This window comes from Lissotriton vulgaris, chromosome 9, assembly GCF_964263255.1.
Source record: "Lissotriton vulgaris chromosome 9, aLisVul1.2, whole genome shotgun sequence".
NCBI lineage: Eukaryota > Metazoa > Chordata > Amphibia > Caudata > Salamandridae > Lissotriton > Lissotriton vulgaris.
The window spans coordinates 982184495-982328673 of NC_141697.1; the positions used below are offsets into that span (position 1 = coordinate 982184495).

The window sequence follows — 144179 nt, forward strand, 5'->3', positions numbered from 1 at the left end:
GGTCAGATCCTGGAAAAAGTATACGAGACAGGCGGTGAAGTGAAAGGAAACTGCAAGATATGTAGGTGAATGCTTTGGTTCAAGAAATGCATTTCTGGTCAGATCTTCCCTCGTTTGGCCACAAGAATACAGTTATTCTAACATGACTTCTGGCAGTGATGTTTCAGTGTGGCATCAGCTTATTGCACTCTCTTAAAACAAGGCAGCGCTGGGAGGGGGGCTGGGCAGAAATGCGAGTCACGGCCTGGCGGCCGTGAAGTGTGAAGCAGTGGGCGGGGAGGTAGGAGCAAATGATGAGCACGTGCACTTCTACAAATCCGCATTGTGAACTCAGCTTTCTGGTTTGACTGCAATAGGTCTCTCTACGAGACCTAAAAATCGCCCTCCCCTCATGTCAGTTGAGGCTAGGTGGTTCGCAAACTTGTATCATTCTAAAAATTGAGTTGTGGTTCTAAAAAGTTTGGAAAGCACTGTATAGTCACTTCTACTCCCTCACTCCCTCCTAGCCCAGACCACTGACCCAAACCACAAAGAAAAACGAAGCTTCTGGGGCTACTGCAGATGTTCTTGGGAAATTGTAAACAGCTAGTGAACATCAGCCATGCAAACCGTCCTCAAACGAACTGGAAACCCAGTTTTTGAAAGTGTTTCCATCTCACATTATCACAATATCTCCCACCATGTGTGATATTGGCTCTCAAACTAGTGACTCTGTGAAGGAATCTGATATTGTGTTACATATGATGGTACCGTGTTAATTGACAGTTTTGGAGATTCATCGGAGAGGAGGTGTTCCTAGATTTTAATCCACAGCTTGTTGATTGTAGGGAGCCGCTTACACGCCATTAGAGGTAACTCTGTTTCTTCTTCCTACTGGCTTGGGATTTTGGCTTCTAAGACTCCCTGGGAGACCCAAGACTGATTTAGTTTCCTTGACCCTCAAGTGGTAGCTGTGTCAATCACAGGCAGTTAGAAATGCTTCAAAAGGCTTTCTTTAACATATATGAATAACAGTTAGAATGGAACAGTAGTGAAAAACAGAAATCTCTAGCACATATTGTTCGAAAGTATTGCTTTATCACTTCTTAGCTCCCCTTGTCCAACTGTAATGGGACAAAGTGAGTATTAGGAAGACCAGGTGAAAAACGACCCCCTGACAACACAATAAATTACAGACACAATGAATAGACATGAATAACACAGGAGTGCTAACAAAGATGTAAGAAAAGACATAGGATGAAGAATGCCTCAGCCTTAACTACTGTACTGTGCACCACATGGAGCAGTGCCCAAGATGAGCTTGGAAATGCAAGGGTTTGGTGTCAGTAAGACACTACTTCAACAAAAAAAGAGAGGTCTGGTCAGTCATAGGACTGCCACAAAATTGGAGCAAAATTTGGAAGAGTAACACACTCACTCAGTTTGAGTAGGAAGGCCCTCACACACCGACCTAGTCAGTGTCATGCTTCATCATCGGGCCCCACCAAAGAGGCCGAGTGCCTCTTCGGTGTGCTGCGACGCCAGAAAGACTGCGGAGCTGGTTGTGTGAGGAGGGCGTGATGTGAGTGAAAAAATATAATTAAAAGTGCCTAAGAGGGTATCCAAAAAATGTTTTTAATGAGTGATCCCTAAGACACAGGTAAGTGGTATATATGTGTCTGAATTTACATGCCAAGGTTTTTAGGGTTTGGTTAAATTCAGCTAAATACCACAAAATTAATCAGTCAGTCAACATGTTTCTGCCATACTAGTGGTTTACATTTACCAAGGCATTCTTCAGGACTATACCCCGGCGGTATGGACACTCTAATAGTCCACCCTATTCTGGGGGCGTGAAAGTGAAAAAAGAAAAGGTGAAAAAAGTGCTTAAAATTAGAAGAGCGGGAAGCTCATTCTAAAGAAAAAAGAAAAAAGGCCCCAATTTCAGGGGTATCTCAGCACCTGTAAAATGAAAATACATAGACAAACACACACAGACATACATATAATTAATATACGCCATTGCGAATTGTCATACTGCTCCATAGATGGTGGCAAACATTAGTGTGCCCACAGTAAACGCTATTTTTAGCACCATCCAAGTAGCCCTTTGGGGATGCTAGCGTTAAACTCTGGGAAGTGAAGTGATAGAAGTGTTTAATTAAAACTACAGTTTGTAGATGTGGGGATAAAAACACGATATGGATTCTCCTTATAGGAGGGATCAATGGACCAAGAGGTCTGTGACCCCCCTAAGATGGTAATTATGCGTGATATCTCACTTTAAAACAGGGCGCTACTTGCACCATGGGTCTCGGGAGGGGGGTTGGAGCGCACCTGGCACATCCTGAAAGGGAAGAGAATTAAATGACATTGCTTACAAAGCATTCCGGTACTTAGCTCGTTAAAAACGGGATACCAGTCCTGTCGGTAAAGTACACTCACGCCCTCAGCGCTCACAGCCCGCTCTGAACCTTCAGAGTTCCTCTGAACCGGACCCCGACGATGAAGAGCGGGGCCGGCGAGTGAGTATAAATGCGTTTGTTGTGTTCCAGCGGGTTGTTCCGGGTGGGCGTGTCTCGCTCGGAAACGAGGCATGGAGCGCACACGCCCATGTGGGCGGGGCGCAGTCTGTTTCCAAGACGAGGCTTGGAAACGGGAGCCTATCGTTAGCCGGCCAGGGTATGACGCCGGTAGGCTTTTATCATTCTAGGCTAAAATTGTAGTGCGCGCTACGGGGGGCATCAAAATGAAAAGGACGGAATCCTCCTGCATTTACCAGGTACATAAGGAAAAGTATCACGAGGCACTGGGTGCTCAGTGCAAGTTAGTGGCATTATGTGTACTCAGTAGATGTTGTATTGCCTCAGCAGGTTTATTCACGATTATGTTTATTTACATACAGTAAAAGGGCAAGGATCAGGTATCGATAGAATTCAGGATTTTAGCGTCAGGGAAAAACAGAGAAAGAGAAAGCATATGCATATAGGTGTTAGGCACAGTTATTGGATTTCAGAGCAATGATATAGGAAACCCAGTTTAAAAGTTCATGACAGGACAGTATTCCACTGGATGTCGTCGTTAAGGCCATTGATGTTAGTGCCCAAACGATACACCCAGCGCTGTTCTTTTTCGAACAGTCTGTTTTGTACATTTCTTGTGCCACCAATTGCTTCAATAATGGTCCATCTCATATCATTGGTGGTGTGGTTATTGTCCAGGAAATGACGGCTCAGTTTCGTTGTTGCCTTTTTGCACCTTACATTGCTACGGTGCTCGCAGATGCGCTGTTTGATCTTCCGTGTAGTCATGCCCACGTAGCGGAGTTGGCAGGGACAAGTGATTAGGTAGACCACGTTTACTGAATTGCAGTTAGTGTGTTCGCGTTGAGTCCACACTCTGCCTGCTTCAAGGGACAGTGTTTTAGTTGCTTGTGTTAAATGGCAGACGCTACAGTCAGAGCAGGAATAATGCCCGGTGATTTTTGGCAAACCCCAAGCTGTAGTCACTGACGGCATCGTGTTAGGTGGTTTTTCTTTTGGGCGAGTGTGAACCAATGCGTCTCGCAAGCTACGTCCTTTTTTAAAAGAGAATAGGGGTTTTTCCCAATTTTCTTTACAAGATTTCGCAATGTTCCAATGTTTATTAATGCTTTTTTTCATCGGATTCGAGAGACTGCTGTATGTGGTGACACATGTAAGCGGAATTTGATCTGAATTATTTGTCTTCTCTTCTAAGAGTGCCTCCCTTGGTTGGCTTCTTGCTCTTTTGAATCCCTTGTTCAAGGTAGATGCTGGGTAGCCTCTGTTTTTAAGTTTTTCTGTGAGGTTAGCCGACTGATCTTCGAAGTCTGTAGTGGTACTACAATTCCTCCTTAGTCTCAGATATTGCCCGTAAGGAAGGTTTTCCTTCAAGGGACGGGGGTGAAAACTACTGAATTTAAGGAGGTTATTTTTCGCAGTTGGTTTGTTATGGGTTTTGGTAGTAAGTGTAGTTCCACTTACAGAAATGACCACATCCAGGAAGACAATATCTGTTTTGCTTATGGTGTTGGTAAACCTCAGATTGTGGTCTAAGGTGTTAATCCATGTCAAAAAATTCTCAAGGTCACTGTTATTGCCTGTCCAGATGAGCAAGACATCGTCTATATAGCGCTTCCATAGACGCATTGACGATGAGAAAACTGCATTAGGTGGCAAAATGTGTTTGGCCTCAAAGTCAGCTACATACAACCCAGCCACACTAGGGGCAAAAGTACTGCCCATAGATGTACCTGAGCACTGGAGGAATAGCTTGTCTTTAAAAGAAAAAAAGTTTTCTTTTAACGCTATAGTGGCACATTCAATGATGAAGTTTTTCGGTGTCTGGTAATCCCATACGATAGAGTCAAGTACCTTGGTCAGGACTTCGATGGTATCATCCTGTGGGATACTTGTGTAGAGGCTTTCTACATCCAGGGTCACGAGAGTGATTGAGTTCTCTGGGAATGTGATCTCCGCTAGTAGTCGTAATAGGCTTTTAGTGTCTTTCAGGTAGGTAGGGGTTGACTGTACTAGAGGCTTCAAGAAGTGGTCACAGAACTGAGATAGAGGCTCCAGAAGTGAGCCAATCCCTGAGACAATGGGGCGTCCGGGGGGCGGTAATCTGTTTTTGTGCATTTTAGGCAAAGTGTAAAAGTAGGGTATGACACTACTTGTATTGTTCAAAAATTCTGCTTCATTTTTGGACAAGTGGCCTTGTTCCTCTGCCTGTTTTACCAGGGTCGTTATCCTTTTTGTGAGGTCAGCAGTGGGATCAGACATAAGTGGGGTGTAATTTCTGGAATCCCCAAGTAAGTCATTACAGGTATTCTCATAATCAGTTGTGTTTTGGATAACAATACCTCCGCCTTTGTCTGCAGGCTTTATAGTTATTGAGGTGTTGTTCTGTAGTTGGTGTAATGCTTGGAATTCAGCAGTACTGAAGTTCCCAAATGTCTTTGGGTTCTGGCAGGTTTCTCGGTCTTTAAAAACAGCCTGCTCAAAGGCGGTTATGGCCGCAGGTATTGTGTGCGGGGGGGGAATGAAAGTGGAACTTGGTCTTAGTCCCGTATCGCCTTTCCTGATTGATTCCATTGGGTCCGTTTTGCCTTCAAAGAACGCTTTCAATTTCAGTTTGCGAAAAAAGCCAGCAAGTTCGCAGTGCAGCTTGAACTTGTCAGGTTTCGCTGTTGGTACGAAACCTAAACCCTTTTTTAATACTTGGATTTCTATTGGAGTTAATGTTCTTGCAGACAAATTCGTCACCAAGCTCATATTCCGCTCGTTCCCGGCTGTTGGTTGCTCCGGGTGTGGTTCGCTACCGAGTCGTCCTCTTGCCAGGATACTCTGTTGTTGCCTCTCCTTTTGCCTCGGCCTCTCCGGCCGCTCTCTAAAAAAGGCTGCCTATATTGATTCTGAAAGTTAGCCGGGGGCATAAAGCCCGGATTCCAGCCCATGAAGGGATAAGGTGCATGCTGGTAGGCATAAGGATGTGGGCCCATCCCCATTTGTGGTGGGTACCATTGGTGATGGTTACCTTGATTACTTTGCCCCCCTCTGTTATTCCTATTGCCACGGTTCCCTCTTCTCTTTGTTTGTTTGAAGGAGCTGCTGCTTGATCCACTACTATTAGAAGAGTCATCGTCTGAATAATCAGAAGTGTTAGCATTGCGTGTTGGTGGAGTGAAGGTTGCAGCAGAGTAAGTGTACACCTTTTCGAACTCAAACTTCTTTTGGTCCTTTTGAAGTTTAGTAGCTTTTGATTGCATCAAATTGTCTTTGTACTCATTCATTTCTTCATTTAGTTCATCAAGTCGTTTTTTATAACCAGTAATTGTGGCTTTAAAATGAGATTCAGTCTCTCTGATTTCTACCATTAGAGCCTCGGAGAGTCTCAGTGCTGTCTTTATTATTAGGATCATCCAGTCGCGCGTGCAATGCCACACGATCATGGCCCAGTCCTTTCTGAAAGCAGCATCATTGAGAAAGATGCGGGGGCGTTTGTTACCAACAGACCTTTAGGTGCCGTGTTGGAGGTCAGATATCCCTTAAGGATTGTGCCGTGAAGGATAGTGCGTATATGGTCTTTCTTTTTCTCTGATAAGTTTTCCCATTCAGTGGTATTAGCTATTGCCTGTGATATGTGTGGATCTGCAAAGATGGTAGCATCTGATATCAGCTCCTCAATTTCGGCCTCAGAGCATGTCAGACCGAGGTTCGCCATAGTGAGATATCAATGTAAGGAGATTAGTAAAAAGACAAGCACTGATAAAAAGGTATTTATCTTGCTTGGGATAGAAAACTCTCACAGCTGTGCGCTGCTATGATATATTCCAACAAAGGGAGAGGTAGGGAGAATCAAGGACACTCTCTCAGTCCCCGGTTAAATGTACTTCAACAAAAAAAGAGAGGTCTGGTCAGTCATAGGACTGCCACAAAATTGGAGCAAAATTTGGAAGAGTAACACACTCACTCAGTTTGAGTAGGAAGGCCCTCACACACCGACCTAGTCAGTGTCATGCTTCATCATCGGGCCCCACCAAAGAGGCCGAGTGCCTCTTCGGTGTGCTGCGACGCCAGAAAGACTGCGGAGCTGGTTGTGTGAGGAGGGCGTGATGTGAGTGAAAAAATATAATTAAAAGTGCCTAAGAGGGTATCCCAAAATTTTTTTTTTATGAGTGATCCCTAAGACACAGGTAAGTGGTATATATGTGTCTGAATTTACATGCCAAGGTTTTTAGGGTTTGGTTAAATTCAGCTAAATACCACAAAATTAATCAGTCAGTCAACATGTTTCTGTCATACTAGTGGTTTACATTTACCAAGGCATTCTTCAGGACTATACCCCGGCGGTATGGACACTCTAATAGTCCACCCTAACCTGGGGGCGTGAAAGTGAAAAAAGAAAAGGTGAAAAAAGTGCTTAAAATTAGAAGAGCGGGAAGCTCATTCTAAAGAAAAAAGAAAAAAGGCCCCAATTTCAGGGGTATCTCAGCACCTGTAAAATTAAAATACATAGACAAACACACACAGACATACATATAATTAATATACGCCATTGCGAATTGTCATAGTGCTCCATAGATGGTGGCAAACATTAGTGTGCCCACAGTAAACGCTATTTTTAGCACCATCCAAGTAGCCCTTTGGGGATGCTAGCGTTAAACTCTGGGAAGTGAAGTGCTAGAAGTGTTTAATTAAAACTACAGTTTGTAGATGTGGGGATAAAAACACGATATGGATTCTCCTTATAGGAGGGATCAATGGACCAAGAGGTCTGTGACCCCCCCTAAGATGGTAATTATGCGTGATATCTCACTTTAAAACAGGGCGCTACTTGCACCATGGGTCTCGGGAGGAGGGTTGGAGCGCACCTGGCACATCCTGAAAGGGAAGAGAATTAAATGACATTGCTTACAAAGCATTCCGGTACTTAGCTCGTTAAAAACGGGATACCAGTCCTGTCGGTAAAGTACACTCACGCCCTCAGCGCTCACAGCCCGCTCTGAACCTTCAGAGTTCCTCGGAACCGGACCCCGACTATGAAGAGCGGGGCCGGCGAGTGAGTATAAATGCGTTTGTTGTGTTCCAGCGCGTTGTTCCGGGTGGGCGTGTCTCGCTCGGAAACGAGGCATGGAGCGCACACGCCCATGTGGGCGGGGCGCAGTCCGTTTCCAAGACGAGGCTTGGAAACGGGAGCCTATCGTTAGCCGGCCAGGGTATGACGCCGGTAGGCTTTTATCATTCTAGGCTAAAATTGTAGTGCGCGCTACGGGGGCATAAAAATGAAAAGGAGGGAATCCTCCTGCATTTACCAGGTACATAAGGAAAAGTATCACGAGGCACTGGGTGCTCAGTGCAAGTTAGTGGCATTATGTGTACTCAGTAGATGTTGTATTGCCTCAGCAGGTTTATTCACGATTATGTTTATTTACATACAGTAAAAGGGCAAGGATCAGGTATCGATAGAATTCAGGATTTTAGCGTCAGGGAAAAACAGAGAAAGAGAAAGCATATGCATATAGGTGTTAAGCACAGTTATTGGATTTCAGAGCAATGATATAGGAAACCCAGTTTAAAAGTTCATGACAGGACAGTATTCCACGGGATGTCGTCGTTAAGGCCATTGATGTTAGTGCCCAAACGATACACCCAGCGCTGTTCTTTTTCGAACAGTCTGTTTTGTACATTTCTTGTGCCACCAATTGCTTCAATAATGGTCCATCTCATATCATTGGTGGTGTGGTTATTGTCCAGGAAATGACGGCTCAGTTTCGTTGTTGCCTTTTTGCACCTTACATTGCTACGGTGCTCGCAGATGCGCTGTTTGATCTTCCGTGTAGTCATGCCCACGTAGCGGAGTTGGCAGGGACAAGTGATTAGGTAGACCACGTTTACTGAATTGCAGTTAGTGTGTTCGCGTTGAGTCCACACTCTGCCTGCTTCAAGGGACAGTGTTTTAGTTGCTTGTGTTAAATGGCAGACGCTACAGTCAGAGCAGGGATAATGCCCGGTGATTTTTGGCAAACCCCAAGCTGTAGTCACTGACGGCATCGTGTTAGGTGGTTTTTCTATTGGGCGAGTGTGAACCAATGCGTTTCGCAAGCTACGTCCTTTTTTAAAAGAGAATAGGGGTTTTTCCCAATTTTCTTTACAAGATTTCACAATGTTCCAATGTTTATTAATGCTTTTTTTCATCTGATTCGAGAGACTGCTGTATGTGGTGACACATGTAAGCGGAATTTGATCTGAATTATTTGTCTTCTCTTCTAAGAGTGCCTCCCTTGGTTGGTTTCTTGCTCTTTTGAATCCCTTGTTCAAGGTAGATGCTGGGTAGTCTCTGTTTTTAAGTTTTTCTGTGAGGTTAGCCGACTGATCTTTGAAGTCTGTAGTGGTACTACAATTCCTCCTTAGTCTCAGATATTGCCCGTAAGGAAGGTTTTCCTTCAAGGGACGGGGGTTAAAACTACTGAATTCAAGGAGGTTATTTTTCGCAGTTGGTTTGTTATGGGTTTTGGTAGTAAGTGTAGTTCCACTTACAGAAATGACCACATCCAGGAAGACAATATCTGTTTTGCTTATGGTGTTGGTAAACCTCAGATTGTGGTCTAAGGTGTTAATCCATGTCAAAAAATTCTCAAGGTCACTGTTATTGCCTGTCCAGATGAGCAAGACATCGTCTATATAGCGCTTCCATAGAAGCATTGACAATGAGAAAACTGCATTAGGTGGCAAAATGTGTTTGGCCTCAAAGTCAGCTACATACAACCCAGCCACACTAGGGGCAAAAGTACTGCCCATAGATGTACCTGAGCACTGGAGGAATAGCTTGTCTTTAAAAGAAAAAAAGTTTTCTTTTAACGCTATAGTGGCACATTCAATGATGAAGTTTTTCGGTGTCTGGTAATCCCAATCGATAGAGTCAAGTACCTTGGTCAGGACTTCGATGGTATCATCCTGTGGGATACTTGTGTAGAGGCTTTCTACATCCAGGGTCACGAGAGTGATTGAGTTCTCTGGGAATGTGATCTCCGCTAGTAGTCGTAATAGGCTTTTAGTGTCTTTCAGGTAGGTAGGGGTTGACTGTACTAGAGGCTTCAAGAAGTGGTCACAGAACTGAGATAGAGGCTCCAGAAGTGAGCCAATCCCTGAGACAATGGGGCGTCCGGGGGGCGGTAATCTGTTTTTGTGCATTTTAGGCAAAGTGTAAAAGTAGGGTATGACACTACTTGTATTGTTCAAAAATTCTGCTTCATTTTTGGACAAGTGGCCTTGTTCCTCTGCCTGTTTTACCAGGGTCGTTATCCTTTTTGTGAGGTCAGCAGTGGGATCAGACATAAGTGGGGTGTAGTTTCTGGAATCCCCAAGTAAGTCATTACAGGTATTCTCCTAATCAGTTGTGTTTTGGATAACAATACCTCCACCTTTGTCTGCAGGCTTTATAGTTATTGAGGTGTCGTTCTGTAGTTGGTGTAATGCTTGGAATTCAGCAGTACTGAAGTTCCCAAATGTCTTTGGGCTCTGGCAGGTTTCTAGGTCTTTAAAAACAGCCTGCTCAAAGGCGGTTATGGCCGCAGGTATTGTGTGCGGGGGGGGAATGAAAGTGGAACTTGGTCTTAGTCCCGTATCGCCTTTCCTGATTGATTCCATTGGGTCCGTTTTGCCTTCAAAGAACGCTTTCAATTTCAGTTTGCGAAAAAAGCCAGCAAGTTCGCAGTGCAGCTTGAACTTGTCAGGTTTCGCTGTTGGTACGAAACCTAAACCCTTTTCTAATACTTGGATTTCTATTGGAGTTAATGTTCTGGCAGACAAATTCGTCACCAAGCTCATATTCCGCTCGTTCCCGGCTGTTGGTTGCTCCGGGTGTGGTTCGCTACCAAGTCGTCCTCTTGCCAGGATACTCTGTTGTTGCCTCTCCTTTTGCCTCGGCCTCTCCGGCCGCTCTCTAAAAAAGGCTGCCTATATTGATTCTGAAAGTTAGCCGGGGGCATAAAGCCCGGATTAAGACACTGCCACTCCAGCTGAGCACCACACTAGCCACCCACCAGAGATCCCCTTCACCGAATGATTGGTGCACTAATTTCACCAGCTATAAGGATGACAGCCCCTATTAAACTGTTGTATTGTTTTCTTGGGAGTATTGGTGGACTTTAACCAATGGTGAACTGTTTGTGGACCACGTGAACAAGCTGGCACCGCAATAGGTCACAAGTTTGTGACACAATAAACTTTAATTGAAGTCAGCTGAAGACCCTCACTTGGTAAACGTAAATGGCAACTCTCTGACTGGTAGAAGCCCAGATCAAGAAGGACCCATCCGCGTTGATTGTCACTGGAAAAGGGGGGAGTTTAGGTCATCTATGTGGAACCCGCACATCACACTGCGATGGTAGGTGTTTACAGTGTTCCCTCCCCACGCTACCTGTTAGCCATTTAGCTCTTACCTAGATTATTGTCCCCTTCCACAAACACACAGAGGTCAAGCAGGCATGATATTAAGTCGGTGCTTAATTTATGGAAAAATAAGTGCCAGTGCTCTCTTCTGGAGGCTACTGCAGCCTGCACCACACATTGCCCCTGCCATGCTGCCAATGATAGTAACGATTCAGAAAAGGGGGCGGTGATGGACAGAGTATCTGAATTAAACAGAACACTCGTACCCAGTCAACAGATCAGGGCTTGATCCATCACCGTTTTTTAGCTCACTGCACCATCCCAGCTCAGAACCTGGCTACATGCAGATTAGTCTGTCCCTGGCCCAGTGCATCATGGGAACAGGGCAGACCAAACTACCAGGCCAATTCTTATACTGGAAAGGAAACAAGCTTCCGGGGACCGGTTTCTGGCATTACAGCCGTCTTCCGACCGGCTTGCTTGAAACATGATGGTGCAGTGAGCAAGGGACTCACATCTGAGTATACCCTTCCACGCTTATGGTGGACAAAACGATTCAGAAAAGAGGGGGGTGATGGACAGAGTATCTGAATTAAGCAGAACACTCGTACCCAGTCAACAGATCAGGGCTTGATCCATCACCGTTTTTTAGCTCACTGCACCATCCCAGCTCAGAACCTGGCTACATGCAAATTAGTCTGTCCCTGGCCCAGTGCATCATGGGAACAGGGCAGACCAAACTACCAAGCCAATTCTTTTACTGGAAAGGAAACAAGCTTCCGGGGACTGGTTTCTGGCATTACAGCCGTCTTCGGCCCGGCTTGCTTGAATCCTGATGGTGCAGTGAGCAAGGGACTCATGTCTGAGCATACCCTTCCACGCTTATGGTGGACAAAACGATTCAAAATAGGGGGTGGTGATGGACAGAGTATCTGAATTAAGCAGAACACTCGTACCCAGTCAACAGATCAGGGCTTGATCCATCACCGTTTTTTAGCTCACTGTACCATCCCAGCTCAGAACCCGGCTACATGCAAATTAGTCTGTCCCTGGCCCAGTGCATCATGGGAACAGGGCACACCAAACTACCAAGCCAATTCTTTTACTGGAAAGGAAACAAGCTTCCGGGGACCGGTTTCTGGCATTACAGCCGTCTTCGGCCCGGCTTGCTTGAATCCTGATGGTGCAGTGAGCAAGGGACTCATGTCTGAGCATACTCTTCCACGCTTATGGTGGACAAAACGATTCAGAAAAGGGGGTGGTGATGGACAGAAGATCTGAATTAAGCAGAACACTCGTACCCAGTCAACAGATCAGGGCTTGATCCATCACCGTTTTTTAGCTCACTGCACCATCCCAGCTCAGAACCTGGCTACATGCAAATTAGTCTGTCCCTGGCCCAGTGCATCATGGGAACAGGGCAGACCAAACTACCAAGCCAATTATTTTACTGGAAAGGAAACAAGCTTCCGGGGACCGGTTTCTGGCATTACAGCCGTCTTCGGCCCGGCTTGCTTGAATCCTGATGGTGATGGATCAAGCCCTGATCTGTTGACTGGGTACGAGTGTTCTGCTTAATTCAGATACTCGGTCCATCACCACCCCCTTTTCTGAATCGCCAATGATAGTAACAACACAACTACTGACCATCACACTCCTTCAAGTGTGACAATTCAGACTATTTCAGGCCCTCAAAGCTGTATGAATCGCTTGGGCTGAGGGTAATAGTAACTTTTATTGTATATTGAATGAATAATTAATTGTTGCTGAGGACAGAAACTATGGCTCAAATTAGGCACTGGGTGAACTAGTGGAAGACAAGATGGATTAAATCCCCAATGTACAATAAATCAAGCCCAGCAACATATAGCTGCGACAAATAAATGTACACTAGAGTTCCATCAATCAATCACAGCATTTGTAAAGTGCACTACATACCTGTGAAGGTCTCAAGGTGCCGAGGGGGGAATGCTGCTATTGTTCGAAGAGCCAGGTCTAGAGGAGTCTCCTGAAGGTTAGAAGGTCTTCGGTCTGTAGTAGGCGGCTGGAGAGGGTGTTCCACGTCTTGGCGGCGAGGTGGGAGAATGATCTGCCACCGGTGGTCACTCTTCGGGGGACGGTGGCGAGGGCGTGGTCTGCTGAGTGGAGCTGGCTTGCGGGGGTATAGAGGCCGAGTCATCTGTTGAGGTACGCTGGTCCGGTGTCGTGGAGTGCCTTGTGTGCCTGGGTGAGGAGCTTGAAGGTTATCCTCTTGTTGATGGGGAGCCAGTGCAGGTCTTTCAGGTGGGGTGTGATGTGGCTGCCGTGGGGGATGTCGAGGATCAGGCGTGCTGAGGCGCTCTGGATACATTGGAGTCATGTGTACAAAAACTTCCTAGGCAATCTGAGTGACAGACTACAGATAATGGGACCAAATAGGACTAGGCGTAGGCAAACAATACAAGAAAAACATTAATAAAACTGAATCATGATTTTAATCAACATATTAAAAATCATATAAAGAACAATTAGTTCAAGTTATATGACACACAATAACATAAAATGACACAATATACAATCTTTATAAAAAAAAGACACCGACATGAACCTAATAGTGTCTACAATATAAAATATAGTGGCGAATTACTCGACGCGCGTTTCGGCGAAAACGCCTTCATCAGGAGCCGCAAGTTACAATCTGTGTTGTTAGGAAATGATTCCTGTACTTGAAGTGATTAGAAAAGATGGGGCGTATGGACGAATGGAAATCCTGTACTATATCAGTAAAGATTCTTTAAAAGTCTGTTCAGGTGCCGGCATGCACTCAAAAGGGGCAACAGGATAAAACGTTGAGCAGCAATATGTTTACTTGCATGAATAGTCGAAGGTTCTGAACAGTCAGATAAATGTCTGTAATAATTGCTGGAATGACACTATGTGGGCCAGCTGATAACTTAGTATTAGTGGAATGATGGCAGGGTTACCAAAAATGCAACTGATACAGAGAATATCCCCGAGGTAACGGTGGTTTCTACGGCGGTACCGGGATGTGGCGAGCCGTCGATCGGGTGGAGAGATAGCCTGGAGTCATGTCAGGAGTTTGGTTGGGGCTCCTGTGTAGAGTGCGTTGCCGATGTCCAGTCTACTGCTGACGAGGGCCTGGGTGACCGTCCATCTAGTTTCTGTGGGGATCCACTTGAAGATCCTGCTAAGCATGCAGAGGGTGTTGAAGCAGGAGGAGGAACAACAACAGGAGGAGACAGTGTTGACCTGCTTTGTCATGGAGAGTATGGAGTCCAGGATGACCCCTAGGTTTCGTGAGTGGTTGGAGGGTGTAGGGGGTGCTCTTAGTGCCGTCAGCCACCAGGAGTCGTCCCAGGCCAAGGGGGTGGAGCCGAGGATGAGGATCTCGGTCTTGTCCAAGTTCAGCTTCAGTCGGCTGTCCCTCATCCAGTCGGCGACGGCCTTCATTCCTTCGTGGAGGTTGGTTTTGGCTGTGTGGGGGTCCTTGGTGAGCGAGAGAACCAGCTGGTTGTCGTCGGCGTAGGAGATGATGTTTAAGTCGTGCTGTCGGGCGATGTGGGCGGGTGGTGCCATGTAGACGTTGAACAGCATTGGGCTGGGAGATGAGCCTTGGGGTACGCTGCAGAGGATCTCGGTGGCTTCGGAGCGGAAGGGGGGGGGGGATGCTCTGGGTTCTCCCAGAGAGGAAGGAGGTGGTCCAGTTCAGGGCCTTCTCTTGGATCCCGGTGTCGTGGAGGCGTGCTCTTAGTGTGTTGGGCAGACTGTGTCGAAAGCGGCTGACATGTCCAGGAGGATGAGGGCCGCGGTTTCTTGGTTGTCGAGTATGATCAGTTTCGGTGCTGTTGTTGCTGCCGAACCCGGACTGGGACGGGTCCATGATGTTGTTCTCTTCGAGGAAGCTGGTCAGTTGTTTGTTGACGGCCTTTTCGATGACTTTCACTGAAAAGACATGGGGGCAGACTTTGCGCCTCTGTTGCGTCACTTTTGTGACGCAGCGGCGGCATAAAAAATACAGCCAAATTACAAAGTGACGCTTCTAGGGAGATGCGAACTGTTGTAAAGCTCTGCTTCACATTATACCTGCGTCAGGTATAATATATGCAGGGTGGGCATTCCCACACATGAACTCTTCGTAAAAGTGATGCAGTGAAATCTTGTAGATTTCACTGCGTCACTTCTAGGACGCCACTGCATCAAAACATTATGCCTGCTTGAAGCAGGCGAAAGGAGTGACGCAATGTAGTGGGAATAGGCCTCAAATTGCTTTGCTGGAGTTGCGTCGTGCGTGACTTTTTCCCCAACAGATGTGTCCGTATTTCTCACGCATCTGTCAATCCTTGTGCCATGGTGCGCCGTATTGTAAACACGAAGCATCCATGGTGGCGCAGGGGTTTCTCAGGGTGGCGTAGGGAAAGTGACGCATCTCTACAGATGCATCACTGAAATCTGTCCAATGGGTTTGAAAAATACTCCAAAATAATCTATTGAAGTTTGCTCAACAGGAAGCAGATTGTGTTACAATTTTGCTTTGTCATATATTATGCTATTTTCTTGTGAGCTCTTACATTTCTTCAGAGATGTCAACAAATGCTACTACATCTCAAGGAAAAAGAAACACACTCCTTTTAGATTCCAGGGACAAACCACGTATGTCTGTCTATGCTGGGTGGAATAGCAGCGCTCCAGTTCTTCTGGGAGCCTAAAAGAGTGACAGAAACTCACTCTAGTCTAGCGTGTTCTTTTCCATTCCTGCTTTCTCCTTCTGTCATTGTCTTCCTATCCTTCTCTTTCCGCCTTTTCTGTTTTTCTCTCTCTTGCCCTGGGGCAAAGTCTAAAGATGATAAACAAGTTCCAGACCCCCAAGCATGAGCGCCAGTACCCGGCACCACCTGTAACCACCGGTACAAATTAAGCACTAGCATCACAGCTGCATTTTGGCTGGGTGCGTAGGTACAATGTGTTCAGGGTAGTGTCCTCACTCTCCCTCACTCAATCTAGCAGTATAGCGCGAATGTCCGCTGACGGCAGCAGTCACTGTGTCACAAGGTGGGATGGGGAGACAAACAAACAAAGACCTCGGGTAGGTCGAGGGTGGGGGGGCAGGGAAAAGTGCTGACGCTCCCGACTCCCTGACTCGGCACTCTGACCCCGGGTTCCGCCGATAGTCTTCGTGGGGGACGCTTCCAGAGCCGGTTGCTGGGCGAGGGAGGGCGCGCTTCCCTTTTCCATTCCCTGTCAGGAAATGAGAGCTGCTGCGCGGAATCCGGCGGGAAGGAAGAGGGTGGGAGCGGTGACGCCGCGACAGGTTGAGACCGGCCGTGATAAGAGCCGTCCCAGTGACCTGCCGGGAACTCTGCGACGTATATCACAGCCTACTGAACCGGAGGAGCCGCTGGAGCTCAGCCTTACCGCGCAGAGAGGCGCTGCCAATCACAGCCGGCCACTGGGCCTCAACCTGCCTCACCAACCGCGACCCCCGCAGAGCAAAGGACAGGCTTCGTGACCTGTTAACAGGCACCGGAGCACCGACCGACCCAACGCGACAACCGAGGACGCCACGAGGTAGCGCTTACTTGTATTTATTTATGTAGCGCTTACTACCCCTGCCTGAAGAGGCGTTGAAAGCATGGGAGAGTTGGGAGTATTGTGTGTGTGTGAGAAGTAGGGCTTGGGTGTATTGTTGTAGGAAAGAAGAAGGGGGCGACGTAGAAGGGGAAACTGAGAAAAAGAATTAGAGCGAACAAGAGAGGAATGCCTTAAAACGGACTATATTTGTGAATCCATGCCAAAACGTTTCTGATGTCAAAGGATTTGTATTGTTGGGAGCCCGAACTTTCAAGGTAATGTTACCCCGTACAGAACTCACAGGCTGGGGCTTCACACAGCAGAATCAGCCCAGGAACAAAACAAAAGCACCACTCCTCCAGAGGAAACACCGACGTAATAGGCCTGCTTACCGTACAGCACAGCTGGCTTTCATGTGGCAGAGATCACCCGGGGGTTATTGTTAGCCAGCAGGACTAACCCTCAAGTTACACAGATATCACAAGTTGTTAGCACTGAGCACACCAGGTGCCAGAAGCATTACACGTTCAGGCTTCACAATGAAGATCTGGTTTTTAAGTGGCAGAACAGCAGGCTACGTATCTGGATTTGGAGCAGTTACCTTACAGTTCTTCTTTCTTTCTTCTTTATTAACTTTATTCGATCTTAATGAATTTGACAATGAAAGTTCATAAAAGATGCATATAATACAATTTAAATCACACGTAATTAAATAATGCATAGTACAATCATTTAATATAATCACTAAACACTGATAGTGTACGATTATAACATTCATAAAACATGTTACCTTAGTTACAGTTTATATCAATATATCGGCGTTTGCTTTGGACAAATCTCTCTATTGATATAGAAAGCGCAGGCTCAGGCAATAGACAGCAGAGAAAGGTCTTAGACAACAAAGGATGTACAGGGTCAGTTCAGACAGCAGCGCTACCGATCAGTTTTTACTGATCTTAAAAGATCAGGCCTCATAAAACAGAGCTATTTCACATGCTTAGGCCTCAGTCAGAACTATTTTTCATGCTACCAACATCTGACAGAGGCTTCACAGAATAAGAGTATTGCTTAGGTTACCCTGCTCCTGTGCCTGACTAAACAAACTTAACATCATCTACCAAGTGAGTTTCCCAAGATCACACTGCGAGTCAGCAAAGAACCACCTTACTTTAAGCCCAAAGCATAATTTACCAGTCCACTCTGCGCCTGACCCTTCATGCTCTTTGATAGATGAAGCATCTGACATTTTCAATATTCAAGGTTTACTTACCAAATTTCCGAGTAATCTTATTTCTTTCAGTTGTGCCGCACACCTGGTTCATGCACAGTGCACAGAAGCTATGGCTTTAAGCAGTGATTCATTTTCATCTTTTTCTCCCCTCCCCTTCAGCTACTCTGTTTTAATTCCAAAACTTTGCCATAAAGAGGGAGGAAGGGTGCTTTCTGCAGTTAGAGATTCCCCTCCCCCAGTACACCCCCACATTATTTGAAATTAATTGAGGAGATGAGGAATAATAAATCAAAGATGGAAACTTTCATGACTTAGGGGTGAATGTGAGACAGAGAGATGGCAAAGAAGATATCTAAATAGGGAGAAAGACCGAGCTGGTGAGTTTTGGCAATCCATATTGGGATTTACTGTGCTGATGTTGTATTGTAGTTGTTTATATGTAGTCAGTCAAATGCCGTGTAGGAGTTGAAGTGCATTTGTGGATGGGCTGCATGCTACTCTGTGTGAGTGCTATGGATGAAGAGTTTGGGTCATATGACCTATATGGATCGTGTTTTGGTGAGTGTGAGGAACAGAGTTGAGCTCTTGTCTTTTTTTCCTCTGTGCCTCATGATTGTCAATTCACCAAAAGGCTAGGGGTGGCGGAAGTGACATCACACGCCATTTGACCTCTACGTTCACTCACAGATACATGCTTACACATACACACACAATCAGACATACACACACTCTCTCTCTCACACATTAACAGACTCACCTGAACGCATGCGCACAACATACATATACAAGCCTTACTTACCTCTGTTACCAGGGCGATCATATTCTAACTAATTGTACTCCATTTTTTATTACACTAATACCGAACAATATATGGCTATTCACTATAAGTATAATAAGAACATTGACAAAAAACAAGGAGATTGGTTCCCAAACCGATCTCCATGAGGACCAGCTGCTCCTGTGTTCCAGGCACTGATTGTGCAAACCTCTGAGGCGAGGGGTTGCAAATGCATTGGCAGAGGTCGCAGCTGTGACCCCTGGTGACCTGTAAATACTGCCCATGCTGTGCTTACGCCTGAATTTGAAGCAAAAAGAGCTAAAGGACTCTTCAACATTACATGGTGGTGTATGGATGGACAGAACGTCTATGAGAGCAGTGTGGCCAATGTGGGATGTGTTTTGGCGTGGTTCATGTGTGGCAAAGAGTGTTTGACTTGTGTTGAAGCTACCGGTAGGGGAAGAAGCATCTCCAGCCAGGATGTTTTTGCAGGCCAGAGGCAAAGCACATAGAGGGCTTGTATACCAATCACTTTGGGTGCAGGGATTGCATAGCCAGTATGCTGTTGTTGCAGGTCAAGGATACTCCAAACAGGGCAAAGATGCCATGTAGCTAAGGTTTCAAAGCATTCTTGGCTAGGATTTTACATGTCTTTTGCATCTCTCTGAGTCCTGTTCATTTTACCATTAGAACTTTGAGGTGACCTTAAAGTGAAATAAAGCACTGTAAAAATGGAGCAATATTACGTGGCGAGGGCCCTGGACGTTCTTGCATGGGTATGCATTTAAAAGACACACAAATGATGGACAGAATTCAGAACAAATCAACTATTCACCCCCAGGCAAGAGATCTGGGTTAAATCCATCGTTCTTTAGCTCACTTCGCCACCCCAGTTTAGACCCAGCCATATGCAAATCAGTCTCTTGACCCTTCTCCTCATGGGAACATTCCAGGCCAAACTGCCAAGCCAGGTCCACCCTGGACCAGAAACAAGCATCCTGGGACCAGGTTTGGGGTAACACCCCTTACCAGCCAGGCTAGCTTGAATCCAGTGGCACAGTGAGCCCGGGACCCATGTCTGGGCATACCCGGCACACTTAGGGAGATAAAGCAAAAGACACACAAATGATAGATGGAATGCAGAATAAATCAAACATTCATCCCAGTCACGAGAACATTGGAGGGCTCTTCGCTAAGGAAAACCAGTCACCTTTTCTTTGCTTTTTTCTGTATTTGGGTGATAAACTGGTATTAATGGGGTGAAGCTTTTGCCCAGATCATGTTAAAGTGTACAAATGACAAGATTAAGAAGCAATACTGTTACACAATGTGTAGGCCATATAATTTGCCTTTCTTGACACATAATTTAGTCAACGTTGTTGCAAAACTTTGCCCTGCCCTATCACATCATTCTATTTGTTCTGGGTGTGACCCCGGCTCACTCGCTACGTAAAAGGGTGAGTGTGTAATTGTACACAAATTTGGAAAGCAATTTTATATCATTGCCAATTCCATTGTACAAGTTGTCTTTCAGCTCCCTAGATGCCATTGTCATATAAAAAGGGGTTTCGGGGGGTGCCGTGGTTCTTGTCCACTACTCTGACCCACAGAGCATTACTTCACTGAGCAACGGGTTGTAGAGGAAAAACTAGACTTGAATATGGAGTCTTTGAAGACACCGAGTAGTCTAGAAATCTCATTCCTAGCGCTATGTTCCTATGCCTCTCTGCTGAGGTTACCATATTTTATTATATTGGTATTGTAATTGCATTTATATAGTGCTTAATATCCCCGACGAGGCGTCAAAGCTCTTTTTTTCGGTGAGTAGCACGCTACTCCGGGACCCATAAAGGATTAATGTTGAATTAATATAGTGAAATATGAAAGTAATTTGAGTGTAATTGACGTTTGACCCCATGTCAATGAGGATGCCATGTTATAATCTAATCACTGGCATTCATTCAACAGCAATGAATTCTGGGAGTTGTATTGCTGGTCCAGCTTAATTGGATTAAAGCTACCTTTACCTCAACCCACTACGGAAAAGAGGAATCGGTTTCTAAATGGTGAGTCCTCTTATAGGCACTCTATGGCTCTCCTCCTCAGGGCCTAAAGTTTACAGAGGCACTCAAAGCGCGTTCATTTAGTGCCAAAGTCCTAGACTGCCTTGATGTTGACTTGAGCAGTCAAAGTGCTTAGAAGGCACCACATTAATCATTCGTCATCTAGATGGCGCTCCAGTGGATGAATAGGTAGTACATCAATGCACATTCAATGTTTGGACTCTTGGCAGGGACTTCTTACTGCTGTGAGGAAACAGTGAGGATATAAGAAAGAAATATCGCAGAGATGAGAGAACGAATTTGGATACAGCGAGATGGGGGGGGGAGAAAACGGAGAGTCAAGAAAAGAGAGGGTAGAAAGGGCAGCGCTGGTTTGGAAGAAAAGTGCAGAGACAGAGAGGAAACAAAAAAAAGGGGAACAGTGTCTAGAAAGATCGAGAGAGAAATGAGGGGGATAGAAAGGTGGCAGGAAGAAAGGTGAGAGGAAGAAAAGAAGTTGTGGCTTGGCGGAGGAGGGAGTGAACAAGGGAAAGGGTTGCGAAGGACACATGCACTGGAATAAGTGGGATAAGCAGAAAGGTGGGAGACTTGAAAGAGGAGAGGGGAGAAGAAGAGGTAAGTGTGGTGGAAAAGTCAGTGGTAAGCAGAGATTGAGGGGAGGAAAGAGCAGAGGTAGGAGGGAGAAAGCAATGGGGTTCCATAAAAGATATATACACAAAATGGAGGGGTTTAGAAAGGGCAGAGTTATAAAGGCAGAGAAACAGGGTAGCAAGAGCAGTGGTACAAGGGTAGAAATGAAGGGCAGAGAGAGGAGGGAAGAAAGCCGACAGGTCCACTTTCTTCGCCATAAGTTGGCAGGGTATGCTCAGACGTGAGTCCCTTGCTCACTTTGCCACTGGATTCAAGCAAACCGGGCTGAAGACGGCTGGAATGCCAGAAACCGGTCCTCTGAAGCTTGTTTCCGGTCCAGGGAAGGCATGGCTTGGTAGCTCGGGCTGGACTATTCCCATGAGGCACAGGGTCAGACTGATTTGCATATAGCCATGTCTGAACTGGGGTGGCAGAGTGGGCTAAAGAACGGTGATGGATTAAACCCAGATCTGTTGACTGGGTGTGAGTGTTTGATTGGTTCAGATGCTCTGTCCATCACCACCCCCTTTTGTACCACTTTGTTCGCCATAAGTTGGCAGGGTATGCTCAGACGTGAGTCCCTTGCTCACTTTGCCACTGGATTCAAGCAAGCCGCGCTGAAGACGGCTGGAATGCCAGAAACCGGTCCTCGGAAGCTTGTTTCCGGTCCAGGGAAGGCATGGCTTGGTAGTTCGGGCTGGACTGTTCCTATGAGGCACAGGGTCAGACTGATTTGCATATAGCCATGTCTGAACTGGGGTGGCAGAGCGGGCTAAAGAATGGTGATGGATTAAACCCAGATCTGTTGACTGGGTGTGAGTGTTTGATTGGTTCAGATGCTCCGTCCATCACCACCCCCTTTTGCACGACTTTGTTCGCCATAAGTTGGCAGGGTATGCTCAGACGTGAGTCCCTTGCTCACTTTGCCACTGGATTCAAGCAAGCCGGGCTGAAGACGGCTGGAATGCCAGAAACTGGTCCTCGGAAGCTTGTTTCCGGTCCAGGGAAGGCGTGGCTTGGCAGTTTGGGCTGGACTGTTCCCATGAGGCACAGGGTCAGACTGATTTGCATATGGCCATGTCTGAACTGGGGTGGCAGAGTGGGCTAAAGAACGGTGATGGATTAAACCAAGATCTGTTGACTGGGCGTGAGTGTTTGATTGGTTCAGATGCTCCGTCCATCACCACCCCCTTTTGTACCAACAGGTGCAAAGGGCAGAGGTCAGCAGGCAGAAAAGATTGGATCGGGCTGAGAGGGCAGTGGTGGAAGGAAAAAAAAGAAGCGTGGAGTAGAAATTCAAGAGGGAGGAGAGAAAAGGGGAGGGATAGAGTGGACAGAGCAGAAGGAGAAAAGGGAGGGGTTCATAAAGGTCAGAGTTGTTGGGCAGAGAGACAGGAGAAGGTAGAAAGAGCCTGGGGTAAAAAGAATACATGTCTGTGCCATAGAGTAACTAGAGAGGGTAGAAAGGCGAGGGTAGAAGGAAAGACAGACAGAATAGTTGAAGCTGTGGGTGGGCAGATGACCAGACAAGGGGGGGGGGGGGCAGGCACATGTTGAAACGGCATCTCCTTGTATCTTTTCCTCCATCTGTTTCCTGAGGCCCCGAAGTCTCTTTATCTGACAAGACTGCTTCGGATGCCTTAGGCGCTTTGAAGATTGCTCCATTAAATCCTCGTTTTGACAAGGAAATGTATCTCCCCCAGTCTCTGTGTTCTTGTGTCTCAGACCCCGCTCATGCAGGGCAGCAGGGGAAGGGATGACTTTGATGGAGGGGATATTTGGTAAAATAAATGGCCGCAGGAGCGCGGCTTTTCAGGGGCTGGCTCTGCTTAACCAATCGTTCCGCCTTTTAGGCCTTCGTGGTAATTGGCCGGGATTCTGCCCAGTTAACCCCACCCTCCATCCAGAGTTACCGATAGCCGAGCTAAAATCTGAGAAATTAGGGATTATCGGTGGAATCTGTAATTTCAGGTTTGAATCCACTAGTAATTCAGTAATTCAACCCCTACCCCCCCCCCCCCCCCCCACACACACACACCCCCACCCACCGACACACACACGCACGCCGCCGAGTTTCATTTACAGTTTTGGCTGCTTTGGAGAAGGTAGAACAAGCGTTGGCAAAGCTAATAGGTTTCTCCTATTCGAGATCTATTGGCTTTGCCAACGTGTTTTTTTCATGTTGCACAGCAGCTGTGCAGCATGGCTTAAAGTAAAAAAAACATTTATTGTATTAGCGCCATGAAGCGCCCAGCATTGGCAGCGTCATAGCGTTTTGTTTTCTTAACTTTAAGTCATGTTGTACAACTGCCTGCGCTGCAGAGTGAACGGGGTCACGCAGCACGAGGGAGGAGGAGGGTGGGGGCAGGTGGACGGGGGAGGGGGTAGGGGGGCAATGGACAGTGGGGGTGCTCATTCGAGAACAATTCCCATTTTCAAAAGACTGCGCCTCCCAAAGAAAGCAGGGCTGGGTCAGAGGCAGATAGAACTGGTGCCCTCTCATCCACCTGGCATGCATTATTGGGTTTCACGGGTCAATCATGTGTCAGCCTCGAATTCAAAAATCCGTCTTCCGCTTAGAAGTGGGCAGCACAGAGCTACAACGCCAGTCACCCCCAACCAGGCCCGGTTCTAGAGGGTGGGCCAGGCCCACCCAAGGAAGATCCTGGCCCACCCAAGGCCATCCGGAGAAATGGAAAAGCAGGTGAACATACCTGGGCCGGCTTACCTGCTGGCGCACAACCCGAAAGGCTGCTCCAGCTCGAGTGCTAGTCTCTGCAAGCCACAGAGCCAGCTGGTCCTTTCTCGTGTGCAGAATGACAATGCCTGGCAGGGGCGGCACAGCATGGTGCATCTCCTCCCACCCCAGGCCTCAGGAGAGGACTTTGAGTTCTTGGGGAGCTGCTGATGCTTTCTAGCAGCACAATTAACACGTCTTGGGGAGGGGGGGGGGGGGGGGGGGGCGTTGGCTCGCAGCAGGTCACACTGATCAGATAGTAAAGCTAGGGGCGGGGGGGGGGGTCTTTCTTGGTTTAAAAACGGTGTAGTGATATCATAGCAGATGCAGATTGGAAGTTTCATTCTGTGCACAAAGAAGAGTGACGGAACTTCAGAAATATAACAATAAGGACGGAAATAACGTTAACCATGACTAGAAATGGGTAAAAGGGGAAAATTCGATTTTGACAAAGTGGCAAAAGTGCAAAGATGCAGTAAAAAAGTAATGAACCCTCTAAGTTGGGGCAAAAGGAGAGATGCGTAGATAAAGAGAGCGACAGAGGCAACAGAACATAAGAGACGGAGTGGGAAGTAGAGACAAAAAGAGGAGGAGAGGAAAGATGCTAGAGGAGAGGGAAATAATTATAGATAAGCACATTGAGTAAGGGAAACAGGGAGAGAGGGAAACAGCCTCACACACTTCTTAGTTCTGACATTCCAGCAGTCCACAGCTTGATTTAGAGGTTGGTGATACCTAGAGGAAGTGCCATATATTGAGTAAACTTCAAGAAAACCATAGTATGGTCAAAGGAAGGCCAACTGTGAAATCTCCCCTGTTTCTAACAATTCCACCGGAAATAGATGGATTTTCCCTTACTACTCAACAATAAAACATACTTGTGGTCTGATATCGACTAAAAGTAGAGCAAGCCCTCCACTTTCCTGAGTAACATTTGGGAGCTGCCGACCGTAAAGCACTCACAGGGACAGGAATCTATTTATTGTCCTCAGAGAATGGTCTTCTGCAAATGTCAAGGGTGGATAAAGCAGGTAGTTACTGACAGCAGCAATTCAGTAAATGGGACACAATGAAATATAACATTAGGTGTAGGACACAAACAAGTTCAAGCACTAGAGAGACGTTAGGGTGACAGACACCAGAAGACACAATTGAAGAAAGGGAGAATTTTTAGGACGGGAATAAGAAATGAAGTAAAAATCAAAGAGGCAGTAGAAATTGAGAGAGTGGGGGATAAGCACATGGGAGGTAGAAAAAGAACGAAGGATAGAGTGTATGTGGGAGGCAGAGGAGTTAGAAACAGGGGGAGTTTGTAGACTAAGGGAGAGGGAGGGAAATAGTGCAGGGGCGATGGAAATCGGGAAAATCAGGGCTACAAGGGCGAGAGAGAGAAATAAAGAGATGGAAAACAAGAGAGGCACAATAATGGGAGGGAGAATGATATAGGAGGGGATTAAAGTAGATAGAGGGGTTTGTAGAATAAGAGAAAGAGAGGGAGGGAGACAGAATGAAAAGTTCGTACGACATATGGACAAACATACGTAAACATAGAAAATCCAATAGATGTGGGGGGGGGGGAGAACATAAGAGTGCTGGTGAAATGAGAGATTAAAAGAAAGGGAAGAGAGGGATAACAACTAGAAGGAGCAGTAAAGGACTGTTCATACGTGTGGGGGAGCAAAAGAGAGAGCAAGGGCACAGGCAGTACATAGAAAAAGAAACAAACGACTGTTGTTGAAGTGATTTCCTCCAGCATGTCAAGCAGAGTCAGATCGTATCTCTTCCCACAGTATAAATGTCACCAAGTACCAAGCTGTGTTACACCCCCTCGGACATCACACTCGGAGAGATTTCTGTGTGGCAATCAAAAAGGTCCATGAAAGACTTGGATGTATGTATGTATGTATGTATAAACCATTTTATAGCGCGCTCCGTTACTGCAGCCACTGCAGCTTGTAGATTAGCAGTCAGTTTTCTGACTTATTAAGGGAGGGAAAAGAATCAGAAGACCTCAGGGTGACCAGGAAAGTCAGTGATCTGATGGGAAACAATATCTTCTGCTATGTGAAATTGAGAAGAAGATACAGCAACAAGAGGATGACCTGAGCCCCAGGGGCCTAAGGTGGACCAGAGCTCCAATGATTAGTGTCCCTGAGAAGGATCCTCTGGGCACTTGAGCGGCGCCAGGAGCCACAAGTAAATGACACTGAGCCGGAGCCTTAGCACCCCCCATGGTGAGAAGGAGAGATGGGGACTAGCAGGAGCCTTGAAAACCTTGGAGTGAGCAGGATTTCGGGCAACTTGGGGTGAGCATAAACCTCAAGTCTCTGAGAGTAAGCTTGAGGTACATGGACCTGAACTGATCAATGCCCCTAAGGTATGTGTTCACTCCCAATGCCCACTGCGAGGATTGAGGGTGGGCAGGAGCTTCAGCTGTCTGGCAGTGACAGCACACCTCATGCCCTTAAGGTGAGCAAAACATCAAGGAAGATATTCGGATATATAAGGTTTGTGGAATCTCATGGTAAAGTTCAGGGAAATGAGGCTTATCTTTATTGCGAGTGGGATAACATCCATGCATTTCGGGCATTTCCTCACTGCCTTGTTCACGATGTTGCGCCACACATAAAGCTTTGTTTTAAATACATACATTTCTTGATTAAAAAGATGGTCCTAGAAGGAGACAATGTTCATCACAGTTCAGATAGTATCAACACAGGGTAAAACCATGGTGGCCATTTTGTAATGTATAGTGGTATAATACTTTTCAATGTGTTAAAAGTACATAGAAACTTTTTTTGAAAAGGACAGTTCCTTACACATGAGAATATTTTCGTTTTCTCTTTACAACACCACATCACACCACTACTTCACTTATTTTATGGAAAGTTCCATTACTCAATATATATATAAGTTGCAAAGAGATATGTGGCAGCAGGAATGTTTCTGCACATGACCAGGAGCAGGCTGCAGTCCACCTGCGTGCTGCACCTCTCCCTTTCAACAAAGGCGGAAATCCAGTAGGGAAACCAGAGAAGGTACCTTGTTGGTTGGTTGTTATGGTGTTTATGTCAAAGGTCGACAATGTACTTAAAATATCAGATCTCTGCAATATTTGTTACCACTGCCCCTTCTTGTTATCGTGGTGAACCCAATCTTGTTCATGGCCCTCCCTGAGCTAGATTCCAAGAGACGGGCCTGTCCCCAACAAGCACGAAGTGCCTTAAAGAGCCTGGTAGGGTGCTGGGTTAGTAGTCTGCCTGTTCGCTCGCTATTTGCAAGCAGGTCTGTGCCTCTGAAAGACAGCAGCGTCGCCCGTGACCCGGCCACAGGCCCAAGGATGACGTTCCTGGGTCTAGTTGAGGCCTACATTTTTGGAGAAGTGGAATTTTGGAAGTAAGTCCTGAAAAAAAATCGGCCTCTACTCTAGAAGGGAGAACTGGAGCAGGGAACGGAGGGCGATTATAAGCTAAAACAAAATGTTTGCTGACGGTCGCGCCAGTGATGAAATGAAAATCATATTTATTGAGCGCTAGCAGCTGCCCTGAGGCGTCCAGGCGCTAAAAACTACCATCAGTTCTCAGAGAGAAGAAGAGGGGTGAGGCAACACTATTGATTGAACAAAAAAGTTTTAAGTTTCTTGCGGAAGCTCAGAAGGTTAAAGTCTGCTCTAAGATGAAGTGGTAAGGTGTTCCATATTTTCGGGGCTTTATATGCGAAGGATCGACCTCCGGCCCTCGCTCTATGAATTCTTGGGATTTGGGCTAGGAAGGCGTGTGAAGATCGGAGAGCTTTGGTGGGTTCGTATGGCGATACCAAGGAGTGGTTGATCTCTCGGCCTAATTTCCAGTACGCCTGATGTGCAATGCACAGAGATTTAAACTTGACTCTCTCCCTGATGGGGAGCCAGTGTAATGCTCTTGATGGTGACACATTAGAGAGCGAAGGCCTTGAGACATGATGCATTTCACTACTAAGTAAATCATCCAGGCAGGCACAGGCTGGCAGGCCGGGGAGCATAACAACGCGGGGCATTTGTAGGAGCCTGAACGCGCCATTTTAAGGGACGTCATCCACCCGATATTCTTTCTCAGTCTGTGCGCTGCTGCTCCCCCTGTATTTATTGGTGACTGAACTGTCCGAGAAGGCCAAGCCCTCAGTTTTACAAATTTGCTCAATGTCAGATGTATGAAAGGTTGAGTCAGTCATACATCACATGTTCATTCACTCTGACTGCCATAGGACTTCTTATACTAAAGGACTCACATGCAAATTTGAGATTATGGGGCCTGGTCAGACATTTTAGAGTATGCGAAGAGTAATACTCCTGAAGATGTCATTTGAGTACTTGAACATCTCTTTGTGAAAAGGTTCAAAATATCTATAATTGGAGAAAATTGGACTTTTAAGGAAATGTTCATATGCAATTAGTATAAAAAGAAAGTACTGTGTCCTCTTTTCACTATTAGTAATAGGGAGTTGGGGGTTTCAGGGCCACTTCACACAGGAATGTAAAAGTACGTACGAAAATACTACTGGAAAATACAGAATGCTTTTGTAAATAAGTCACAAAGCCATTATATTTTCTCACCAACTGTCTCAGGCAGAAGAAGAAGATTAGTAAAAAGTCCTGCTAACATATTATGATAAAAAATGTTATTGTAAGTATAATAAGCCGGGATAGTAGCAAGACTAGACTGGACAACCAAAAGCAGCACAGGCGAAGATTCTCAAAACAGCCCTGCTCTCTTCCCCTTTCTGTGCTACCTCTCTCTTTCCATCCATCCATTCTCTTTCTCGCCTTCCCCTCTCTCTCTCTGATCCTTTTCAGACTACCTCTTGCTCCCTCTCTCTGTCTTGAAGCCCACCCTTGCCTCTGGTACGGCCTGCTCAGCATTCAAGGGCTCCAACCCACGGGGGGAAATGACTGGTGGGATAAAAGGCCAGTCCGGCCCTCTATAGTGGGACTGCCATTCATCTAACTTTCATCTCCAAACAATGTCTAAAAAGCACCAATGGCCAGATTTAGAGTTTGACTGAGAGAAGTCCCTTCCTCCGTTGGAGGGAAGTTACCACCGCCACCTCAGCGTATGAGAGAAATCCAGCACATTTCTTCTTCTCCGCCAAGTCAGTGAAGAGTTCTTGGCCAGAGTAGCTGCATCTCTCAGTGGCATTTACCACTGTCAGGAAAAAGTTGCAGGAAATCTACGGGTGCTTTAACCTCAGCATTGGGGCCTCGCGACTAGCTTGTCCAAAAATCTTCCTCTTGCATTTATGAGCTGTTTATTGACATTTAACCAAAACAGGGTCCTATGGAAGGCAGGGCAAAAACACTGTTTATATTTATGTCTAATTCAGTATTTAGCCAGAGTATTAACATTTATTGATGATTCTTCACTCCTATGGAGCACTAAGTGTTTTTGGAGAGTTCAGTCTCTGGACGTACCAACAGAGGCGTAGCGTGGGTTGGCAGTGACCGGGGCAAGTCAAGTATCCTTCCACTTTTCTTTTAAAATTTGCGCCCCTAAAAATGCCCCTAAGAAATTTGCGCCCGGGGCAACTACACCTGTGTCCTGCCCCCCACCACGCTACACCACTGCGTACCACACCTTCATTGAAGTGTAGGCTTAACTTTGCCTGAAGTTGTTCTCTGGCTCCTAGTCAAGCTTTGAATGCCGTGTCGTGTCTGAGAGTAACCCCCATCTATTTTTAGTGCTGGCTGGCCCTGCCGGTAGTCGTCCTAAGTACCCTTCTTGTGAACCATGATCCCCCAAACCCTTTGGACACCTTTTTTCAGACCAAAGGAATGCCATAATCTTACTTCTGATTGTGGGATTCCCACATTCTTCATTTATCCTCCACTCTTCTCTCTTTTCAGGTCTGGTGTTAGCAAAGAGCTTTTGATTTTACTAATGTTGTATGTATAATACACTTACTTAAAGGGGCTTCCAGCCACCTCTCATTATCCATTGGTCTGTTGGTATGTCATTCACATGTTGCTTCCGCGCATCACAGCATACAGCCAATAGGTGAGCCTACTTCAGCCACTGGCTGACATCCTTCGGAGCAACTGCATTTAGCCCTTACTCAAGGAGCACATCCGCACACAAGGTAGTTTCCTTCAGTGCCAGTGTTTTTAGTTTTACTTTATTATTACATTAGTGTTGCAAATGTTCATAGACTGATGTGATAGCATGAGGGTCTCTACCACAAGTGCCCAGTACTGGTCACCCTCCAGCTTTATCAGCTCCCCTCTCCTGCCAGTGCTGTTGTAAATTCATTTTAATTGGCCTATTTATCTGACTGCTGTTTTTTCACACCATAGTAGCAGCTCACATGAACTCTGAGTATAGGTTCATTAGGGCACTCTTGGGGTGCTCTTTCTTTACAACCCTCTCAGTCATTCCATCTTTTTTTCCTTCTCTTCCTTCTTTCTTTCTTGCCTTCCTCATTTTTCCTTTCCTTCTTTACTTTCTTTCTTGTCTTCCGCTTTCTGTCTTGCCTGCCACTTACTTTCCTTCTTGCCTTCCTGTCTTGTCTTTCTTTCTTTCTTACTTTTTTCCTCCTTCTTTCTGTCCTCTTTGCCAGCTTCAGGCCATGGTGCAGCCCTGATTGGCCAGCTTAAAGACTGTGGTCCAATAGATGAGCTGAGTTTAGCACCCTTCACATCCCTTTGCAGCACTTCCTGCCCTCAACCACACTTCTGACCAGTTCCCTCTTTGTTCGCTGCCTCTTGGGCCGGACCACTGGAATCATGCTCTTGGTCTCTGTACCCTTTGAGTGCATATCTGCTGCGCCTGGCTCGCTGCTGGCTAATCCTCCGCCCCATAAGGCCTTCTAGGAGTCCTTGCGTTCATTAATAAGGAACTGGAATGGGTGTTAGTAAATTTAACTGGGTACATGTTTCTCTGAAGGCTGGCTTGAGGCCCTCTTGAAATCTCAAGCCCAAAACGGGCGAAGCCTTTCATGTGGCTTCTGGCTGTCACCCACACTCCAACTTCATGTGCCCAAGAATTAAAGAGAAAGTATTAGCATTTGATGTAAAAAGGAGAGAGAAAAAGATACCTGCTTTAGTGACTGAATTATACAAAGCGGAACCAGAAAACCTGGAATAAATCATGGCTTCCATGTTTAATCAAATTGTGTGATCTTGGACATATATTTTATTTCACCAAGAAGCCTCTTTTATATTTATTCTCACATATAAGAGCACCTTCATATATGTGAATTTGGGATGTGCGCTGCACAAAACCCTCTAGTGTTTGATTTAAAAGACTAATGCTTCTCAATGTATTAATTAACACATACACATAAGGGTGCGCAGGGTAATTCACTTGCCACTTGCCTCTAACGGGGTAGTCAGGGCGGTGGGGGAGGCAGCAGTGTCATGTGTACTAACTATCACTTGTACTAAGATGGAAACACTTCTACATGTTAAAGAAACACTTTTTTTAAAGATATGTTATCCTATTTTTATGTGATGATTATTGCTCGATTTACAAGCTAAATATGTTCAGGGCTCGACTGCTGCATGGGCTCTTAGAGCCACGCCAGACCCGTGGCTCGGCTCCCCCTGTAAACGTGTTGGCTCGCCCACTTTAGTTCAGTTGTCTGGTTCCAGGGACAGCAGCACGGGAGCACAATGTGAGGAGTTATTATCGGTTATAGGCACGTCCTTTTGTCTTCACACAAACGGCACGCTGATTATTTACCTTGTGTACACAATCCGCTTTTACATTGTTCGTTATCCGTAGAGATACCTCGGCTCCACCCGTGAGTCTACACTTCATGTGTACCCGTGATTTAGCGGTTTGTCTGCATGGAACGCCTTTCATGGCACTGGCGCTTCCAAGATTACCGGTGGTGTAACTTTGCCTTCCTGTGGCGCCACATTCAGTCCATGCCCCCCCCCCCCCCCCCCCAGCAGTTTGACGGCTGAAATACAGCAATAAACCGGGTTCAGTAGCGGCCTTTGGGCCCCGGTGCAACTGCACCTGCTCCACAATTGAAAGCTACGTACCTGGCGTTACCCACATACGTGCCACGCTTTCGCCAAGCAATATGCTGTAATGTAACTTATTTCACATACTGTTCTCTCAAGATGCTTAAATACTCATACTCAAAAATCCAAATGCATGTCCTCTGCTGAAGCCCAGACTATATTTCTAACTACATTGGTGTTTGCAGGTGGCATCCTTCCACTGGTGCCGCTGGTCATCACGGGCCATTCTGTAAGGGCATAGGTTGTGACGCGCTATCTGCGCACTTTGAGGGAAGTCAGGGGTTTAGGTGGTCACCTGGCTGGCAACATTCGTCTTCACTTGCGCGCATCGTTCAGTGATGGCGCTGGGTGGGACTCCGCTTCAGAGTGTGAGGCCAGTGACGTGGGAGTCCGTCAGTGAGAATCCAGAGCTCCGCGAGAGGCAACAGGTAAGAAAGCCGTGACACGCCCACTGCAGGTGACAGGCCAAGAGGGAACGAGGGATCCGTTATTGCAGAGCGAAGCCAGCGCCTGGAGGGTCAGTGATACCCAAGTGCAGCCCTGGGCCCCCAGTGCACGCTGGCGATACAGGCCTCCTGCCCAGTGGTTGCGTGGTAAACAGATGACGTGATCGGTGTTCAGTGGTCTCTGAGCACAGGGGTCGGTAGGAAATAAGCGAGTTTTTGAAGTCTGTATGAGAGGTGCAGGTCAGGTTTCTGAGGTGAGGTTCTATGGAATTCGGTGGTCCTGCACAAAAGGGCATAGGTGCATCAGTACATCGAAGGATTTATTTATTTTATTTTATTGCATGCGTTTACCCGAATGTGTCAGAGCGCTTCACAAAAGGGCGAGTTACCTCACATTAGGACTTCAGTGTTCCCGTCGCAGGCCTCAAAGAGGGCCGCGGGCCTCGCGCAGCCGCCTCTTCTCTGCCTCGATTGACACAGGACTGTCCGTAGCCTCCAGCTTGTTCTCTCGACATATTATTAGTCACTTTTGTGTCCCAGGCCCGTGGTCGAGCGGGAAACAAAAATGTTGAAGCCAGGTACTAATCCACGGTTAGAATGGGACCGCAGGTGACTGTTACAGTCTAATGAGCCCATGGGACCGTGGGGTGGCTGTTACAGCCCATGGGACCGTGGGGTGGCTGTTACAGCCCATGGGTGGCTGCTGTTACAGCCCATGGGACCGTGGGGTGGCTGTTACAGCCCATGGGACCGTGGGGTGGCTGTTACAGCCCATGGGTGGCTGCTGTTACAGCCCATGGGACCGTGGGGTGGCTGTTGTTACAGCCATGGGGCCGTGGGGTGGAGTGGCTGTTACAGTCCACCCTGCTTTAAAAGAAGCCTCCCAACCTGCAGCTTTCAGGGGAAACGACAGATTGACGAAGAGGACAATCCGGCCCTGTCCAGGACTCTTACATTCACAGACGCGTTCAGTTGAGGGCCCACCCGACGCCGACACTTGTCCCGTGAAAGGCCTGAGCGCCGGTGGCTTTCTCATGGAAGGGCTTCTCTGATGGCTGGACGGCGGCCAGGCGGCCGGGTGGCTGCGGCGCGCCACCGCTTGGGAACGCCTTGGCAGGGGTGCCGAGGTCAGCGACCCCAGCAGGCGCTTGCATTCCTGCCCTGAGAAAATGCCATTGCCACGGCTACGGGCACTGGGAGCCGGGCCCCCGCCTCTTGTTAACTCGGAGCTGGGGGAATGAAAACAGACAGGGCCTTGGCGCCCAGGCCGCCGCGCGCGCCAGCATAGGACCTGCTACCGCCTACCGACCCTCTGAAGGGAAGTTTGCAGATATCCTGACAGGCTAATTTAATTAAAGACAAGCACTCATGTCTGGTTAGCGATTTCCACAGCCAGATACAGGTGGGTATGTTTTCACACAGGGCTTTAAGTGGGCCGGGTCTCCTTTAAATCCTTTATAGAGTCATTTTCTCTCTGGATTTCCCTTCTCTTTTTGAAACTCAGGAGCAGCAACATCGTCGTGGTGTCACCAGGGCTTTAAGTGGAACCTTTTTCAATATTATATACAAGCCACAGTTGCTGCTTATTTATCTTATGCAACTAACAACCACTGACAAAGCCAATTATCATGACTTATTAAAGGTATGATGGTATTTGTTGTATCACATATCTGGATGCAATGACAGAAACAGCAAAATACCAGTCGGGCGACACACTATGCTAAGCACAGATTTTTAACTTATGTGTTTTAAGCTACACCCTTATTTACAGTGGCCACGCCCCTTTGAGAAACCCCCCAAGTTTTTCATCCCAATTAAAGCCCTGCCCTCCCATTGCTTTCCCCGTCTCAAAATGTACAAAAAATGTTGCATGTCATCCAGTTGTGCTGCAGCCTTTATATAAATGTAAATTGATACTTGTATAACGCACTACTCACCCGCAAGGGTCTCAAGGCGCTTGTACGAATACCGCTGTGGAACCCGTCCTGGCTTTCCCTGTGAGGCGTCCACTCCTGGGCACCCCCAGGGTGAAGGCCAGGCATCCTTAGCGTTGTGGGGGCCGTTGTGGAAATTAAGAAAGCTATTGCCCAGAGTTGCAGAGTGGGACTCAATGATTGGAATAGGCACCGAGGCGAGAATTACCAGGTCCATGGAATTTTGAGCCCAAGACGCGCCGAGGCAGGGAATTGAACCCTGGTCCCGGGCTAGACCTCTGCATCAGGGTCTGCCGCTCTAACCATCGAGCCACACTTCTCCACTTCATACCCGAACGTGGAGTATGGACCACACTTTTGGGTGGGTAGCTCAAGCATCCTCCATTGTTGGGGGCGGCTCGAAAGGCATACTGTTGTTTTTTTGTGAGCCTGTGGATGAAGAGGCGAGGAGGTGTGCGAGTGCCAAGAGACGTGCTCTTTTTGGTGGTGGGCGCGCCTAACAGTGTGAGTGAGGAGATGAGAGAGAGACGAGGCAAATATAATTATAGTTAGGACAAAAAAACACATAGGCCGGTACCGTAAACAGCTCCAGCCTTGCCCAAGAGGGGGTGTGGTGGTGTGTGTGTGGAAAATCAGAGGAGGCCCAGTGATCCATATGGCAATATGTGGAAGGCAGAGAAGCGTTCCAGTGACAGTGAGTAAAATAATGAAAGGGGGAAGAATGGGTGCTGGTGACACGAGCAGTAGCTTCTTTTTGAAAGGCCTGGATACTTCCTACTTCTGTACAAATATATCCAATGAGGGAGGAAGGAAGTGAAAGAGCAAACAAGGTCAATGTGAGGAGAAGCTGTACACTCGTAGAAAATGCCCCAGACTCCACCTATTCCTGCCAGTCTGTAGGGAGTAAGCATTTTGAGCATGAGTCGTGTCCCCTGGCCCTAAAGGTGGACGAGCACCAGCTAACCCTCCTACTCAGCTCCTGAGACTGCGGCAGAAAATGTACCCGAGACATTTGAAGTGCGATTGGACCCAACAATATAGTGAAGTGGAAGCTATCCTAAGAGCGCGCGCCTCCAGAGCACGCAGAAGAGTGCAGACGAGGGTTGAAAGATGATGCAGCTATTTTCTACGTGTCCCAAAAACCTGGATGCCCAGACTCAAAGCTTGAACAGTAAAACAATCCCGGTTTAAAAACCATCAGACTATCATGTAAAGAGTATAATGGAAAGTTTTTATGCTGCATTTTAAATTGAGAATAACAAGAGTGGCGCAAAGTTGATAAAACATGCCTTTTAATAGGCTATTGCTAATTCTTAAAAACGCATGAGAATATGATTGTATGCACAACTGTAGTATATGAAAGTTGTGCTTCTATACTGAGAGATCATGTCGATTCGATTTTGCATTTGGCCTATAGTTTAAATGAATTCTTACGCTAAGGTTGCCTCACAGTGCAGAGAGCGCAACGGGCTGGAAAGAAGGAGTCAGATAGAGGAAAACATGTTGCTGGCGCTCTACTCCTCAAAACTAGCATCTCACTAGACCAAGCACTAATGCACCACAATCCGAGTACTAAAGCCATCCTCCAAAGTTAGGGGTTTTGTGCACCACCCTGAAGCAAGCGCCCGGTCAGGAGGCTAACACAACCCTCTACGGTCTGGATGTCTCTAATTCTAGTGTATGAGAAGCTTCTCCAAAGCAAGGCCCTGAACAGCCAGCCGGGCCGGGCTCCGGTCCCGTACCAGTCTGTACAGTCATATGTAAGAAAGAGGCGGGTGGGAGGGGCAGGGGCCGAGTGGTTTACTCCCAGGCCAAGCCTCAGCTCGTGCTCCCGCTCTCCCTCCCCCATTCTCCCAGCCCCTTCCTCTCTCAGCTCTCCCTCCCAGCGCCTGTCCCCCTCTCCCAGATCTTCTTTTGTTCTTCCTGATTTCACACACTGCCCGCCGCTGCTCCCGTCAGTCCGCACAGAGGAGAGCGCTGGCCCCTTTAAACCGCGGGCAGAGAGTGCTTAAAAGTCACCGCGGGCTGTACCAAGTACGTCCTTCGCAGGGGGAGGCGGCGTTCTACCGCCTTCAATCTCGTCATTCTGCGTCCGAGCTGTCGCGTACATTTCAGACCTCACCCTCCCTTGAACCCGTGGGAGTGGAAGCAGCTGATGAGGCCTCAGTGGTTCGTGAAGAGGGGGGTTTCTCTGGCAAAAGAGGCCTGTCACCCCCCCTTCTCCACAGGTGCCCGCGCCCAGCCAACCGCGGAGTTTGCTTTAAAGGAGCAGCCAGGCGGGCAGGAGCTGGCTTGGCAGCGTGCATTTCACCCTTGGAGGAGCCTGGCGCCTCTGCTGGCTGCCCGCACCGGGCACCGAGGGTATGAGGATGAGCGCCAAGCCAGGTGAGTCCCAGGCAGGTCGGGTAAGTTACGTACCTTGTGCAATATTCGTCCGGCGAGGGGAGTCAGCCTTTAAGACAGGAGAGCAGTGTTAATACATTGGTATGGATGAGAGCAGCGAAGCACTCTCCTTCAACAGGTCACGGACAGCAGATTATTCTCAGCACTAATCTTGGAAAGATGCAGTGCTGGGAAACAACACTCCCTTGTTCCCTAGCATGTGTCGACAGGCAGAGAAATATTCCATGCATATGCATTTAGCTAGGAAGCACCAGTCCTGCTCCAGGTCTCGTTGTGGGTATTTCAGCCACGTCCAGGGAGGCTGAAGTGCTTTTGAAACAGTATCTCTAGCTCTCAGTACCTCAATCCAGGTTTCGTCCTCCGCCCCCCACCAGCCCCCAACTAACCCCCCATGTCCTAAGACCTCCAGGGTTTCCTTAAATGTCCGCCTTGGTCTAAAAGGGTTGTTCAGCGCGATTTTCAGGCTAGGTCTCAACACTAAACAGCACATCTCCTGGCAAAGCGGCTTTTGTAATCCATTTTTTTGCTTGTGGAAGAATGTTGGTTATGAAAAGGCATTTTTTTGTCGCAGTGGAGAGCAGGCAGAAGCAGTCTGTGTCCGTGCCATGCCGTGTAGTGGTGCTTCCCTCCTTCACTTACTTGCCTGCAGGGGCTCAGTGATGTGAAATGTGTTCATGATTCAAAAGAAGAGTGCACACTTCTTCTTGAACCCGTGAATTGTAAAAGATAGCATGCACTTGGGCCATGGACATATGTTCTTGCCAAATGAAACTTCCTACCATGGTAATTGGCTAGATAGAGGGCCACTGGTCGGAGCCGGCTTTCGGGCGGTGCAACCGGTGCGACCGGTGCAGCTGCACCTGGTACTGACCTTCCGGGAGTTTGGGTTGCATTTTGTTTTCAAATTAACCAATGGGTTTAAAAGGATGCTCTGCAGAGCTCTTTGTGTATAGAGCAGTTTTCGGGTATCTATAACAATGTCAGGATAACTCTGGTGGTTAATGTTCCTGCTGGGGAGAGATCTTTTGTCTAGTGGCAGTTTTGACTCATCATAAAGTATTGCAGAGGGTTAATGTGCTTGCTGCAAACAAAGAACATGTACCATGCAGGTCACAGAACTGTGTGTAAGTGAAATATGAGTAGCGCTATAAAAAGTTAAATGTATGTCATAGAGGGGCTATGGAGAGATGAGAGGCACTGTTGCAGGGTGGTAATGAGGGAGTTTGTGGAGGAAAGGTCACTGGGGGGTGCCAAAAAAGATTGGCGCACCAGGCGCTACCAGCTCTGGCACTGCTAAAATGGGCTGCAAGAAAACGCAAATTAGGCAGCACAATGTGGCGAATTTTGAAGCACTATTCACTATTTTGATAGTTGTACAGGGTAATCCTGTATGAGCTAGTGTTTCAGTTTATTAGTATCAGTGTAACACCTAAATACAGCAATCAGCAGGTGAAAAGCGATGTGCGTGACAAAAGGCCTGTCACTGCGCTGCAATGTGTGGTAGCCTCTTCATTAATTTTTGATATGTTTGAGCTAGAAATGTTTTTTGGGTTAAAATCTGCAAATTATGCAATAGGAGATGGATTATGTGACAAATGTGGCAAATTCGTAATTATGTAGAAAACGCTGTCGAATTCCAGTGGCCTTCCATATGTGTAACAGAGTTGTAGAATCTTGCATTCTATATATTGTATTGTATTGTAATTGCATTTATATAGCGCTTACTACCCTGACGAGGCGTTAAAGCACTTTTCCGGCGAGTATATGTGGACTTATAGAGACTGTCAGTAGGCCTTTGGGCTAGAGCCCAGTTTTGGGTAAACTAAGTATACAGTAAAGTACTCAAAATTAGCAGAGTCTGTTTATTAAGATATTATCTAACTGCACTGAGTTTGTAAGGACAATCAAACAGTCTGTGCTTGGGGCTATGTTGAGATGTTCTTTGTATATGGTTAGACTCTCTGTTGACTTTTCTTGAACAGAAAGTCTTAAAATGACGTACTTAAATATTGGAAGTCATTCAGTTTTTTGGTTCACTAAATACTTCCATGCCTAAAGCGTTGAACCTGCTGCATTCCACCTCTAAAACCAAATGGATATCTATAGTTGGGAGATATGCCCAGCAAAGTTATGAGGATCTACATGTTTATGACATTGGAAGTTGTGAGTCAAATCCTGGGAATGGTAGGAAGTACTCAGGAGAGATGTGAAATCAATAAAAACAACTTTTAAATGCCAGTTTACGAATAGTTGTGAGATGTGAAAATTATGTTTTAGTTACAATTTAATCTGCGGAAGTCGTTGGCTTCCTCTCTGTTTTAGGGAGGATATTTTGGTTTTCTGGACTAAGGAGTTTACTGAAGCTTTGGTTATGGCCTTGTAAAAGGTCATTTGTAGACACTTTAAAGAGATGGTCGTACCCTGGCCAGGTCTGTATGAGAGGTTTTCCATATACTCTGGCGGTGTAAGAGATGGTTCCACAACAAGTCTTCCGTACACATCCTCTCTAGGGATGTTAATATGTTGGCTGTGCTCTTGAAATGTTATTGTTAGGTGTATTTGTAAAGCGCAACATTCATCCTACAAGGATATCACGGCGCTGCAAAAAATAACAGTAAAACCAAGGCAGTAACCTGGGAGCATATTGATTATTCTGAAGTAGGGAATAGTGCGGTTTTTAGTTTTTTCTTGAAGGTGGAGTAGGAGTCTGTGAGTCTGAGGTTGATGGGTAGCTCATTCCAACATTTCGCAGCAATGTGTGAAAAAGCACTTCCGCCCATTCTGGATAGCTTAATCCGAGTAGTGGCTGCTTTGGCTGAGGCTTGTGAACGTAAGTTCCGCGCTGGGGCATAGAACTTAATTCTATTTCATAGAATGTAAGGGCCAGTATTGTGAATTGTTTTATAGGCAATACATAGCATTTTGAACGTGGCTCTTTGACTAATGGGCAGCCAGTGTAAAGCTCTCAGACAACTTGTGGCCGAATCATACTTTTTCTTATTGCAGACAGCTTTTGCTGCGGCATTCTGGACCAGTTGTAATTTTCTAAATAAGTAGTCCGACATTCCTACAAATAGTGAGTTGCCATAATCCAGCCTGCTAACTAGTAACGACTGGACTAGGATCTGTCTACATTCAAGTGGGATCCAGGGGAAGACCCTTTTCAATCTTTTTAATATGGCAAATCCTTTGCCACATATTGAGGAGACATGGCATTTCATTGATAGAGTGGTGTCCATCTGAATTCCTAAATTTCTAGCAGACGATGTGGGGATTGGTGGAGAACCTAAGGAAATTGGCCACCAGGTGTTATCCCAGAGCTGTTTGGCCCCACCAAAGAGTAGAATTTCTGATTTGTCAGCGTTCAGTTTTAAATAATGGCCGTGCATCCAGTTGGATAGCTCTGACAGGCAGTTGTGTAGTCTACTTTTGGTGTCGTTATCTCCATTTAGGGTAACCATCAGCTGAGTATCGTCAGCGTAGGAGCAGATATTAATGCCCCATTTCTTGCCAATCGATGCCAAAGAGGAGACATATACATTGAACAATGTTGGGCTCAATGTAGCTCCTTGGGGAACTCCATATTTAATCTTACGGGGGGTGGAGGTAAAGTTGCCTAAACAAATAGACTGGGATCTGTTTGATAGAAAGGACTCCAGCCAGTTTAGGGCTTTACCTTGTATTCCTTTTGCAGCAAGTATGTGGATTAACAGTTTATGGGACACGGTATCAAATGCCGCTGATAAATCGAGAAGTATCAGGGCAACCGTTTTACCTTTGTCGACCTGCATGCGAATGTCGTCCATTACGGCCAGTAGCGTTGTTTCTGTGCTGTTATTAGATCTAAAACCTGTTTGGGAAACGTCGAGAAGTTTGTTGGTTTCTAGATAACTTGACAGTTGTTTTGTTACCAGTCTTTCTTTTCTTTAATGTGCCTTCTTGGGCTGTGCAATATCTAGATCATAGATGTGGAGATGGCTAGACTCCATCAAGCAGCCTCTTTTGCTGTGAAGAGAATTATAAAAAGGTCTTCTAAAGATTAGAGATGTTGTATAATATCTATGATCTTATAAAGGACTTGTAAAGATTAAGGGCCTATAGAGAGATTGTCTTATTACAAGCCTTGTTTAAGCAGTTTGGCTATGTAGAGGTCTTCTCACAACAGACACTGCTGTAGAGGGATATACATATCTTGTCTGTAGTCTCATAAGATGACTCGAGAGATGCTAGCCCTTTAGAGGGACATTAAATTGTATGACTTTTTTGTATATACTTCTGCTCTGGAAAGAATTATCATAGGATTTCTGTGGAACCTGAGACCACTGAGACACTTTGTGCGTTGACTGTAGTCTTACAACATGACTTATGTGGTTACGGAGGCTGTGGAGGGATGACCACCTTTGGGCAAGGTCTTATAACTTGATTTAAGTGGACTCTGGGGTCTTGGTAGAGATGCTCACATAAGAAGACTTGAAAGGATGCTGGATAACAAGACTACTGCAGATGCTCGAGCTGTGGAAGGATTTTCTTATATAGGTAGGTTGACCATCTCCCCCCAGGCCATTATAGACGCCACCTCCGTCATTAACTTTTTATATACAAATATGGTTTTCTTGTATTTTTATCAGTTAGTTTAATGCAAGCAAAAGTAGCCTGCAACATTCTGGATGCATTAAGTTTGAACTTGACAGTTCAGGCCTGAAACCAGTGTCTGCATTGAACTGGTGGGAGGTAGGCGCCATATATGGGTAACATGCTTGCTACAGAAATAGCCATTATACAGCTGAATGTAGTGTGTCAAAGGGAAATTTCTCTTTTGGCTGTAGTGCTCTTGTGAAATGTATTCTAACATACTTCTCAGTGTATGGTGGGTAAAAGCAAATAGAGAAAATGATTCACTCTGATACGCAAACAAAAACTACAGTTACATGTTACACACCACAGTGCCCTCTTGTAGTCAGTTGACTTCTAGGCTCTGCTGTTATGCTCTGTTATTATGAACTTTAAAACCTGGTGCAGCTTTAAGACTGCTTCAAAGCGCACAGCACCTCTTCTGGTAAATGGATGGAAGAGAAGGCAATCTACAGAAGCCACTGTAAGCGAGTAGAGCTGCCTAAATCGACCTTATGGACTCATGCTTCGTAACTTTTATCTGCTCCCTCCATCTCAAACGTCCAATGGGCTTATGCCGCCTGAAAATCAATTTTTGGTTGACTTTCGTTGCAGATGGCTCTTTTATACTTAATAAAAGATGAGGACGCGGTGGATCTCTGCAGAGGACTTCTGCCAGAGCCCTGCATTTTAGCCACAAGCTAATGAATTCCAAACCTGGATCTGTTTTCTCGTTTGCCCCCCTTCTGTGTATTTTTGCTGGAGGTCTGGAACACATTTGGCTGTTAAACTTTTCTCCTGAGCTAGTGTGATACTTTCTACGGCTTCCTGTTGGGAGTTGAGGTATTTGCAGTAAATTTTGTGTTGGCGTCGTCCGATCGCGATGTTGCACTCTCCATCGGTTGCCCAGTCGAGTTGTCTGTATATTTTTTAATATCCGCTTTAAAGTTGTATTTGCATTTTCTGTAATTGGAGAGGTTAGCTGCCAACTCGACCCATGTGAAGAGCCTTACATGAAATTAAAAAGTGGTGTTGGCCAAAAAGTAGATGTGGGCAAGCCCCTGGAGGGTCGAGCTTGCTGATTGGCTCTGCCTGGCTCCACTCGAGTCCCCTAGAAGCTGTGTGGCAAATATGGACTGTTGGCCAGTGACTGACTTCAAAGCACATGTAGTGGCAAAGAGATGAGACAAAGGAGCAGATGATGGATTAGGGTTCGAAAGAGGTGGACAGAGGGGGTGATGGTCATGTGAGGGAGAAAGGACACAAAATAGGGGCTAGAAAGTGGACTAAAATTGGAAAGAAGGAAAAGGACAGAGGAATTATAGCCATGCCATGGAAGAGGGGTAAAACTACTACAGGCTGATGTGAAATGCAACTAGAGCTGGACACAATGCAATATTGTAAGATGACACTGATTGACTGCACAGTGGCCTATCAAGGTTGCCAGTCTGTCACAGCATGCTCATATCTACCAATGGGTTAATCGGCTGCTGCACCTCCGTCTAATAGAAGGACTATACCACCCTCTGGCGTGTCACAATGTGACAATGATTTTGCTGTATCGGCTCCTGCCCTGGCGCTTAGAGCCAAGCCAGAACTCTGGCTCTGCTCTCCCATCTCTACTAAAAAGTCAAGACTGGATTTTAAAATCATCAATGTTTTGGGTTGTGTGACTTGTGATTTTACTTTTTTTGAATGTAGTGAGGGGACTAAAAGTCCCAGCACCCAGTGGATGGATAAAAGTCCAGGGCGATATTCAGGGTCACTGAAATTATGCAACTATGTGGCTGCGATGTTTTCCGCATATTTATAGATTTGCCACATTTGGCACATTAATCATCGTCTGCTCGGTAATCTTCGGATTTATACAAACATTTTTTTGTTTCTAGCACAAATGGATCAAAAGGTTTGAAAAGTGCAGTCTGGAGTTGCTGAGCAGTGGAACGTCCTATGCAAAGGTTGACTGATCATCTTTTAGTTGCTTGTTACTGTGCATCTTATCTGGTCCTAATGAGGTGAAAAATGTGCGCAGTTGTTAAGATGAGGAAAAAATTGACACCATTATGAGGTAATACTATCACAAAATGTGCCGCATTAGTTCGCAGGATTTGCCTTTTCTTGCAGCAAAATTTAGTCAACCCTGCCCCACAATATGGCCCTCCCGTGCCGCATAATTCCAGCGGCTTTCACTATATTACATAACTACTAAGTAAAGTGTCCCACTATCCCGGTAGGCTAGAGATGGGGTTTTTCTACTTGTATTCATCCTCTCACAGTCACGCGCTATTGAGAATTCAGTCTGCCCGTTTTTTTGCTGACACATTGCATTTTTTTCATTCAAATTGCATTAACAGGTCCCTCCCAAGAGTAGCCTAGTTTCCAGTAGGCTGCAATGTGACCAAGGTAGATCTTTTATCGCCGCGGCCCTCGCCAGGCCTTCTCGTCTTTCACAGCTGTTGCTGTCAGCGCCCAGTGAAATGTAGCACCATCGAGCTGACCTACAGCTAATGTTTTCAAGCAAGCCATGGCAGCAGGCAGGGTTTTATGACAAAACTAACACAACTCCTACATCTATAATCTCAGTCACTCCTGTATTTTAATTTTTTTGTATTTATGGGCTTTTAAGAAGCTAGAAGTGGCGCATTCAACGGAAGCCATTTGCATTCAGCTTTATGGTCTGTTCTGGGATCCGTTCTCGATTGTATTGTATTGCAGCATTTATATAGCGCTTAGTATCCCTATGTGGGGCGCTGAAGCGCTAGCCTATCTGGGTAGCACGCTACACTGTGTAGGTTTGTGTGATTGAAAGGACGTTGTCTTTGATTTGAGCCTATGTGGGAAGTGTTTCCATGCCATGGGGGATGCCACCACCACGGTGCTGTTATCCTGTTATGGGACGCAGCGCTCAGCAGTGTGATGGATAATGAAGTGTGAGAGACCGATCGCCTTGCAGAAGCTAGGACGCCATAGTGGGGCACAAATGGATTAACTTGAAATGAGGTCACGACACAATAGTTTGTTACATTAAACATATTTACAGTTTGGGACACTAAGGTGATGTATAATATGCCCAGAATCACGCAATTGTTATTGTCAAGCCGGGATTAGATCCCAGGCTTCTGGGTCAGTTTTACCACTAGACCATCTCTTTAAAAACTGTGCTATGGTTGCAAGTTCTTTAAGCCCACAGGGTATTCACACAAAATGTAAAGGCCTTTGAGAAAATAATAGAGGAACCTCTGCAAGTTTGTGTCCACTCTAGAATGGTTTATTGTCTGGCTCCAGGAGATGGGTAGCTAGTCAGATGGCATGCTTCACGGTCCAGCAGACGTGGGCAGTTTTAGTAAGATGATCATCAAGCTACAGGAGCTCCCTGGTTTAGATAGAAGGCTTTGCGGAGGGCTTAGAACAGGTGTTTTTAATTTCCTTATGACAGTCCGGTGGCAGTATTTTGCTTGTAAGTTACAAGGAGGAGTGTCCCACAGTGGAAAGTCCTGGACTGCAAAGTTTCCTTCTCCTTTGATGTTGCAGCTGATTTTTGGGATGTGTAGAAGGTTTGGGTTTGCAGCGGCTGCCTCTTGGGAAAATTACTTTATACTGTTGATGGGAATTCAAAACCAGCCTACTCATCTTCCAATTGAAAATAAGTAATTTTTTTCATGCTATTGCTCATCGTAACTGGTTCCAGATTTTAGGCAGCATGCTTATCCCGCATCTTCATCTCATTAGACAAAATTATTGGAGTTATCGCAAATCTTTTCTCACTCTGCAGTAGGGAAAACATTAAGAACTGGTGATAATTATCCAAAAGTCAGTTGTAAAAATCTAAGAGCAGTTTCACATGCAGCGAAGCTACAGGGGAGCAAAGCTACAAACAAGACGAAAGATGCACCACCCAACACGCTGACGTATGTGAACACCCACACAAATAGGAAATATGTTGAACACCCAGACTTATGGACAAAGACTTTCAAAACCAAAATCAAAATATGGAAAGACGTTGGACACCTACATAGAATGCGGTGGGGCGAACATGGCACATTCAATAAAGCAAGGGAAAGCCATGGCACAGAAACCAAGATGCAGGCAAAACCCATAAGGAGAAAAGGGAAAGCTATGGTAGATCCAGGGAAGCAGACCATAAAGAAAGGATAGACCCACAGACTGAAGTATGAGGTAAAGGTGTAGTACATCTAAAGATCTTGGCAGGCCCAGATAGATTCTGAGAAAGCCTTATTTGTGGTTGATGGTAATACCCAGGCACACAGGGAAAGCCAGCAAAGCATGTCATTCATGTACACCATTGAGTAGCCACAAATAGGGAACATTTTGAACTTTCAGTCTTGCAGTTGTTGTGCGGGTGAAAAAGGTACATCACAGTCCCAAAGGCAGGGAAGAGAATGCAAACTTCCCAACTCACCCTATTTTAATTGGAGCTTTTCTATTTCTTTTACAGTTTTCTTTAAAAATGACGAATTCCTCCTATGGATGTCTAAGGGACATTCAGAAATTGTCCCAACTGAAGATTTCACTTTTCAACACGAACCACTGAGCAATGCTGCACTGGGGGCAATGTTATGAGGCTGTCCTCAAATAGTAGGGAAAAGAGGTAGGGCTGTCTTACTGGATTTAGTCTGCCCAGCATTGAGGAGGGCAGGACCTCTGTTCTTTTAAGACCTAGGACTGTACGTTTTAAGCAGACAGCAACGATGCAAACCTAACTTTAAAAAGGTAGGACTCTGCACCTTGAGTGGAAGTGGTGGTCTCATCAGCACAGGCCGAAAAAGAGATGTGTACAGACAGGAAGTTGCAACTTGCAGTAGTTCCATACTTAGTTGGTACTATAAAGTACTGTGAGAAACTAGGTTGGCTAGTAAATGTAAACGCATAGAATGTAGCCACAAGAAGTCATTCTAATTACACAACGAGGGCCCCCAAGAAGGTTACAATTTGATGCAGTGGAAGTAGCATGACTGGTAGCCCTTACTGCCATATTCGGAAACTCTTTGAAAAAATAGATCTCAGGTGGTAAACTTATTACTGCTAGTCATTTATGCACCTTTATTTTGGAAATAGAAAGTTTATGGCGACATGTACCAAAGTTACTGGGATTTGCGTAATATTACAGTTGCACACCTACCAGTAATTTGTGTAACTGGTGTAATGCTGTGAAGCAGAAACCATGTGCGGAAACCCAGCAGTTCTTCCACATTACATGCAGATTTAAATTACCCCCTAGCAGAAGGCGAGGGGAAGCATTGAGCACTAGAAGAGAATAAGCCTCCAAAAGGGAAGGTGAAAGAACGTATGAGAGAAATGTGAAGGCCTGTGAGTGTTGGGTGTACAAATGGCAAAAGGCTTGAGAAGGAAAAGTCAAGGGGTCTGATCAGATCGGCAGCCCTCTAGAGGGGTAGGAGGGTTCAAAATCTTGGATGTCTGTTTGATGTGGGGGACCTGAACTGCGAGAAAGGTTTGTGGGGGATTGGTGTATTCTGACCTGTCAGTTGTTGGGTCCTGACCTTAAAGACAACCATCAAACATATAGACTGAAGCTATTGGTGAACAGGTACAGAGTTTCACTCATTGAGTTGGAGTCATATATTTGAGACCCTAAGGGGTTGTGGACAAGGGAGGCGTGGAAGGAAATCTTAAGGAGATGTATTGGAGTCTGACCTAAGACTTGGCAATTATAGAGCAAGTCTGAGAGGTCTATGGTGCCTCTGATAGTGTGAGACCACCAGACCTGTGAGGAAATGCTAAGACTGAAATGGAACGGTGTGACACATGAGCTGTAAGATGACTCTGAGAAATAGATATTGGAAGGGAATGATATCTGACCTGTGAGGCAACCCTTAGCAGACGTGGTTGGTGGGATGGCGTTTGCCCATCCTGAAGAGAAATAGAGTGGGAAGTGTCTGACAAGAGAGCTGAGTCCTAGGATAAGTGGAAGGGAAGGCGTGTATGGTTAGGTAGAACGACTAGTGGGGGAAATGAAGGATGCCTACCCTCGGGATACAATTAAAAGGGTCAAGTTGATGAATGGTTCATTTGTCTTTTTTGTTCGATACCACCAGTGTCGATCTAGACAGTGTGTGTGACATGTGCCTAGACCCGAAGAAGATGGGGACGCAATTACATCGATTGTCATTTTGTAACCATTTGGTTTCCTTTATCCCACAGCTCCTGATCTCCATCAATGACCTGAGGTCTGTCTTGCTCTACACCTGCACTGACCTGCTCAGACTGGAGAGACAGAGAATGCCCGGCGGGCCAACTCTGGTGCTACCATGGTTCCTCCTCTTTGCTCTTGCCAGTGGCCAGATGGAGGATGAGAAGCCTACAGCCCGCCCAATTTTCACCCGCCGTCCGTTCATTGTGGCTTGGAATGCCCCCACACAGGACTGTCGGCCACGCTTCAAGGTGCAGATGGACTTTAGCCTTTTTGACTTGCAGGCCTCCCCCAATGAGGGCTTTGTGGACCAGAACCTCACCATCTTCTACCGGGAGCGGCTGGGCCGCTACCCATACTACTCTGCGCAGCTGGAGCCCATTAATGGTGGTGTGCCTCAGAACAGCAGTCTCATGGAGCACCTCGACGAACTCCAGAATGGCATTGACCAGTACATCCGCTCCTTGGACAAAGAAGGGTTGGCCGTCATCGACTGGGAGGATTGGCGGCCCAACTGGGTACGCAACTGGCAGACCAAAGATATATATCGTAAGGCCTCACGCCAGCTAGTCCGTGAGCGGAACCCTTCCTGGAGGGATGAGCAGGTGGAAAAGCAGGCCATATATGAATTTGAGACATCAGCTCAGGAATTCATGGTGAATACTCTGAGGAAGGCCAAAAACTACCGCCCTCGGCAACTCTGGGGCTACTACCTCTTTCCGGACTGTTACAATCACGACTACAGTAATAATGCTGAGAGCTACACGGGGCGATGCCCTGACGTGGAGGAGAGTAGAAATGACAAGCTAGCCTGGCTGTGGAGGGAGAGCACAGCCCTTTACCCCTCCATCTACCTTGAGCGGAGCCTGGCCTCCTCAGAGAATGGGCGCAAATTTGTGCGTGCGCGTGTGAATGAGGCCATGAGAATCGCCAAGAAGCACCACCAGGACTACTCCCTTCCTGTGTTTGTGTACACGCGTCCCACCTACAACCGTGAACTAGAACTGCTGAGTGAGGTAAGGAGGTACAAGGGCCTGGTTTGATTCGGATTCGATGGCAGGACATTGGTAGTGCTTATTTGACTTTGCATGTTCTGTTACAGTGTACATCAAGGCAAGGCAGAAGAGCACACACCACTACAAATACTTTTAAATAATGTGAAAAAAACTAAAAGGTGACTGGTGCTGGTAGTATGTGGTTTGTACCGGTGCATATTCAGTAGGTGCAGGCCGAGGGCTTTGTTTGTCTTTCTTGCATGATTTTTATTGATGCGGGACAGGGTCATGTTTTTCTCCTGTAGTTGTCGATTGGGAGTTTGGGAGTGGCGCATTGCTATATGGTTGGGCTGAATGGGTGATGGTGTTAGGGCTGGTGGTTTGTTGTAGGTGTGCTATCTGTGGGTGTTGACCAAAGTGCTGCTGTTGGTCTGGATAATATGGGTTTGACAAGTGTCCGTGTGTTTTAAAAAAAAAATTAGCATCATGGAAGTCTGCTGAGCAGTCCTTGGCCTTTTACCTCTGCTGTTAGTTTGGAATCAAACAGTGTCGATCTGGTGGTTGTGTGTTTAGTGTTGTATGGAAGTAACCTAAGGGGCTGTAGATTTGCTGTATGTCTCTAATTCATAGAAGCTTTGAAAGCTCTGTCTTAATTTACAGAACACGTGATTGAATCCTTGTAAGAACAATTCAGCCTTACCTCCTTGATTAAATGTAATGCTGCAGGGGCGTAACCCATGCCACTGCAGCTGGTACAGTTAAAAGGGGGAATGGGGTGGGGGCATCTTTCAAGGGTCCTTAATTTAGTCTAAGCCAATGAATATGAGGGGCTCCTCGTCAGTCCCGCATGGTTTTTAAGTGACCCCAGACGTCATCATGTAAGCAGAAGACTTATCATGTACAATTTTAAGGTGTTCTTTATCGCATAGGCTCCTAAATCTAATGGCGTGACGTCCAGCGGAAGGAGGTTCGAATGTGTTAAGACAAGACTCTTTTTTTTTGTCAAATCTGTTTATTGGCATCTGTCTTATTTTAAGCATTACAATGAGTGCAGCACTTTATACATCACATCTGATTGGTTACGTCAATTGTACATGCATAGGCAAAATAGTGTGTCTTTTTGGCGCTGCACCGTTTTATAGAAGTGCCACAGGGTTAGGAGTATGCGTCTGGGTGTGTCCACAACATGGGGGGGTCCATGATCCCCGGCCCCATGCACAGAAATGATATTTATATAACAACTGTAGAAAAACAAATCCAATCAAGCGAACAAACAGCGGCATGAGCACAGATATACATTGCGTGCAATCACCTCAAACTGAATGCTCTAAAAACTGAGTTCCTACTCATCTCACCTCCGGCGAAAATCTCCACCACCCAAACCTGGCTCAACAACCTAACAGCACTCAATGTCCAACCTACCATCGTGGACTCGGCGAAATCCCTAGGCATCACACTCGACGCCAAGCTCGACATGCAGCAGCACGTCAGCAAAGCCACAAAAGCAGCTAATTTCCAAATTAACACGCTGAGGAAAATTAAACCCTTCCTCCCGGCCAAAGACTTCCAAACTGCTGTACAAGCTCTAGTCATCCCTCGAATAGACTACGGAATTGCGACCCTCAGCGGTCTCCCACTATCCACAACAGCACCCTTAAGAGCCTCCCTGAACGCTGCCTCGAGACTCATTACTGGCTCTAGAAAGCACTCGCACATATCCCCAGACCTAAAGTCTCTAAAATGGCTGCCTTTTGAAGCCAGAATACAGCTAAAAATTGCAACTATGATGACACACGCGGCCGTGCACCACAAGGCACCCAACTACCTCGCTCAAAAGCTGTCTATATCAGGAGGTTCGAGATCCAATAGGAGTACTAAAAATCTACTCCTGAAACCTCGTAGATTTCGGAAAGCGAAAACTTACAAACGCTCCTTCTCAGGAATGGCACCCAGGATCTGGAATGCGCTCCCTCCTGAAACAAGGCTAATCACCTCCACTGCACTCTTCAAGAAAGAGGTGAAAACAATGCTTCTGGCCAAGATCTCCTGATCGCTACAGATGTTGGGTCAGAGACTCTGCATTGCTTGTACCGCTGCTCTGCCTATCCCCTGGCACTATACTTGACTTGTTGGGGGCACTATTACGCTACTCTCTTACTACCGACCAAGATATGATACACGTTGGTTTACTGATCCACCTGTACGCCATTGTAGTCGGATCAATGACCTGTGCTGCTCTATACTACTCCCTTACCTTATCATATATGGATTGGTTTTATGTTTGTTTTTATCATCCATGTTATTACCATGTTACTTACCATGTTATTACCATGTTATTACCATGTTACCATGTTATTTACCTGATCATATATGGATTGGTTTTATGTTTGTTTTTATCATCCATGCTATTACCATGTCACTGACTATTATACTGTTCCCATTATCTCTGTTTACTCCTATTGCCCCTTCCCTGTCTTTGTGAAGCGCTCTGATATCTGTAAGGATCCTGTTCGCGCTATATAAAACTTTGAATAAATAAATAAATAAACCCCCTCCCCACCTGGCCCCCCCGCAACCCTCCCCCCCGCATCCCCGGCGCTCATGCACTTTCAGCCTCTGCCTTCCCTGTATTGCAGCGCTATGCATCGCACCTAACAAGAGGCGCAATATCAAGTCAGGTGTACTGTCCGCGGTGCATCCCCGTCCCCAAGTATGCCCGTCTGATCCCCTGCTGCCCCGTCGCTCATAGAGCTTCCCACTGGTTGTAGGGCCCTAAGCATGTGTTCCCAGCGCTCTGCAATAGGTTCCCTGCAGAGCCCCACCGTTTCCTCCCTTCGTATGGCAGTCCATTCTGCCCGGGCCCATGCTTGAAGGGACAGGGTCCATGCCTGTACGCTGGGTGGGTCGCGCGCCTTCCACCTCTTCGTGAGGAGGCGCGCTGCAACTATCCTCCCCAAATCCAGGAAGCGGGATGAGACCTTATCTTTGGGTGGTCTCTTGAAATGATGCAAAAGGTATTCAGGCCAGTTGCAGGGGATGGCGCGCCCAGTGCAGTGCCTAAGTAGCTCACTAATGTCCCTCCAGTAAGTGCCCAGCCCTGGACTGTGCCACAGGATATGGAGCAGATCTGCATCCACCTCACCGCATCTGGGGCAGGATGCGTCGGTTCTGCGAAAGTATTTGTTTATCAGTGCAGGGGTGAGATAGGCCCTGTGCACAATATAGAGCTGGACTTGGCGAAAGCGCAAATTTCTGGAATGCGCATAGGGCTTTTGAGGATTTTCTCCCATTCTGTATCAGCGAGTGCCTGCCCTAGATCCCGCTCCCATTTGCCTCACAGTGGGGCCAAATCCAAATCCGTGTGTGCCCACAAGGACGCAGCAAACCTTCTGATCAAGTGCCTACCCCTACCCATGACGTGCAGGTATTGCATGGTCGGGTGTTGCTGGGGCTCCGCCCTGACCTCTCCCCACCTAGCCATGTGCGCTATAAGTGAGCGGTGTAGTAAGAACCCCCCAGAAGGAAGCCCATCCTCAGCAACTAATGTCTCATATGTTATCAGTGTTCCATCCCTGTATAAGTCACCCAACGTCCGGACATCCGCCTCATGCCACTGCTCTAAAAATTGGCGCGTGAGAACCCCCTCACCTGCCGGTGAGCCCTCTAAAGGCACCGCAGGCGCATAGGGGAGCACTTTTCTTGTGAGAAGCAGCGCTCTACGAAAGCATTTATATGCCACCGCCAGCAGCAACGGAGCGGGACGCGCTGGCGCAGTTAGCGGATGAAAAAGCTTGGTGACCCCTTCCAGCGTGTATGGCGGCGCATCTGTGGCAGGGTCCTCTCTCCCCCTGTCTGCTAACCAGCAGGCGATCCATTGGAGCTGCGCAGCTAGGTAGTAGTGCTCAAAACAGGGAGCAGCTAGTCCACCTCTAACTGTGGGGAGAAACCATTTCCCAAGTGCCAGCCGGTGCTAAGACGTGCCCCAGAGGAAGTCGCGCAGGACTGAGTTAAGCGTGGAGAAAAAGGATGCCGGTATAAATAAGGGCAGGTTGGCAAAGTTGTACAGAAGGCGGGGGAGCATGACCATTTTGGCAAGAGCCACTCTGCCTGTGGGCGTCAGCGGGAGAGTGGGCCAAAAGCAGATCTGGGACCTGAGCACTATCACCGCTCGTCCCAAGTTCCCATCAAATAGGTCAACCGGCTGACGATAAATCTGGATCCCCAGTTACTTAAATGTGTCTTCCTTCCATTGGACTCTTGTGCCATGAAGGTGGTATTCTGGATCGTCTACTTCGCTGCTAAATGCATATAGGCAGGACTTGCCGGCGTTTACTCGGAGCCCCGAGACAGCGGCGAAGCGGCTCAGTAAGTGGGCCAACTGCTCCGGTATGTGTCTCACGTCCCTTAGGAATACCAACAAGATTGTCAGCATATAGTGATACCTGATGGGTGGCATCGCCTAGGGGGATGCCATCTCCCAAGGTTCGCCTCATGGCCTCAGTTAAGGGTTCCTTGGCCAGTGCGAAGAGCAGTGGGGACAGAGGGCACCCCTGCCAGGTACCCCTGCCCACCGCCACTGCCTCCGAAACATATGGCCCCAGTCTCACACGGACCACTGGATTTTGATACAAAAGGTCTACCATCCACAGGAAGTCCACGTCTAGCTCATATTTCTCCAGCACCAATGACAGGTAACCCCACTCCAAACAGTCAAAGGCCTTTTCCAAGTCTAACACCAAGCACCCTGCTGTAGGCCAATCCCTCGTCGCCTCGGCCGCCACCCTGAAATATCTCCTAGGGTTCAGGGACGTGGACCGCGCTGGCACAAAACCATTTTGGTCTGAGTGGATCAAGTGGGGGACCACTGGCGCCAGGCGCTCCGCTAGTAGTTTGGCAAAGACTTTGTAGTCAACATTAAGCATTGCCAGTGGACGGTAGGAGCCCATGGCCGTGGGATCTCTGTCTGGTTTAGGTAGTGATACCAGAAATGCCTCTCGCAGAGACGGTGGGAACGAACCTGCATCTATCGCTGCATTGTACAGCTGAAGGAGTCGGGCGCTAGAATGTCATTATTCGCTTTATAGTATTCAGCTGGCAGACCATCAGGTCCTGGGGTTTTCCCGGTCGCCAACTTCCTCCAGGGCAAGTGGGGCATTAAGTGCATTTTTGTGTTTGTCAGAGGCTGTGGGCAGTGCAACCGAGCCCAGGAACTCAACAAGCACGTGTCTAGGTCCGGTGCTTCGGGCCGTGTAGAGCTGCCGATAGTGATCAGTCAGCGCCCAAGACAATTCTCTTCTCTGCGTCCGAACTGATTTTTTTTGTGGAACGATAGTCACAGCAATAAGTAAAAATGCCTTTAAATGCCTTAGTTATCTTGTCACATTTGCAGCGCTTCAAAGACAGGTAAAATGTCAGGCTGTGGCTTCTGCTGCTTATCTGCTTATGTGTTATTGAACATGAGGACTGGTGTTTTAAATACTCCTCTCACTTTCTTTCAGTGAAAGAAAAGTTAACTGAATTATGTGACAATCTTGTTGGGGTACATAAAGTGTGAAAGGAAAGGCTGTATAATGTCATTTGTTCGTATCACACAACAAAATGTAAATACCTTCAAGTCAACTGTACATTCCTGGTGCGATGCAGTGCTCCTGAGGCCTAGGGGAAGGTCTTTCTAGGCTGTAGCCACTAGGTGAGAGAGAGCGTCCTCCACGGTTGGATTGGTGGATCCAGGGGGTGTCTGCGCGGAAAAGGGAGGCCGTTCACAGGAGTCTTGATTGGTTGGGGGAAGGTTATTCCTTTGGTTGGTGGAAGGTCATTCCTTTGGTGAGTCATGCTGCCACTGCTTCATGCAGGGCTTTGTATGTGTGGGTCAGCATATTAAACTGGCATCTTTTCTGGATCGGGAGCCATGTAGCTTTTTGAAGTGCGGGGTGATGTGAGTCCGTATGGGAAGGTCATGGATGAGTCTTGCCGCTGTGTTTTGTATTGTCTGTAGTATCTTCAGAAGGCATGCAGTGATTCCTACGTAAAGAGTGTTACCATAGTCCAGCCTGCTGGGGACAAGGGCTTGAGTGAAAGTCCTTCTGTTATTGATTGGGAGCCATTAAGCTGTCCAGTATATCAAAGGCTACTGATAGATCTAGAAAAGTAGGTATGGTTTAAAGATAGTTGTGATGGGCTGGAGTCATACAGATGGAGACAAGAGAGAGTACAGTTGTGGTGAAGTTAATGGGACCAAATTCGGACTGGAGTGTGTCAAGTGATGGCGTGGCATGGTTAAAGTGTTGTGTAGTCGATTGAGAACTGTTGCTGTGGTGATAGCCTCATGCTCAGTCCAGGGGCCTGTGAAGAGGAACAGCAGAGAGAGGGAGATCAGGTGGTTGGTTTTGAAATAAACCTTCCAGCAGATAGATTAGGCACCGCGTTAATAATCCAAGCATGATCCGGGTGGGGTGTCAAATTTTGTGTCTTTATAATCTTTTATAGTGCAGGGTTTGTTGAGTGTTCCTGGGGGACAGTGGGAGCGTCCAGTTTTAGGAAGGAAACAGTTTCCTAAAGCAATTTATGATTTAAGCCTTAACCACTTTTCACACCTGATGTAGTCTTAATTCGATGGATCTGTATCTTTAAACCCCAAATGGCACTACTTGAAATCCCGGGTGGGTAGATTGTTAACAGAAGTCAGATAGGTGATAAAGGCAGCCGATGATCCTGAATGCATGGTTTGCAGAGCCTTAAGAGTGGGGCACTGTTACTGGGGTAGATTGTCATGGGAGGGAAGGCAGTGCCTCCACTAGGGGTCCTACTTTGACAGTGTATAGAAGGTTTGTGAAGTATTTTTACAATGAGCAAATTATAGTGGGGAGGGTTATTATATTATGGGATTGGAAGACGGGGGGCATGAAGTAAGAAATGGCAGCAGATAGGCAGTGAAAGAAACCGTGAAATGAAGAGTGGTTAATATGAAATTCGACAACCAGCCACTATTCCCAATGTTGGTGAGTTGCTAAGGTATGTTTAGCACAATGGTTATGGATTGTATTTGTGATGGGTTCAGCTTAACCTTTGATAACCTTGAAAATTGAAAACCATGGATCCACCGAGCAGTGTAACATTAACATAAACTGTTTGTAGTGCTGCAGCAAGCTCTGTATAAGAGAAGTTCTGATTGCACTGGATAGAAAAGCTACTTCCTGTGCAATCGGCTTGGTCAGAAGTTCCTTGTTTTGCTTCTAGGAAATCCTTAAAGGTCTGTGGCACCAGGCTGATTACGAGTACTGCATTGGCAAATGAAGATGACCTTTTCAATCTCCTTGCGTAATTGTAATCCGGTCTGTATGCAAAATCGGTAGATTGTTTAGCCCAAAATAATCGCTATTAATACATTTTACAAGGTTCCTAAAGTTGAAAGCCGACTCAGGGTCTCCAGAGTTCAGCTTACTTACACTTGTCAGCATCCAGGCCAAAACCCGCGAGAGCAGACTTTGGCCGATGTCGCAAGCCCCATGAGTGATGGAGACCAAGGCTATTGTTCATATTATATAGGTTTTGCTCAGTTAAAATATTTTTGCTGTTAGAGCAATCAGGCTTTTTTTACTGACCATAACAGAGGACCCTGCTTTATCTCAATTGTCCTTGCAATGTCCTGATATTAATTATTTAATTTTATTATACGAGGTAATCAAATCCTCACTCCTTCATCACAGGAACCACGCTCCAACTGAATGAACTAATGAACTAAATTCTTCCATCCCTTTAATATAATGACTTGCCTCTGAATTTTTGTCTAATTTTTAATATGCTTTTTCTTAGGCTTACCAAAATGGAAAGCAATCTTCTAAATGGGACCAGAACAGCACCTTGCTCATTTTTAGAAAGAGCCTGTAGCACTTTCTGTACCACCTTTATTTCTCTTCTAAAGATGCCTCTCAAAACAAGGAAATTGTAACAATACGGTTGCCCCTGCTGAAACAACCTTACACCAATTTCCACTTGCAACGGGATTTGCTTAGTCGAGAAAAAAACACTCATTTAGACATGCATGCTCTCTCTTTAGAGCAGTGATTTACTCACTCTGTCCAAGTAAGTCCATGTTTTATTGCCCTCTGCAATCCTTCCTGAAATAAGGTGAGTGCATAGCACTGCTGCTGGATCCGACTGTTGTCTTCACAGCCCCCCGTTAGGGACGAGGATGCAGGGTGCCTTTGGACCATTACATACAGACTATTTATCCCTGGCTAGCCAGGGACCTGGTAATTTGGGGAGTAATATGTGACTACACCCCCCACCCTGATGACACATCTCCTCACTTTTAACAGGAATCCATCATTTGTATGGAGCCATGCCTTCAAACCGTTGAATTAGTGGTAAGAATGTGCAAACTCTCAGTAGATGGTACAGAAGAGGTCACACAAAGAATGGATGCTTGTTTCCGGTCCAGGGAAGACATGGCTTGGCAGTTTGGGCTGGACTGTTCCCATGAGGTACAGGGTCAGACTGATTTGCATATGGCCATGTCTGAACTGGGGTGGTGGAGTGAGCTAAAGAATGATGATGGATTAAACCCAGATCAGTTGACTGGGGGTGAGTGCTTGCAATGTTCAACGCTCCGTCCATCATCCCCTTTGGTTTTGCTTTGGTCACACAAAGAACGCCTGCCCATTTTGTAAGGCAAAAATTGTAGAAGAACTCAAAAGATGGGTGGAAACACCTCTTTAACTTTCAAGGCAATTTTGCTTGATCGGGCTGATAAAGCTCCGTCTTCTTGGAGGGCCTTCGCTAAATGCCTAAAGTTGACCTCCTGATTTCACCCTGCAAAAAAAGGCTTCCGCTAGGCCTCCATTCCTTTGGATGTCCAGTTTGATCAGCCGTAGGCTGCTCCGATGACGTCATGAAGCCTTTTAACTAGTTTTCTCATGGTGAGCACAATCCTACCCCATATAATCTAACCATTGGTCACACTGTACTTAAATTGTCTGGGAGAATTAACAAAAAACTAAACATAGTCTTTGGAAAAAAGTCAAAATAAATTACTCTAGTGAATAACTTCACCAGGTAAAAAATTCAGCATACCGGAAAATGACCAATATATTGTGTTTTGATGTCAGATTAAGTATCCTATCTCGTGTCTGAACAATAGGAAAGCAAAGCAAAAAACAACAAGGAGTAATGAGGACTGTGATAGGACAAACCTGCCACCTTCAACATAAGGGTGTAAGTGAGGATCTGCAATTCTATTTGCCCTGTACTTACAACTGCTCTGGCTGAAAAGCCTCCCCGGTACCTACCAAAGGGCAGGACTGGCTTTGGCGCTGGTGGCACTTGGTGCGACAATCTTTATTTAGTGTTCCCGCCTCCCATTACCACCTCCTCCAGAAATCCCCTAGCTCCCACCCTCCAGCAGTGCCCCTCATCTCTCTATAGCCCCACTCTCGCAAGCATTTAATTTGTTTTCTAGCGCTACTTATACCAATGTAAGTTGTCTGGTCACTTTACATCACACACACGTTACACAAAGACAATAAATACATGTGTAAATTAGTCTGTAGGAAATGTTACATAAGACAATGCGGATTGCAAGGTGTAGGAATCACATGTTATCCATACTAGTAGGGAGTATATTTTAAGACTTTATGGTCTGGAGAAGCATAAACTCGGGATTTAAAACATACCACAGTGGTTGGGGTTGGCTTTACTAATAAGAATTTATTTCTACCCAAACAAGCCCTTTTGTTTGCAATATTAGGATAATGAACGACTGGGGAAAAAGATAACGTTCTAACCTATATTGTGCAGTTTGCATGCAGCTCATTGATGACTGTTCATCGGTCACTGTGCTATATTAGGATTGTATCTTATGAACTACAATTAACAAAAAGATCTCTGTGACAAAAGCAGTAAACCACTGAGCTATTCATATAAAATACAGTTCTTTTATCTGATTAGTACATGTTCTTTGCAGCAGGCCTATTAACCCTCTACTTTATGGTGAGTCAAAACTGCCACTAGACAAAAGATATATTCCCAGCAGGAACATTAATCAACAGAGTTATCTCGACGTTTTTAATGTTGCCTGAAAACTGCTGTAAACACAAGGAACACTGCGGCAGGTGCTAATAAATCCATAAGTTATTTCTAAACACTGCACCTTCCTTGATCTCAGCAACACTCTGATATATCCTGAGGCAAATTCCACAACAATCAATGTTCATAGTAAATCAAAGTCGACGCAGTCTTCTTGTATCTTTTTTCTTAATCAATGATGATCTTCACACTCGAGCCTTGGAGTGTGAAGATCATCATTGAATAAGAAAAATAAATGAAGGATACAAGAAGACTGCGTCGACTTTGATTTACTATGAACATTGATTGTTGTGGAATTTAGCTCAGGATATATCAGTGTTGTTGTTTATAGTAGTGGATTTTTCCACGTTATTTGGTTGGTGGTAGATGGCCATCACCTTATCCTTTGAGCTTGGAGATTGTGGCTTACCCTACTAATTACTACCCTGCGCAACTATCACCAGCCATCTGTTTGTGAGTGCTTCCTTGATCTCAGCACAGGTGTGTCTGCACCAGTTGCACTGTTCTGAAGCTGGCCCTGCCAAAGGGACTGTGAGTGTATCAGTCTACAAGCCCTTCGTTGATCCATACTTGTCCGAATATTCTCATGTTTTATCTCATCTCCTGTGATTCCTCATTCTTATAGTATGTAGTAGACCCCCAGCTCCTTTGGGTTGATCTAGGCTACCACGGGCTGTGATGTTCACTGTGGCTGATTTTAAGATCACAGAGATAACAAGTGGCTCGCCAAACATGTTACACCAGACTCTTCGATCTGTGGGCAGCCTTCATTACTGTTCCGTTAACCTTTCTGTTATGTTATTGCAGCTTGGAGGTCCCACCTCAGAGGCCTGCAAGTTGGCATTACGTGCTGCAGAGAACACAGTGAGTCCTCCGGCTAGTCTTACATGCAGCAGAGAGCACAAAGAGGAATTTAATTGAGAGGTGTGCTCACCTCTGGTGGATGTACTAAGTTGCTATATGTTCTCTGCCTGAGATATGTCTGGTAACCATTTCAGCTGCACTTGGTATTCTGTGCTGTCCCCATCTGATGTGCTGTCAAATCCCTCGCTCAGTCACATCAAAATGTGCTATTCTGTATTCTGATAATATACTGGAGGCACGCTGGTCGAAACCCAGATCATATTGCTGTGGTCTAATTATGTATGTATGTATGTATAGGCATTTATATAGCGCACTACTTACCCGGAGGGTCCCAAGGCGCTTCGACCGCTGCGAAACCCTTCCTGGCTTCCCTGAGAGATGGTCCCTTAATGGGTATCTCCAGGGTGAGACCAGGCATCCCCGGCGGTCTGGTGGGGCCGTTAGTGAAGATGAGGCAAGCTAATGCCCAGAGTTGCCGAGTGTGATTGCTGATCAGAGTGGGCACCGAGGCGAGAGAATTATCGAGTCCGCTGACCCTGGTCCAGAAACCTGCCGCGCCGGGATTCGAACCCTGGTCCCGGGCCGTCCTCTGCTCTCGGGTCCCTAGTCGAAAGTGACCAGCTTCTCAAACAAACTTACCAACGGGAAATGTGCAGAATCAACATGGTTGGTGCATGATGCTTCTAAATGGTATAGTGCTTCATGTACAAGCTATCACCTGTGGTGGCGGTTGGTTACATTTGCATTTTGCTCCATCGCACTTCATGCTTATCCTCATCCAAACAGCCTGAGTTTTGTAGACTCCACACTAGAAGACCTCATTCTATACCACTTCAAAGGCCTCTGGTTCTCTGTATACACACTTTGATTACCTCTTCCCTATGCATTCAGCCGGTCTATTCTCTTTTGTCTGAAGGGCCTCTTGGCACCCAATGCAGTTGTCTATTCCCTGCTTTGAGTGTGCCTAGCACACACTGCAGTAATAATTCTTTCCTCTCTGACCAATACACATGGATCTTCTCCTTATACACCCTTTATTACTTACCTCAGTTATAGACTCTTCTATTCCAGTAAACATTTGATGTGTCTGCTTGGTGTGCTCCCGATGCCTAAATCCGGCAACATTTTGAATGGGCTGTGGATGGACGTCCAGTTGAAAATATGTGCTTGGATTGTTGTAACTTTTTGCTTACACAGAATATAGTTTGAATGGCCGGGATATATACCTTGCAAGATTGTAAATAGGCAAACTGACTTCGCAATGAAGAATGTAATAGTACCTTAAAAAAAGACTTCAAAGCTAGAAGGTACCAGGTGCACTTCTGACAGAGATTACAAAATAAGATTTATCCAGTTTGCTCCTGATAGAGAACACAAAGCATGATTGTATCAGCTGAACACCTGACAGAGAATACAAAACAGGATTGTATCAGATACACCTCTGAAAGAGATATCAAAGCATGATTGTATCAAATACACCTCTGACAGAAAACACAAAACAGGATTGTATCTGGTACACCTCTGACAGAAACACAAAACAGGATTGTATCAGGTACACCTATGACAGAGAATACAAAACAGGATTGTATCAGGTACACCTCTGACAGACAATACAAAACAGGATTGTATCAGGTACACCTCTGACAGAGACAACGAAGCATGATTGTGTCAGGTGCACCTCTGACAGAGTCTGCAGAGCATGATTGTTTTAGATACACCTCTGACAGAGAACCCAAAACAGGATTGTATCAGGTACACCTCTGACAGAGAATACAAAACAGGATTGTATCAGGTACACCTCTGACAGAGACAACGAAGCATGATTGTGTCAGGTGCACCTCTGACAGAGTCTGCAGAGCATGATTGTTTTAGATACACCTCTGACAGAGAACCCAAAACAGGATTGTATCAGGTACACCTCTGACAGAGAATACAAAACAGGATTGCATGAGGTACACCTCTGACAGAGACAACGAAGTATGATTGCATCAGGGGCACCTCTGACAAAGAACACAAAACAGGATTGTATCAGGTACACCTCTGACAGAGACAACGAAGCATGATTGTGTCAGGTGCACCTCTGACAGAGTCTGCAGAGCATGATTGTTTTAGATACACCTCTGACAGAGAACCCAAAACAGGATTGTATCAGGTACACCTCTGACAGAGAATACAAAACAGGATTGCATGAGGTACACCTCTGACAGAGACAACTAAGCATGATTGTATCAGGGGCTCCTCTGACAAAGAACACAAAACAGGATTGTATCAGGTACACCTCTGACAGAGACAACGAAGCATGATTGTGTCAGGTGCACCTCTGACAGAGTCTGCAGAGCATGATTGTTTTGGATACACCTCTGACAGAGAATACAAAACAGGATTGCATGAGGTACACCTCTGACAGAGACAACGAAGCATGATTGTATCAGGGGCACCTCTGACAAAGAACACAAAACAGGATTGTATCAGGTGCACCTCTTACAGAGACTGTAAAGCATGATTGTATTAAATACACCTCTGACGGATTGTATTAGATACACCTCTGACAGAGTACACAAAAGATTGTAACAGATACACCTCTGACAGAGAACTCAAAATAGGATTGTATCAGATACACCTCTGACAGAGAACACAAAACAGGATTGTATCAGGTACACCTCTGACAGAGACAACGAAGCATGATTGTGTCAGGTGCACCTCTGACAGAGTCTGCAGAGCATGATTGTTTTAGATACACCTCTGACAGAGAACCCAAAACAGGATTGTATCAGGTACACCTCTGACAGAGAATACAAAACAGGATTGCATGAGGTACACCTCTGACAGAGACAACTAAGCATGATTGTATCAGGGGCTCCTCTGACAAAGAACACAAAACAGGATTGTATCAGGTACACCTCTGACAGAGACAACGAAGCATGATTGTGTCAGGTGCACCTCTGACAGAGTCTGCAGAGCATGATTGTTTTGGATACACCTCTGACAGAGAATACAAAACAGGATTGCATGAGGTACACCTCTGACAGAGACAACGAAGCATGATTGTATCAGGGGCACCTCTGACAAAGAACACAAAACAGGATTGTATCAGGTGCACCTCTGACAGAGACTGTAAAGCATGATTGTATTAAATACACCTCTGACGGATTGTATTAGATACACCTCTGACAGAGTACACAAAAGATTGTAACAGATACACCTCTGACAGAGAACTCAAAATAGGATTGTATCAGATACACCTCTGACAGAGAACACAAAAGATTGTAACAGATACACCTCTGACAGAGAACACAAAACAGGATTGTTTCAGGAACACCATTAACAGAGACTACAAAGTTGAATTGTATCAAGTGCACATCTGATAGTGCATGAATGTGTAAAGGGGCCCTCTGACAGTACACATAATTGTTTCAAGTGTTCTTCTGATAGGTAATACAAAGTATGCTGGTATCAGCAGGTGTACCACTGATGAACACTTCAAAGCATGTTTGTATCAGGTGTGCCTCTGACAGAGTGCATGATTGTGTTGAGTGCACCTGTGACAGACAACACAAGACGTGACTGTTTTGATTGATCCTCTTATGGAGAACACAAAGTACGATTCGACTAAGCACACCTCTCACGAGATGGACGTAGAGCTCCTCTGGTGGAGCGGTAAACTCCTCCTTGACATAAGCACACCTCTAGAAAAGATTACAAATGGTAAAAGCATCCGCGACAGAGGAGGGTGGGTCGGGGACGTGCAGAGTGCAAACCTTGATTGGGCACACATCTGTCAGAGAAGGCTATGCAAGGCTGTATCAGGCATACATGCAACAGAGAGCACAGTAGGTCCGTAGGCAAGCCGTATGTGCAGCAGGGAGGGTAAAGTGGAATTGAATTGAGGGGTGTGCTCACCTCTGGTGGATGTACTAAGCCGCTCTGTGTTCTCTACCTGAGATCTGCCTGGTAACCATTGCAGCGTCGCTTTATATTCTGTGCTGTCCCCATCTGACGTGCTGTCAAATCCCTCGCTCAGTCACATCAAAATGTCTCTCAAAACATTTATTTCCACACCAAAATAACGCATTTATGTGCTTAAATCCCTCTTGCACACTTTCTTTAAAAACACTTTATTCTGTGCTTCCATACTAACCTATTTAAGTAGTAGGGCTGCAAAAACATGACGGTAAAGTTTACTCATTATTAATAGGCAAATATTTAGCGTTGCCAAGTTAATATAAAGCTCACATATCTCCGCAGAGACCACGCACGCTTTGCATTGTGTGACAGAGGTATCCGTGGAACGCAGCGCAGCCCCCCTTGTGTTTGTGGCTGGCGTGCACCGGTTCCTCGCACAGTCGCTCTTTTGTATTCTCTCTGAGGTACCTCGGGCACCAGGTCCTCTCGACCTTGTATTCACTGGCAGAGGTGCATCTGGCATCCAATCCAGTCATGACTTCATGGCCCACAACACAGACTGTCTCTTCATCACAGAACCCTGGCTTCCCTCTGACACAACAACATCCTTGCTGAAGCAGAGCCATGGAATTACTCTGTTGTGACTGAGCATGCTGTGAGTCAAACAGGAGGAAGTTTGGCGGGAGCACGCAAACCCTACCTCAACCTCACTGCACACCCCATTAAACTTCATAAAGGCACTTTCTCTTCATCTTCAGTCTAACCCGGCCTTATCCGGGTACATGGGCTACAGGCTGTCAAGCAAACAATCCGATCCCTATCGCCAGTACTACAGCTCTATAATGCTGTAGAAACCAGTAGACCCTTGTCTGGTGGAAATTTCAGTTAAAAAATTTCAGTTAACTAGTAACAAATTGTTTCTGTCGGAGAACGATACTGGAAAAAGGTATTTGCACATCTACTGAACTGATACGAAGAAAAGTCAAGTTGCTTCTTGGAGACTGCTATTTAAAGGTTTAGACAAGACCTTTAAATTTTTACTAAAATTCTATAAACAATATACTTGCGTAAAAGGGGTTTTAGCGAGCCCTCTTCATTTGTTGGTCCGTGCCAAAAAGTTTTTCCCACCTAGTACAGCATGGGGGAGTGGCCTCAGCCCATTTCATCCATTACATGTATTCCCATTGAGTCGGGAATTTGTATTGGTAATTAGCACTTGATAAGTACATAATCTGCCATTAGTATGGCCTTGCAGTGTTTTCTGGTTGTCCAGTGTATGGTTTTCCAATCATGCCAATTGCAGACCGGAGTACATTTTTGGGTTTGTAGAGGTGTATGGTCAGTAGGTTGAATATGTCTGTTTTAATGATTTGTAGGATTTTTTGGTAGGTTCGATGGGAGTACTGAACCAAATTGCTTAAGTAGCTCATGATTTCTTGTATGGGTGCTCACTGCCCTGCAAGTGTGTTCTACGCGCTGGTGGTGCCAAGTGCTGTTGTATGCCTTGTTGCATATTGGGCTGTATTGGATGTATGTTAAAGTTGTGCCTCAGTAAAAGCTGTTGTAAAGCGCTGTGTGGTATATGGTGGTGGACAGTGAAAGTTGTAGTAATGTGGACAGCCAACTACAGGGCATGTCTGTGCTGTGCTTGTTTGTGCAGAGTTGACTTAACGTATACTGTAACAGATTTTGTTATGAGTGCCAATGGGGCCAGAAGACAGTCACTGAAGGCTAGCGACGCTGTGCTTGACACTTATGGTAGGGGATGTTCAAGGGCACTGTTGGACCAATCTTTGGAGACTCTCAAGGAAAGTTAAATGTGTCCTGGCAATCAAAGGTACAAACGGAGTAAATAGCAGTCTGGCACAGTGTAGAATCTGCTTCTCATGTTGAGAAGGCAGATAAACTGTGGACCAGTTTGCCAGGTGAAAATGTATGCATGAGTACTATCATTTTTTGTGGGTATTAATTTTCAGAGTGGGTGTGTAGATAACCATGGACTGCATTGGGGTATTGTGTACACCGGCTAATTGCTTTATTTGAATTATGGCTGTATATCACATTATATCAGTTGTGTATCAGTATGTTGCGTGGGTTCACATTAGTTTCGGCTGGACCACATTTTCAGTTGTACATGAAAAGTGCACAAGCCAACTTGACATGAAGAAATAGGGGGAAGATGCTCATCGGATGCAAAGTTAACAGTTGCACTGGGTTTTTGACTTGGTGTCTGGCATACATCCTCCATAGATGGAATCACATGCTGCCAAAGTGGTATATGAGAAGGCCTGGGGTCTAGTGACAGAAGTGCTAGACATTAAAGTTTACTGACATGTATGTTTCCATGTTGGTTACTGTGCTATGGAGAGTGCTTGGCGGTGGTATCCCATGTAGGCGGGTGGTGGTACAGCAAAGGGAACCAAATCCTAAAGCCACTCCCGCATTAATCCTAAAGAGATGCAGAGTGTAGACGGCTATTTGATGACATTCCTTGGATCGCTGGTAGTGCGGCGCGTTTGTTGAACTGTCCCGGAAATCCCTGGGACCATATCATGCATTTGTCTTGGATCTGTCGGAAGTCTTTTCATGCAGTCTTCTGGTTCTGTGTGCTTTAATTTGTTATTGTTGATATTTGGCATTTTTATTGCCCACATTCTACCATTAGATACAACTGTAGCACTCACTGGATTAGACTTCGAAATATGAAAGATTATATGCAAGAAGAATATGAAATAAGAACGGGCGGGGTGTCCTGTACCTCTTTAACAGGAAAAACAGACATACGTCATTTAAACCACAGGTGGATCCTTTGATATCCAATATCAGATGCGTCCATCAAGACACAATGCCGCTGGTTTCGTAGAGCAGCAACAAAAGAATAAACACCGCTTTATTTTGCTCAGAGGCAATATATCTGTATCATGGGCCCATGGGATCTGATGGGAGTGATGGCGTGGTGACAGTGCTGCGTTCTGCCATTTGACTGGTGAAGGAGAGATGCTTTTATCTCACCTAGCAAGTTTGAGGGGGCGTGTGTGTACGTACCTGTGTGGACAGAAGACCTTCCTCTCGGTTTCTGGGTCGGGACCCAGAAAAAGGATAGGCCGGATTCCTTCAGGCCGACTTCTTTGAAAACCCGTTTAGGGCAATCTATAGGGAAAAGTGAGTCATCATACCGAGGTCACATGACGCATGACCTTGCGCCAGCCCTACCTAGCTTTCCTAGGCGGGGTGCATCCGGTAGCTTCAGTGCGTTTTTCAACAGGCCTAGGCTCACTGTTAAAGCAACACTCGAGGCAGCAAACAGTGTAGGTACCCCTTGCCTGAGAATACCTGTGTGCTCCTGAGATGTGCCGGACCCGGTACTCTCGAATGAACACTATTGAACTCCTCACCGAGGAGTACAGGTGCCGTATCTGTGAAAGTAAAGAAGTACAGGTACTCAGTACGTGCGAACACCTGCTCACTGAAAGCACTTTTCCGAGGTGAACTTGAAGGTGGTGGAACGTCGACACGACGGCGGCCATTAAGCACCGAGCCCCGCCCGGTGGCTCCGTCCCCAGTTCAGGGTTCAGCGCTTCTCTGCAGCGTTCCTCCCCTCCATGCTCTCCAGATTTCGCTAGATGAACGCAGGTGCCTATGCACCCCGAAGTTACCTTATCACACTTCACATGCTTGTCATGCTCCGTTTATGTTTACCTTTGTAATGACTACTCCGCAGCACCGCAGGAACAATTTACTTTTTCAAATGCTGCCTTAAGCTTCCTGTTCACCATTAGTACAGGTAATGAATACAGAATAAAAGTAACTGTGCTGCCTTTGCTTCTATCCCCTGTGGACGCAGATTGCAGGCCAGCGCGGGGTGGCATCGGCAGCCTGCACCTGCCGCAGTGAGCTGACCGACCTGGCAGCGGCGAGGCAGCTGTTCTCTCTCTCTGAGGCGCGGTCACCTGCTCATCGTGGCCTCCTCAGAACGAGGCCGGTGACGCACTAGAGCACAAAGGGCGCGCGCACAGGGTGTGCCGCTCTGGGGCGCGGTCACCTGTTCACCGCGAGGCACTGGGGCTGGAGCACAAAGGGCGCGCGCACAGGGTGTACCACGAGGCCGCTTTGTTTCCCGGCCCACAGAGTCAGATACTGCCTCCGGCAGGGGTGGGGTGGTGTCCTGGAACACCCTGTATATGGGAAGGTATCACGAGCTTGGTAGTTGGCCTGGAGCGTGTGCGCAATTCCAGAATTGTGTTATGACGGACACACATGTTGTAATGTACCAATTCACTTTTGTGTTTTACGATTACAACACGAGTATTACCATATGATTACAACACTGTAGCATCATCATACGATTACATTGTGTGCAAGCATTGTATAATTTGTATTCTGCTAAAACACCAATGCTTTTGGGCGTGGTACACATGTGCGATGTGACTGGACTTTACAGGGCGAGTTTTTCTAGCTTTCTTATATATAAATGCAAATGTAAATGTAGTATACTTGTAAAGCGCACAGCTGCCCCAGCAACAGGGCGTCCCGGCTCTGTATAACGCTGTGGAACCCTTCTTGGCTCTAACACCAACAAGTGATGTCACTATGTTTTACAGCATCTAAAGATACAAATGCAATAAGAAAAAAATATATAAATTTCTTATGCTAGGAACTGAATCACTTCTAGGCACTTGAACCTCATTATCGGTGACGGCTATCTGATTGCGGATCCTGTAGGCCGAAGTATTCTGTGGCAGCACGCTAACTTGCGCCATGTGCGCTTCTTCGCATTTCCTGATCTAGGGCTAGATGTAGGTAAATCTTTTTTACTGATTCTAAAATACCGAATTTTACCGATTCGGTATTTAAGAATCAGTAAATTAGATGTAGGTAATAATTTGGTATTTTTTACCGAATCGTTAAGATTCGGTAATTGCCGAATCGGTATTTACAGATTCAGTATTTGAGTCGGTCCTTCAGCAGTTAAGAACTCCCTTAACGCAGAGGGATAGGAACTCCTCCCGGGGATCTGGGATCTCTGTCCATTCTGCCATTCCGGAAATTATGGGAATAGATTCGCTGGAAGCGGGCCAGGTCGCCCTGCACACAGAGCCTGCAGGCAGTGGAGTGGAACAGCCTCCAAAAAGGAAAAGGTCCAGGAAACCAAAGAAGGCAAAGAGGGCCAAAGTTGATACAATTGAGCCAAACCGGGTTGATAGTACAGACATTTCCGCCTCCCCTGAGCTTATTCTGTCAGGGTCTAGGCCGGATCACATGGGCTCTCCAGCTCCTGCTGCCTTACCATTGCACTCGGGTCCATTTATTTTTGGTGGGGCAACCTCTAATAGCACTGACACAATAATCAATTCACTCACAGCCATCATGAAGAATTTGCTAATTCCCATCTCAGCCAAATTGGACGCTATAGAGAGTAGACTGAAGGCTTTGGAAGATAGTCACATAAGGAAAAGCCCTGGGTCAGCTACAAATGCTACAAATGCTCCTGCAGCTCCCCGGGTTCCATCTGGGAAAAGACCGTTGTCCTCTGCACCGTCCCAGGGCTCTAATACAGCATTGCTGAGTACAGACGGTGCGTCTGCTCCCCAGACGCACCCTTTGCCACCTTCAGCGTCTAGGCCCCCTGTCCCGGCCCCCAGGAGATCTAAGCAACCTCCTGCGCCACAACCAGGGGGAGTAGTGAACTCTACCAATGGCCCCACTGGTGGTATCACTCCCCCCCCCCTGATAGGCGCAGGGTGGTCAATCTGCCCCCAGAAGCAGTCCCATACACGGCAATTATGGTGGGAGTACCTGAGCTAACTGGTGATATGAGGGAACCTCAAGACTCTTTACGAAATAAGGTGATAAGCTGGCTTAGTATTAATAGGCCGCTGCCCCCCTAACCTGAAAGGCGAGGTCTTGATGGTTAGGAGGATCCCATGGATTGGCCTTACCCTGAAGAATAGGGCAGGGGACTGCATCATCATAAGTTTCAAAAGCCCTCACGTTGCCAACTACATCTGCAACTGGCTTGTAAGGCCTGACAAGTCCAATATCGAATTAGTACCCCTCTCACACTTCTACCCAAATGTTAGCAACACAGAGGTAGGGAGGGAGAAGGGGTGGACTAGAGTAGGCTTTGCTGTAGATGGCTCACGTTACAGACCAAGGCATTACTTACCACCTGCCCAGGCCAATTTCATACATCATAATAGATTTTCCTGTTTAGATCAGGTCGACTGACCACAAACCGGGGAGACTTCTCTTAGCCCTGGGAAGATGGTGGATGAGGTGCAAAGTCGAGTGGGAGTGAGAACAACCCCTGTAACTGAACACGGTCCGCAGGATACCGCTAAAGATCGAACGCTTATCACGGATGATAGTCTGGGTCAACAGGAGCCTCCACCTAACATCGGGGCTGACCATATCCTGCAACCTGGGGTGGCGGAGTTGGCTGGGCCATCCGCCATCGCGGTTTGCAACACTGCTTTGTCAGACACTCACCCATCCACAGTCATTGTGCAACCTCCTACTGGAGGTCAAGGTACTCTACCGACAGACCCTGGGTTGAGAATTGTCTCCTGGAATGTGGCAGGAATTGCAAATAAGGAAGGTACACCGGAGTGGGATTACCTAGTAGGTAGCAGTGACATCCTCCTTCTTCAGGAAACATGGGCGAGGGACACCCAAACTAGAAGAGGGTTTGAAATATTTGAAATCCCTGCCAAATGGAGTGGGAGGGGGAGGCCGTCAGGTGGCTTAGCAATCTGGATTGCGAGTCACACTGGGTGCCAGGCGGAACAGGTGCACACGTTCTCGCAGGACATTCAGTGTGTTCGGCTCACATGGCCTGGTAAACCACCATGGGCTATTGTTAATGTCTACTCGCGACCAGTTGCCGCGCCAAATGAATCACCGACCCTAAATGATCTGTCCTCCTTCCTGGGTCAACTCCCGGGAGATTTCAAAGTGGTGGTTGGAGGAGACTTCAATTGTCACTTTGAACCTCTGGAAGGCCTACTGGAGGGTGCCCTCACGGCCGAGGATGACTACTGGGGGGTCCCACCCTCGTCTTCCCCTCACCCCAAAGCCTGGTCCCCCCTAGCAATACAACTCATGTCCCTTACCCTGGGCTACGCACTGAGGGCTTGTAATGGTCGTACCCCTTCCGATACCCCCTCAGTGTGTACTTTTAATAGAAGGGGCCATGAGTCGAGGCTAGACTATATCATGTTAGATATTACACTCTGGCCAAAAGTCCTCGACTTTAGGGTAATAAATAGGTCAGATAGTGACCACAATGCCCTTTGCTTAAACATCCAGTGCCCCCTGCCCCCAGCGGGCACATCCGTAGAAAATGGAGGGGTAGACACGGGGGAATTGCTCCTTACAACTAACAGGCGTCGGGTTAAGTGGGGAAATCTTGTGAGTTCAGAAGAGGCCATCAACAAGCTATACGAGTTGGCACTCCCAAGGTTCATGGAGGTGGACGTACTTCTAAATGAACCAAGAACCTCAGAATATAATGAGAAACTGGGTAACATACACCAGGATCTAGTGAGGGATTTGGCTGAGGTATTTCACCCGGTGGTGCCAATTCGAAAGAAAAAGACCCATGTTCCCACCTGGTATACCTCCTCTTGTAGGGCAGCAAAATCTGAGCTCATTGCTGCAATAAAAGAGGGGTCAAATAAGGCCAAGGTACGTGACCTTAGGAAACATTACAAATCAGTGATGGCGAGTGCTGGGACCGAGTGGGACTGGAACCACTGGCAGGATCTTCATGATGCCCTAAAAGTCAGGGACTCCCGGAAATTCTGGGCCCTTGTAAATAATGGGACAGGGGAACTTAAAACAGCAACTGAACCCAACATTGCCCCCGAGGTTTGGGAGGCCCACTTTGGGGCACTTTACCAAGACACTAACTCTTGCCCTGATACAGCCCTGCTAGCGCCCTTAGGCCCACAGGACCCTGACATGGAACTATCCTTGGGGGAAGTGGAGGCAGCCCTGAAGCATTTATCATTGGGGAAGGCGCCAGGTCTAGATAGATTACCCGGGGATTTGTTCAGGCATCACCCGGACATCTGGGGCCCATACCTTCTCATCCTGTTCAATGCCATTCTAAGAGGTATGGCAATCCCCGGGTCGTGGCTGGGGGCAGAGATTGTTCCGATCCACAAGAAGGGATCCACTCTGCTCCCCGCCAACTACAGGCCTATTAGCCTAATAGATGTACCCCAAAAGCTTTTTGCGCGCCTCATTCTTAACCATCTCCTGGACTGGGTGGAGGACAATGACATCATGAGCCCCCTCCAGGCTGGCTTCAGAAAGAACACGTCGACCATGGACCAGATCTTCCGCCTTCTTCTATATTGGAAGACGGTAACGTTAGAGGGAGGAAGACTGTACATGGTCTTCGTGGATCTGAGGTCAGCCTTTGATCTAGTCCCTAGAGGTAAACTATGGGAGGTTCTGCAAAAGCTAGGAGTACCCCCCCACCTCCTTAGTATTATCATCAGGTTGCATGAGAACAACTATGCACAAGTGAGGTGTGGGAGGGATGGTAAGCTCTCGGGCAAATTCCCGGTTCGCCGAGGAGTCAGACAGGGCTGTGTCTTGGCGCCGACCCTGTTCTGTCTTTTCATTAACAGCGTCATCCAACACCTTGACACTGTTAAGGACAATGATGCCCCGCTTTTGGCAGGCAGGAGGGTCCCGGCAATTATGTTTGCTGACGATACCCTCCTGCTTTCCAAATCCCCCATGGGGATTCAGAGGATTGTGAATGGTTTTGGCCTTTTTTGTCGTGAACATGGGTTGGAGGTGAACACGGAAAAAACTAAGTTCATGATCTTCAACCCTCCTACCAAGACTAGACCCAATCCTAAACTGGGGGAAGTTAGTCTTGAGAGGGTCTCGACCTTTATATATTTGGGGGTAACACTACAAGAAAACTTAGCATGGGACTGCCAGATAGCGAGATCCAGGCTGAAACTATCCCAGCTATCGGGCGCACTCCTGAAGGTGGCTAATAAGTCCACCTTTAAGCCTGTAAGCCCGGCCCTGGAAACATATAGATCCCAAGCGAAGGCAGCAGCCATGTATGGTAGTGAGCTGTGGGGTCACAAAGCTGGGAAGGTTCTGGCAGTTGTGGAAAATAGTTTTTTAAGACGCTTACTTGCTCTCCCGCAAGGTACGCCACTCCTTCCCTTAAGATTAGACTTGGGCCTCCCCTCCATTGCTGAAGATCTCCTGTCGAAACCCGTGAAGTTTTGGCATCGGATATGGACCACCGAGGAACTGTATCATTATAGACAGGACCTTATTCATGTATTGAGGCTGAATGCTAGCAGCAAAATTCCCTGGCTGGCTTTTATCAAGTCGGAACTGTTTAGTTTGAACTTGCCAGACTTATGGGATGATCCAGCTCAGGGCTGTCAAAGGATTACGCGCAAAACTCTCGCCCAGCTGTATAAAAACAAAAATCTTGCCGACATGGATAACGCTCATAATAGTGGCACCCTGACGGGACGTTTTATGGAATCCAAAAATTCTTATGCTTTTGAACCTTTTATGGATTTTATTTTTCCTCTTTTGGCGAGGAAATTGTTCCTGCAATGGAGGTTTGGTACACTCCCCACCAAAGTATTCACTCATAAATGGTCCACAGGGGGTGACAAACTTTGCCCCTGCTGCAAAACCCAGGATGAAGATGACCTACACATAATGTTTGTTTGCCATGCTTACCAGAGCCCCAGGAAGCGTTGGATAGCACCGTTGTGTCAGAACCTGGGCTTCAGGAAATACTTACAGGCCTACAGGGTCATGAAAACTAACACCCTGGGCCATATTGTCTTTGCTGTCTCAAAATTCCTAATGGCAGCATGGATAATAAGGAAGAAAATGTCCCCCTGAACTGGTACTACCATGTATTCCCTACCTCATGCGGGCCCAGTAGAATTATTTATATGTAAATATTGTGTTTTAAATATATGTACTGTATTTTATTGTATCTTTTATGGCCCATGTGGCCGAAATAAAGAATTTTTGGAATTGGATTCAGTATTTGCAATAGATTCCTATGTGCCTGGAGGCCCATAGGATTGAATGTCAATTACCGAATCAGTAATTATCGATTTGGTAAATACCGAAAAATTCAAGGGTGGCAGGGTGTCACTTTGACACCCTGTTGCACCCCTAATTAGTGCTTGTGTGGCAGGTGGCACACATACATGCCCTATGGGCATGTATGTGTGCCACATGGCACAGGTGTAAATGCACATATTTGCATTCACATAGGAATTTGTTATTTACCACCAACTAGTAGTTGGTGGTAAATAACGAGCCCTTAAAGCCCTGTAGTACTGTTTACAGTGCTACCTACATCTCAAAACACAGATTCAGTAAATTTACTGAATCGGTAATTTTACCGAATCAGTAAAATTACCGATTCGGTAAATTTACTGAATCTGTGTTTTTTAGTGCCCTACATCTCAGTATCCAAATACTGGTCATTAACGGCAGAAAATCAGTATTTTATGGCCGTTACCGACCAGTATTTGGATACCTACATCTGACCCCTAGTGCCTTGCAAGCAGCAATGCCTGACGCAGGCAAGGAGAGAGACTAAAATAGGCCCTGCTCCAGTGGGCCTTTTCCAGTGGAGCATCCTATGTCCCAGGCAGAATTCCGCCCAAAAGTCTCAGTAACAGACAATATCGCTATTTTACAAACGATACTGGACAAATATGTTGTGTCAAAATTACAAATAGTATACTGTGCTTATATTGATTTTACCACAGCTTTTGATTGGGTGGACAGACCAACGCTCTGGAAAAAAATTGAGTCTCTAGGGATCCACAAAATCTGCTAACAATTATATCCCTCCATACAGAAACCTTGTGCAGAGTCCAAATGGGGGGAGAAAATGGTTTAACTAGACCAATTTCCACGTCAAACGGTCTAAAACAAGGCTGTCTCCTTTCCCCCTTGTTATACTCTTTATTTAAGCATTCTCCCAGAGTATTTCACCCAAGTAAAAAAAAATCCACAGAAATTTGTGCTGACTGAGATACATATTTTAATGTACGCTGATGGCATTGTGATATTGGATCTTTCACCGATAGGACTCAAAAGAAACTTAAACGCTGAGGGAATGCTGCGCAGAGCCAAATGCAACTGTCTGCTTTTTGGGATCTTATGCCCCCCAGATGTTGCCCTGTAAATATATGGGAACCCTTTGCCTACGCAGAAGACAACTTTTCAGCCCCAAACATCTCGAAAACCAAAATGTTACTTTTCAGGGGGGAAAAACCGATTCCGACCTTTTCATTTGACATTGGGGAAACCACTAGAGACCATCAAATAATACACTTAGGTCAGATTTTTACCCAAACTTTACAGAACTCCACCCACCTACATCACAGAGGTCGAAAGGCAGATGCCCACGTGGGAGGACTGTTGAGGATATACTCCTCCAGAAACAGACACTTCCAACCTTTGTTAGATGTCTATCATGTGAAAATCCCTCACATTCTAACGTGTGGTCTAGAGTATATACACATAAAAACTTGCCAATTTGTAAAAACAAGAGAAGGGAATTCTTACCGAAACTGTTAATAGTAAACCTAGCTCTTCTGGCCCAAGTAATACGCATTAAACTCTCCTTAGCTGGTTTAAATGCAAGAGCTATCTCGAATATATTAAGATGGGCAGATCATCTTTTCCATGCTGACTCTGGTTCTTTAAGGAACATTTTAAAACTGGAAACCTTCAGAGATGAGTCGTCACGGTACACTTTTAATATACATCTTAATACAGCTTTTAACCCGTCTAACTGCACAGTAGCACTTTTACAAACATGGACACCAGCACTTTTAAAGCTCTTTTTAAAGAATCTGACCCCAGGATTAAGCTTCAACCTAGACTTAGAGCACTGCCTCCATTTAAAACACTATACGGAAAATGCAAAAGCTAAAGACTATAAATCCCCCGAGAAATGCACTTATTTTTCATTAGATCTTAGGGTACAGCGCTGTATTCTTTTAATGAGGTTTGAAATCCTCCCTTTGAAAATTTACTTAGCAAAGTGGAATAACTCTGGAAACACAATAGGGCTCTGTGACTTGTGTAAGGGAGGAATACAAGATCTAAATCATGTATTATCTGTTTGCCCTAATCAAACCCTAGTAGAAGCTCAGCAGAGGTATTTAAGGCCTATTAGTATTAGATATAACGGCTCATCCACCCAAATTCTAATTAAGCTTTGTAAATATCCACCGGATGAATTTGCCTGTTATCAACTGTATACATTTTTAAAGAGTTTTTAAAAGTTGTTTTAAGGTCTATGATGATAATGTTTTAAAATTATAAACACTTAAAGCTCAGTTAAGATCTAGCTAAGCTCTGAAAATCGCCTTTGGTTGAATTTATCTGTTATTAGCTGTATATTTCTTAAACAAGTTTTTTTCTCAAAGCTGTTTTAAAAGCTATGATGACAATGTGTTTACATTATACATTCTTACAGCTGATGCTACGGGCACTATGATAAATGTTTTTAAATTATGTCTGTATATTTGTTGACCTCAGTTGAGGTCTATATCAAATTTAAATAAATGGTAAAATGGCCCTCCTGCAGTAGACTCATTATGCCACTTCAGTCATAAACCACCCATATGCAAATAAGCCTTGGTCCATGCTCCCTTAGGAACAATTCTGTCCAAACCACTGTCTGAACTGTGAACAGGAACACAAGCAACCATTGGTCGGTTATGGCCTGGGTAAGCTCATCAGTGAGATTCAGCTTGCATCCTGTGGCACAGTGAGTGCGGGACCAGCCTCGGAGCCTGCTCTCACCCTTAGGATTTCACCCTTAGGATTTCACTCTGAGGAGAACACAAACGAATGGCTGGAGTGCTAGCACAAGCCTTAGCTGCAGGCAATGGCCTGGGCACATTCCACTCCATCCTATACAAAATTCAACTAATGAAGCACTTGGTACTAAAAAAAAAAAGCAATTTGAAAGAGCCTTCATGTAGAGCACTCAAGTTTTCCACTTTCATGGAGGAGTATCTCGTCAAGTTTATTTTATTTGTCTTCTCAGATTCATAGCCCTGATAAATGATTATAGTAGTTAAGGCACTGATTACTTACTAGTAATCCTCATTACTCTTAGTCCCAATCGTCCTCGACCCAGTCATATAGACACAATGTAGTATCCAATTGCAGACAGGAAATGCTTACTGACTCCACCCTCCCTCCTGCTAAGGGCTATAACCATCTAGCCATACCATAGCACTTCCTGAAATAGTAAGCATCAAACGCAAAGGCCTAACATTGGGAGGGTGGGTGGGAAGTATGACTGGGCCAAGGACAATTCGGACTGAGAGTTATGAGGATTACCAGTAAGTAATCAGGGCATTACCTCTACGTCCATCAACTTCGACCCAGTCATAACAACACGACGTATACTAAAGTATATACCCCACACAATGAAAGCTTTTTTAATACCGACATCTGAAATACAGTACAACACAGGATATAAAGCACACCCAAGTACATTTAATTCCATATCCAAAACCAATTAAACAGGAGCAGGAGGATCCACAGCCTTTAACACACCACTGCCAAAATTCAAGCGATTGGTTTGTGCACAGTTCAAACGATAGTGTCTAAGAACGTGTGCTCAGAGGCCTAAGTCCCTGCCTGACATATCTCATCTAAGGACACTCCTTTAAATGTGCCCACAAAGCTGACAATACTATTGGATCTCTCCTGAATATTGGAAGGACAAGGCAAGTCTGAGCCCTGATAAGCTAAGGAGATGGTATCATTAATCCAATGACTCAGGGTCATTTTGGATACTGCTTGTCTGCGCCCTTCAAGACCAAAAGTCACAAAAAGGCCGTCACAAGTCTGAAATGCAGCTGATCTGTCAACATAAACAGAAAATACATGTTTTACATCAAGAGTGTGCAACACCTGTTCCTTAGGAGAAGAAGCAGAAGGACAGAGGAAAGGTAACAGCAGTACCTTAGAAGTAGGAAATTTAAAATGAACTTTTGGGAGAAGCCCAGAATTCAATCTTAACAGCACATCACCCTCCATCAACCGCAAATATGGAGGGGAACATCTCACAGCAGAAAGGTAACCTAATCCCCTTACTGACTTGAAGGCCACCAGGAAGGCCACTTTAAAGGAAAGGAACTTCAATCCACAGTTGACAAAGCCTCAAAAGGAGTGGTTTGAAGAGTATGAAGAACCAAAGCAAGATCGCATGCTGGAACAGAAGATTTGACAGAAGTGAGGGGAAAAATTACAAAACAACCTGGTAACCACAGACCCAGCATTCGAGGAAAAGGAAACTGAATCCATGAATGCCCTGATAGCTTTCCACTGAACTTTCAAAGTAGATCATACATACCCTTTTTGAAACCCATCCAAAAAGAATAGGACAATAAAATTAGAACCAGATGTAGGAGAAAGATCACGAAGAGAGCACCATGTGTCAAAAGCCGTCCAATGTTAAATACAAAGTAGAATCCCTACGAGAACACTGGACCGCCAAAATAATGTGGGCTGGCAAACCTTGCCTCTCTAGGAGATGGTCTTTGTGGCAAGATTCAAGGAGGTCTCATGGCCCAACTCTTCAACAACAGGAACCACATATTCCGTTGCCAATATGGCAGTTTTGTCACTACCAAAGCTGTTTCCTGCTGGACCTTCAGAGGAAAAGCCTGAATGAGGGTAAAGGGAGGAAAAGCATACAGCATCATTGGTGACCTTGGAATCGACAAGGCATCCACTCCCAAGGTCCCCACTTCTGGTGCCCTGTAGCAGACGTTTGTTAGGAGTGCATTGGTTCTGGAAGCAAATAAATCCACCTCTGGACATCCGAACCTCCGGCAGACCAGGTGCCACACCCTGGTCTGCCAGAGATGCAGATCCAGAGAGTATGGAGACTTGTGGCTCGGAGCTTCTGCTACCACATTGTCCATATTCCTGAAGTGTTGATCAGAAATGGCTTGGAGTTGAAGTTCTGCCCAACTCGCCACAGCACATGCAACCCGATTGAGTGACTGGTTGTGGGTGCTGCCCTGATGGTTGACATATGCCACAGTCACCATATTGTCCGATCAAACCAGGACATTGCAGTTGGACAGGAGTGGCTTGAAATTCCAGAGTGCCCTCTCCACCACTGACAGTTCCTTTCAAATTGGATGATCGCATGGCGTCCGATCTGACCATCAAGCCTGAGCGGACCACTGCCCCAGTGTTGCCCCCCAACCCAGGGCACTGGTGTCCGTTGTCACCACTTTTGGAGGAGAAAAATGAATATTTATTCCTTTGGGAAGATTTGACGAGTCCAGCCGCCACTGCAAGCTGTGAACAATGTCTAGAGACACCGGAATCTCCATGGTTATATCCTGCATGGGAAAGTTCACAAAATGGTGAGGGTGCCACAGTATTGCCCGTAGGTGCAACCTAGCCCACAGTACTGTTTAGACAGAGGCCGCCATGTGACCTTGCACTTCCATCCACTGAAACAAAGTGGCAGGCATCTGAGACAACAGAGATGGTAACAGGTATTGTAGACAGTGGATCTTGGACTGTGGCAGGAACACTTTGCACAGAGCTGAGTCGAATTTTGGCCCTATGAATGTTCTTGTTAAGGGCTGGAGCTTGCATTTCAGAACATTCAAGAGAAAACCCATGGCTCTTTAGTGTAAGTGTGGCCAAGTCCAGATGTTGCTGCATCACCCGAACAGATGGTCCCTGGAGTAACCAGTCGTCCAAGTAGGGAACCATTGATCTTCCTTGAAGATGAAGGTGAGCCACCAGGGGTGCCACTACTACCTTGGTGAAGAATCTGGGGGAGGACCGTAGACTGAACAGTAGTACACAATACTGTCAATGATGACCCCTCAGAGAGAATCGCAGATACTGCTGGAACCTCAATGCCATAGGAACATGGAGATAGGCATCCATGAAAGCCAGCGTAGACATCACAAAACCTGCCTGAATCAATGGAATGATCATTGCAGGGTCTTCATTTTAAATGGGATTTTCCGAACATATTTGGTCATGGACTTGAGGTTGATCATGATTCTGAAACCCCTGGTTATCTTCGGGATTAGGAACACAATCAAATAACTGCCTTGCCCCCTCTCTGACTTTGATACTGGAGCAATTTCTTCCTTTAGGAGAAGCAACCAAATCTCTTCCACCAATGTATTCTTTCTGAGTGGATCTCTTGGAAGAGGCGTCTGAACCGTTCCTGATGATGGGGGAAAGGACACTAACACGATCTGGTAACCTCCTTTCAGAAAACTCAGCAATCACTTGTTTGAAGTCGTGCAACTCCAATTTTCCAGGAAATTATGAAGCCGCCCACCAACATCTATCCTGCCAACTGGAACCACTGAGGAGGCTTAGTCAGGAATGCTGATTAGAATTCCCTGGATCCTGATGAGGTTTCTTCTGGAACTTGCCATAAACCTTTCTGCTGAAATTTCTGATCTTTAAATGTATTACTTTTTCCTACGGGAAGGCTGATGAAATGACTTTGCCAAGGAAAAGAAGGATTGTTTGCTGCTGTTTTTGAAAGGAAAACAAATGTTTCAGCTCCTTGAAAACAATATGAAACGTCTGCACTAAATGCTCCTCAAGACAGAGCAGATGTTCTTACTTAATCAAAAGCAATACCTGAAAGAAATTCAGTCTGTCTTTCCATGGATTCCTATTATTCTGGACCCACCCCCCCTTGCATCGTGGTGAACAAAGTTTTAAAGTCTGATAACGATTGCGCAACATATACCCCATATATACCAGAATGAATGGCTAAATGGGAACCCTCGTAAGCATTTTTTTAATGAGAACTCAATATTTTTGTCTTCTTCCCTCTTTTAGAACATTTACTTCTGCCATTGACTGGTGCCCCACCAGACTGGTCACATTAGAATCCACATGGACCATCCCTGGGAGGTTATCCTTCATGTCTGTCAATGGATAAAGCTTGGACATAAAGAAAGGCCAAAGAATGCGTTCTGGATCCTTACACTTATTTTATAGAACGTCCATCATGAAAGGATGAATGTGCAGGGCCTTAGTTGTCTGCTTTCTTTAGCTTTGTTTGCTGTCTTTAGACGTGCTGGCTACTTCCTCATCCGGAAATCCCATGCTTTCACTAAAATGGGCAAGAATGTCCGGTAACATTTCTTTAGAAACATATTTTCTCTTATGCTCCATTGAACCCATAGACAACTCATCCGATGACTCAGAACTGGAAATGTTCCTGCCCACCTCCAGACTGTTATCCTGCTTTCTTTTTATCTTTAAACCAGATAACGTGTCCAAAATCAGCAACTTAAGCCTCGCCTCCTTCTTCAACTTCTTTTTCTTAGGTGGAGGCATTGGCACAGGACTCTTCATTGAGGATGATGAATTTGGGGAACAATGCCTCCTCTTCCCAGCATGTTTTCCCATATTGCAGTCAACAGGTATATCCACAGTCCACTATAATTCTAAATGAATGTCAAACAGACTAAACAACTATATATATATATATATATATATATATATATATATATATATATTCCACAGCCTTGGCTCAAAAATTCGTAGTCCAATGGCGCTCTTCCACCGGTGCCGACTACAAAGCAGAGCCCCGCTTTTAAATAATCCACAAATCCATCATCCGATAGAGAAAGTCCGCACTCACAAAGGATTTGCTTCCCAAATTCCAAAGTTTATTTTTCAGATTTTAGCATGTATACACAACACCAACGCGTTTCGCAACCTACTGTCGTTGTTCACGGTAAGGGTACATTGTCACAGACTCCTCCTATATTTTGAAAAAACCCGCCACAAACAAATGCTAATGATGTCACTTCCTGTATGAAAACAGGAAGTTGGATGGGAGTTGTAGTTTTTAAATTAAATGTATGTTTTTGGAACAGCGCTTTTAACGAAAAGAATACATTTTCATTAACATATAACACTTCAGCATTGTCTTTCATAAAGTGGCAATTCAATGTAAAGGAATGTTACAAATCAGTCTGTTTGGGTAATACATCCGGTCTATCGTGTATTTAAATTAATATGAAAAACCAAAAGCCCTCTAGTGGGCAAGGGGGGTTATGAGCGGCTGTTTTTAGAATAGAGCTCTCTGGTGAGCAATTTTATCTCCACGGATAACAGTCTATATTTGAGCCCTCTAGTGGGCTGAATTCATACTCTTATGCTTCCCCCAGTTATATATGATCCAACCCAATTATGATGCTTGTTGTGGAAACCCAAACAACCTTCACACTCTATATTTACTGTTCACCAAGTATTATGTTCGTCACTATTAGTTCATAATACAGAAAAAATTGCGCTGTCCATGAATGATTCAATTGTTCCTAGAAACACATATGGTTCCACCCATATATCTGTACTGCCAAATTTTTCTTATTCGGAATCCTACTCTTGCCTCTCGCTTTCATTGCAAAGAAATCAGGTACACAAACAGTTCTCCATTAGTCCAATTATTTACAAATGTACATAAAGTTCTTCGCTTTGATTTAGTCCCCAGGGGCTCATTGTTCGAAAATTTAGAATTTGTCTAGATTCTCTGCATCTTAGTTGTTTTTCTTGATCTCCGCCCCTTTCGTGTGGCAAAATACATTCCAATGCATATGTTTTTAGGAGTTTCCAGTCACTGTTATGAGCCAACTCCATATGCTTTGCGACAGCATTACTTTTATCCTTGTTCACTGTTGCTCTAATGTGCTCCAGGATACGTTTTTTAAATTCATTTTTCGTGCTGCCGATATATTTTAGCGCACACGGGCATTCAATCACATATACTACGTGTGTGCTTAAACAATCAATCAACTGGTTAATTTTCCACCATTTTTTGTTTGGAAGCATTACTTCTTTTTTGTTGATGGCAATTTGGCACACTTTGCATCTTTGACATTTGATGAATCCTTTTGTATTCAACCATTGGATTCCTTTTTTCTTTTTGGTCCTGTCTTGGTAATGGCTCTGTATAAGTCTGTCTCTTAGGTTTCTAGCCCGGCAATATGTAACAAGTGGGTGATTCCCCATTATTTTGCCCATTGTCTGATCTAATTGCAATAATTTCCAGTTCTTTCTCAAAATATTTACAATTTGTTTAGATTCTCTCGTATAATCAAGTATCAATCTCACTTTTCTTTCATTCAGTTCTTTATTTTGGGTGGTGTCCTCTGATACTAAACTAGATTTAGTATCAGAGGATACCACAAAACTATCATAAAAAAGGGATGGCAAAGAGCAAACATGAAAGAACGCAAAGATGCCTTGATTACTAAAAAAGCATTAATAAACACCACCCAAAATAAAGAACTGAATGAAAGAAAAGTGAGATTGATACTTGATTATACGAGAGAATCTAAACAAATTGTAAATATTTTGAGAAAGAACTGGAAATTATTGCAATTAGATCAGACAATGGGCAAAATAATGGGGAATCACCCACTTGTTACATATCGCCGGGTAGAAACCTAAGAGACAGACTTATACAGAGCCACTACCAAGACAGGACCAAAAAGAAAAAAGGAATCCAATGGTTGAATACGAAAGGATTCATCAAATGTCAAAGATGCAAAGTGTGCCAAATTGCCATCAACAAAAAAGAAGTAATGCTTCCAAACAAAAAATGGTGGAAAATTAACCAGTTGATTGATTGTTTAAGCACACACGTGTAGTATATGTGATTGAATGCCCGTGTGCGCTAAAATATATCGGCAGCACGAAGAATGAATTTAAAAAACGTATCATGGAGCACATTAGAGCAACAGTGAACAGGGATAAAAGTAATGCTGTCGCAAAGCATATGGAGTTGGCTCATAACAGTGACTGGAAACTCCTAAAAACATATGCATTGGAATGTATTTTGCCACACGAAAGGGGCGGAGATCAAGAAAAACAACTAAGATGCAGAGAATCTAGACAAATTCTAAATTTTCGAACAATGAGCCCCATGGGACTAAATCAAAGCGAAGAACTTTATGTACATTTGTAAATAATTGGACTAATGGAGAACTGTTTGTGTACCTGATTTCTTTGCAATGAAAGCGAGAGACAAGAGTAGGATTCCGAATAAGAAAAAATTGGCAGTACAGATATATGGGTGGAACCATATGTGTTTCTAGGAACAATTGAATCATTCATGGACAGCGCAATTTTTTCTGTATTATGAACTAATAGTGACGAACATAATACTTGGTGAACAGTAAATATAGAGTGTGAAGGTTGTTTGGGTTTCCACAACAAGCATCATAATTGGGTTGGATCATATATAACTGGGGGAAGCATAAGAGTATGAATTCAGCCCACTAGAGGGCTCAAATATAGACTGTTATCCGTGGAGATAAAATTGCTCACCAGAGAGCTCTATTCTAAAAACACCCGCTCATAACCCCCCTTGCCCACTAGAGGGCTTTTGGTTTTTCATATTAATTTAAATACACGATAGACCGGATGTATTACCCAAACAGACTGATTTGTAACGTTCCTTTACATTGAATTGCCACTTTATGAAAGACAATGCTGAAGTGTTATATGTTAATGAAAATGTATTCTTTTCGTTAAAAGCGCTGTTCCAAAAACATACATTTAATTTAAAAACTACAACTCCCATCCAACTTCCTGTTTTCATACAGGAAGTGACATCATTAGCATTTGTTTGTGGCGGGTTTTTTCAAAATATAGGAGGAGTCTGTGACAATGTACCCTTACCGTGAACAAGCAACAGTAGGTTGCGAAACGCGTTGGTGTTGTGTATAAATGCTAAAATCTGAAAAATAAACTTTGGAATTTGGGAAGCAAATCCTTTGTGAGTGCGGACTTTCTCTATCGGATGATGGATTTGTGGAAAAAAAAAATATATATATATATATATATATATATATATATATACTAGCAGCCCGCCCCAACGTTGTCCGGGGGCAATGAGGCTTCAGGGCCAACCGCCCGCCTAGGCCCCCGCCCGCCCCTACTTTGTCCGTGTCCCGGTGCCACCTCCCGCCCCGGCCCCTTCCCACCCCGACATTTTACGTGTCCCTTTGCCTTACCTGAGCCGCCGCTCCTTCCCGCGCTCCTGACTTTACCGCCGCTCCTCGCCGCTCGTCACTGCTCCTGTCCGCCGCTCCTCTCGGCTCCTCCCCGCCTGTCTGCCGCTCCTCCCCGCGCTCATGTCCGCCGCTCCTCCTCGTCATCACGCACGTCGCGGCCAGTGCTACGCCGCAGCCAGCGCTACGTTGCGGCCGGCGCTACTTCCAGGTGACTACTTTTTTTTTTAAGTTACATTTTTAAATGTACATTTTATTTTAATTTATATAGCCTATGTCCATCTGCACACCCTGACATTTTCAACGATGTATCGGGTGTGTGGATTGCCGCTGTGGTTCCCGAGTTTACCTGGATCAAAGGTTTGTGTTCTCTCTTTATAATAGTAGTATAGATAGATATAGATATAGATAGATGGCTGGTAGTGGCAGAGGTTCCAAATAGAAAAATTTGACCTGTTTAATAAATTTATTTATTTTTTGAAGGCTCTTGAAGTTTTTTCCCTCGTTTTAATAATGTGTCTGTTAATTTTTTTTACATTTTCTGGCCAATCCCTTGCTCTGTTAAATTGATTAATTTGAGGCTCTTGAAGGATTTTTCCTTGTTGTATGTTTGGTATGCCTTCAAGAAATTGTCCGTTTCGTTTTGTTAATTGTCTCTGCAAGCCCTTGCACTGTTGAATTGATTTTGTTCTGGCTCTGTAAGGCTGTTTCCTTGGTCTTCGTTTTAATAAACTGTCTGTGTTTTTTTTGTGAATTGTGTGCAAGCCCTTTGTGTTGTCTAAACTTTCCTAATCCTTTTTTTTATTCTGTGTGTAAGTCTTGGCCCTGCTCGTGTGAATATGCCTAGTTGTGTTTTTATTTTAATTGCTAAGTATTCTTTTCAGCGTGGTGGTTCGTCAGGTTATTTTTCACCCGATCGCGTTTCACTTTCCGAATCGTTTCCTCTCTTCTGTGTGCAAGTCCTGGCCCTACTCGTGTGAATTTTCCCAGTTGTTTGTTTATATTTATTTTGTAAGTATTATTTTCTTTGTTGAGGTTAGTCTGCAGATTTCGCGTTTGTACGTGCATAAAATGCGCCTTAGTTTGTTCCTGTTTACCCCCCTGTGACGTCGTTGTCTAATGGTTGAAGACTTGTGATGTGTTTTTGCAAAAGTCGTGTGTTTATTTCTTTATTAGCGTTGCCATTGGTGTTCTGTCCATTTAACCCTGCCCCCTGTTTGACGTCTTTTGCGTGTCAATGGAAGACAGTCATCGTAGATGCAAGTCACGCCCGCTGTTGAATGTTGTCTGGGTAACTCCTTGCAATTTGTGTATATTTCTTATTGTTATAGCGCGCACGTCGCGAGTTTTCGTGCACCTCGTGAGTTTTAAGGCCATTTCCGCTGTATGTTTTTTTGTTTAGAAATGTGCGTCCTAAATTCTATTTCCGCTTTTTATTTTAAATGTGCGTCCTAAATTACGTTTCCGCTCTATGTCTGCATATTAAGCGCATTTCCGCTATATCTGGGCATATGTATCTGTGTTGTTCTTTACCTTGGACGCTGTTTGTTATTAGCATTTGGCATTGCTTTGTAAACGGCCACATTTGTTCTTTGAGACGCCCACGGCCACATTCTTACACTCAACCACGCCCCCAAGGGACTACTTTTCCACTTTTAGCGTTTTTGATTTTTTAAATGTATATTGTTTTTCATCTATAGCCTATGTCCTTCTGCTACATCTCCCCTTTCAAATGGTGTATTGTGTGCAGTGATTGGTGCATTACTTTTGTAGTTTACCTACCTGGCTCAAAGGTCTGTGTTCTCTTTATAATAGTAGTATAGATATATATATATATCCATAGAAAGTTCAAACTGCATTTTACTTGAACACATGCGATTGGCAGCGCATTACCATAAGAATGCTGTCAATCATCACATGTTCAGTATGCAAAAGTGGAGACCGGCTCTGGAACGTGCCTGCACACCCTATTCCAACCAGTCTCCACTCCCATTGTTTACTCAGTGTACGCGTTGCTTCTGCGCTGAATGCAGCCGTACCTGGAATGTGCGGCTTTCAGCGCTGTGTTCCTTAACATGCTGCTTTTCAGCTTCACTTCAACGCGCTGCTTTCATACAGCTTTCACTCCCTTTAGTTTTACACTGCCCACGTGGCTTACACGCCATGCTCATTTAGCCTCTTGAATAGCCCCCTCGTGGGGATTATTGATTACCTGCGGAGCCGTAGCTCGCTGTTCACTGCTCGCGCAGCTTACACGCCACGCTCATAAAAGACGCTTGACGCCAGAAACAAAGCGGAGTGAAGCTTCTAAAATAATTATACACACCACACCGGAACCAATGCAAGACCAGAAGATAGATCTCCCGATGGCCTAAGAGCATGAAAAAAACATATTCCCAATAATTATTTTCCTGATACCTTAAGTCTAAGGAGGCCATAATGTGCCTGACTCCTGTGGCTCCCATTATGGTCGCAGGTGCCCCAAAGCCCAGCAGAGGGAAAGCCTGCAACAACTTTGTTGGAGGTGAAAGCCCATCAGTCATCTGTGCTCCCCGTATTCCGCTGGATTCAGGAAACAAAATTGGAAGTGCTACTGTAAGGCTAGATTATTATAGGCCTTAGTAAGACAGTGGGTGCGGTCAGTAAGCGTTTCCCGTTTTATTTCCTGTCTGTGATTGGATACTACCTTATGTGGTTATTACTGGCTCGTGGACGAGAAACGTAGAGGTAATGCTGTGTGTCAAGTTGGTTAATTCAGTGTTAATCTAGAAATAGTTTTGTACTAAACTTCAGCAACTTCAAACACTGCTGATCTAAACCATGTCACTCTCATCTATTGCAGAAAGACCTCATCTACACCATTGGGGAGAGCGCAGCACTAGGAGCCGCCGGCACCATTTTTTGGGGTGATGCAAACTACACCCGGAGCAAGGTGGGTACTACAGACAGAGCTGGACAAGTGCCTCCTAGCAATGGTCTCTAGGATGTCTTTTTCTTACATTGGTTTTCTGTGGCTTGGCCTGAACGTGAAAATTTGACAGTGAATGTAATTACCCAGTAATTGTAAAGGGAAATAAAAATATTTTTTTTACCCTTTGGAGTAGCTGAAACAAGGGGCCTCAGTAACTTTGGGGGTGCAGAATTACTTCTGTTTAAGCACTCCATGAGAGTACATGTGTTCTAGCTGTGTCCTTAGTGAGCTTCTCTTCCCCTCCCTGCGCTGCGCTCTCTCACCCATGTGGTCCTCGACTGGACACCTCTGTGATGTGCTCACCTTTATGTTCTCCCCTGCCCACGTTGCTTTCTTGTTCTTGTGCTTCTCCTCCCTTTCTCCACGCTGCCCCCTCTCCACACACGTTTGTCTTTTTCCCATGCTCTGTGCCCTGCATAACTTTTCCTCTCACCTGTTTGCTCCCCATGCCTGCCATTTTGCACCCTATCCAAGTTGCTTCCCCACCCTGCTTTGCCCTATATTGTTTCTTTGCCCCTGCCAATGTTGCTTCCCCATCCGCTTTCCTTAAACACTTTTGCGCTTTTTTCTTTCTTACTTGCTGATCCAAGTTGGATCAACAAATAAAAAGAAAACAAAGAAAAAGTTCACATAATTTTATAGATGCATGCATGCCTGCAAAATAACACAATAGGCTTAATGTTCTTATTTAGTAATGCTGCACAGCATGGCTAAAAGGTACTGGCCAAACCAAAAGCGAGACCTATTAGCGTTGCCTGTGCTTGTTTAGATCTGGCTTTAAGTAAGGCCTTTTGATTTTACTAAAATTATATTATATACTTTTAGGGACTTTCAGCCAGCTCTTTTAATCTGTTGGTTTACTGTGTCATTCACATTTTTCTTCTGCCCCCTACAGCAGGGGGCCGTAGGTTAGCTCCTTGCAGCTATTGATTTTTAGGTCTCGTCCGAACCAGCGCATGCGCTGGTCTGGCGAGACTTATAGTAAGGGCTTCAGAAAATGCTACCACTGTGGCCCAGAGCTTGAGTGCATGTATGCGGGCGCGCGCTTTCGAGCAGAGGGGCCATATGGCTTTCCTCTCTCGTCATGGGTCATCAGCTTTCAAGTTACGAGAGCTTTCTTTCACATTCCTGAAGTCGATAGCTTCCTTGTTTTTTATGTGCTCAATAAGCTTTCAGTGAGACAAAAAATATTGCAATAGATCATTGTGATCGTAGTAAGTCCTAATTCTTTTTTTACCAGCCTTATTAGTTAACCCATGCATGCCGCAGGATGTACATCTTTTTAGCAAATAGTAGAAGGTGTCAACGATTCAACAGTTAATGGAAGCCCTGCTAACTTTTTTGACAAAAGAATATCCACTTTGACCATTCCTACCATACATGAAAGTCTGAGAAACACTGTTAAGAAATGCTATCGGGTTAGTCAAAGCTGCTCAAAATCGCACACACCTAATTTGTGCGTACAAAGCCTATAAACCCTTTATCCTCCTAAACTGAGAATTCAAAAATAGATAAACTCTCGGGACTCCACATGCAAGACTCCTCATTCCAACACCTCTGTGGTTGCTCCTCTCCAATCACTGCATTCCTACTAGAAGCATTGTAACATCTGCTATCTAACAAGAACGGAATTGTGTCGTCTTCAGTGACCAAAATAGGTTGCTGTAAAAAGGTTCATAAAACCATCAGTCATGTTCATATAATATGTATTCACCAATCATATGTTTTATGTTTCATATAATACAGGAAACATATTTTCCACTTCAACACTCCCCAAAAGACAAAAGGAAAAGGAGCATATTCACTTCTACATATTTTAAGCAGTAATATCAGTGTTTCCAAAGCATCAGGTTTATCTATGTGCGGCACATATTTCATGCACAGCAATTAAAAAGACATTCCCTGTCATCACGGATATGTAGGTAGATTTTAGCTCTCACATCCACACACAACCTCTTCCTTGGTATGAACTTACTCCTTTTGTTTATTAATACATTCTTCCTTGGCCAATGCTGCTCTCCTATCTGCACTACTAGTCAGTCTAAAAGATCTGCAATAAGGCACCACAGCTTTCAATCACCATAACACAGATATCCACCAGCCAAGGTGAATCATTACTAAACTCTCTCATTGTAACTGATTTTACAGCAGGCATAACACCCTGGACGCAGCAGCTGTGCAAAGCTACACCAGCTAGAGAATGGGCCTCAGAAACCGCCATACACTTAGGAGTGCTGCTCGAGTAAACAACTGCTACCCAAACAATAAAACAGTTCCGGAAAATAGGTGCACCATGTTCCTGAACACCCTGACATTTGTCATAGGAGTCACTCCTGGGCCAGACACGCGGTGCGGAAATCTGGATGCAACAATCAAGAAAGGGATAGGAAGCTTGCCATTAAAGGCGGTCAGTAATAACAAAGAATGTTGACCGTTGTGATTGAGACCCAAAGGGAGTTAACAGTTTACTGTTTCCATTATTTTAGAGTCGCAAGCGTTATGTTCTGTACTGGATGGACCACTTCCCTCCACAAACACCTAAGGGTGTGACTGTAAAAAAGGCACTTGTATGTATGAATCCTAACACTCCATCTTTCCCTTAGTTATTGGCCTCATACTCATTCTGAGTGCCTCAATGTCTTAGTACATTACATATGCCCATATACATATGCAAATATTATTTCAAACATTAATTGTACATAACACACAGATCTCCGTGGTAGAAAACTGAACACTAACTCTTAAAACGCCTCCTCCAATCTCCATGTTCATGAACCCTCTTCATTTATCTTTGCTCACTTAGGATCGCTTTCTGACTCTATTCTTGTTATGTATGCTTCTTAAACCTATCCTTAGCCCATATCATCATCTTTCCACACTTGTACAACAGATTTTACCATGCACGTTCCCCTCCTCCTTGCAGTTGGTCCACTAAGCTTCATGCATTCCTTTACAGGACCCCAATACCATAAGCATTGCTTGTCATGTCTGAACTGCTCCCCAACCCTTTCCATAATTACACATATAGGGAGGTGGGCTACTTCCTTGACAAAGTCTCCCTTGAGATAGTCCCACCTGTTTTTAATTTGTATCTTCCCACGCTGCCTTTTGCCACCTGACTTTGCGATGTAAAGCAACTTGGCATAAGAGCGTAATAAACAAATACAAGACACTTGGATGCCATCAGAAACTCCCAGTCACACAACATGTTCATGCAGACTCGATGATAAAAAACATTAGTGCTATCCTAGACTGGTGAAAGCCTTCGTTGTTGCATGTCTCTAAATACACATCGCATTTCCTCCCGGATGATCAACGGCTCTACAGAGACCTAAATGCTACTGCACCCTGGAGCACCTTTTCCATACACCGTTGTGTGTACTACTCACATGCCATACAAGAACTTCAGAAGTTGGCCTTTCACTTGCCACACGATCCAATAACTAAACACAAAGGGACAATTATCTGGGATTTCTTGAGCCCATTCAGGAATTCTAGGAAAGCAATCAGAGTTGATTTAGCCATGCCAAGTTGCTAATGCTTAAAAATAGTCTTTAAAATATATGGCACAATACTGGCAGCATACTTTAACTTCCTCCCACTACAAGTCTTACTAAATAACAACAGAGGCATTAAAGAGCAATTAATGGCTACTCTGTATCACAGCAGCATTAAACTAACAAGCATCGGCATAGCCAATAGGTCTCGCTTTTGGAAGCTTATAAGTATTTAGTAATGCAGCACAATATCCTTGGTGCAACAACACTAACTGTTGCATGGCTAAACCCTTATAAGGTCCCAAAGGCGAGACCTATTGGTTATGCCAATGCTTGTTACTGTGAGTGACTGGTGATGGCGTTATGTTCTTTCACAAGGAACACATCCACTAAGTAGTTCCCTTTAGTGGCAGAGACTACTATGGTTCTGTGAGCTTTTTAAGATCAAAAATATATTTTTTCTTTTAGCAGTTTTATTTAATGAATAGAAGCCAGGACCAAGGAGCTCCACAAATATAAAGTTGTACAAAAACCATGACAAAACTAGCATTGGTAAAGCACCAAGGCTGGCAATCAAAGCCAGATCTATTAGCCTTTTTTTATTATACAGTTGAAACTTTTCCTGCGGTCATGCATAAGTGTTAGTATGCTTTCTCAAGTGGATATGTAGTACATTTATCAGTGGGTGTTGGTAAAACATGCCCTTTGTGGGTTGTACTAGTTCAGTAGACCATTGAGAAACACGATTATTTGGCATCCAGGATGTCGCTAGTGACAACTGCACTAAATTTGTAATTTGATAACTTTCTGGTGTGGCAGTGTGCTACTTGGGTGCTCATTTTATGCTTCTTTGCTTCCACTCTAGGAGACCTGTGGACTCCTTAAAGATTACCTGGACCAAGACCTGGGCCGCTACATCGTAAACGTCACTAAGGCTGCGCAGCTCTGCAGTACTGTCCGCTGCCATGGCAATGGGCGTTGCTTGCGCCAGAATAATCACTCCAATGCCTACCTTCACCTCAACAGCGCCAGTTTCCGCATTGAGCGCCAAGAGGCGAACGCACAGCTGGAGGCAGTGGGAGAGCCCTCATCAGCTGATGTTGATCAGTTTTGGACCCAGTTTCAGTGTCAGTGTTATGTTGGGTGGCATGGAGGAAGCTGTAACAATAAGATTGGGGCTAAGGGTGGAGCTGCAACATTGGGCACTTTGAATGTCATATCACTGTTGGCAATGACTTTTTTGGTATTCCTTTGCTAGCCCAAGTGGAACTGGAAGAGGGCACCTGACGCCTGCTTCAGGCCAATGCTGCTAGGATGTCAACATGGCTGTGGAATAAGCATTCAAGTGGCAGCATTCCAAGGGGAAGTGGAGATGACCAGATCTTCCTAGTAAAGAAACCGTGTGTTTCACTTTTTCCCCAAGGAGCCCAATGTTCAGTCTGTGGTCCTGAACCTTTGACAATCAGCACTGCCAGGACCCCCTCTGTGCCAAAGCCCTCCCTTCTTGTTCCTGTTTCCAAAGGTTGATAGTGACTGAAGAATGTGGGATGATGAATATGCCCCTGGATGGGCACAGGGTTACAGAGACCCTCTCCTCTAGGACAGTGTGTCCTTTGGTAGTTGGTCAGTCGAGTTAGGCACGAGGTCATTGGACTTCATCTACACTACAGGTATACAGAGCTTTCTAATTCTAGGGCCACGCGGCCCCGGAGAAGGCACTGAGGCACAGCGTCTTTCACTGCTAGGTCTAGCTGGCTAAGTCGATTGGCAGAAGAGTACAGAGCCTCATTCCTCTAAGACATACAGCTCTGGGGTTTGAGTCTGTGATAGTCTGCCACGATTTGTCTAGAAGGGTAAAAAAACTGCTGTGTATCGCGAGGCCTGATTAATGTCTAACGCGAACGCCAAACCATTTCAGTGTTCTTGTTTCTACATCAAATGGTGGGGGTGGAGGCAATAATAGCCACTATGAAATGCAGTAGAAAGGAAACCTTATTTTCATAGCAATATCATGATCTTTTAGAAGTCTCTATTACTGAATGTCTCTAAGGTGGCGGTCCTGAGATAGAGTACCTAAGATCAAGGATTGGACAGCTCAGTGGAGTGGCAAGCCATTTAATCTCAGGCCTGTAACTTGAAAACTTGATATTAGAATGAATTAATGAATGAGTGACACTTTGCTATAGTGCGCACGACTTCGCTAGCATCCGGGCACTGAGTCAATTCGGACCTGGGGCAGAAGCGGAGACTTAAATATTAGCAGAAAACAAGGGTTTTTTGTGGGTTTTTTTCCCCTCCCAAAAACTGTGTATATTTTGTATGGAGTGCAGGTCCAAATGATTCATAATCCAGAGAATGTTTCCTAAATAGAAAAATCTCCTGCCCGCTATAGAATAGAAGCGCACTCTAGACTCATCAGAATGACTAGGGCGTAGTAGGCGACCATGTACATAGAAAGCAGAACAAGTGTAGATGTATCTGTAGCTGTTTCCTGCTAAGACTTTATGAACGATGAATAACAATTACAAATGAGTACAGTTAGCTAGAGTTTGCTAGAGTTCCAGTCTAGCGATTAGCTCAATCTTCGGTTTGCCTTGCCTCGAATAGTAAAATGCCCCTGAAGTGAAGTGTACATGGGCCAGCGCCCTTTACCGTCGTGTGAAACCTATGGGGATCTTGTGTACTTCATCTTACTGGCAAGAGCAGAAGGAAGAATGGACATTAACGCCCAGTGGAAGTCTGCCGGATACATGTGCCTATCCCGTCAGGATAAGGCTGGGGGATACATCTGTCATACCCTACAGATAAATCAAATATCCCTGCACCTTACCCTATGGTGAAAGGCAGAAAGATGTATAGCCCTTATCCTACAGTAAAGACTGAGACCTGGCCCCATTTCCTTCAAATGAAAGCTGGAATTGTGTCACATTTGTGGAAGGAGGAGGGATTGTGATTTTTCCCTCTGTAAATCTGGGATTATAAGTTTTTGTCCTTCAGTGCATCACTGAACGTTTTTGCAGTGTGCCTCCCATTAAGATCTGAGGGCATGTGACAACTTTCGGGGAGGATGCTGACCATTGTACCGACTGGTAAAGGTTTGATATTGAAGTTGTATGCACCACAGTTGTTGGCTACAAAGGGGATTTTGGGGCTATCAGCATCAAACATCTGAATTCAGTCACAGTGCCATGTGTGATCTTGTAGGAATACTGTAGGGGGTATGTATTTTTAAATATCCACAGGCTGGCTATAAAGGCAAATCAGGTAGATCATGTTGCTACTCTGGAGCTGACTTTGCCTCCCCTCCACGCACACACTTCAGGCAATTAAACACTAGAAAATGAATGAGGATGTTATATGGGCAGACTCTAAAAATCGTGTATTTTTTCCGTGAGATGCTGCAAAGGAAATTCCAATTTGAGTCTTGGGTTGAAACATAGTAAAATCCCTGTTCTGCATCTCTGGAGCAATCATTTTCTCCTCGCATTGCAAGTGGGGATAGAAGAATGTGAGTGAACAAGATAATTCTCGAGGCTGGGTTTGTGGCTTTTTCATGCAATTTGGGACTTTTGTCTAGCAGATGTGGCAATGGTGGATTTTGTCATGCAGGAATTGGGATGGGGGATTGCACCTTGTCGAATTTGAATTATGTTTTTTTCTAGCCGGCAGTGAAATGGGGGCTGTCCTGCGGGTACTGGGATTAGGGCTGTTTGTCCTGCAGATGTCGGCATGGTTGCTTTTCATTAGACAAAGGTGGTATGAAAGCTTTTATTCTGCATTGAGGAGAATGGCCTACACTGGAGAAGTCCATAGGTGTGGCTCAACGTTCTTCTGTTTTAGGAAGAAGGAGAGCCATCATTGATCAAAGTTCATAGATTCTATTTTCCATCAGTGAACTGGGTGAAAAGAAAATGGAGTGATCCCACCCCAGCTGGAAGTGCTGGGATGAATAGAAAGGAATGGACATATGTTTGGATTACTTTAAAAAGGGAATTGAACTTGGAGGGGATCTTACTTTGTGGTGTAATGTTATTGTTAGAAGCACGAAGAACTGGTCATAGGGTAGCAAGGGGGTGGTCTCAGGATAACGATTAGGGATGAGGAGTAAAGTTTGTTATTAACCACTTGTAGGAGTCCATCGGTACCCCTCATTACCGCAACTCCTCCGTGCCCCTGGAGACCCCACCTGAAGAAGCAGGAATGACCCGTGAATATTCTTTATTTATACCGCCAAACCTCATTCCACGTTTCCTTGTTCTGGTGTGCAGTGTAGTTCTAGTGTGTGGTGCGCTTATCCGAATTGTATTGAATTTTCAGTTTTGTAAAGCAATTTGAATTAAAACAACAACAAGCATCACCGTTCCTTAATTAACATTTGTTGCCTCCGTTTGATTACTTGAATTCTGAGGTGTGGAGAGGGGCTGATGTGTAAACTTCTGAAAATCCACACATGACTGAAATATGGAAAGAAAATGAAGCATTACTGAATTCCTGTTGGTTACATGATCTGTACTGTCTTTTACGGCATATGGTAGTAAAAAAACAATGAAACCACTTTTATTTGGTAAAATAAGTTTCTTCATTGTTTATGTGGTTGCAGTGCTTACAGACTACTCAATCGTACCTCAATATGCATGTGTTAACTCACTCCAAGAACATGACATGTCGCAGTAGGATGTTTGATTGATGCATTTTCACCATGGCCCCCAAATTTTCAGTTTTCACAGTTACAACATTCACAACTCCAATAGCGACACGACAGTCCCTTTGCTGATAAAGAAGTGGACAGATCTAATGGCCATGATGGCGGGCATGTCTGCACAGCATGGACTCATCTCATGAGGTTCATTCCAGGAGATCTTTGAATTTGTGACCACTCTACAAATGCATGGCCTACCAGACGGTGTATACAAACTGATCATGACCACTCACCTCTTTCCTGATCCCAATCCAAGATGGCCACTGTGCACATCAATAACCTACTTGAATGAATTTGAGTTGCCTGCATAACTGAATCCAAGATGGGAGCAGACTTCATATAAGTGAAAAGAGGAACCTCGATGTATAAAGTGTATCTTCTTGATTGATTTGGGTATTACCACTTTGCTTTAACCATTGCTACAGTCCTAGTTCTTTGTTTGATCACCTGACTTCTGTTCCATCACTAGTCCTTGCCTGCTTGATTACACCCTGAATAAGTGGGTATGGAACGGTGTCTTCCTTTATGATTTCCCTTTTAACCCATTTCTATTGTGTGCATCTATACCATGTCAATCTTCATTATCATTGAGGATCTAAAGTTTAGTTGCCTCTTTCCTAAATTTGTGTAGCAATGGTTTCAAAAGAAGTGGGAGAAATAATAGGTCACCTGGGAAAATGCAGAGGTTGACTTCAGGATTCTGAAATTGTGAGGTGGTCATACCTTTCTTGGCACTGTTTTTGCTGAATATGGGTCAATTGACTTGCACACCTTCAGTAACCCCTCCATCATTCTACCAACGCCGCCCCTCCTATATTTTAATAATACCGATATAAGATGCTCATGAGGAACTTCATAAGAGCTGTATCAAGAAGTTGATATATTACTCGGTGATGCCGTCATTTATATTTATTTATGTTGTATGTTGAAGGAGGCTGTAGGTCACCAGGTAGAAATTACATGTGTAGTTAATTTGCCTTGGTGAAAATTTGATTGTATGTATATGGTATTTCTACAGCACAAACCTAGCCAAAAGGTCAAAGACAAGCATAAAGTCAACGAGTAAGAGGAGAAAGGGCTGGGTTGAGGATGGTTAATACGTTCTGGTGCAGTGCTCTTTAAAAAGGTGAGTCTTCAGCCTTTACCTACATTGGAGCAGTGTTGTGGTGGTCCTACTGAATACAGGGATGTTGAGATTCTGGGTGCATAGATGGAAAAGATCTGCTGTCTTACCATTTCTGTCTAACACTTCTTCCTCTGAAGGCATGTTCCTTACAAAGTATTGGCGCCACTCCATTTTGATACAAAAAAGGGGGTGGTGATGAACAGAGTGTCTGAATTAAACAGACCACTCTTACCCAGTCAAGAGATCAGGGCTTGATCCATCACCGTTATTTAGCTCACTGCATCACCCCAGTTCAGAACCTGGCTATATGCAAATTAGTCTGACCCAGTGCCTCATGGGAACAGGGCAGACCAAACTACCAAGCCAATTCTTCACCGGAAAGGAGACAAGCTTCCGGGGACCGGTTTCTGGCATTTCAGTCATCGGCGGCCCGGCTTGCTTGAATCCTGGTGGTGCAGTGAGCAAGGGACTCATGTCTGAGTATACCCTGCCACACTTGTGGTGGCCAAAAACGATTCAAAAAAGGGGGTGGTGATGAACAGAGTGTCTGAATTAAGCAGACCACTCTTACCCAGTCAAGAGATCAGGGCTTGATCCATCACCACCCCCTTTTCTGAACTCCATTTTGATAAGCAGGCAGCAAAAGTAACAACTCTGAAAGAACTTTTCAATGCCATATGTGTGGCTTTAGTACCAAATGGATACTCAATAAGATTTATAATATCCAGTGTTCAACACAATTTACTGGCCAAAGTGAAGGATACGAAATTCAAATGGTTCATGTAGAGCCAATTTTGTACATTCTAAGGGAATGTCTCTTTCGATGATAAACAAAGGGCACTCAGATGTTGCCTCAACACTGCTGTATATGGGTCAGTCCCAGGATGGAAGGCGAAGGTGCCAGACAATTATTCCATCTTTGTCATAGAAAGCTATCACCAGTCCCGGGTGAAGGTGAGACTTTTGCAAAATGAGTCTTTAGTGAATGTTTGTTTTACATATACATGTTTACCCAGGTACCTGGAAGGCATATTGGGTTGGTCTTGTTTTTCTGCAAGACCAGAGAGGATTATGGGATCCCTCTTGCCCGTAGAAGGCAAGGTGGGCAAATCTAAAACCATAAGAAAGGTTGTTGTGGTGCCACCTGAAGTCGACATGGGAACAGGTCATTTTCATGCTATTACCAGAGGAAATAATTCCTGTCACAAACTTTGAATTTGCTGCCAGGGGCTTCCTTGTTCGTATCACATAGACCAGTGGTTCCCAAACTGGGGTCCTGGACCCCTAGGGGCCCGTGACACATTCCCAGGCATCAACAAACAGCAGTTTTAAAAGCACTACAAAGTTCCTTGTATAATTAACAGTTGTCAAAGCAAAAATACAAGTTTTAGGATAACTCCGGTGATTAATGTACCTGCTGGAGAGAGAGACTGTAGTTTTGTCTATAGGCAACTTTGACTCCTCTAAGGAAGCGCAGAGGTTTAATATGCCTGCTGCACCGAACATGTACCATGCATTTAAAAAAAATATATTTTATGTGCATAGCTCAGTAGGTTACGGCTTTTGTCACTGAGCTTCTGTTGTTGCTGTGCAGTTCACAAGTTACAATCGTAAACTAGTAAAGTGAGCTATGAACTACCATCAAAGAGCTGCATTCAAACTGCATGGTACAAAGTAGTAAGTTATGTTTTCTCTGTCTTCCACTATCCTGATGGTGCTAATAAAGGTTTCTTTGGGTAGAAATAAATTCTTATTATTAACTTCGGTGCTAACAACTGTTAGGTTCTGAATCCCGAGTTTGTGCTTCTACAGACCAAGCACTCTTAAAAAATGCCTACCTGCATAGATGATATGAATCCCACACCTTGAAGTCCCCTTTGCCTTATGTAACAGTTTCTATACACTGATTTGCACATGTATGATTCATTGTCTCTGCCCTACATTGGTATGAGAGTTGCTATGAAACAAATGCAATACATGTGACTGAGGAGCTATGGAGAGATAAGAGGCACTGTTGGAGAGTGATAGTGAGGGAATTAATTGAGGAGCCCCAACAAAAGATCGTTGTATCCTGCTACACAGTAAGGTCATAATTTACGATGCTTTAAAGGCTAATAAAATTCAATATATAATGACGTATGTGAAATGCACAATTTTTTCTTGGGGGGGGGGGGGCCAAAGCTCCCGTTGTAGTGGTCAGGCTCACTCGCTACACTTGGTGCGCATAGTGGAGGGACTGTTCTGACAACATTTGCCATGGCTGCCTTGGGTTTCCAGTGCGGCCCTGCCAGAAGCAGGAGCCTCATACGGCAAAATGAAAGCAAACATTGAAAAGTTAGTCACCGAGGTGCAGCACCAACCTTCCCATTAAAATCTTTACATTTTTGCCAAATTTTTCAATATAAAATAATCAAATCTTTAGGTATTAGGGTATGTGTTTGGTATGCACTTGCTTGTGTATTTTTCACGGACTTCTGTATTAATGTTTGAAATTTAAATAGTACAAATTGCTTGGGGGTCCCCGGCTTCCAGTAGTGACTTACTGGGGGTCCTCAGGAGTCAAAAGTTTGGGATCCACTGAATAGACAAATTCATTTTCATTGCAAAACTTAACATTCTTGGTTAAGGCAAAACAGACCAGGTTATTTTTATATAAAGGCCTTGACTTTGGTGTGTCACAACACCTTCATCATATTAATAACTCCAATAGTAAATAACCCTGTTCTCACAGAAATAAGAACATGTATGCTAGTAATAGTTTTTGAGCCCTTTAAAAATGACAGCTTTTTATATAGCATGCTATACCCCAATCCTGCCTTTTCTTAGCATAGTACATAACTGCTATTACTAATACCCAATTTACCGGTACTCAGTTCAGTGACTTTGGGTGAATATACTTGCAGAGTTTTGAACTTGTCACCTGTAGATCAACACATCTCTCATTGATTCATATTTAGGGCAGTGAGCCATCCTGACAGGTCCACCAAGCTTGCTTTTTCAGTTGTACTCCTGATCTGCTTAGAGCAAACTTTATGATAATGGGCATTGGGCCATTGATCCTTTTTGATTCTCTGTGCAGAAAACATTGTTGTGGGTACATAAGACACATACCGTACATCTCCAGAAAAACGGAGGGTTGTACAGTGGTCTTTCTCACTCTAGATATCTTCTCTTAACAGGAGGTTTTAGTCCAGGGTAGGTAGCAGCTCCAAAAACTAGTGAATGCCCATAAACTACCCTTGGGCGAAGTACTACGCTACGCTCATATAGTTTGCGAAGTTTGCGCTACTTCGCACTACGCGAATTGCACGTAGCACAGTGCAAACATGTGTAGCGTAGCGGTAATTATTTGCTTGCTCGCGGTCCTCAACGTCAAGTTGGCGACCGCGAGCGAGCAAAATGACATCCGGGCGAGACTTTTTCCTCGTTCGCGATCAGCAACATCAAGTTGCCGATCACGAGCGTGGAAAATAAACCTCCTGGCGAGATTCTCAACGCAGGGAGGTCAAGTTTCTCATTGCGAGGTGTTGCGTATGCTCGCGATGAGAAACTACCAGTCCTCGATGAGAAAGCTGCTGCTCGAGTAGAAATATACTTGAGCAGCAGAAAACGACCGCTTGCACTGTGCAAGATGCAGTTTGCACTGATCGCACAGTGCGGACAAGCTTCCGGCACTGTGCAATCAGTGCGAACAGCATTTTGCATAGTGCACTACTCAGTTCGCGTAGCTAACGTAGTGCGAAGTGCACTTTGCATAGCTAATGGTAGCGCTACTATGCGAACTACGCGCAGGGTTACCATAAACTCAGATGTTTGTGGATATTGATCACTTTTTGCAGATGTGTCTTCTCTCGGAACACACCTCTTCAGCCATAATCCTAAAATACATACCAATGGACAATCCGTCATAAGGGAGAAGTCTCCATATTGGTAAGCAAGATATAAATGTGTAACAACTAAAAGAGAAGGAGTTGGACCTACTCGTAGACCTAAAAACAGCGAGCAAAGCTATTATTCGTGTCTCTGCTCCTAAAGAGGAGTCAATGTCTCAGTAAGAAAAATTCACGTTTTCAAGAACTAAGGATCCAGCCATATGCAAATCAGTCTTGACCTTGTTGCTCATGGGAACAGTCCAGCTCGAACTGGCAGACCTGGTCGTCCCTGGACTCAAAAACAAGCATTCTGGGACCGGTTTCAGGGTCGAAAAAATAGACGCTAGAGAAAGATGGGAAAAACAGCTCATGTTTATACAAACTATTTATTAGGTGAGAAGGCACATTTCAGTTAATACACAGCGTGATTTGTGACAGTAATTGCAGAAAGACGATATTTTGTTTTGATTTTAATAATGTAATTTAATTTACTCTGCCATAGTTGGTCCCTATTCAGGCCCAGCAGTATAGGAATTTCATTGGACCCCAAGAGTAAGATGGTAACCACATGATGTGTGACCACAAGAAAAAACATTGTCGTACTTGGTTTGCGTTAAGGCTTGATTTCACAACAAGTAAACTGCACTGTGTGTGTGCAGTGACATGTTACCTGTATTTTGGACATATACATTATTTGAATGGAATGGTCAACAGTAATAATTTTTACAAGTGTCTTTTTATTCTTACTCTAGATGCAAGATTAGTTTGTAAACTAGGGTGCCCACCTAGGATCAAAGGGTCAAGAATTAGGCCAAGTAGTCATTTGTATTTGTTGTACACAGCTGTGTAGAGGCAAACTATAGACATAGGGGGATATTCTCAAGAATGTGTGATGAGCATCGCAAAATTAGCTTAACGCAACTTTTCACATCGCAGTCTATCACTGGATAATAATGCAGTGTTCTTCGTATTCTCAACACAGCAGTACCATGCGATAAGCCCACGATAACGCATCAAATGTCCGCGAGAAAAGTCAACGCGATGCCGCAAAAATGGGAAACGCAAACGCCAGAAAATTGTGATGAGGCCAATCACGATACAAACATCAGCGATAACCAGCGACATGCCTGCAATTCCCACGCGTCATGCGGGAAAATGCTCCATAAAAGCAGAGTTAAAAAAACGGTGAGATAACAATGTACGAGCACAGCCCTGACGTAGAACAAATGACCATTGTCCCGCATCAGATAGGCATCTCCTCATAAACAGTCACAATGTACATTGACATGCATTCTGTATGTAAACTGTGCCAATGCGGAAACATACATGGAACACACTGTGAAATCGCATCACCCCTTAACATTGCAGAGGGACAATCAACACCTCCTGCACACAGACTTGCCATGTCCATGATCAAACAATTATGAAAGCATGAACAGATGTAGGGGCAGTGACCCCCCCTTACGTACATGTTGCTCATGTCGTAGGATTTGAGTCACAGGGTGCATTCCTGCATCATTGCAGTACATATCTGAGCCCAAAAGAATCCCTGTTGTCACTTGTAGGCCGCAAATGACAGCCAAAATGGAATGATCGCTGAAGAGTGGGATACCGTGACACACAGAACTGGCAGTTCGAATACGTGACACCCTAAACAGCCTCTCTGAACAGAGGTGACACACCCACCATCCATTAAAAAATTTCACAATTGCTAGCACAACATGTCACACTTACACTTGTCTGAGTGATGTACTTGTACAGATGAGTTACATGCACGCAGGGAATGTGTCTTGGAATGCATTTATTTGCACATGCTGTGCCTGTGGTCATTCATCGTACTGTCCCATGATTGCTAAGGACTGTCACAATGTGACGTTAAAATGAGAAGAAATTGTCAATGATGGTGTTCCTATGGGCTGTTCCTGCTGCGGCTGCAGTGGGATGTGGTCCACCTGCCTCATCTTCATAATCATAGTCTGGTGCATCTGGCACCTGTATCCATGGGGCAATGCTGCGTACACATATGTTGTGCAACACACAACATGCAACAATCATGTTGCACACAATCTCTGGCCTGTACAGGAGCCTTCCACCTGTGATGTCCATGCACCCGAAACGTGACTTCAACACGCCAAGTGTGCGTTCCACGATGCCCCTGGTGCGTTTGTGAGCCAAATTGTACTGTCTCTGGGCCTGTGTGTTCGGGGCTCAGAGGGGTGTCATCATCCAAGCACAGAGTGCATATCCTTGATCACCTGTGCAGTGCAGAGAGACATGCGTCAAGACTTCGCACTGCATGATGGGTTGGCAGGCTCACTGGTTCAGTGGTGAGTGATATGTGTGACTATATGATTCCTGAATGACTTGTACTGCTTGTTCCAAATGAGCTGCAACAATGTGTATTCCGTAGCCTCACTGCTGCTCCTCCCTCCCCCTGAGCATATTCCCTAGTGTGTGCAGCGCAGTAGCATCATTTGCACCCCTAAGTCACACCATTGTCATGCCTGTCTGCGCATGTCCACGAGCCTGACTACGACACATTCATGTGGTGTGCTGAAGGTGGCCGGCCACGTGTGTGTAGGCCTATGGTAAGGACTGGGCGGAAACAGATGTAGAGCACATGCCTGGCTGAACTCGCCATGCAGTTGAGGGTAGACATATGGCGCATGCTGCGCTAATAGCAACACACAAAACAGTTGGTATGTGTGATCCCTGACCGTGCTGCTAGACAACAAGGCTGAAAGACATTCAAATTGACAAGGTAATATCTCGGGCATTGCGGAGATCTATTGGTTTTGCCAATGCTTGTTCGGAGTTGAAGGTACTGCTGAAACAAATGTGGAAGCGATAGCGAGAAACAGTTGAGTTTTGAAGTAAAGCAAGGATGTGGCGTAACTACCAGAGCTGCTGACAGGGGAACTGGGCAACCAGGCTGGATTCTTGGTCGGCTGAATAATTAGTGATTCTGAGAAAATCACTTAATCTTCCCCCTGCTTACGACAATGATTGTGTCATTGTGCAATGTAACTGTTAAGTACTTAAAGCAATCCAATACCATCAGCTGGTGTTAGCACCATGGCAAGATGGAGGATGGAACAAGTGCTCCAATACCATCGGACCATGCAAAATAAATAAATAAATAAACAAGTGCTGTCTGTGTTTTAACAACCTTTTAAGAAATGCATTCATGTATGTGTAGTTGCTTTATGGGCTGTGGAGGGACAAACACAAGAAGAAGGCATGACACCCGCATGCCATGATGAATGGCATCAAAGAAAATTAGTGTGACGCTGAAGTTTACCAATGATAGGAGATGGGCAGCTTTTAAAGCCCACAGATAGAACAGAACCTGTCTTTTCGAGACAGCTCAAGTGCTGCCTAGGCAAGACCTAAAAAACTCCTTGTGCATCAAGGCTTTTAAAATTTTGCTGTTTTTTTTTTTAGAAACACCTCACTTTTGGGATTTGTATCTGAATCGTAAAAAATGCCATGTCAGAATAATTTTGCCGAAACTAGCTCTGCAAACTGGGTAGGTTGTTTTGATTGAACAGGAGGCCTTCCACCAGCCAAGTGAGGTAAGAGGCTTTGTATTGGCAGGCTGATGAGGTCTGCCGGTTCAATTTAAAATGAAGCCCTAAATGCCTGACTTGGGCATAGTTATGAATACAAAATTACCACGTATGGAAAATTGTACATGTGTACATTTCCCTTCCTTTTTTTATATTCTTTACAAAAATATTTCTCCATGTGGAGAACCCTGCACCTGCCTTTCCCCCACTGTGTTCTCTCCTCATTACCTCACTGAAACCACACCTATCCCTGCATTTGACAGGAGCTTATTTGTGTGTGTTTGAGTGTGGGGAACTAACTGCAAGGGGTAAATAAATACCCATAATTTATGTGGTGGTTGTTTTGTAGGCTGACCCACCCGAACACCCAGAATACCTGAAAAATATCCACCTAATTGGGGCAATTCTGCCATAGTAACAAAACCTCCACTTTCCTTAGTGCAACTCTGATTTGGTAAATCAAGATTGGGATTTTACAATTTCAAGAGCACATATTTTTTACTATTAAGCTCAAATTTGATGAGCAAACTGCTTTGTGAATCAGGACCTTAGAAAAAGGGACATCACAATGTAGGTCAGTGAATGTGAAAGATAGGAGCATGTGTGAAAGTGAGAATTGCATACAGTGTAGCATAGGAGAGCATAACAGACAAGATGACGGTTTCTTAAACAAACAAGGTAATTATCTTCCAGGATGCTAGTCTATTATGTTTCTAGGAGAGTTTCTCAGCACACCAAACACCTAAACAGCATTATGAAAAAAGACTCTACCTGGAGCTTGCTAATGACTGCGACCTATTTCAATAATTATGGTTAGTTACCCTGTATTCTTACGTTGATTAATTCAGTTTTAGAATTCCTATATCTGATAGAGACATTGAGCCGCAGATTCCTTACCTTTGAACTTCCAAGCGTCAGGCTGGATCCGTAAGATTTTTCTTAGCGGTACCCCTGCGTGCCGGTAGGTGGCGTCGGTCGACTCCGCGTGACGTCGTCTGCATCGTGGTCGTGATGTCTGCGTCGTCAAGATAACTGCCACTCTGGCTCTCTGACATCAGTCCATGTCTTTCCGCGCCAACCAGCACCGATCCGCTGAAGAGAGCTCCCCTCTGTCATTTTTTGACAGACTTTTTTCGACTTTTTGTCGAATTTGTTGGTGTTAAAAGTCATGTTGAGCAAGACGACTTCAGGGTTCAAGCCGTGCGGCCCCTCTCACCGCGGAGAACACCCATTACACCGATGAGAGAACATCGCAGGCGCATTACAACGCACATAAACAATACCATGCCTTGGAGACAGACCATTAAAAGACTGCCAATTCTCCGGTGCTGTGCAAGGAATGTGGACTGGCCGTCACTGGGTCTCACACCAACCACCTTCTACGTTTACGTCCTGCAAGAGACGCATAAAATAATTCTGACACAGCAGTCCAGTCTAAAGGACAACCACCTCCCAATAAACAGATGGTTAAAAAAAATTGTGGGATGCAAAGGCACAGTCTTTGATGGGTATCACCACACCGTGGGGTAGCTTGGTTGGCAAAGAGAACTGTATTTGTCGTGATCCTTTGTTGGGCGTGTTTTGGTGTTGTGTGTAAATGATGCGAGGGAAGGATGCTTTTATGTTGTCTTGGGGTCCCTGCCTAGCAGTGGGACAGAGGAGGACGCGTTGACTAAAAAAGCACAAGCTACAACTGTAATTACCTGCTGGTTCTAATTTCCTCTGCAGCTTCTGTGCTATGTTTCATGGTTTCAATTTTTCTAGAAGCAGAAGGAAGAGGCCAGTATCAACCATGGTGGTGTGCTATAGGTGGCCCTGTTGGGGTACGCGGCTGGGGTGCTAAATCATAAAGGCGGCATCTCATTACCAACACAGAGGGGCAGCGCGGTGCGGAGCCGGCAGACACCACAAAAACGAGGGGAATCGAGAAGGCTCAGCAATTCATATCAGAAGAACTTGCATAAGGCAGAGATGCTTCTGAATGCATAAAATGATGCCAAAGTAGGCGAGTGGAAGTTGGTGACGTGAGCTGTAGCAATGAGTCTTTTTCAAAGGCAAGCAGGCCAAGCTCTGCATAAGCGCCAAGAGGACAAGCAACTGGTGAACACAGCACCAGAAATACCACATAACAAGCAACTGGTGAACACAGCACCAGAAATACCACATAACAATCAGTGCTCGATCCAGTCACCTAACAAAGATGAAAGGGTCAGCGAACCCCACCGCCTGAATTATCACTGATTATTTGTGGCAAATTCGATATTTGGACCAGTTGAAACCCTGTACAAGTAAACAAATGACGTAAGCAATAGCAACACACAAGCAGACATCTGAGTCAATAAAAACGATAGCTTGGTAACTTGCTCAGAGAATACTTAGGTCTGCCTGCAGTTTTCTCCCCAGTTTGTATCCTTGGACAATACTGCCAGCTAATGGACGGCTTGTGAAATATTTTAATTTTACCAATAATTATCGATGCCGTTTTCAGCGTTGTACTGACGTGCGATTTTCCAGTGTGCGATGTCATGTACTTGCCCATAGGAATCACTGTATCTGCGTTGCAACAGCATGCGTTGTGAGCATTGCCGGTGTAATGGTGTTTGCGATGCATGCACGCGTGGTAAAAGCACACATTGCAATTGTGTGCGATGTATGAACATACATTCGTCACCGCGCCATATTGGAAACGGACCCCCATTTAGTATGTCTTTGGTGCCTGGAATGCGACCACGACTCCAAGTCATGCTCCGACTGCCGGTCCATGGCACCAAAGGTTTTGAGGGAGCGGTCCCTAAAGTTTCCCGTGGCCTGGCGTCCTGCACCTCAGAGGTCACCTCATCTGTCTCGATCCCGGTCCAGGTCGAGAGGAAAGTCCGAGCACCGCTCTTATGATTCGAAGTCCTCGTCATATAAGTCAGGTAAGAGGCTCCACAAGAAGTCAAAGTGTGCTTCGACTTCCCCCGTATTGCGGAGGAACCTCTGTGTTAAAGGCCCCGCTCTGTGAGTGTCTGGGTCGGCTCTGCGTTTTACTCCCTTTCCAGGGCTGGGAGCGACCCCTGACCAGCAGAAGGAATTTTATGACGCCATGTGTGCCGTATTTGGGTGGCCTGAGCCTGCCGGCGTGTCTTCGGGCCCCACAGGCTCAGAGGACGGAGTGGACCCCGTGGTTCCCATGCCGGTGGCTCTGGCCCTGGTGCCACTGCCTCCGAGTGGACCTGTTCCCCGGTCCGGACCGACGCCAGTCACACCTCCACAGCGACCTTCCCCGGCATCACATCTAGCGCCGAGGTCCTCAGCGGCTCCGGCGCCTCCACGATCCTCATTCCCTCGGAGCCAGTCGAGCATCCTCCGACGCCAAAACCAGCGCTGACGGAGCCGTCACCCTGCCCAATTCTGAAGGGTTAGGGATGGAGTAAGAGGATTGGGAGGGTGAACAGGATCCCTTAGAAATCCTGCACCAAGATGTAGACTGGTGGTACGAGGAACTGGGTGATGCCAGTGGTTGGACACCTCCCCAGGCTCTGCATGCTTTCCCCTCCTATCCTGGCTATGGGAGAGGGAGTATCTTTTGTCATGGTGGTGCGTAGGGCTGCGGAGGTCCTCGACCTGCAACTTCCTACAGTGGCGTTCAAGACTAATGTCTTGACAGAGGGCCTCCAGCCTGGGGTCTCTAGCTTCAAGCCCCTACTGCCTTTCAAAAAGGCCTTACAGACATCCTTCTGGGAACCTGGTCCAAACCCAGCACAGGGGCTCCTCTGAATGGGACCATCGCCCATTGCCCTGCTCCGGGTGACCCACTTTCCTTCACCACCCACCCCACCCATCTAAAGCTTGGCGGTCCAGGCTTTCACTTCTCGTGGCGCATTCCCTTCCGCACCCCCCGGACAGGAAATCCAAGAGACTGGAGAACTTCAGAAAGAAAATTTTTCTTCCGCCAGTCTGGCATTGCAGTCGGTGAACACCGCATGCCTTTTGGGCCGTTACTCCCATTCCATATGGGATGCTGTAGCACAGGTGCTGCCCAGAGTTTTGGAGGAGGACTGGGCTCTATTCTCCCAAGCTATCACAGACGGAAGAGACGCAGTTAAGTTCGTCATCAGATGTGGCTTGGACTCGACGGACTCGCTAGGTAGAGTGATTTCTACGACGGTGGGCGTTCGTCGCCACGCCTGGTTGAGAACATCTGTTTTTTTGGGAGATGTCCAGGCTAACCTCATGGTTATGCCCTTTGATAGCTCCCGTCTCTTCAGAGACAAGGCGGATGCTGCCCTTGAGTGCTTCAAAGACTTGCGGGCCATGGCTAAGTCATCAGGCCTCCCCACCACCCCAGGGCTTCATCCGCTTTTTGCTCCGTTCGTGGCAACAGAAGGGGCTATCAGCCGTGCCAACCTTATTCCAGCCAGCAGGCCCGCAAGTTCAGCAACCTCTGCCGGGCTGTTGACGCAGTTCACCTCGGCCTCCTGGGTCGGGAAACCAGAAGCAGAGCCAAGCCACGATCCCCTCCTCCACCGCAAAACCTTCCTAGTCCGATCCCCCGGGATCACTGAGGAAGTCGTGGCAGAATATGCCATCATCTCCACCACTGGCAAAACATTACATTGGACAGGTGGGTGTTGCAAATAGTCCGAAGGGGCTACTCCCTCCCCTTCGAGACTGCCTCCAGTTTAAGATCGGCTGACGGAGGATCACCTTGTTTTTCTCTGGGAGGAAGTCAAAACTCTTTTGACCAATGGAGCTATAGAGAGGGTTCCCAGGCCCGAAGTAGGCAGTGGTTGCTATTCCCGCTACTTTCTGGTCAGCCTTCGTCCTATCCTAGACCTCAGAGCCCTCAATTACTTCCTCAAAAAGGAGAAATTCAAGATGCTCACCCTTGCTCAGGTCCTGTCTGCCTTGAAACCAGAAGACTGGATGGTAGCGCTGAACTTGCAGGATGCCTATTTTCATATGCCCATCATGCCTGCTCATCGTCGTTATCTGCGGTTTGCGGTGGGTCATGTGCACTTTCAATTTGTGGTACTCCCCTTTGGCCTCACCAGCGCCCCTCTGGTGTTCACAAAGGTGATGGCGGTGGTCACAGTCCATCTGCGGAGATCGGGGGTTCCAGTCTTCCCCTATTTTGACGACTAGTTTTTGAAGACGGGCTCGCCCCAAGCAGGTATCTCCCACCTCCAGGCTACGGCGAACCTCCTGCATTTGATGGGGTTCACTATCAACGTGCCCAAGTCACACCTGACTCCCTCTCAGACGCTCTTTTTCATTGGAGCGGGTCTGGACATGTGCAGTTTCGAGCCTATGTTCCTGAACTGCGAGTCTAGAATATTCAGGCTATGATACTGATGTTTCAGCACTATTGTGAGGCTGCCAAAACTATCTATTAAAATGCATTGAAAGATCCGCACAAATTATTCAGACCTGCCAGGAGGGACTATATAGCTAGTTGTATACTCAAAGCTGAAAACTCTACTAAAGAGGTATTTAAGGTGGTCAATCCCTTTTTCAAGCCAAAAGCACTAGAGACCGGTGTACAACCTTCTATCTCGTTGTGCGACAACATCTCTGACTTCTTTGACAACAAACTCAAGAAGGTCTACCTAACTTTCTCTGAGGTTCAAGAAACAGTAGAATCTGACAGAAAGGTGGAAGGTGCATATTATCCCTCATCGACATTTACACATTTTAGCCCGATTCCAATGCAGGAAGTGGTGGCTGTAATCCAGGGGTGTAAGTCAGAGGCTTCAGATCACCCATGCCCCCCGAAACTATGGAAAGCCATGACACACTCTGTTAAACAGATGCTGTTGCACATCTGGAATTTATCCCTGATGTCTGGCATTTTTCCTGATATATGGGACCATGCCACACTCCTTCCCCTGAGGAAAAAACCAAATGGGGATCCCGGGGATCTAAACAACTATAGGCCTATCATTGCTACCTGCTCAAGGCAATATGCTGGCAAAACTGGTGCAGCGGCAACTGACCAAATTCATTGAGAATAAAGGTAGCTTGCATGACACCCGATCGGGCTTTAGATCGGGTTTCAGCACTGAGACGGCCCTTTTGGAGGTGGCTGAGTCAGTGAGACTGGCGGTGGATTCAGGGGCATCCGCCATGCTTGTGCTCCTGGATCTATTGGTGGCATTCAACATGGTTGACCATACCCTGATGTCTCGGAGACTGCAGGAGTAGTGGGCATAGGGGGTACGGTGCTGGCCTGGCTGAACTCCTTTTTAAGCAAACTCTCACAGAAGGTCTCACTACAGATATTTGTGTCAAAGCCTAAACCACTATGGTGTGGAGTCCCTCAGGACTCAGCTTTGAGTCCCCTCTTGTTCAACATTTACTTGGCTCCGCTGTTCTCTCTGGTAGCCAGCTGGGGGGTAAAAGGGATATACGCTAATGACACCCAGCTGGTCTTCTCTTATAAAGAGCATTGTGAGGACTCTTCAGGAGCTTCAAAGGTTGTCTAAGAGATATTGCGTTGTGGATGAACAAAAGCAAACTGAAGCTCAATGCAGGAAAGACGGTGGGGATGTTTTTTGGGAAAAAGACACCTCCAGCACTGGATCTCTGGTGGCCTGTGGAAATGGGCGCGCCCCTGTCCCCTGCAGACGGTATTAAAAATCTTGGGGTGAAGTGGGAGTCTGACTTGTCATTTTCGGCTCAGATACGACAGGTGACAGCTACCTGCTTCAGTAAACTCAGAAATCTGCGCACATTTCTACATTTGCTGCCAGAAACATGCCGTAAAATTACCGTCCCTACTATGGTAACCTCCAGGCTGGACTATGCCAACAGCCTCTATCTGGGCCTACCTAAGTATCAGATCAGATGTCTTCAGATGGTCCAGAATGCGGCTGCAAGACTGATCAGGTGAGTCCCTTTCCGACATAATGTCTTCCTGCACTTAAAAGAACTTCACTGGTTACCATTTGCTAAAAGAATCGAAGTTAAGGCACTGACGTTGGCTCTCCGATGGTGTGGAGTGCAAAAAAACGATGGATTTGGGCCCAGATCTTTTGACTGGGGGAATGTGTGACATTGATCCACATTCGGTCCATCACTTGTTGTTTTTGCAATTGCTGCCCTAAGTGCGCTGGGGATGCCCAGACGTGGGTCCCAGGCACTCCACACCACTTGGAGTCAAGCTAGCCGGGCTGATGAGAGGTGTTACCTCGAAACCGGTCCGGTCCTCGGATGCTTGATTCCGTTCTGGGAAGGACATGGCTTTTGTAGTTCGGACTGGACTGTTCCCATGGGGCAACAGGGTCAGAGCTGATTTGCATATCGCCATTGTCTAACCCAGGGTGGTGTGGAGTGCAAAAAAACGATGGATTTGGGCCCAGATCTTTTGACTGGGGGAATGTGTGACATTGATCCACATTCGGTCCATCACTTGTTGTTTTTGCAATTGCTGCCCTAAGTGCGCTGGGGATGCCCAGACGTGGGTCCCAGGCACTCCACACCACTTGGAGTCAAGCTAGCCGGGCTGATGAGAGGTGTTACCTCGAAACCGGTCCGGTCCTCGGATGCTTGATTCCGTTCTGGGAAGGACATGGCTTTTGTAGTTCGGACTGGACTGTTCCCATGGGGCAACAGGGTCAGAGCTGATTTGCATATCGCCATTGTCTAACCCAGGGTGGTGTGGAGTGCAAAAAAACGATGGATTTGGGCCCAGATCTTTTGACTGGGGGAATGTGTGACATTGATCCACATTCGGTCCATCACTTGTTGTTTTTGCAATTGCTGCCCTAAGTGCGCTGGGGATGCCCAGACGTGGGTCCCAGGCACTCCACACCACTTGGAGTCAAGCTAGCCGGGCTGATGAGAGGTGTTACCTCGAAACCGGTCCGGTCCTCGGATGCTTGATTCCGTTCTGGGAAGGACATGGCTTTTGTAGTTCGGACTGGACTGTTCCCATGGGGCAACAGGGTCAGAGCTGATTTGCATATCGCCATTGTCTAACCCAGGGTGGTGTGGAGTGCAAAAAAACGATGGATTTGGGCCCAGATCTTTTGACTGGGGGAATGTGTGACATTGATCCACATTCGGTCCATCACTTGTTGTTTTTGCAATTGCTGCCCTAAGTGCGCTGGGGATGCCCAGACGTGGGTCCCAGGCACTCCACACCACTTGGAGTCAAGCTAGCCGGGCTGATGAGAGGTGTTACCTCGAAACCGGTCCGGTCCTCGGATGCTTGATTCCGTTCTGGGAAGGACATGGCTTTTGTAGTTCGGACTGGACTGTTCCCATGGGGCAACAGGGTCAGAGCTGATTTGCATATCGCCATTGTCTAACCCAGGGTGGTGTGGAGTGCAAAAAAACGATGGATTTGGGCCCAGATCTTTTGACTGGGGGAATGTGTGACATTGATCCACATTCGGTCCATCACTTGTTGTTTTTGCAATTGCTGCCCTAAGTGCGCTGGGGATGCCCAGACGTGGGTCCCAGGCACTCCACACCACTTGGAGTCAAGCTAGCCGGGCTGATGAGAGGTGTTACCTCGAAACCGGTCCGGTCCTCGGATGCTTGATTCCGTTCTGGGAAGGACATGGCTTTTGTAGTTCGGACTGGACTGTTCCCATGGGGCAACAGGGTCAGAGCTGATTTGCATATCGCCATTGTCTAACCCAGGGTGGTGTGGAGTGCAAAAAAACGATGGATTTGGGCCCAGATCTTTTGACTGGGGGAATGTGTGACATTGATCCACATTCGGTCCATCACTTGTTGTTTTTGCAATTGCTGCCCTAAGTGCGCTGGGGATGCCCAGACGTGGGTCCCAGGCACTCCACACCACTTGGAGTCAAGCTAGCCGGGCTGATGAGAGGTGTTACCTCGAAACCGGTCCGGTCCTCGGATGCTTGATTCCGTTCTGGGAAGGACATGGCTTTTGTAGTTCGGACTGGACTGTTCCCATGGGGCAACAGGGTCAGAGCTGATTTGCATATCGCCATTGTCTAACCCAGGGTGGTGTGGAGTGCAAAAAAACGATGGATTTGGGCCCAGATCTTTTGACTGGGGGAATGTGTGACATTGATCCACATTCGGTCCATCACTTGTTGTTTTTGCAATTGCTGCCCTAAGTGCGCTGGGGATGCCCAGACGTGGGTCCCAGGCACTCCACACCACTTGGAGTCAAGCTAGCCGGGCTGATGAGAGGTGTTACCTCGAAACCGGTCCGGTCCTCGGATGCTTGATTCCGTTCTGGGAAGGACATGGCTTTTGTAGTTCGGACTGGACTGTTCCCATGGGGCAACAGGGTCAGAGCTGATTTGCATATCGCCATTGTCTAACCCAGGGTGGTGTGGAGTGCAAAAAAACGATGGATTTGGGCCCAGATCTTTTGACTGGGGGAATGTGTGACATTGATCCACATTCGGTCCATCACTTGTTGTTTTTGCAATTGCTGCCCTAAGTGCGCTGGGGATGCCCAGACGTGGGTCCCAGGCACTCCACACCACTTGGAGTCAAGCTAGCCGGGCTGATGAGAGGTGTTACCTCGAAACCGGTCCGGTCCTCGGATGCTTGATTCCGTTCTGGGAAGGACATGGCTTTTGTAGTTCGGACTGGACTGTTCCCATGGGGCAACAGGGTCAGAGCTGATTTGCATATCGCCATTGTCTAACCCAGGGTGGTGTGGAGTGCAAAAAAACGATGGATTTGGGCCCAGATCTTTTGACTGGGGGAATGTGTGACATTGATCCACATTCGGTCCATCACTTGTTGTTTTTGCAATTGCTGCCCTAAGTGCGCTGGGGATGCCCAGACGTGGGTCCCAGGCACTCCACACCACTTGGAGTCAAGCTAGCCGGGCTGATGAGAGGTGTTACCTCGAAACCGGTCCGGTCCTCGGATGCTTGATTCCGTTCTGGGAAGGACATGGCTTTTGTAGTTCGGACTGGACTGTTCCCATGGGGCAACAGGGTCAGAGCTGATTTGCATATCGCCATTGTCTAACCCAGGGTGGTGTGGAGTGCAAAAAAACGATGGATTTGGGCCCAGATCTTTTGACTGGGGGAATGTGTGACATTGATCCACATTCGGTCCATCACTTGTTGTTTTTGCAATTGCTGCCCTAAGTGCGCTGGGGATGCCCAGACGTGGGTCCCAGGCACTCCACACCACTTGGAGTCAAGCTAGCCGGGCTGATGAGAGGTGTTACCTCGAAACCGGTCCGGTCCTCGGATGCTTGATTCCGTTCTGGGAAGGACATGGCTTTTGTAGTTCGGACTGGACTGTTCCCATGGGGCAACAGGGTCAGAGCTGATTTGCATATCGCCATTGTCTAACCCAGGGTGGTGTGGAGTGCAAAAAAACGATGGATTTGGGCCCAGATCTTTTGACTGGGGGAATGTGTGACATTGATCCACATTCGGTCCATCACTTGTTGTTTTTGCAATTGCTGCCCTAAGTGCGCTGGGGATGCCCAGACGTGGGTCCCAGGCACTCCACACCACTTGGAGTCAAGCTAGCCGGGCTGATGAGAGGTGTTACCTCGAAACCGGTCCGGTCCTCGGATGCTTGATTCCGTTCTGGGAAGGACATGGCTTTTGTAGTTCGGACTGGACTGTTCCCATGGGGCAACAGGGTCAGAGCTGATTTGCATATCGCCATTGTCTAACCCAGGGTGGTGTGGAGTGCAAAAAAACGATGGATTTGGGCCCAGATCTTTTGACTGGGGGAATGTGTGACATTGATCCACATTCGGTCCATCACTTGTTGTTTTTGCAATTGCTGCCCTAAGTGCGCTGGGGATGCCCAGACGTGGGTCCCAGGCACTCCACACCACTTGGAGTCAAGCTAGCCGGGCTGATGAGAGGTGTTACCTCGAAACCGGTCCGGTCCTCGGATGCTTGATTCCGTTCTGGGAAGGACATGGCTTTTGTAGTTCGGACTGGACTGTTCCCATGGGGCAACAGGGTCAGAGCTGATTTGCATATCGCCATTGTCTAACCCAGGGTGGTGTGGAGTGCAAAAAAACGATGGATTTGGGCCCAGATCTTTTGACTGGGGGAATGTGTGACATTGATCCACATTCGGTCCATCACTTGTTGTTTTTGCAATTGCTGCCCTAAGTGCGCTGGGGATGCCCAGACGTGGGTCCCAGGCACTCCACACCACTTGGAGTCAAGCTAGCCGGGCTGATGAGAGGTGTTACCTCGAAACCGGTCCGGTCCTCGGATGCTTGATTCCGTTCTGGGAAGGACATGGCTTTTGTAGTTCGGACTGGACTGTTCCCATGGGGCAACAGGGTCAGAGCTGATTTGCATATCGCCATTGTCTAACCCAGGGTGGTGTGGAGTGCAAAAAAACGATGGATTTGGGCCCAGATCTTTTGACTGGGTGAATGTGTGACATTGATCCACATTCGGTCCATCACTTGTTGTTTTTGCAATTGCTGCCCTAAGTGCGCTGGGGATGCCCAGACGTGGGTCCCAGGCACTCCACACCACTTGGAGTCAAGCTAGCCGGGCTGATGAGAGGTGTTACCTCGAAACCGGTCCGGTCCTCGGATGCTTGATTCCGTTCTGGGAAGGACATGGCTTTTGTAGTTCGGACTGGACTGTTCCCATGGGGCAACAGGGTCAGAGCTGATTTGCATATCGCCATTGTCTAACCCAGGGTGGTGTGGAGTGCAAAAAAACGATGGATTTGGGCCCAGATCTTTTGACTGGGGGAATGTGTGACATTGATCCACATTCGGTCCATCACTTGTTGTTCCTGGATCTATTGGTGGCATTCAACATGGTTGACCATACCCTGATGTCTCGGAGACTGCAGGAGTAGTGGGCATAGGGGGTACGGTGCTGGCCTGGCTGAACTCCTTTTTAAGCAAACTCTCACAGAAGGTCTCACTACAGATATTTGTGTCAAAGCCTAAACCACTATGGTGTGGAGTCCCTCAGGACTCAGCTTTGAGTCCCCTCTTGTTCAACATTTACTTGGCTCCGCTGTTCTCTCTGGTAGCCAGCTGGGGGGTAAAAGGGATATACGCTAATGACACCCAGCTGGTCTTCTCTTATAAAGAGCATTGTGAGGACTCTTCAGGAGCTTCAAAGGTTGTCTAAGAGATATTGCGTTGTGGATGAACAAAAGCAAACTGAAGCTCAATGCAGGAAAGACGGTGGGGATGTTTTTTGGGAAAAAGACACCTCCAGCACTGGATCTCTGGTGGCCTGTGGAAATGGGCGCGCCCCTGTCCCCTGCAGACGGTATTAAAAATCTTGGGGTGAAGTGGGAGTCTGACTTGTCATTTTCGGCTCAGATACGACAGGTGACAGCTACCTGCTTCAGTAAACTCAGAAATCTGCGCACATTTCTACATTTGCTGCCAGAAACATGCCGTAAAATTACCGTCCCTACTATGGTAACCTCCAGGCTGGACTATGCCAACAGCCTCTATCTGGGCCTACCTAAGTATCAGATCAGATGTCTTCAGATGGTCCAGAATGCGGCTGCAAGACTGATCAGGTGAGTCCCTTTCCGACATAATGTCTTCCTGCACTTAAAAGAACTTCACTGGTTACCATTTGCTAAAAGAATCGAAGTTAAGGCACTGACGTTGGCTCTCCGAGCTACCAGTGGTAACTGCCACAGTTACCAAGACTACGTGGCTAAAAGCTGACGAGATCGCTATGGTCTAATTCAAAAAACCTGCTCTGCATACCCCGTTTTAACAAGGTCCACCTGGGAGGCAGGTCCTTCACAGTTGGAGCAACAAAATTGTTTACCTCCCTGCCAGATGGCTTATGTAACATTGAGGCATAACCTCTTTTCAGGAAAAAAGTTAAGACCTGGCTCTTTAGAGCAGAATAATAGGTCTGTGGCTTTCCTTACTGGTTTCACAGCTTCATACTGTCGATCGCTTAGGGCCGGGACACCTCTGCTTGAGGTAGCTGTTGCGCTTTACCACTATGATAGACAGATGTGGTCGGACATCTCTCCCTTCATCGAGATGTTACCTGAACCCTCCAAGTCAAAATCCTCCAGGAGGGAGAACGAATCTCGGCTGAGATTATCGATTCTGCTGTGGATGTTGCGTCTACAGGTTTTCGGCAACTGGCAGGTGCTGCGGCCCTGCAGCGACAGGGCTGGTTGAAATCCACCTCATTTCGTCAGGAAGTTCAGACGAAAATAATTGAGATGCCTTTTGACGGCGAGTTTCTATTTGGCCAGCATATTGATGATGCCCTCCAAGCCATTAAAAAAGATACTGAGAAAACAAGATCTCTTGGTACTCTTCAGTTTTGAAAACCGCCCTTTCAAGGCGCTAGAGGCCATGGATCCTTCTCCGTTCTAGGAGGCTATTGCCAGTCGAGACAATACCAGTCCTATCAAGGTAACCAATGTTACTCTTCTCAGAGACAACAATCCTTCAGGCAACAACCAACTACATCATATACACAGAACAGAAGGAAGTCCTCCTACCACGGACATGACACATCGAAGAAGCAGTGTCAACTGCCACCTGCTCATTCCTACAAAAGTTGGAGAAAGGATCTCCCGTTTTTACTCAACCTAGTCTGCTATAACCACAGACAAATGGGTCTTAGACATTGTGGCCAGAAGCCACGTTCTAGAGTTTGTCAAACTTCCTCCTAATTCTCCTCCCAAAGGCCCGCCTATAGCTTATCTCACAGAGCTTTTCTCCCAAATTAATTTGATGTTAAGGAAGGGAGCAATCAAAGTGGTTCCAAAATTACAAAGAGGCACCGGTTTCTATTCCAGATGTTTTCTAATAAAAAAGAAATCGGGAGAATTGTGCCAAATGGATCTTCGCTCCCTAAACAAATATCTCAAAAAGAAATCCTTCCAGATGTCGACTCTCCAAGAAGTCCTTCAACTCCTCACTGCAGAGGATCACATGACCACCCTCAACCTCCAAAACGCTTACTTTCATGTCCCGATTTTACCCAGACATAGAAAGTTCTTGAGGTTCAGAGTGGCTGACAGGGACTTCCAGTTCAAAGTCATTCCCTTCAGACTATGTTTCGCGCCCGTGTCTTCATCAAGGTCTTGGCACCGGTGGCTGCACAGCTTCAGCTAGAGGGGATTCAAATTTGTCCTTATTTAGACGACAGCCTTATCAAGACGAATTCTTTCACAGTCGCAAACGCTTATACTCAGAGATGTCTGTCACTTTTCCAATCTCTGGGTCTTTCCATCAATCTAGACAAGTCTCAACTCATCCCCTCGCAAACAAGAATGTTCCTAGGAGCCACCATAGACACTCTAAGGACACAAGCCTTTTTCTCAAACGAAAGACAACAACAGCTTTGCAAGCTTGCCCAACTACTACGATCAAAAAGATGCGTTTCTGTCCGACATTTCAAGTCACTTCTGGGGATGCTCTCATCCTGCCTTCCCCTGGTCCCCAACTGTCGTCTCAAGATGAGACCCTTGCAAGAGGAGCTTAACAAACAATGGCTACAGGTTTCAGGGTCCTTCGACGATCTCATCTGCATCACTCCGCAGATACGGAAAGCATTGTAAAAGGAACATTGCAGCAGGCCTCTCATTCCTAGTGGAGGCTCCAAGTTTCGTCATCACCACAGATGCCTCCTTTGAAGGGTGGGGAGCGCACCTTCAAGGAATCACAGTCAACGGCAATTGGAATGCTCAACAAAGGACTTGGCATATCAACCTTTTGGAGTGGCTAGCGATCTTCCTGGCTCTGAAATCTTTACGCACCATTATTCTCGGAGCATCAGTGTTGATCCGGACGGACAACACAATATGTATTCACTACCTAAACAAACAAGGAGGGACAAGATCCACTTTGCTGTCCCAGCAACCCCAGCAAATCTGGGATTGGGCGATCCAAGATCGAATAACTATGGCAGCGGGCCATGTCCCGGGAGTATCCAACATCCTCGCGGACTCCCTCAGCAGGTCGACAGCGTCCAACTAGGAGTGGGAGCTCCATCAACCAACGTTGGATCGTATATTTCAGAAGTGGGGTCGACCCGATTTGGACTTTTTCACGACCAGTCTGAACCGCAAATGCCCGTTCTATGCAAGTTGGCTTCCCAAACAGGACTTGTGCGGGAATGCATTTTTGATGACCTGGTCGCAGATCTATGAGTCCGCTTTTCCGCCAATACCGTTGGTTCCCAGGGTACAACGGAAAATGAAGAAAGAGCCTTGTCACCTACTTCTCATAGCTCCCAGGTGGCATCGCCAGTTCTGGTTTACTGAACTCCTCCTTCTATCCGAATGCGATCCCACTCAGTTGCAACCAATACCGAATCTCCTATCCATTCACAACAGGTAAATCTGCCATCCGGATCCTGCATCTCTTCGCTTAGCGGTCTGACGCCTGAACACCTTGAATTTACTCACTTAGACATTCCTTCAGAATGCAGGGAGGTCTAAGCTAACGCCAGAGCGCCTTCCACAATCAAAACCTACATGCTCAAATTGAAGCGATTTTGCCTGTGATGTCAAGCCGCCAACATTCACCCAATCCATGCAAAACCAGATCTTTTGCCTTTCCTTTTACATCTGGCAAGGTCAGGCCTTTACCATTCTAATCTTAAGGTATTCTTAGCGGCTATCTCAAGATTCCGACAGGAGGGTTCACAATCTCTTTACTCCTCTAGGATCATTCAATAATTCTTCCAAGGATTGTTTTGTATGTTTCCTCCCATCCGCCGCCCGCCTCCACCCTGGCATCTTAACATTTTTCGGACACAACTCACGCGACATCCCTTTGAACCTATTCATAGGGCTCATTTGTAGTTTGTTTCATAGAAGATGTCTCTGCTGTTGGCTCTCACATCAGCCAGGTGGGTCAATGACCAGTGCTCCTGATACAGCAGAAGAGTCGGTAGGAGGGGGAGTCCCAGCGGTGGTAGGGACAGTAGGTGGTAACTAAGTCACATTGATTGCTTATTGACAAATTAAGTATACTCATTGTATTTGTTAAGCAAAGCAGAGATCCCACCCATTATCATTCATCACTTCCCTGCCCATCATATTTCGCCACCCGTGTCCAAACTGATGGTTCAATTCAGCACTGCCTTGTTGGCTGTGCAAGTCGTGTCTTCTTCAGTTCATGTAGTTTTGAATTCACTACAAACCGAAAACAAGGTGTTTCCTAGTGCCCACTCAGTCACCTCCTAGTACTTCACTCCTTTTTTTCCATAGGTTCTGTCTCAGCCTACCAAAAAAAATCGAAAAATCCATTCTTGGCATGTGCCACATTTTTCTGGCCTAGTGGTTTATTTACATATATTTCATCGCTTCCATAATAGATTAATGCCTGTTTAAAGTTTTCCATTCGTGAAATACAGAGACTGGCTAAGCCAAAGCTTAGCACATGATGATCAGTGACACCCCTCTATTCTATAGCAAAACTTCTGCCTACCTGGCCTAATCCCTCTATTTTACCCTGCAGTATAGTAAATTAAGTTTCCTTACGGCCAAGCACAGGTATTTGCTGAAAATAGTTTGTGGTGGAGGAAAAGGCAAGGGAATAAAGTGGGATTTGTGCCTGATTTCAAGTTTGGTGGATGGGATTTTCTGTGGCGAAAGTGCCAAATAAAATCTATATCCCGTTCTTTTCCCTGTACTACAATGCATTGTTAATCCCACTGTCTACTTATGACAGACAGGATATCCGCTTTTTATACTTGATATGCGTGACATAGTTTTATTATTATTCAGCTGCCTCTTTGGAGTCAGGGTAGAATTTAAAGGCAGTCGGAGAAGAGCAGGGCCATCAAATTAAAGTAAGATAATTGATCATTACAGCTGCCTCAGCTGCAGACTGCAGAGAGTAGCAAAGTTCCCAATGCGCTTGCATGCCTTCATTTATTTAGCACAACAAGAATACTTGTGCTGTACAGTGCATAATGCCTTACTCATTAATGTGAGGTAATTTGTTTTCTCTTTTACGCACACTGTGTCTGTTTAGTTCCTTTTTCTTTTGAAATCCATAAAAAGAAAACAAAAATCACTTATTTTTAATCTGGTGGTATTCTGGCTTAATTCCTTGCAGCCAGTCGGTGCTTTCATGTGAGGCATGCATGGGTAAAAGTGGGCCTGTGACTAATCACATAAAAAATTCTAATGGCCCCAGGAGACCAGCAATGTACTGCCTATGTGTGACTATGTAAGGAAGTGTTTGCAGAAAGCATTGTTTATAATTTGTCTTTTTATTGTTTTCTCTTCATCACCATCTCGGTAGGAGATAGCAGCCCGGTTGTGGTGGCACCCGATAGAGGACATCCAGATCAAATATCGCCTAGAGGAGGAGTAGGCGGAATAATTTTCCCCAGTTCTTCCAGCTTTCTGTCAGTGCCTCATCCCGACCTCAACAACGCCAGCGCAGCCGGCAGCTGAGATCACCCTTAAGCACCACTGCTGCCCCCCCTTACCCGGACCACTTCCAACACTGCGTGCTTCAAAAGCTGGTGTGGCTTCGTCAGGAGGTGGCACGCCTTGGCCAGGAGTTGGGAAGCCTTTGGACCCTCATACATGATGCCCTCTGAAGCTCTTTTGTTTAGTTTTGCTTTGGTGGGAGGGACTTTTGTTGTGGGTGGAGAGGGTGTGAATTGGAAAGGGAATGGCACATTGTGTTGGACTTTTTTTGGACATTTTGGACATTGACTGGAGGCGGGTGATTTGTTTGGGGAGAGGGAGGGCATGTTATGGGTGGAAAAGGTAGGTTTTATTTATGTTGTTAAAAAAATAAAAAGGGAAAAATTATGCCTATAATCATGTTCTACTTTTATTTTGCACTGCCGCCTTTTAACGCAGCCTGTTTAAAAAAAATCTGCTTATCAAAGTGTATCCTAGTTAGTTATACCCTTGTCCTACTATACTCTGTAACTATATTGGCCACTTGAGAAGGATGCAGCTATGGTCTATGCCTATATTGCCTACAACAACCTAGATAAACATCTTATTTTTAATCTGCAGTAGAAGTTAGTTACTAACTAAACTAGTTCACTTCACTCAATACTTAGTACTAAGTTATTAACAAGTTCCTACTTGAATAGATGAAGGGATAGCTGCTACCACTTTCAATCTTTTAAAACTTTACTGTAGGTTTGAGAAATACAAATTTATGAAGGCGTGAACTCACACCGATCTGAAACTTATGATTGTTGAAAGAAAAATTATGCTGCACAAATGACAAATTTTGTGACACATCTGCATTCTTCCCGGAATATCCGTCTTCCTGGGTGCCTAGCTGAACCGGTTCGGTAAGGTAAGCAGGAGTCTTATGGAACTTTTTTCCATTTGTGCAGGAGAAGAGAAGGTCTGCGAATTGTAAATTAGAAATGATATTGTAGAGTCAAGGAGAAGGACAGAAGGTAAACTTCATGAGGAATGTACCAAGACTCAGAGGCAGAGCAAGAGCATAGTCTGCTGCAATCATTCATTATGACTCGTGTACGATTAGCTGAGACGTGAGAGCAATTTCACAACCTTTCCTGGGCATGTTGTTGCATGTACCAGGCTAATCAGTCTCACAACTGTCATCATAGCATTTAGCCAAGTGTGTACTTCATGTGATGACGCAACATCACATGTATGGCTCCACTTGCAACAACCCCTCCCTGAAAATAACCACATAATAGAGCAGTGTCACATTTGAGCCAAAACACACTCAGCAGCATTACCCAAATCAACGCACATCTCTCCAGTCTACAGACCTGAATAGATCTCTTAGAGTCATCATCATGTTGATTTCCCTTTGAAGTCAATAACTTCCTTCTTCTGGTTGTTGAGGTAGCCCCGTCCTGAGCCCTTCCTGACTCCGAGTAATGAATCAGTCTGACTCTGCACCAAACCAAATGAGATAGAGAGAATAAACATGTAGTGCACTGCTGTTGAACAAGAAGAGGAAAATAATTTGAGTATTTTGTGTAGATTTGTGTTGGTTAACTGAACTGGCTGGTCTAGTCCATGAAGAACTAGAAAAAAAGTACAGCAAGGAGTGGATCCCGCAAGTAAATCTAGTTAAGTGTGAAAGGGCAAATCACCTTCAGGAAGAAAAATCACCCATCAGGCTCCAAACATTGCACATCATCCAAATCAAGTTTACAAATTAGTTAAGCAACCTCCCTCTGTCTGCCACTACATAAATCATCAATTATCACCGACGATCACTAAATAATATATCACCTGGACTACACCATAGTCACTCTTCCTCTTCTAGGGTTAACTAAGAAGTTTCAAATCAAATGTTCACCTGATAGCGATCATTCGGTCAAGCATATTGAGCTACAAATAACCCCTATAAAACATCAAGAAGCGCCAATAATAGCAGGGGTAACTTTTTCAATAAATTTGAAACGTCTAAGGTGAACATGTACCACATTACCACAGATAGCTCAAAATGCTAAAAACCTAATGCTAACGCTCGCTCCAGAAAACCAAATGACCATTGAAACATGGACTACCTTCTCGAAAAAGCTACCAAAAGTAGGATTCTCCACTAAAACGACACACAATGGAAATAATAACAGCCATCTTAGTCAGATATCCCGAGCTTTAAGAAGGCGCCTGAGACAGTCTCTGAGGAGAGCTCAAAGTCATAATCTTCAATCGAAAGTATGGCAGGAAGTACGTTCTCTAAAGAAACAATATAAGAAACACATTTGGAATGATAAAAAAAATGAGGATAACAACTTCTGGACGAAAATAGTTAATAATGCAAAAAAATCTGACTCTAGAGCATTCTGGTCTCAGGTAAATTCAATGAATAGAACCACAAATACTATAAGTACAACCTGCGTTTCGGAGATGGCATGGGTTCAGCATCTAATACATTTTCGATAAATAACATGGAACAGCTGCCACTAGCTGCAACCGCAGTGTACGAAAGTAAAAACGTAGAGTTTCAGTTTTTAACCGCTTCCAACTCCATAAACAACTTGGATCAGAAAAACGAAGATTCAGCTCAAACTACCCCAGCTTATACTGAAGTAGAAATTCTGCGAATCATAAGGAAAAGTAGGTTAGATAGCGCACCTGGACCGAACGGAGTCCCACAGGCAGTTTACAAGCAAGATTCTCATTGGGCCTGTAAACTCAACAACCTGTTTCAGACGATCACTGTTACCAGTCGCATTCCGGAAAGCTGGAGAGGCGCGATTATCAACTCAATATATAAGGGCGGGGATCATACGGATCCAGCAAATTATCACCTGATCGCGCTGATAGATGCGGAGGCTAAATATTACACTTCGTTGATTCTAACTGACCTTGTAAAATGGTCCGATGATAATAAAAAAATCTGCGTGGTACAGGCACAATTGCAAACGTCATAGCAATAAGCCTGATTGCAGAAAAAAGCCTACGAAACCGACAAGCACTTCATCTATGTTTTGTGGACTTTAAGGCGGCCTTTGATCGTGTTAGCCGACAGACATTATAGGCTAAATTAAAGCAACTGGGCCTGCCGGATACGATCTTAAACCCAATCATGGACCTTTATACCAACACTTGGATGCAGGTTAAGATCGATTACGGCCGAAGGGTAACAAGGAAGATTGCAACCAGTGAAGGATTAAAACAAGGCTGCGTCTTGGCCCCCATCTGTTCAACCTATTCATGGCCGACTTGACACCAAGGCTAGATGGGGTCAACACACATCCGCCACGGCTAGGGACATTGCCCTTTACGCACCTATCTTATGCAGACAATGTTGTCCTTCTCAGTCAAACAAGAATAGGACTGCAACGTCTAATCCACGAGTTGGCTGAAATCTCCAAAATGAATCTGATGGAAATAAATAGTAAAAAAACAAAGGTCATGATTATAACACACCGTCGCCCCAAACAGCCGAAATACACAATCAACAACATAAATCTGGAAGTGGTGGACAGTTACAAATATTTGGGGATACATCTGGATAGAAGGCTTACATTCTCCATGCATTTTGATACTATTGAAAAGAAGGGAACTGCTTTATTGCATGCATTCTGCAGATTATCTAAACGGCTAGAAGGTCCCTTGTTTACCCCCCTTCTCATAGTCATCAAAGCTAAGCTACTTCCAACGATAGCTTATGGCAGTGTGGTACATAATGGAAGAAGTGCCCCGCTATTAGATAAAATTCAAACAATAGTATACAAGCCAGTATTTTGTTTACCGTGGGATGCTTCACCAGCACAGGTACGTCTCGAGTTTAGATTGCAGTACCAAATATTGCATAAAAGATACGAGTCAATTAAATTTTGGTATAACATCTGGCTCAACAGCGACGTAGAAATTAACTCTGCCATCTGGGCAGCCTTGCAAGGCAACCCTAAATCTTACTATGCAAAGTACCTAAATGCCTCCCTGAAAAGCACTAAGATGACTGGTGCAATAGTTACCTGTTACAATCTAAGCATGGCGGAACACAATTGTGCCTCCTCTTTAGATGGAAGCAACACATTAACACATTAACAGTCTTGTAAACCAAATGATCTTCACTGGGGCCGCCCATTAGGGTATGAAAAAAAGAAGGATAGGCCTGGGATGGAAGTAGGCATTGTCTCCAATGTCCTTGAGGGGAATAGGGAGGCTTTTCCACTGCATACTGGTCCAACGTAAACCCTGCTATACATGTGCCTAAAATGGCGGGGCTACATAAGTCAGAGATAAACAAAATATATGTTCCTCTAGCTATAATCTTTTTTTTCCTGCAAAATAGTTGAACGATAAATAATTAAAAAGTTCCATGATGGCCTACTCGGTCAGGGAAGTAGAGTTCATCCTCAAACTCAGGTGGTTCACCCAGAAGTTGGTCAGCTAGCACACTTGATTCTGACCAATCTCCCTCATTCTCTGACTCCTCCTGTGGTATTTCAGGAACAGTGTAATTGTGTGGTATGAAGTGTTGGCCATTTTGATCATGGTCAATCTCTCCACGTTTTGAGGCAAGACACTGGTCCTTCTCACTGTGACAACTGCACCAGCTGCACTAAACACATGCTCAGCAGACACCCAGGCTACCGGACAAGCCAGATACTTTATAGCCAGCTAGCTGAGCTCTGGCCATTGGTGCAGCTTCCCATACCAATAGACCAAGGAGTTTTGATCCACATAGACCTCTTTTGGGTAATCCTGATAGTCCTGGAACATCTTCCGAATGGTCATTGGTGCTGCCACATGCTCAACCTCTTTTACCTTCACCTCTGACTTGACTTAAGCCCTGCCTCTTGAAACCAAGCCAATGCAGATGTTCGGTCTGATTCTTCTGTTCCTGCTGTTGTTGTTGCCAGTGTTTTTGCAGGTTGCTGGTGTTGGCTGCTGTGAGACAACAGCACTGCACTCTCTGGAAGTTGAAGGCTACACCCCAGAACATTTGAAGGGATCCTAACTTCCAGCCGTTCTTCTTTCAGGTCTCTCACTTCATCAACAAGCCACATCTTGAATAGTGAAACATCCATTTCTGAAAAAGGAATGAAAGTGGCCAGAATTTTCGCCAGTATTTTTTTTCTACCATGGATCAAGTATTGTGGCACAGATGTACTCTTTGGATGACACAATGCCTCTTTGCAGCCTTGGTGACAGACAAGCTCATGATTCCCCAGGAGCACTACAGTCAAAAGCCCACCTTCCAGATACACTGACTCTATGTTTGAATAATCATCTGGGATCTGAGTGGCTGGATGAGAGGAAAGGAATTAGGAAGGGTACTGTGGGAAGGGAGACCTGGAACAAACGATGTCCATGATTAGCAGAGAATTCTGGCGGGCTTTACTGCCACTTCTAATCATATGTCTTCAGCAAAAGAATACATAGTATGTCAGCTTTACCTGAAAAAGAAACATGTGAGGAATTCCTGTAATGTGTTAGCAACTCTTTTTCACTTAAAGAATAACAATTCCTTGGTTCTCACTGTTCATGCCTTAAGATGTAGTCATACATGAAGTAATATCTTGGTACCACTGAATTCCTTAACTCAGCCAATGTTCACCAAAGTACAAAAAACAATATGAAGTTCTGACTAAATGTACATACTGCACTCAGAGCATCAACACCACTATGTCTGCCACTTGGGAACACAACAAGAACTCCTGTATGCATGCATTCCTTTCATAATCAGTACTTGTCTATGCGCACTGTATGTAAACAAGATATCCGTAATGTGTAGATAAAGAACAGCTGCTCCTTTAACCACTAAGATAATGGAATCCTGGAAACATGTTTGTTCCACACGCACTTTGGAAGTTTTGAGATTTGCTTGGTAAAGGCTTTAAAATATTCACAAAGCGAATGTACTAGAAGTCGTCACGTGCCTTAAGGAGCACTGGCTTTGCACAACTAAAAACAAGAAATTTGGAAGACACACCTTACCGGTCTCACTGATCAGGTCCTTGCAGTGCCTCTTAGATTATGAATGGTTCACTGCAAGTGTTCGATGTCGGATGCGGCCGCTTTTTATGGGAGAAGACGTCGCCTTGGCAACCATGACGTCAAGCACCCACAACACGGCGTTCATCCGCAAGATGCTTCACATGCATGGAAATTACTGCAAAAAAAGAATAAGGACATCAACAACAAACAACAAGGGCCCAAGAATAACATAATGACGGTGATGGTTTGAGTGTTCACCGTGAGAGAGGGCTATTCCCTGTGTACATTGTCTCCATAGTATAAGTAGATCAGCACCCTGGTAGCCAGTGTTATATTATGCCGCCAGTGTCAGTCAGTGTTTCTGATTTGCCAAATACATGACTCCTGTTCCTGTATAGTGCAGCCAATGTCATGCATTTGCCCAGTAGCACTACTGGTATCAGGTTCATTTGCCCAAGACTACGTGGCCCAAATGACTTTAGTTAGGAGGCAGATAGGAAGGAGGCCTGACACTTGGATTAATAGCAAAGTGAAGAATTAACCTCTCAACCAAGCCATGCTCTTCTCCATTATAGTTCACAACTGCAAACCTTTGTGACACCATTTTTAACTGGTTCTGTAGCAAATGCAACTACAGGATAGCTTGGCTCGTCGTACTGTTATCCTCTCTGACTTCCTTGTGAAAACCTCAAAAGGAAGCAGCATCTGTGTTAGGTATTTGACTAGGCCTCATTTGTTCACCTCCATGGTCATGCGTTTCCCAGTTTCATTCTCTCCTCTTTGAATGACATTGTCATTGATCAGTTTGTTCTACTCAAACAGACATTGCAACATGTAATAGGTCAAGTTCCACTATGTTTGCACCTCCTTTATGAGGGCTTTAACTGGCACTCTATTAGCACACTGAATGATCCTCAACTGCTTTCAGAGTTTAATAGATTGGCTGAAATGAGTGCAGATTCTTCTGTAGGCAGTCAGTATGTTGCTGACTATGTCTTTTTTTTTTTAAGAAAGTCCTGCATAATCAGGTTGATGCATTGTTCCAAAAACAGAACCCTGAAATAGCCACTATCTGCTATGGCCTTGACTATATTACTGTCATTGTCTATGGCAACAAATCCAATTCTGAGACCGCTGGATCACAGCCATTCAACCACCTTACTGTTAAAGTCTTCCAAGATGTTTGCAGCTGCATGGGATTTTTCGATGGCGAACATGGCTACTTTTGCATGCCCCCAAACTTCCTTAAAAGTTTCTTCTGCACTGTGGCCTGTAAATATGTGTTGCCTAAGCCCCACAAACGAGATCACATGTGCAGTTTAGTGGTGGCTGGTATCAGGACAGAGTGGTGTGGCCTGGGATGACACTTTTTTTATAAAACCCCTTACCTGTCTCTCGCCGCATCACCAACTCAGTGCTCTTCTGCTGCTGCACTGCACAGGCTCTCAGGCTCCCCTGCGGCCAATCCTGATGCCACCCTCATGTTTGAAAACTGCATCAGGATTGACCTGAGCACTGTGAATTTGCAGCCCCAGGGAGACTGGGAGCCTATGCTTTGCTGTCTCCAACCCGGCAATGTAGCTCGGTTGGAGACAGCTTTAGTGCGCATGTCGGTTTGGCCGTACTGATACAGCTGTCCAAACCAACATGCGCACAGACAGCAGTGCTCCCCACCACTCCCCCTCCAGCCTATCATTGTCTGTCCTGCCCCAAGACTCGTTCATGCTAAAATTAAAACAATAATAAACCTATGTTAGTATTGTTTTATTTTTTGAGTTTTGCTGCTGCTTGCATGGGGGACAATACTCCTCCACCATAGCGGAGGAGCAGCTGCTAGTGCAGTGATACATATAGGTCAGGGGTCTCCAACCTTTTGTGTAGTGAGAGCTACTTCTGGTCCGTGAAAATCGTCGAGAGTTACTAAACCCCAAGCAACTCACGCATTTTTCAAAGAGACCCCCCACGCCAATTCTAATAGCTTAAAAGTGGCCACATTTGCAAATTAAGTTTTAAACTGTAATGTAAGTACATGTTGTATAGGAGGTGATTTTCAAGGTATGGAAGACTTATCTATTTGTGCTTGCAGCACGCAAAGTTTTGTAGTATCAGAAAAATTAACAATAAAAACCAGCCCACCAGCCAATAAAATCAGCCCACAAATAGCCAAAAAACAAAGACAAGCATTGGCACAGCCCACCAGCTAATAAAATCGGCCCACAAACAGCCTAAAAAACAACCAATGCAATGATCTGTCAGGCCAGCCCTTTGTGTAGGGGGCCTGGTTCACCTGTAGGGCATTCCCACCCCACTGACTTCTCGAGTGCAGTCCTATCAAATGGCGTCACTCCCACATGTACATATGTTTTAATAGTCAATAATGTAGCACATTTAACAATTGTGGCCATTTACTAAGTGCACATTACAAAAAGACATACTTTTCTGGCTCATGGCAGTGTTGTCAGGGCATCATTGGTGAGGAAAAGTTTATGTTTAAAAACTACAGTTTTTACCCAATCATGTCAACTCTGTGCTACAATCTTATCTGCTTCTCATCAAATCAGGGCTTCAGGAGCAGTCATGCTCCTTTAAGCACTCTTATCAAGACACTCTAGAATGGATGTTTACAGACTTTTTGAATTGAATATCAATCCGTGTGTGCCTGGTACCATAACTTTAATGCTCTTTTCAAGCGGCACACTGTGAAAAAATTGCTTTCAATATGCTTTCTTGAAGATGTGGCATGGCGCATTATGAGAACTGTCACAGTACTCAACGAGGTACATTCAATGAGGTGCCATCAACAAGATATGTTACTCTAAAAGTGTGCTCGAGGATACAGTGCACATTGGCTCCGAACACTGGGAAGTAATGCCAACTCTTCACACTATTATTTTTGCCATGCTTTGCATGTTTGACTCCTGCCTAGGGATTTACGTGAAAAACAATAATTATAAGCAATGAAATAACAAATATACCTTTGGCAGTTCAGCCTGAAAGCTAATGCAATCAACCCCAGCTCCGACTGGAGCAGCTCAACCGCTGTGGTACTGGCTAAAAAGATAATGGTGCCTTGCAGCTGCAAACTTCACTTTTCACCAGCAGCTTTTTCTCCGTTCCTCCCCACCCCCGACTAGGGCACCATAAAGCGTCACGGGGACTGTTTTAAGGAGAGAGTTTAGAACCCCGTGTGGTCGAGTTTTATTAGATGGAGATCCTGCTAAATATACTCTCTGAGAGATCCCCTGTATACATAGTGCACATGCAGCAGGCCTCTTCCAGCTGCAGGAACAGCGAGTCTGTGTGTCCCAATGCACCCAGGGCCTCTGCCTCACTTCACAGATCACTGACTGTAGGCTTCCCTCTTTTACCCGGCAGACACAGAAGAGGCCTCCACCTGGCTGGGAGCCCGCAATAATGATGCGAAGTGCTGAATTGGTGTTGCGCAGTGATAATTGCAGCATCTGGAGTGGAATAAGATGGCATGGGAGCTAGAGAGAAGTTTTCCCTCACATGGTACAGCAGCACTAAGAAAGGTAACAGTTAACAAAACCAGGGCACGGCTGAGGTGTTTATTAGGCAAGTACATAGACAAAAGCCGAAGTATGCCACGTCTGACTAAAAGCATTTATTGAGTATTGTTGAAAAAGATTACTTTTACCAGCTCAAGTGTTGCAGGTCTAGGCCCCAGCGTGTGCTCCCACGGCTTGCCTGCTGCTCTGATGAAATATATGGTGGCAGGCTGTACTGCTAAACTCGGCAGATGGTGCGGGTCCCGGCAGTTCTATACTGCTTGTGTGACCTGGAAACCAGCTGCTTTGCCATGCCATACCTACTTCAATGACAATGAGCGGTCAGCTGCCCCATCCCCTTCCATAATTGTAAGGCTTTCAGGAGCTTACCTTTTTCCTTGTCTCTCCTGGCGGGTCTCAGACTTAGCTGGCGTCCAATCCATATCCAGATAATCAGACGGGGGGACTTGGAGAAGATGGTGCAGTACCCCTCCTCTTTTAGGTCGAAGGCCTAAAAGGCTGCGCTTGCGCAGTCTTAGGCATGAGATTTAATGATTCTTAGTAGCGCAGAAGGTCCCGCCTCCCTGCCCTCTCTCTCCTTCATTGGCTGGCTTCCTAAACGGAGGCCAGCCATTGGAGGAGAGATGCGTCACTTCAAACAAGCCCCGTCTTTTTCGGATTTGGGGGCGTGATTTTTTGCATTCTGTAGCCCTGTGACGTCGTCCGTCACTCAGGACAGCAAAACCACGCCCCCAAATCCTCAAAATCCGGAAGCTTGTGTCCGCCATTTTCTATCCTTCGCAGTGAAGGTAAGGCCGTGTTTGTTTCCCTCCGTGCCTTTTTCCCCCCTGTCTGTTTCCCGCCCCCCTCCCGCTCTCCGTGTATTTTCGCTGTCCGTGTGTATTTGTGCCTTCTTCCCCCTGTCTGTTTCCCGCCCCCGTGTATTTTCGCTGTCCGTGTGTGTTTGTGCCTTCTTCCCCCTTGGTGGGCACGAGTTGTAGGGACGTTTGCTGTCCCAGTGGTTGAGCGGTGGTTGGTGTGGCATGGGGCCCGGGAGGTCAAGGGCAGGCGGTTTTCGGTCCCAAGTGCGGCATGTTGGGATAGGCCGGGGGCGTTGGAGTGTTAGACGCGGCTCAGGGGGCACTGCTAGAGTTAAGTGTGGATATGCCCGACACCCGCCTGGATGGCGCCGCGATCCTACAGTGCTGAGCGGCTATGCGCTATTGTTTTGCTGCAGACCCGACAATGACGGAATTGGGGATGGTTGATTGATCGAACGGGTGGGGCTGCAGCCACCCAGCATTTCAAGCTTCTGTTGAATATCTAGTCGGGGGTCGCTTGGCAATGGAGGGTGCTGTTTGTCCCGGTTGTGTTTGTTAGAAGATGCCGAGCTTGTGCTGGCAGCCAGCGCCGGGCAGCCTCTCTTCGGTGCTAAGCCCGAGCAGTGTTGGGTCTGGCGGTGTCCGATCGTTGGAGAGATGGGAGCAGGCTGTGGCTTAGGTTGGCGGGCTGTCTGTGGGTAATGGTGAGTTGATTTGTAGTGGGAGGCCCCGTTTGTGGGAGGCCCCCGTTTCGCACATATTTACGGCACAATTGCATTCCGGGACCTATGCAAAGGCTTCCACTTAGAGCTGGGTTGGAAGGGACCGCATCTGCACATTATAAATCGGGTCGCTTGCCAATTTTCTGCCAGACGTGCTGTAGTGGGGTGAATATTGCATGTCAGTTGTTTAGTCTTCATAAGATGTTACAGGCATCTGCCGCGCGATTGATATAGTTTCAAGTGTTTACCCTAGGAACTGCATTAGAGTGGCGAGCTTGGCTCTCATTATTTAGGAGGCACATGTTTGGCGACGCTGCATCGCGCACGGGCACTTCATGAGTGTTTTTGTATTAGTTCATTCCGAAGATCGTACGCTGCTTACTGTCTCTTTACTATATATGCGAGTCTGGGAAGCGCTGCAATATGTGCTAGACACTCAGCCACAAGAACAAATGTTACGCATGGTGGCGCGGAGCCTCACGTGGGCCCAGGATGCGGCCTCGGGCGTCGCATGTGTAGGGCTACTGTTGTGTGATGCGTTTCTGTGAGTGACGGTGTCCATTTCTCCTCGAGTGCGGATCCAGCATATAGTGACCCACTGGGGCTGGGAGCTCGTCGCGGGTCGCGTTCTTTTCGAAGCATAATAGCTTGCCGGTCCATGTCGTCTATGGAAGTGCTTGCTAGGATGTACGGCTGGGGGGGGCGCTTTCGGGACAAACGCCGTGCAATGAAGTGGTATATCAGCGGTTCACTGTATCCCCTGCTCCCCGTGTCAGCAGGCCAAAATAGCGCGATGGGAGAGCGTTAGACTGAAGATCGAAAGGTCCCTGGTTCAATCCCGGGTTTTGGCACAATTTGCACTGCAGCGTTATAGATTACGGGTTGATGGGAATCTAATTGACGGCTACATTATTTATTTAACTATGCAATTTTATGGCGCGCAGGTTAATACCCTGGTTCACGGGTACAATCACAGTTGTCCTCCTACACCCTATTTGGAACGTGCCCTCATTCAAGGAAATCAATGTGATAACTTTCAAAACTTAACGAGGGGACTGCGTTTAATATGAGGTGGCGCCGGAATCCCTTAACTCGTCAGGGCCTGGTATCGCGATTGTCGTCAGGAAACATCATCCTGCGACTGCCTGCCTCTCTGCAAGCGGTTCGCCCGCGACCCAAGTGTTGTGCGTCGTCGGTCTATCTAGAAGTACTGATTGTGCCTTGCTTCTCAATTGCTTTTACAGCATTCTGCCTTTAGCTCGGCAAAGGGGGTTCAACATTGAACCCATGTCACCTCAAATAGACCTAGCACATATTTATTTGTGAATAGCTCTGCCTAGAAGATGTAGGATTGTAAGTATAGCACATAAAATCATTACTCACTGTCCACCGCTTCCAAGACAGAGAATCCATTACCGCTCATTTACAGTGGCTAAGTGTGGGGACTGTTAAAACATTATTTTATATAAAGAGACCCCAGTTACCTTCGGATTTCAACTGTGCGACAGGAGATTTACACGGGAGTCGTGTTTTATGCCACAAGCTGTATTTTTAGGCTGTTAATGACAGTCTCTTATGCATAGGATTTGCGTGACATTAGCACGTCCAATTCGATTCATTTCTAATTGGTTGTCCAATTCGATTCATTTCTAATTGGTTGTCCAATTCGATTCATTTCTAATTGGTTGTCCAAGTCGATTCATTTCTAATTGGTTGTCCAAGTCGATTCATTTCTAATTGGTTGTCCATCATATCTAGAGCAGGCAGGGGCAGTACGTTGATATGTACATCCACTAGAACCCATATGTGAAAACGAATCTTTTAATTCACACGGCGCTTACATATTTGTCACGTGCAGCATAGGCGTATTAGGCGCTATAAACGCAATATCTTTCACTACTGCTATCTGGAAAAGAAGGATCACTATGGTTCACATAACGTCACTGATAACTGATGTCACTGAGGCGCGCTCCGTAGGAATGCCCTTGGGAAAGCGCTGCGAGGGGGAGAAGATCCGGTACCTACTCCGGTTCTGAGAGTGCAAAGCCAGTTTAGAAAAAATTTAACGACATGTTCTGAGTTTCATTAAACAACATGAACAAGACATCGATACCAGAATAATTGACGTTGAGTTAGGGCAGGTGGATTTCTTTCATACAGCGAGCAGGAGGTAGGGGCGTTGCGGGCTTATTCAAATCGGCCCGACTTCATGCCCGGTTTAATAGCACGTTTTAAAAACTCCATGCCAGCTCAGGCCCACCCACGTAATAAAGGGCAAAAGTCAGGAAGCAGGAGATGCCCACATGCTTGGCTTGCTGCAACAGTGCGACGTGGCGGACACCTTAGGGCAGGGAAAAGAGCTTCCGCCGGCAACTATTATGTGGGCATATCTGCAGGATAATTTAGTGACTAGGCAGTGGGCGAGTAGGCAATAGCCTCGAAGAATTCTAGTATAATACATAAGGAACTTCTTGCCGACATGTTAGAGTAGCACCGAGTGGTTACTCAGGTCGGACTTTGTCACAATGTTTAATTCAAATGTCACCGTACACAACCAGCCGGGCCATTTGTTTTCCTCGGTTAGCAGCTGATGCTTTGTCTAGCTAAGATAGAAGGATATCAGAAGCCGCCAGACATTTATTGTGGGAGGGACACACTTTTAGAAAACAAGTGTGCATGGTCCAATTTTGCGTTTTTAGGGCTGTCTGAAGAGAGCTGTCGTGTTTCACTGCATAAATGGGCAGATTGCTGCTGTTTACGTACGCCACATTGTGGTTGGAATAGCATCAATTAAAGTAGTGATGTACGGCAAGGCATGTGCTCTGATTAGTGCGAGCTGCAGGCTGGCAATCGAGTACAATACCTCCATGCTTTCCGCGGGGAAAGGGTGTGTCGCATTGTGTTTCAGACATTTGAAGCCCCTGGATTCAAAGTTTCTATAAGTTCGGAAAGCCCGCTTTCACTCAGATGGGGAGACAGAGGGGGACGTTCTAGCGACTATGATACGATACGGGTTTGTATATTAATTTATTTAATGCGATTTTATATAGCGCAAACATCAGCCGAAGGGTCAAAGCGCTAGGAGGCCTCATAATGCTTGTTCGGAATTGCTTCCTGTCGCTGAATGAGAGAAATCTGCACTATCTTGGCAGCCTGTCTTCAGAGATCCGTCATTCCAACTTCTTGAAAGCAAGGTCGATTCCCTGATCAACTAGGGTTGATGCTTTTAATGACAAGAGCATCTCCTGTTGACAGATAAACCCTATTGCCATGGAGCAGAGCTCACTCACTTATATCACAAAGATGGTTGCCTTGTATATTTTAAGTTGTCGTGTACAGTGCACTTAACGTGGGTGGGGCTGAAAGTAATCCATGTGTGTGTACTTTCCTTGCTTTTGCTCTCTATTTTATCGATTTAATTGGCACTTTAACACACAGCCTCACTCTCCTTCAAAAAGAAATACATCGAATTAAACACTTGAAACAACTACTAGTTCATCTCTCTTATTGCCTATAAGGAGTAGGGCTGTCCACTGATAGCACAATGTGCCCAGGTAAGATGTGCTGGGTTCAGTTTGTGTCAGTACAAAGTAATACAAATGTATGTACAAAACAAAAAACACAGGGCATACACCCGAAACTAGGAAATGGCAGCTTCTTCTGGGAACTGCAAATGATAGAAGTAACTCCTGCCACACCCCTCCTGACCAAAGCTGTCTATAAGCTTGTGATCACGGGCAGTCTTTCTTTTGTTTACTGGCAGAAAGATGTCAGCTTTCTGAGGCAGCTGCCACATCCTTTTTAGTAAAACAGGGCCACAATCTCGTTGTTGTTTTAGGTATGTTTCATTTTTTCTGTACGTTAGTTATTTTTAATGGAATATCTTTCATACGTGTTAATATCGAAACAAATTAACATTTAGAGTTACCTTTAAACATACAGAACTAAATGTCTTGTTCTAATGGGAGTAATTCACACTAACAGCGGTAACTTTTATCTTTAATCCAAACTCATGTTTGGGAGAAATTGGTGATAAGTGATTGAAATAAACTAACACCGTAAAAAATGTGCATTCAACATATTTATTTTTTAAAGAATTTTAAATTGCTTTCCAAAAAAAGGATCTATGTTTGGCTTAGTACACTTCCGTGCTATGTCTCTTTATGAAGGAAGGCACTTCACATGCTGACAGGTCCTGCATCAGGCCCACAGTGTTGGTAGTGCAAGTCTGAGCACACTGCTTTCAGCGTAACAAGGAAGAGATGTTAGAATTGACATAAGAGAAGCTAGTGAAAACTATTTTCTTTTTAGAAGGTGACTGGCAGAAAAAAAATATGGCTATACCACGCCCATAAATAACACCGATAAGAGGCCGCTGTTCTATGTGTGTTTTTTTCTGTTCATGTTTTGCCTTTTGTAGCATTGTTTGAATTGTTGGCTTGATAGCACTTACCACTTAATATTTTATGCCATTTTAAAAGGGTTTTGGTTTTTCGATTTCCAAGAATTGCTCGCCAGCCTGCGTCCAGGAGGGTTGTGCATAATTTATATTGTCTGTGTTCCTGTTATATCTGAGGTAGTGGTGGATGTTACAGCTAGAATAAGGCATCTCCATGGCAATAAAGCCCTCGAAGGGAGGAGGAGAGAGGGCTCTCAAATTCACTACAACACTCTCTCACTACCTCACAACTTCACACTCTCTCTAACTCACTGCTTCACTCTCTATCTCACTACCTCACACTCTCTCTATATACTACCTCACTCTATTTCTATCTCACTATCTCGCTCACTATATCACGACACACTCTCTAAAGTTCACTACATCACTCTCACTACCCCACAACTTCACTCTCTCTCTAACTCACTACTTCACTCTCTCTATCTCACTACTGCACTCTCTCTCTCTCAAATACACTAACTCACTTTCACTCTCTCATACACTACCTCACTCTCTCTCTAGCTCACTACTTCACAACATCGCTCTGTTTCTATCTCAATACAGCACAACAACTCTCACCCTCACTGCCTCATTCTTTCACTACCTTACTCTCTCTATCTCTCACTACCTCACTCTATATCTACATCACTCTTCCACAAAACAAAAATAACTACATCACTACTCAAATTATATCTATAAAACTATCTCTCTCTCTCTCACTAACTCTCTCCATAAAATCACTCTATTTCGATATCACTCTCACTACCTAACTATAACAAAAGTTACTCACTCAAAAAATAACTACAACACTCTCTCGCTGACTCACTCTCTATCTCACAAGTTCACACTCTCTCTCCAACTCACTACGTCACTCTCTATCTCACTAACTCTCTCTTTCTATATCACTAAGTCACTTTCACTCTCTCTTACACTACCTCAATCCTTCTCTATCTCACTACGTCACAACATCACTCATTGTTTCTATCTCCCTACCACCAAAAATCACTCTCCATCACTAACTCACTCTTTCACTACCTCACTCTCTCTGTCTCACTACCTCACTCTATCTACCTCACTCTCTCTCACTACCTCACTCGCTCTCTTTCTATCTCACTGAGCCACTTTCACTCTCTTTCACTACCTCACTCTCTCTCTATCTCACTACCTCACAAACTCACTCACTGTTTCTATCTCACAACCTCAGAACATCCCTCTACCTCACTCTTTCACTACCTCACTTTCTCTGTCTCTCACTACCTCACTCTCTATCTACCTATCTCTCACTACATAACTCTCTACCTCACTATTCCACTCTATCTCACTATCTCACAACTTCTCTCTCTCAAAACATCACTACCTCACTCTCTCACTACCTCACTCTCTAGCTCACAACCTCACAACGTCACTCTCTTTCTCTATCTCACTACCTCAATCACTCTCTATCTCACTACCTCACTCTTTCTATCTCACTACCTCTTTCACTCTCTTTCACTACCTCTTTCTCTATCTCACTACATCACAACATCACTCTATGCTTATATCTCACTACCTCACAACATCCCTCTCCCTCACTACCTCACTCTTTCCTACCTCACTCTCTATCTACCTCACTCTCTCTCACTACCTCACTCTCTCTCTATTTCAATACCTCACTCGCTCTCTATTTCAATACCTCACTCGCTCTCTCTATCTCACTCTCTCTCTGCTAATGCAATAGGTATCCCATATGCAAAATACAAAGCTAATGCCAATACAAATGACAATGCCATTTATTTAGGGATACAAAAAAGATAAAAAAATAATGAGCAATTCCAATAGCTCTACCTATAATATTGCCGAGACCATTGCATTGTAAATGCTTGTCTTGCTGGAGATGTGGAAGCCAATGGTTTAAGAAGAGGTACATTGTGCACTTCCTGTTTTGCTCCTACTTCAGAAAGATCTACTTTTGCTGTCTGTCGCTCCTGTTGTCCACTTTCTCAGTTTCCTGCGACAATTGGGTACTAGTTTGTGGCTGCGACAAATCCGATTCAGACTTACTGCTCGTCGCCATGATTTCAGCGGCTGCCTCGCTTAGAGACATGGCCTTAGGTTGGGGTGTTGCTGTTCATGTGAGAGTACTGTCCCAGCTTACTGCCCGGAGGATGGTGCTGGAGGCACACATCTCCTGAAAAAGGTTTGCGGTGGCACACCAGTGGGGGTAATCAACTTCTTTTCCTCCTCACTGGCCACTTTCTTGGCAGCAGCTTTCTTAGGCGCCATCTTGAAGCTCTGTCAGTTCGCATTGGCACTTAGCTGCAGAAGCGGAAGAGACTGGAGGACTCACGTGCTGTGGTCATGTCACTTGGGGCCAGCCTTCTGTCTGGCAATACTGAGACTGATGTCTCTTGTGCACCTAAAAGCAAACAAGCAAGAAAAACATTTATTAAACATGACATTTTGCAGTTTGGATTATTCATTGTACATACAATATAATTTAGTGTCATTACTTATTATCCTAAATATTGAACAACAAAAGCGCATCCATTCCAAAGTCAAACCACACCACCATAACATAATATTTCATTTTAAGTCAGGTTCACAACATACAGATGTAACTGCATCTAAGAGGAGTCCCTTGTGACAGTCTGGGAGGTGCAAGGGAAATGGAATAATCCTTAAAAAATGTATGCTGGTGTGCGCTTATGACAGGCAGGGGGTCCAAATGAAAATTGAATAATCCTTAAAAAAATGAATGCTGGTGTCCACCTATGACATTCAGGGAGGGGGTCCAGAAGAAAATGGAATAAACCTTAAAAAATGAATGCTGGTGTGCGGCTTTGTGCCTATGGCAGGCAGAGGGTCCTGGCGAAAATGAGTAATGACAATCTTTAAATAATGAATGCTGATGTGTGGAAGGTGCCTACAGCAGGCTGGGGGTGGATGGAAAAATGTAAAAAAAAAATAAAATATATATATAGTTAAAAAAAAGAAATTGTCACGTTCAAAGGATACACTGGTTCGGCCCCCTCAGGAACAGATGCTCTTACCCCAAATCCACCCCAGGGATAACTCAGGGACTACTGAGAATCTCGCTGTCCACAGAATTAACCCCGTGGGGGAAAGGGGAAGTGGATGACAAACAAGAGAGACACGCTTCGGACACTGGCTTCCAACCTGGTCTGGTCTGGTCTGCGCTGTAAGGTAAAACACTTATTAAATTTCTGACTCACCATGAAGTGTTACATCTTATTATCTATTCTGCTAAACCCAAACTAATTCTTACCAGTGTTTAATTAGAAGCTAGCTCCTCCCTATGAATGTTTGACAGGTACTGAATATCTGATTCACTGCAAGAACAGGCTGATGACCAATTGGGAAAACTGCAGAAGGACTGACCACCAATATAGTTCACGGTGTGTAGCAAATATTCAGTCTTGATGCTTTCATGAAGAAGGTTGCAGGAAAATCACAGTCTGTTAATAAGCACTCTCAGAAGTCTTGAATTTAAACAATACTCTCTGTACTCTGAAGCGCTAATCTCTCAGGCTCAAGGATCCTCTTGCTCCAAACACAGTTAGCTTGAAGATAACATCACCTCAGTCATTGCCTGGAGACTGAAGCGCAAGAACCACACTCTTACTTGGAATACGAGGTCTTCTCTTCACAGAAGACGCTCTGAAGACTCAGCTCCGCTACTCTCGCCCTGTGGTAGCGTCTTTATTCTGTCAGGATTCAGGTAACTTTCTCGAAGAACATGGACAACGAAACACTCGAACCGAGTGTCAACAGAACCTTGAGACTCGTAATTACTGTGACGAGGCAAGGGGAAAAGTTCTCAAAAGAAATACGTCAAAGATTTCCTCAGGAAGATGACAGCGAGCCGAGGAAGCTCCTGTCAGGGATAAAAGTCGGTTGAAGTGCGCAGCGCGAGGTTCGCGCATGCGCATTGGCGACAATGCGCGCCACTGCTCTCAGCAACTAGTCCGCTGAAGGAGGTTTCACTCGATGGAACTGAGCGCTACTCTTGCAACATGGCGGGACGCTGCAGGACCTTAGTAGTAAGCGCAAAGATGTTTTCCAGCATGGATTCTTCCTCACAGATAGCCTTTGGCGAGGTGCATGGATTCTGACAGTACCTCCCACCAAGAATGCTCCTTCTCCTTTGGGTTTGGAAGGATTGGCCTTGTGAAACTCTCGAAGAAGTCTGGGAGCATGAACGTTGTCAGAGGGCTCCCACGATCTTTCCTCAGGGCCAAAATTCTTCCAGTCAATCAGATAGTACAAGATACCTCTCTTCAGTTTGGAATCTAGGATTTTGTGTACCTCAAACTCTTCGTGTGTGTCTATCTGAATTGGTTTTGGTACTAAACGCTCTCTCAACTTGGGTGGACTTTTCTTTAACAGGGACACATGGAAAGCGGGATGAACCTTGAGATATGAGGGTAACTGAACTTTCACTGTGACTGGATTAAGCATTTTTTCCACTTTGAATGGGCCTAAAAATCGGGGCTGAAATTTTCGATTGATTTTTAGCCTCAAATTCTTAGTGGATAGCCACACTCTATCCCCTGCCTGAAACACTGGGTTCTCTCTTCTTTTTTTATCTGCATGTCTTTTATAAGATTCTTTGGCCTTTTCTAAATTCTTTTTGACTTGAATGAGAGATTTTTGCATCTCACTAACCTTCTGTTCTACTGCAGGAACTGGGCTTTCCTCTTTTTCTACAATGAAGACAGGATGCCTACCATAATTTACAAAGAAGGGTGAATAACCAGTGGAAGAGTGAACCGCATTGTTATAAGCAAACTCTGCTGCCCATACCAATTCTGACCAATCTAATTTTTGGTCCAAAAGGTATAAACGCAGGTACTGCTCAAGCTCCTGGTTCACTCTTTCCGTTTGGCCATCAGTTTCTGGGTGGTAACTTGTGGAGAAGCGAGAGTCAATTCCCAACTTAGCTGAGAAGGCTCTCCAAAAATGTGAAACAAATTGGGTTCCTCTATCCGAAATTAGTACTTTAGGGATGCCATGAAGGCGCACTACATGCTGGACAAAAAGCTGAGCTAGAAGAGGAGCATCTGGAATTTTCTTCAAGGGAATAAAGTGTGCCATCTTGGAAAAAACGTCTACAAACACTAAAACTGTGGTATACCCCTGACTTAAAGGCAGTTCCACTATCAAATCCATGGACACAGTGTGCCAAGGATGAGGCGGAACAGGTAAGGGTCTTAACTTTCCCTGCGGAGGCCTTCTCTCGGACTTCCCCCTCAGACACCTCTCACAAGTGGTCACAAATTGTCGTACCTGAGATCTCATGTCCGGCCACCAAAAATTTCTTTCCACCAATTCGGTAGTTTTCTGAATTCCTTTATGCCCTGCTAACAGATTATCATGACACGATTCCATGGCCTTTTCTTGAAGTGCAGGTGTTGGAAGGAAAATGCGATGATCTTGGTAAGGAACTCCATTCTTCACTTCTCGGCCCTCCGCTTGCTCGGACCAATTCTTCATCTCTTGCTCAGTCATAGATTTCTGCAACTGGACAACCAATTTTGAAGAATCTACAGCCAACACGATTTTTTCTTCTGGAATGATATTTTGAGGTTCTTTCTCTGCATCTGAAGATCCGGACTCTATCCGAGATAGTGCGTCAGCTTTAGCGTTACTCTTTCCTGGTCTGAAGGTAATGATGAAATCAAAATCAGCAAAAAATAAGGACCAACGTAACTGCCGCGCCGTGAGGGTACGAGCAGATTTTAAAAACTGGAGGTTTCTGTGGTCCGTAAAGACTGTTATCTTGTGCCTGGCTCCCATTAAATAATGACGCCATTCCTCAAAAGCATTCTTGACCGCGAGCAGTTCCTTATCCGCAATTGAATAGTTGCACTCTGGAGGACTTAATTTTCTGGAATAATAAGCCACTGGATGCAGCTGTCCTGAAGTCGGATGTCTTTGCGACAAGATCCCTCCTATAGCTCCATCAGAAGCATCTGCTTCCACAAAAAAGGGGTCTTCCATTCTGGGATGCAACAGAATTGGTGCTCTTGTGAAGGAATCTTTTAGGAACTGGAAGGCTTGCTCAGCTTCGGTGCTCCAAATGAACTTGACTCCCTTCTTCAGCAAACGAGTTATTGGAATCACCTTTTGAGAGAAATCTGGGATAAATCTTCGATAAAAATTGGAAAATCCCAAAAAACTCTGAACCTCCTTGACTGACTTCGGAGAGGGCCACTCCTGTACCGCCTTGACTTTTGTGGAATCCATACTCACACCATCAGGAGACAGTACAAACCCCAAAAACTCCACACGAGTTACATGAAACGCACATTTCTCCAGCTTCACATAAAGACGATTTTCCAATAACTTCGTTAAAATCGCTCTCACATGAGGGATGTGCTCTTCTTCACTCTTTGAAAAAATGAGTATATCGTCTATGTAGACCACTGCGACCCTGTCCAAAAATTCTCCTAACACGTCATTTACAAAATGTTGAAAAGCAGCGGGAGCGTTGCAGAGTCCATAGGGCATTACACAATACTCAAATAACCCATATCGTGTTCTAAACGCCGTTTTCCATTCATCTCCAGGAGCCACTCGAATTAAATGATACGCCCCTCGGAGATCCAACTTGGTATAGATCTTGGCATCTTTTACTTGATCAAGCAACACTGAGATTAACGGAAGAGGATAGCGGTTCTTCACTGTTACTTGGTTTACTGCTCTATAGTCGATGCAAGCCCGAAGATCCCCATCACGTTTTGGGATGAAAAACAAAGGAGATGACACCGGGGACTGAGATGGGCGAATAAATCCATTTGTCAAATGTTTATCCAGATATTCCTTGAGATACCGATTTTCTTTTTCTGTGAGAGCGTATATTCGACTGCAAGGTAGAATTGCTCCGGGCTCAATTTCAATTTTACAATCATATGGGCGATGGGGGGGTAACTGATCCGCATCTCTCTTATCAAATACCAATGCCAAATCCTGATATTGCTCTGGAATTTCTTTAACCTCCAAGGCACAGATTTGTGTGGGATGACCAAAGGCTAAAAGCTTAACTGGAGTGGGCTCTTCCTTAGATTCTGGAACCTGGAAACAATTTTCGCAACAATAAGAAGAGTTCATTTCAATGGTCCTTTTACTCCAATCTATTCTCGGGTTGTGTTCTGTTAACCAAGGTAAACCAAGAATCAATTGGAACTGGGGCGCGTCGATTAAGTTGAACGACATCCACTCCGAGTGCCCATTCAAACCAGTTAGCAACACCATTTCCG

The 144179-nt window shown here is 45.6% G+C and overlaps 1 protein-coding gene across 2 annotated transcripts; it reads left to right on the plus strand.

Moving 5' to 3' along the window:
• The first annotated feature begins 16034 nt into the window (after positions 1-16034).
• Positions 16035-95220, plus strand: HYAL2 (hyaluronidase 2). 2 transcript variants are annotated; one of them, XM_086938844.1, is made up of 4 exons: positions 16035-16457; positions 47476-48480; positions 87238-87327; positions 91729-95220. In XM_086938844.1, the coding sequence occupies exons 2-4, from the start codon at positions 47554-47556 to the stop codon at positions 92119-92121; spliced, it is 1410 nt and encodes a 469-aa protein (XP_086794970.1). In that variant the 5' UTR covers positions 16035-16457; positions 47476-47553; the 3' UTR covers positions 92122-95220. The 2 variants fall into 2 exon arrangements, with proteins under 2 accessions (XP_086794970.1, XP_086794969.1); XM_086938843.1 differs by lacking the exon at positions 16035-16457 and adding an exon at positions 36535-36666.
• Positions 95221-144179: the final 48959 nt, after the last annotated feature.

What these genes read in the sequence shown, in the direction of transcription:
- HYAL2 (XM_086938844.1), top strand. Translation starts at nt 47,554, where the DNA reads ATGCCCGGCGGGCCAACTCTGGTGCTACCATGGTTCCTCCTCTTTGCT. An exon ending in AACTAGAACTGCTGAGTGAG is followed by an intron (nt 48,481 to 87,237) that starts GTAAGGAGGTAC and finishes CATCTATTGCAG; the next exon opens with AAAGACCTCATCTACACCAT. An exon ending in CAAACTACACCCGGAGCAAG is followed by an intron (nt 87,328 to 91,728) that starts GTGGGTACTACA and finishes CTTCCACTCTAG; the next exon opens with GAGACCTGTGGACTCCTTAA.